Here is a 114,247-nt window from a genome sequence, read left to right as displayed (position 1 = left end):
AGAGATGGGTGTAGGATTAACTGGAGCCTACCTGTGTCTAGTGGGGATGGCTGACTCTTGATGACAGTAATTGCTGGGTCCATGAAAAAACTGGTTCAATAAGTGAGAGGAACAGGGATATGGGAGGAAGGAACTGGGTACAGGATAGACACTGGGTGGAAAGGGTCTTCCTGCTGGATACCTGCACTGCATCCTGCCCTCTTTGACAACAGAGAATCAAAATTACAGAGGCCAGAAAACTAAACTCTGTGTGTGTGTGTGTGTGTGTGTGTGTGTGTGTGTGTTTATGGCTGAGCCCATGAACACAGGCTAGGCAGTGCTGTTCCCTGGGTAGCTGAGCAAACTCCCAATAATGCATCAGTAATAATGAAGAATTTATGTTAGTAATTAGCAAAAGCGTTGTATATTTTGGGAATGGCACTATTTCATGTAAATGCTCTTTGTTCTGGAGCTGCTAGGCCTGCTAAAATCTCAGAAATCTTACTAAACATGAAGGGTTCTTTTTCTTGGGCAGAGAAGAGGATTAATAAAACTACCGCACTGTATGCGCCTTTGGTAACATACTTCTCTTCTCCTGTATAGAACCAGGTAAAATTTGTTCCGAGTTTATTTACCAGTCTAACAAAAATTGAAAAGATTTTCATTTTCTTGAAGGTTAATATAATATGTTTTAAAGGTTTTAAAAGCTGGGGAGTAAAATAATGAAGACGCAAGTTCCCTGGTCAATAATAAGGAAGGTATTACAAGAAATGGAATACAGTTCTGTTTTCCCATGCTTCTTATACCACCACTCCTTTACCAAGAGTTGGATTACACTGATCTGGAAAGGAGCAAGGAAGCAGTCCACAGAAAATAGTCAGGCCAAAATGTTATGGTCCTGCTCATTTTTGAGCTGCTTTTAAGACATTTTTATCCTCAATAAATCAGGTTTGCGGGGAGGGTTCCTTTTACCTTCCCATCAGGAATCAACCACAGTCTGGGCCGAAACTATGTAGGATAATGCCGTTACATGATCTTAACATTTTGATGGTGCTGTAAAGAGGTTAATGGAGTTGATGAGACTCTAATCAGATTAAATGCAATGTTCTGGAGCCAAAATCCAGAGAGATTTTATCATCGAGTGACTATACGTGTGGCAGAGCTTATCCATGGTAAAGGATTTTATTATGATGTGTCAAATGGAGCACTGATCTCAACATTCAGAAGCTCATGAGTTGACCAGTTTCTCCCAAACTCAGAGATCAGCAAGCACCCATATTCTTTTTCTTCAGGAAAAAAGGAACATTTAAGGCACTCTGCACAGGAGCACACTGACATGGTCTCAAGGTTTGCCTGACACAGATTTCTGTATGCTGTGTAGCTAACATAAGGATCAACAATCACAAAGGAGCCCCCTCCAACACAGTGTGCTATTTGAAAGAAAGAAATTGACGTTTTTGTGACTTTGGGTACACACATTTTAACTGAACCGCAGTGCAGCAGATGACAGGTTTGTTCCATTGCTGAAGCTATCTTTGGCCTAGATTCCTGAAATTACCCACCAACTCAGAGCTAATCAATGAGAACTAATTGTAGTTACTTGTAGTACAGTGAACGCCCTGCATGATGTGAAAATCAATGTGCTCATATGTGGATGTGTAAGAAAAAAAAAGTAGTAGGTGAGCTTTTATATTTGGTTGTGGCACCACCAAGTGCAGTCCAAAAAATTGGAATGTTGTATCTTTTCTGAAGTTGGGTTTTATGTTGTACCTAGCTGCTGGCAAAAGATTGCCTAGTGTCCATTAGTCTGAGTGAAATGGTCAAATTTAGGCCATGACTCTGCAAGGAATTGTACACCCTCAACTCTTACAACAGCCAATGGAAGTTGAGAGTATCTAGCACTTTGCAGGGCTGAGCCCTAGAAAGGACTTTTCATTCTGCTAAGTTACTCAAGTAATTTACACGTATCACCCTGTCTGTAGTCCCATAATCTGAAATTAACTTGTGCTGGAAATATTTTTCTTGAAGTGCCATCATCATGACAATCAAGCAGGTTTGTCTAACACTGTGATTATTGCTTTGGGGTTTACCATCTCCTTGAAGGAGATTCCACATAATGTTGTTTAAACTGGCAGCTTTCACATGTTCAGCAAGCTGTCCAGATACAATCTTTCTTTCCACTAGAAAAGACCTTTGCAAAAAAAAAAACCTACACAGAGTTGGTCAGAGATTATTTGATAAAATATTGACTCAGCAGAACTGGAAGTTTTCATGGAAATGTGTCTATTTCAGCAAAAGGTTGGTTGGAAAAGTTCATCAGGTCAAGGAACGATGAAAGCAAAGAGAGACAAAGACCAAACCACCTCAGTCGGAATAGCCAATAGCCTTGTGGATACTCATGGAGCAGGGCGGTGGGTGCAAATCACTTCTTTGCCTAATTTGCAGCAGGAACCTGAATGGGTCTCCCATATCCCAGGTATAGGCCCTAACCACTGGGATGGAGAGCCTGTCTAAATAAATATGTAATTATTTATACAAAGTGGAACAGCTCCAAGAGGAGGGCACGAGAGACACCACCTCCTGCTGGTGAGGATAGTCTGCCTGATTCAGAGCAAGGACTTGAACCTGCCTCTTCCACTCAAACTAAACCACTGAACTAGCAGCTTTTTTAGCTGGGGGAGGGAGCGAGGGAGGGAGAGAAAAGAAAGCCTCATTTTATTTTCTAACACCATGCAAGGTCTGGGTTCGGTTCTGATGCAGCACAAAATGAACTCCTAAACCCTTCAAATTATTTGCAGGACTGAACTGCTGCTTTTCAAGCACGCCTTATGTAAATGTGTAATTGACCAACTAACGCGACTCACTGAGAAAATACATCTCTGGTGTAACCCAACAAAAGTCAGTGGGCTTACATCACAGATGAATTTGCTCCCTTGCTTCTAATGAGAAAACAATGAGACAGTGCAGAGGGCTATCTTAAGAGCAATCATTAGGATGACCATATATGTTTGCAGGTAAAGTAGTATTACTATGACAGCTCTGTCTCTTTAATTTTACATTTTGTTCATGATCTAATTGCAGATTTGGAATCTTGGGCAAACTATTTAATGGTGAACAGGTATATAGTTCATATGTCTGCTTTTTCCTACAGACAGCAATACCCTTCAGAAATCTTTTCTCAGAATTTAAATATATTGCCTGGGCAATCTCTCTGATTGAACAGAGGAATAATACTGTACCAGGTAAGCACTAAACTATCCTTTATTGATGCTGTAATGGTAAAGACCTGAAGTTAAAACTAGTATGAGGTTCTCAATGTCATGAGTGAGGTAGCTGATTCAGATGAGATTGGGCAGTTCATACATTGTTGTCAAGGGTAGATTTATCTAAGTCTATAGAGAGCTGAAGTGCTGTTTCTTTCAGACAAAAAGAAAAGAAAGTCTGCTTGGGAGAATTATCTAGCAATCCAAGAGTCACAACATACTTCTCACCACAATGCTTTTGTGCTTAGCTTCTTCTTTCCCAGGGAAGACAATTGCATCCACAAACAAGTGGTGTTCAAATGCTTCACTTAAGTTCTGATAGTGGAGCTGTATCCTTGGGCATCTGAATGCTTTCTCACTTGTAATATTGGGATTAAAATGTGGAACTCTTCTGACACATAATCTATACATTATATCAGACTTCCATCATATTACCTGTGCTTCCTTTGAAACATTGAAGGTTCTGAAATAAATTATAAAGAAATCCAAGGAACTGAGTTAATTTGTAAATGGACAAAATACCATGACTCCTGAGGGGTTTAGCTAAGAGAATAAGAATAATTTCAGCATGATTTTGGCACAGTTTAGCAATATTTTTCTGTCATCAAGTTCACTGCAGTCATTGCTGTTCCTGTGAAAGCACATCTGACTTTATTAGGGGTGTTCTCTACCCACCCACACAAATTCTTAGGGATTTTCTAATAATATACTTATTTATTTTTAAGTGAATCATGGCGAATTTTCAATTTCTCATTCAAGATTAGACTTAAAGCTAGGTCTACCCAAGCACAGCTAGCTGCACAATGTGCTGCCTATTGAATAAAGTTGGGTGTACTCTATCATAGACCCAGAGGTAGCAGCACTTCTGCCCTTGCATGATGTGCCCCCTTAGGTCTCAGGCCTCCAGCTGTCATCTCTCTATGTCCCTCTCTGTCTCCCAAACCTGAGATTTGGATCTGTAGTCCTCCATAATTCATTGTCTGTACCAGCAGGTCTGACCCTAGTCCAGCACTTACAATTTGTTTTTTCTCACGGGAAAGCGACTGTTTACCAAAGACCAGCCAACTTTCACAAAGCACAGAAGGTCCTAAATAGAAATATAGCATGGCTCTCACATTACAATACGTTATTTCTCCTCTGGTACTCTCACCGTCTCATCACTGTTGGAGTTGAACTACACCCATTTTGATTTAATTAGCACTGATGTCACACGCCCACCTCTGTATCTCTGCCTTTTTTTCTTTTTTGTTTTTTCTTCAAGCATCTGAAAAAGGGAGTTGTATCTCAGAAAGGCTTATGCCTTAAAAAATATGAGTCCTCAAAGTGCCACCAGAATCCTTGTTGTTCATGTACTAAACAGGTGACACTGGGCACTGTGAAAGAAAGGATAGTGAGCTAACTGAACTATGGATCTGATTCAGTATAGCGATGTCCATGTTAAAGGGGAGAAATCTAAGAACTACTGTGAGCAGGAGTTGCAGAAATTATTTCTCCCTCTGAAAATAGCTGAGGAATGGGACAATCTCTCCACACTATCCTTATGCAAGATATGTTTACAAGCAGAAGTAAAAAGTAAAAAGGTTTTCCTCAAATAGATTATAGATTTAATGCAAAACCTACATATTAAATTTGCTGCCTGATTAATATTTTAAGTCACAGAAGGAGAGAATAAGGGAAACAGTTCAGAAGTGAAATGAAAGAGTAGTGAATAGACCATACTGAACAGCTCTGATCAAGTTAGGAGTCAAGGGTGGGCACGCTAACTCAGGAAAACAAGAAGTAATGGAACTCTAGATTGTGCATAGTACAGTGATCCCCCAGTATGCGTGATTTTGATTTGCACTTAACTTGCATTAATGTGAGTTAAGTGCAAATTGAAAGCACGCCAGCCCCTAGCTCCTCCAGCTGTGGGAAGCAGGGGAGGAGCCCCAAGGCAGTAGCTGTCTACCTACCGGGCTCCCCCAGCTGGGAGAAGCTGGGGAGAAGCTGGGTGGCAGGATCTATATTTGGCTTGCCATGTTTCTATATGTCTTTAAAGCCTCTTTGAACAGAAGGTATGCAGGAAATGCTCAGTGTCCTCGTCCAATTGATTATGAAGCTTCACAAGACCGGATAAACTGATTTCTGGCATCCTTTCATGCCTGTTGCATCCTTTGAAATGAATGCCATTTTTCACAAACACACACAGTTGCATGTCCAAAACCCATTTAGCTGGACAAAATATTTTGGCTGACTTCTATCTTTTGACCATCCCGCACATGTTTTATAAATAGCTCATGATAGCTGCGTCTACACGTGCACGCTACTTCGAAGTAGCGGCACCAACTTTGAAATAGCGCCCGTCGCGTCTACACGCGTCGGGCGCTATTTCGAAGTTAACTTCGACGTTAGGCGGCGAGACGTCGAAGTCGCTAACCTCATGAGGGGATCGGAATAGCGCCCTACTTCGACGTTCAACGTCGAAGTAAGGGCCGTGTAGACTATCCACGTCCCGCAACGTCGAAATTGCTGGGTCCTCCATGGCGGCCATCAGCTGGGGGGTTGAGAGATGCTCTCTCTCCAGCCCCTGCGGGGCTCTATGGTCACCGTGGGCAGCAGCCCTTAGCCCAGGGCTTCTGGCTGCTTCTGCGGCAGCTGGGGATCTATGCTGCAGGCACAGGGTCTGCAACCAGTTGTCAGCTCTGTGGATCTTGTGTTGTTTAGTGCAACTGTGTCTGGGAGGGGCCCTTTAAGGGAGCGGCTTGCTGTTGAGTCCGCCCTGTGACCCTGTCTGCAGCTGTGCCTGGCATCCCTATTTCGATGTGTGCTACTTTGACGTGTAGACGTTCCCTCGCTGTGCCTATTTCGATGTTGGGCTGAGCAACGTCGAAGTTGAACATCGACGTTGCCGGCCCTGGAGGACGTGTAGACGTTATTCATCGAAATAGACTATTTTGATGTCGCTACATCGAAATAAGCTATTTCGATGTTGGCTGCACGTGTAGACGTAGCCTAAATGACTAAGCAATGAAACAATGAATTGATTTTCTAATAAACCCATGAAATCAAATAGAACTTGTTAGCGTTGAATGGAAATGATGTCTGACCTGATTAGGATCAATACCATTAGCTGCTGTTGGAGTCAAGCAGCTAATAGCAAAAAAGTCATTTGCTTTATTTTAGCTGTACTATAATAATTTAGTTTGTTTTACTGAGGCTTGATGTACACTAGGCAGTGAAGTCGATTGCAGATATGTAATTCTAGCTACAGCAGTTGCGTAGCTAGAATTGACTTACCTGCAATTGACTTAACTGACCAGGTCAATCTTCCTGGTAGTGTAGGCATACCCTTAGAAGGACCTGTCCCTGGAGTTTGTCAGGTACTTTAGAGTTCTTTGCTGAGATACTGTATGAAAATTCATTGTTGTCTTGTTGCGAGTGGACTTATTGTGATGGAAACAATGGGACTGCAAAGCACATAAGCATGTGTACAACCCTAGACATACAGCAATGAACTCTGCTGAATAGGACTGGGAAATGACTCATCGGCTTAATGTTAGGCACTCGCTTATGTGCTTCACTGAATCAGGGCCATTATGGGGCACAGAAGAAGACAAGTGAAATGCAGAAAGAATTTTGGCAGTGATAGACTTCTGAGTTCTTTGTCTAATGCAAATGTAGCTCCTAGACTGACTTCAAGTACAATAGGGTCAAGGAAAACACAGATCATTGATCTGTGCTTAGGTTTCTTTGCTTGATGTCTTAACAGCCTCTGCAAATAGGTCAACAAAATTAGGAAGAGAGGAGTCCAAGATTATAAGAGCCCTCTTCCTGAAAGCTCTTCCACACTCCTACACACAGCTCCACTGACTTGCTTGCAAGATCAGGACATAATTTAGCAGCCCCCTTTGCAGACCTGTAGCACTTACAGGACCATATGCAGACATCCCGGCACAGGGTGATACCATTGAGTACCAGCCTCACCTCTTCAGCCCGAGGGTTAGAGAAGGTTTTGAGCAAGAAGGATGGGAAAGCAGGTTACTTACACAGTTCCTAGGGTGAGTTGAGTCTGGTGCTTCAATGCTGAAAGAGAAATAGGTGGATCTGTAGCATGCCTGTTTGGGATCTATGGACAAAGGCATTACACTACGTGCTCTTTCCTCATCAAATTCCCAAGTTCCTATCTGCAGCGCTTTGCATGATGCTGCACTCATTTCACACTATACTGCACTCATTTCACACTATACTGGGTTTTTTTTTCATTTGTTTGGTTTTTTTTTTGCTCATTAGCCTCATTTTTAGCTACTGTTTCTTTTGGCTCTTCATTTTTGACAGTGTGCCACCAACCTATATTTGAAACAACTTTTATTCTGAGAGAAATGGTGCACATTTTAGTACAAATGAAACTTTCATCATTCCTGACTGAGGCCTGTACAGTTCCTGCTTGTTTAATTTTGTCCCCAAAATGGATACTTCAGTAATGACCAGGCTGGTAGGAGACTATATCTAGTCTGGTCATACCACATCTCATTTCTGACTTCACCAAAGCTTATCTGTCAACCAAATAACAATTATATTAGTAGCTGGTTCTGGAGGCTTTCAGAAGTTTTATTGGACGCCCTTGATGGTGAGAAAACCAAGCTTTAAAGAAAGTTCCTTCTAGTAGACATGCTTCATGCTCATGTGAACCAGCAAAAAATTCTCTTTCATTCTGAAGAACATACAAGGAGCATTATTTAAAGAAAGGATGTTTACAGCAGATAGTGCGGACTGATCAGCTCAAAGTAGAAAGAACGGTTAGACTTGAGAGAAGCTGAATGACCAAGTAAAAATATAATGGAATAAGTAGAACGCACTCTGGATGTTTTTATCCCATTTGTGAAAATTGGCACTATTGTGTTTAGAAAATCCCTATGATGTTTTGAGAAATATGTTATTATGTTGTACTGAGTCTTTAAAAATTCTTATATGTAATGTCTTGAAAAAATCATTAATGTATTAGAGATCTAGCCTGATGAAATTAATGATATGAAGTATGTTTCACAAACCAGCAGAGACCTCATAAGTGGACACCTAGCAAAGGAAGAAATACGCTTGTGTAGTAAAACAAAGGTTCAATAAGGTTAATCATTTAGCCAGTTCCTAGTATGTTTGTAATTTGACCTGCAGCTTACAGTTAGATTTGTGGTGATTCATCCTCCATTTAACCAGTGGCTTTTAAAGTCAGGACAGATAAGCATTTTGACATTTGCAGTTGTGAATCATGCCCTTAACACTCATATTTCTACATAGTCTTGTCTGCATATGTCTCACTGCTCAGATGGAATAGCTGAATCTTTATCCAAGGGCATCATTTTCAGACAATGATGGGTTGTGAAGGACAGTCTGCATAACATGTCAAGTCTCATCTCCTCTGCAAGAAGTCCCTCCTTAGTGACAGCTCTGGCACTGAGCAGCAATCTCATTACAATGGAAGAAACCAATTTTTTTCCAACTTTCCCCCTTTTAATGGCAACAGTACTCATCAAAGTGCCTATGAAAATTCCAGGATCTGAGAAGCTAATTAGCTAAGGAGGTGGGCCACTGGTAAGGGTGACCTCCATCATTTTGGCCTAAGGAATGAAGGCTTGCAACATACCAGTCAGTCTATTGTCAGATGATCCCTTGTCACACTTGTCATGGCTCCTTCCCCACTCTAGCAAGATAAATGCAGAAGTGGGGGCCAGCAAAAGTACCTCCAAAACCTTATCTACCAGGTTTTGGTATAAACTTCCCCCCAAAAATCCTAAAAACCTTAGATTTTGGGGATAAAATTCACTGTCACCACCCAAGTAATAATAAGGAAACCAGGGAGAGACTACTTGGGAAATCTTAGCTCCAAAAGTAAAAACCAGGACACAAACATTAGCCAATACCAAGTTAGTAAAAAGAAAAAGAAAGAACTTTTAGTATTGCACAATATTTGTGTTGCAAGCCTCATGACTAGATGGAAGAGTCACAAAGTAAAACACATGGGGAGTCTCCACCATGGGCCTAGAACTTAGTTACAAGGAGAGTAAAAGAACATTTCTAAAAAGTACACAGACATCAGATCCCACTTCCCAAACCATAAAACAATAAAGCCTAACAGATCTATCTAAACTTTACCCTACTTACAGAAGATTGGAGGACCTGTTCTTAGAGGGAGATATTCTGTGTCTCTCTCCTTCATGGCTGGAAAGAAGAAGGAAAAACAGAGAACAGAAGAGGGAGGAGCCAAAATTCAATTTTTACCTACATTCCTATAGGCCAACCCCACCTGGCTAAGGAGGTTAACCCTTTTACTCCCACGCTGCTGGCTAACCCTCATGATCATGACAACACTGAATACTCGTTTCACACTGAATACTTGTTTTCTTTTGTGATAGTTGTTGGGATGGTGCCAAATTGGTGTGAGCATGGCATGAATGAATGATGCAGGCATAATGTGACATGTCTTAAACATGGCTGAATAACACAGGATTCTGGGAGCAGGTCTTCTTTAAACAGAAGTGAACTTGAGTGAACTTGATGAACAGAACTGGCAAGGAGTGTGGACTACATGCATGCTTTATATGGGACCTATTGGTCAATAAATATGGGCCCATGCAAAAGTAAATATATGAGTAAAGTTCCAGCATGAAGCCCGAGCTGATGGGTCAGAGTGACTTTATAGAAAGGGTGTCATACAAAAGCCAGAGTGAATGATTGATGCATGAGTAAATGTGGGATGATTTTATGTACCATCCTACCTAGTTCCTTCTAAAATACTAAGGTTAAGATCAGTAAGTAAATGGCAATCAGACACGCTTTTAAGACATGTTGGCTCCTTTGGCGGGAAGAGAGTATAAGAATCAAAATAATAAATTACTGTTGGTGAGGATGACGGGTGTGCTAATAAAACCTAAGACACATAGAGCAGTGGAATGTGCCACCCGCAGGTACATTTTTCAGGTGAATCCATTCAGTAACTAGTACATTGCAGATATCTGTATTTCACAATAAACCTGTGTGCCAATATTTTACCTTTATTTACTTGGAGTAATCACCTAAAAAATTTAGCCTAGAAATGTCTTATTATTTTCAAAATAGTAGCCCCAGTTAGAGGGCCCCTTGTTACTCTACAGTACAATAGAATGTATCTAGAGGAACAAGATTTTACTCAAGTGCTGGCACATCAACTTGTTCTGTTTTACAAACCTCACCCTCATTTCTTTAGCTAGACTCCACTGGATGTGACCTTTATATTTTGCTTTCTGTTGAGCGGCCATTGAAGCATTTAGAGACTAGTGAAAAGCCATGTCTCACGTTCATTTCCTGTTGTTAAACTGCAGTTTAAAGATAAGCAGCTTTGCATTCTATGAATCCATTGCAAATCCTTCCTTTTTAGATGAATCAAACACACTTGCATACAGACATTTATTATCTCCCTGGGAATTCATATGCCATTCTTGTCAATTTTGAATACTATTTATCTCGTCTTTATCTAACATAACGTGTTTAGACATATGTCCTAGTCTTGATCTTGCTAATTTTAATACCACTAATATTGGGCTACCCAGATCTTTCCCTTGTTTTTGGGTTTGTATGTGAGTGGATGAGTTATTTTTGCCTCACCATTATTGTTTCAAGTCTAAATCATGTCTTCCCCTTGTCTGTGCTGCACTCTCTCTCTCCCCTCGTTATGTGTATATATCTCTTTATTTTATGGTAGGGGTGTCCAGGGACGGGTAGCACCTCTGGTGTCTCTTCAGGGCAATTTGTGCACCTTTGGTCCCCACCTGGCACCCAGCTCTCACCTGTGGCTCCAAGAAGCTGTAGCATGCAGCGGCCACACCCCAATAAACCGCTTCGACAGGCAGGCTAAACCAGGTGAGTGTAGCCAGCAGGTCTGAAACCTGTGGTGAGATAGCGAATTGCCTATCCCAGCATGCAAAGTCAGCCCCGGTGGACTGGGTGGATGAGATCAAGAGCAAGAGCCAACGACCAGGAAGGTGGTTCTGCAACGCTCTGTGGAGACCAAAGGGCATGACAAGGCACCAAAGACGGCATGGCCATCCACTGCAGCCTAGGAAGTCCCAGCTGTGATGACTTTTCGTACCACTGGAACCAGGCATCTGAGGCTGAGAGAGTGGAACTGCCCCTGTGCAATGGGTTTCCACTTTAAACATTCTCCCGCACAGGTTCTTTGCACATTCTCATCACTTCTGTCTACCTCAAAGTCCTACGGCGATGGCGGAGGGGCGAAGCGACAGGTGGAGATGACCACTGGGAGTCGTAGCTCCAAACCAGAATATAGGTGGCCTGTGGACTTTGGTCGCTTGACTCTGATCCTGGGATGACAGAGGAGTTCGGCAGCATCCCAGGAGACTGAGCAGGCCTTCTTAGGAACAGCTCTGCTCACCCTCAAAATGAGGGAGGGGACTAGAGAAGGTGTCCCAAAAATTGCTTGTCCCAACCAAAATGGCCAGCATGCCACAGATGGCAGTTTTACCCTCACAGCAGTCAAAAAACAGTGAAAAGAAAGATGATATATGCAGCATGGAATGGTCGCACCCTCTTGGACAGGGAGAATGCTGTGAGGCCTGAGAGAAGAACAGCCTCATAACAAGAGAACTGGCACATTGTAACATTGACAAAGCCACCCTGAGTGGCAGAGACCAGACTGGCAGAGGAAGGATCCATCTGTGAACCAAAAGGAGATTACACCTTCTTCTGGAAAGGCGGGCCAGAAAATGAAGACAAAATCCACAGAGTGGGACTTGCCATCAAGATATCACTTCTGCACTAGCTTCCTGACCTACCAATTTGCACCAGTGAGTGTTTGATCAAGCTCCACTTCCCCCTCAACACCTCTCACCAGGTTACAGTCATCAGCGCTTACGCCCCCACACTGACTAGCAGCAACGAAGCAAAAGAAAGTTTCTATGATGACCTTGACCATCTTGTGAAAGCAACTCTTTCTAGTGACAAGCTTCTCTTGTTGGGTGACTTCAACGCCAGGGTCGGCAAGGACTGTAGGACGTGGAAAGGGGTACTGGGGCATCATGGTGTTGGTAACATGAATGCCAATGGCTGCCTTCTGCTGAGCTTGTGTGCAGAATATGACCTAACGATTACCAACACTCTTTTCAGGCAAGCCAATAAATACAAGACCACATGGATGCACCCAAGATCAAAACAGTGGCACCTGATTGACTATGTCATCAGTTGCAGGAGGGACATTCGAGGTATTAAGATCACCAGGGCCATGCAGGGACATGAGTGCTGGACTGATCATAGACTCATCAGATCAGTCCTTATGCTGCACATCACACTACTGCACCACAAGAAGCTCAAGGTTGTCAGACCCTCCTTCAACATCGGGAAGCTACAACATAGTGGTCATCGTGAGAAATTCGCAGCCTGCCTTGATGAAGTGCTGACGTCCCATGGACCTCTGACTGGAGACCCAACACAAAAGTGGGACCAGTTCAAAATCCTGGTGACGGAGTCAGGCAAGTCAACACAAGGACTGAAAAAGAGAGTTCACCAAGGCTGATTTGATGAAAATGATAAAGCCATCATGAAGATCTTAGAGGAAAAACAGAACACATTTCTGCTGTGGCAAAACGACAAGTCCTCAATCTCCAAACACGATCGTTTCAAACACCTTCAGAGCCAGGCACAAACGGCACTTCACAAAATGCAAGATGAGTGGTGGGAGAGTAAAGCTGATGAAGTCCAGTACTACACTGACACTAAGAACTCCAAGATGTTCTTCAGTGCTATCAAAGCTATATGTGGACCTTCAAAGCCAAGTACTACACCTGTCAAGTCTGCAGATGGCATGACCCTTCTGAGGGAGAAGAACAGCATCAACAATAGGTGGAGAGAGGACTTCAGCAACCTTCTCAACAGCCCCTCCATTGTCGACCCTGTAGCCCTGGACCAGATCCCTCAGAAACCCACAATGGACAGTCTTGACCTGCCCCCTACAATGGATGAGGTCAAAAAGGCAATCAGCCAGACCAGCTCTGGCAAAGCCCCTGGGATGGATGGTATCCCTGCTGAAATTTTCAAAGTGACCAGTGTCACTTGAAGCCTTTCACAACATCTTGATCAGCATCTGGGAAGAAGACATGCCCAAAGACTTTAAGGATGCCACAATCATCTTGCTCTTGAAGAACAAGGGCAACAAAGCTGGTTGTGGAAATTACTAGGGCATCTCCCTTCTCTGTACTGTTGGGAACATCTTGGCTCGAGTCATCCTCAACCATCTGATCACCAGCATCTCAGAGGAGAACCTACCAGAGGCACAGTGTGGTTTTCACCCAGGCCGCAGCACCATTGACATGATCTTTGCTGTTTGTCAGGTCCAGGAAAAGTGCATAGAGCAGAACTTGGATCTGTGCGCTGTCTTTATAGACCTGACCAAGGTGTTTGACACCATCAACAGAGAAGCCCTGTGGATTAACCTGTCAAAACTTGGCTGCCTGAGAAGATTTGTTAACCTCATACGCCTGTTCCATGATGACATGACTGGCTTTGTTCTTTCAAATGGCGAGTCCTCAGATCTATTTGAGATATCCAATGGTGTGAAGCAAGGGTGCATGCTGGCCCCAGTGTTATTAAACCTCTTTTTCACGTGCGTCCTCAGCCACGCAATTAGTGACCTGGACCATGGAGTCTGCATAAAATACAGACTTGATGGGTCACTTGTTGACCTTCATCGTCTGAATGCTAAAACCAAGACACTTGAGAGGCTCATTCTTGAAGTCCCTTTTGCTGATGACTGTGCACTTATGGCACACAAGAAATCTGATTTCCAGCTCATCATCAACAAGTTTGCTGACCCCACTCACCTCTTTGGTTTGACCATCAGCCTAGGAAAGATGGAGGTACTGTTTCAGCCTGCTCCAGGATCCGCTGCTCTCCCCGCCTCAATCTTTATTGAAGGAACAGAGTTAAAAACAGTAGAGGAATTCAAGTACCTTGGCAGTGTATTAGCCACTGATGGCTCCCTTGACAAAAAAAATCAGTGCCAGAATCTGCCAGGCCAGCCGGGCACTAGGACATCTGAGAGCACAAGTGTTGAATCAGCACAATATCCAACAGTCCACTAAACTGTAAGTGTACAAGGCTGTAGTCCTGACCAGTCTCCTGTATGCCTGTGAAACCTGGACATTGTACAGAAAACATGTAAAACTGCTGGAGCGCTTCCACACACGCAACCTGAGGTCAATACTGCACGTTTGATGGCAGGACAGAGTTACGAACCTGGAAGTCCTGGACAGAGCAGGAACCACAAGCATCGAAGCCATGATTCTGAAAGCCCAGCTTCGCTGGACAGGGCATGTCATACAAATGGAGGAGTCAAGAATCCCTAAGCAACTCCTCTACGGTGAACTCTCCCAGGGCAAAAGGAATCAAGGTAGACCTCGCAAGAGGTATAAAGACTGTGTGAAGGCCAACGTTGCTGATGCTGGTTTAAAATCAGATCAACTAGAGCAGCATGAAAAAGACTGAACAGGCTGGCATGCTCTTGTACGACACGCATATGACAACTTTGAAGAGCAGCGACGCATACACCTCATTGATGCTCATGAGAGGAAGAAAGCAACAGCAGCAGCTGAGCCAACAGAGCCAGGACAATTCCCTTGCCCCCACTGTGAACACCCATGCCATTCAAAGCTTGGACTCCTCAGCCACATGTGAGTCCACAACCAATGAGCCTGTGCAAGCTCAAGATATCATCATCGGACACGAGGGACTACCTACTGCCACTTTATGGTAAATTTCAAGGCAAAGGAGGAAGTTTGTTTAAAAATACAAATCCAGTGACAGAAACAAAATATTCAGCTTTATACATAAAAACTTAGCTCAGTGTTCTGCTGTTAGTGATGGCAGTGCAAATGCAGGGTAACACCATGAAAAATTGACTTTGTAACTGACAACAGATTTGGGCACTAAATTGTCGTTTATTTGGGTGCAAATCACATAGAATCACAGAATTGCACAGTTGGAAGATACTGTGCATCGAGGTCATCGAGTCAGACCCCTCACTGAAAGCAGTACCAAACCTAACTAAGTCATCCCAACCAGGGCTTTTATCAAGCCAGGACTTAAAGACCTCTATGGAAGGAGATTCTACCACCTCCTTAGTTAACCCATTCCAGAGCTTCACCACTCTCCTAGTCAAATAGTTTTTCCTAAATACAACCTAGACCTCCCCCCACTGCACCCTGTTCCTTTCTCTGTCATCTGTCACCACTAAAAATAGCCTCTCTCTTTTCTTGTAAGCCCTCACCCCCTTTTTCAGGTAGTTGGAGGATGTTATCCAAATCCCCTCTCACTCTTCTCTTCTATAGACTAAATAAGTCCAGATCCCTCAGTTTCTCCTCATGTGCTCTGGCCCTTTAATAATTTTTGTTGCCTCTGCTGGACTCCTCCCGTGTGTCCATATCCCTTCTGTAATGCAATGTGTTCAAGTTTTCTACAACATAAAGGATGGCAGCACAACATACCTTCCTTTACTTCTTTTAAAGCATTTGTGATAAAGAGAAAATGAAGAAAGAACACGGTGTTGGTCTAGCTTCAGAATCACTGAAAATGGAAAGGAAACATCAACTGTATTAGAAAAATCAGTTTCTGTGAGCAGTGGCAATGATCAGTCAGGAATCGCTCTGCACAAAGTAGCCTTTCTTTATGTATGCGCTTGCTGCAGAGTTAGATAATGTTGTAAGTGTCTGATTTCTCTAGCAGGGAGAGAAAAGGGAATAGAAACATGAAGCCACCTTCCACCCCACCTCCAAGGATGAGACCAACCATTATACTAGTGAAGGCAGGTGTAGCAGGGACAATGCCACTGCTTCAAATAGATGCATGTGAAGAAGGATATGAAAATGGCAAGATGACATTTAATTTTCTTCTGCTGTTCTCAGCATGGGCTAAATTTGACAGTTACATCTTCTCTTAGAATTTGCTGAATGAGTTTAAATTAATTTAAGATTTGGTTCATGATCACATAACAATAACATTCGGTAATCCTTTACAAAGCTGCTCTTAGGTTCATGGCACTTTATTGGTATTTAGAGTGTAATCTGGTTATACTGACCATAGTTTTTAGTGATTTCTCCTGTTTGGAGCAAATATTATATTCCAAACAGAGTTTCCATTGTGGTTTGCATTTTTATCAGTACACTAATCAGCAAGGTTTTTTTATTGTATAACTCAAAGTGGGACAGGTGGGGTAATTTAAATTGCTTTCAAATCAGAAATAAGTTCATATCTTTTTGTTTATCAGAAAAGGCATACCTGTGGAAGGGCTATTCAAAGCCATTATTTCTAACCTGCTATGAATTAAAATTCCGATTAGAGCTCTATGTCCTGGCAAGATGAAATTTTTGTTTCAATGTGCATCACTTATTTGAAAAGGTCATTGCATTCACACATAGCGATGACTGAGTTACAATGTTCAAAAGGGGGATGATGAAAATGAGAATGTGTTGGTCCATTCTGCTTTGGCGCATCTTATTAAGGAGAACTCATCATCAGTATGGATGCATGTCCTCTGAATGGTGGCTGAAGCAAGACACATGAATCTTTAATCCATCTGGCATATGAATATCCTGTGAAACCCACTACTACAGGGTTGCATGAAGGGTATCATCTCCTGCAAATGTAAACAAACTAAACTGTCTGAGCAAATGGCTGAACAGCTGGGGGAAAGGTGAGCTCCCCCGGTCCTAGCATAGAGCTGCCATGGCTGAGGAAGAGGGGACCCTCCCTCAGCCCCAGCACAGAGCTGTCATGGCTCAGGAAGAGGAGCCTTCTATTCCTGCTGGCCCTGGGTTGGAGGCCAAGAGAGAGGCACCTCCCCATAGCCCAGAACAGCTCAATCCCACTGGAGCTGCCATGGCTGACAGAGAGGTGCCCCTCACCTAGCCCGCAGCTACTGCAGTGCGATAGGGCTGGAGGGAGCCTTCTCTCCTGGGGAACTCTGTATCTGAAACCCCTTGTCCCCAGCTCAACCCTGGAGGACACATCCCCAGCTATAGCCCTAACCCTCCTGTAGCCCTCTGAGCCAGCTCTGAGCCCCTCCTCACACCACAAGCCCCACCCCAGGACCAAACCGCTTTCCCAGCTCTCAGTTTCCCCTATCCCACGCAACCCTGAGCCCCTCCCACACTGTGAGCTCCTCATCCCCATCCCAGCCACAGATGACCCATATGCAGAGTGAATTTTGCTATGTGTCACATCATCTCCATATTGGTGCACATAACAAAATTCATTTCACACATGGACATAAAAAATTAGGAAGAACATTGGTCATAACCCACTCTGGGATCCTGATATACAGTTTGAAAAACACTGCTGTAAAGTTTTGCTATTGTTTTGTTTTTGAATGCTGTTATGATGCCTACACAATTCTACATTTGTAAATTCAAGTTTCACGTACTGACTGCATTACAATATTTGTGTTAGGTGAATTGAAAAATACTATTTTTTTTTATGGTGCAAATATTTGTACTAAAGCGAGCCCTGTACACTTTGATTTAAGTTAGAACTCAGAATACAATATATTGGTACATGTAAAAAACATCAAGAATTAGATCACAGTCTATAATTGTTTAATGGTGTGATTGATCAAGATTAATTTCTCAAATTTTTCATTAGGGCTATCAAGCAAACATGCACCTCTTTGGACATTTTCAGCAAATGTCACTGTGTACCAATGGATATATATGTCTTATACTAGAGATGACGGGCGCCAAAATATCTGTAATTAAAATGCCTGGAGATGGATGGAGTTCAGAAATGTTTCAGCATTTATGGTGTGCTCCTGATATTACATGCTTGGTGGTAAAATTCACACTAACCTTGCTTCTCTCTGACTTGTAAGCTTCAGGAAAGTGAGCATGTATCTGGAATCTGAAGGGGTTATGCTGCAGGCTTCCCTGTAGCAAATTTATCATCGAGAAAACTTAACAGGTATGCAGTTTGTTTATATCTGTGTCAGTCTCCAGGAAGAAAAGTTTTGGAAAGGTTCTAGATAGCAAAGCCAATGGTAAATGTATTGGTTTAGGAATAATACTACTTTCCTTATTTTGATACAGCTCCTTTTTCATTGTTAGCAGACCGTGACATTCTGTGTTTCTTTACCATTACACTAATTCAAAATGAAGTCCTTTCCAGTTCTTGCATGTAACCAGTTGAAATATGCCAGGTACGCTTGTAAAGCTTTACAGCAATCAGATATTATTCAGTCTTCAGTGAATATTTACTGTCTTCACTGAATATTTATTTTCTGACAAATTGACGTACTTGTGTAAATGATCTCTGCTACCATTGCAAATGAATATCCCATAGTGGGCAAATCAGGGTAATCAGATATCAGCCTGGCCCTGCTCCTAGCACAGTATGCGCATACATTTTAAATATTGTCCAAATGCATTCTTTTACTGGGAGTTCCTTTGCTGGTAACTTGATAAACAAAAAATATACATTATGGTCTGAGTTTGGCAGGTTCCAAGCTCGGGCAGGTCTGTCTGTACTACCTGCCGGATAATGGCTCTGTGGTAGTGTAATCCCGGTAAAGCAAATTAAAGAGCAGGATCTGAAAGAATGGTTCCATTGCAGCTTACTGGAATGGAAGAGAAACCTTGGGTGTATCTATGTGAATACAGTTTGCTCCTGCTTTGTTAAATTTGTTAGATATTGACAACTCCTTTCCTTTGACTGGTGTATAGGTCTATCTCATCACTAGCATCCTACATTGGGGGACTGCTTAAATTTCATCCCTTAAATAAAGTCCCTTGCCATCAAAGAATTAGTCAACCAATTGCAATTGTTTTTGGACAATAAATATTTGATCCCTTATTTCAGAGTCTTTTCAAAAAATGAAAATAAAGAGCACAGTCATCTTCAGGGAAAAGAAAGAAAAATGTCCCTAACCTGCTTTTCCCCCCAATACCAGCTTCAGCCCCAAAAAAGCCCAGTGTCTCCAGGTCAATGAAGTTCATACAGAGTAAGCTCATAAGAGAGATGAACAGCTGTTGTCCTTCCCCCACCCTTGCAACAATTATTTACATAGGGTTTCTTAATAAACAAAATTGATTGTATTAAATAAAAAAGTAGGATGTAAATTGTTCCAAATGATAATAGAGAGATCAAAGTAAATTACTAAACAAAATAAATCAACAACAAAAAATGCAGCTGGACCTAATACGCTAAGATGTTATTAATTATAATTTCTTACCCTAGTTCTTTTTGCAGGTAAAATCCTTTTCAGGCCAGGAATGTTCTTTGCTGATATGGGTCCAGCAGTTCTCCTCCATGCCTGTCATTATCATCCTTTTGTTTCCAGGTATTTTCATGTATCCTCTTGGGACGGGGAGGTAGTCTGCAAAGCCAGCGGAAAACTATTATTGTTTTCTTCCCTTTCCTTATATAGTGTTTCCCAAGGACAGGAAGTTTTTGCTCAATTTCTGACATGCCTGTAGAAAAGTACTATATTGAGGATGGATTCCAGCACATGGTCACATGTGTTGGTAGGGTCAAGTAGAGTCCAGGCTTACAGGAAAAGCAGGACTATTCACAGATCATTGTCCCAAATATTGAGCCATTAAGTTCCTTAAATACCACTAATGGTCCTTACTTAATATGTATAGATCAGTAAATAGATTTATGCTTCATATTTCTAACTCCAGATACAAGGATTATACATGCACACAAATAGAATATACACATTCAAGCTTTCCAATGAGAGGTTATACACAATGTTTTGCAGAAAGCATATTTTTACTTAGGAATATTCAGATTCACAGAAATATGGGGTGAAATGTCACAAACTCCCATTTAAAAAACTGACACCTATATCCTGCAAAGGAGAGTCTTGACTTTCATTCACTAAAATAATTTTCCAGCCCCTTTTGTCATGGGGAAAAAAATACCCTTGAAAATGTAAATGACTTGCTAGGGTTGAAAGCAATATGGAGCTGAGCTCCACTTCCATAGCAGGAAGCTGTTGGGGCTTAGCAGGGATACCTAAAGGTACCCAACTCTGTCCCCCTATATTTGCATGCTTTAAAAGGGAAGTAAGACAATTAAATTTAGCGTTTGTCCCTAAAAAGGTTTTTGCCAACCTTCTCCCAAATCTTTTCTGTGGTGATGTAATCACAGTGAGTGGAATTAGACTTTTTTTGAGGCAGGAATGGGAAGAGGTAAAGAAATGGGGGAACAATAGCAAACAGAAAAGGAAAGTACTCCATCTTGTCCCACACTGCTCAAGTTTGTTAAAATGCTGAGCTTAGCTGTTGCTGACTCAGGCAGCTGCTGCCCCTGGTGTGCTTGTTATTGCTGTGGCTGAAATAGCTGCGGCAAGAGGAACTTGAATTTTCCATCTCCCATTGGTGAATATGGAGTTTCCTCTTTGCAGTCCTCTTTGCAGTGCTCCTCCTCCTTGCCACTTCTCCATTGGAGCGTAAGTAGAAAACATGGTGGGGTCAAGATGCTGCTACCCCTGCCGAGCTCATGTTGGAGTTCTGCAGCATGTCACTAAGTTTGATTTTTAACAAGGGTCTGCTCCAAAAATATGGCATTTGTTGGGTAAAATACGCCTTGATATTGAGGATGTGATGGTATGTGCCTGCCCTGAGTTCAGTGCAGAGTCAGGGCCATAGGTCATAAAGATTTGTGGCTCCGTTAGATGAGAGTCATTATCATAAGTGTGCCATTAGCGTTGTTGCACATTGTTTTGTTGTCCCTGTACTGACTGAGAACCCCTTATAATTATGCACCAAACCACTACGAGAATATGGCTGAACACTATTGATCACCTCATTGATCACTGGGGTCAGGTGTATTCACACAACATTAAGCTCCAAAAGTCCAGCATCTGCATGCACTGGGCTCATTGCAAAACCTGGAATGTATTGTCTGTGACCTAGACTCTATCTTTAGTTCTCAAGCCATAGTTGGGAACACAGAGGCTATATTTCAAAATAAGCCATTTTGAGATTCCTTATTTTGAAATAACACAACCACATGCAAAATGCATTTCAAAATAGAACCTAGCTATTCTGAAATTTCATTTCTGGACACAACACTATTTTGACAGTAGTAATATTGCAACCCATTGTGATGTATTTAAAAATAGCACTGTTCTGTGTCTTAATCATGCCGATTTTGAAATTGGCATTATTCCTTGTAGAAGGAGGTTTTCCTGAATCAGAATAATGCACCTGCTATTTCAATTTTATTTTGAAATAGCACATGTGCCATTTTGATGCTGCCACCATTATTTCAGAATAACTGATGTTATTTTGAAACAACTTGGCCATGTAGACATAGCTAGAGAGAATGTTTGACAGACATTATGTACTTCGCAGGGGATCCTTCACTCCACACAAAGAAAAGTTTGTGTGTCTTGCTGTTAAACTCTTAAACAATGAATATTTTTCCTCCTTCCCTTGTGCTCCCTTATCCATTTGTATGAACCTGCTTTCTTTTGTCTTCTTAGGCTACATCTACACTGACTACGGAAGATAGATAGCTTAGGTTTGATCTTCCAGGGCATTTTCTCGCACATGCATAAAACAGTGCAATCTGGAGTCAACACTGACCCTGGAATCCATAATGAGCCCCTGAGGATTAAGGAAGGTCAACAGGAGGCACACTCTCCTCGACCTTCTGCCATGAAGACAGCCACAGAAGTCGACAGCTGCAAAGTCGATTTTTGATATGCAATTGACCTGCCAATAATCACATAGCCACCGTCAACCTTTGGGGTAGACATAATCTTAGAGCGTAAAATCTTGGGGGAAGGGAGCATCTTTTTATTCTCTATTTGTATAGTGTCTAGCACTGGGGCTTGCATGCACTATCCCTAGCTCAGTAATAAAGAATACATGCTATCCCTCATGTCAGTAGTAAATAATAGTATCAACCATTTTGTTGCTGTACCTCTACTGTCTGAAATTTCAAAGTAGCAGCAAACTTGCCTTGAGTCATTTCAAAATGCTCACATCTATTTGCTTGTATGACTGGTTGAAGACTGGAGAGGGAAATAAGTGGCCCTTTTTCAAAAGAACAGGAGGAGCATCCGCACACGTAATGCCGTCTTTCGAAAGGAAGTCGAAAGAACAGGGCCCAGATTTTGAAATCTGAACCCCAATCTCAGATCAGGAAGATCTCTCCCTTTTGAAATACTAAATCAAAAGAGTACATGTGTAGACCCTCCACAGTTCACTTTTTCGAAATACGGGTCTGCCATGGCGCTGGTCAGCTGGAGCGCAGGGCCGGTCCAGCCAGCAGCAGCAGGGCTGTATGGTCCCTGCCTCTGGCTGACTTAAAGCAGCATGCACACAGGTAACCTGTGGCAGGAAGCTAAGAGCGTGCTAAGAGCAGACTCTGCACGTGCTCCAATCCCATTTTTCAGTGCCGCAGCATGGCCAGCAGCCAGACCCCTGTGAGCCCTCCGGCCCCTGCCTCTGAGCCCCCGCAGGGCTCCCAGGGGAATTAAAAAAAAGGTCCCCCTCCTGGACGGATTGGGAGCTGCGGGCCCTCCTCAGCATGTGGAAGAACGAGGAGGTCCTGCATGAGATGGGTGTCAAGCGGCACAATGTTGCTTCCTTCAGCCACCTGACTCAGGGCCTGCAGACCAGCGGCCACCCAGAGCGAACTGCAGAGGAGCTGCAGCAGGGCTATGCCTGGGCCAGGGACCAGGCCAGCTGCACTGGGGCAGCTCCATCACATGCCCCTTCTTCTGGGAGCTCTAGGGCCCCAGGACAGCTCCCCACCCCCTGTTGTTCCTGGACACCTTGGTCGAGGAGCTGCAGCCCGTGGAGGAAGAGTAATCTGGACCGGGAACCCAGGAGGACAAGGGGAGCACAGAGTGGTCGAGTGAGGAGGGCGTCAGTGCTGGACAGTGCCTGGGGCCTGCACCCTGGAAGCCAGGAAGGGCCACCTGCATGAGAGACCCCTGGATGCACCCCCTTGGGGGGTCAGTGTCCTTTGGGGGGGGCTTGGGCGGGGGGGCCACAGCTGGGTTCCCTCTGTCTGGGGCACATTACTGACACACTGTCCTCCTCTCCACATAGCTGCACCATCCATGGGTTGGGAGAGCCCTGCACCGTCCCTCGTCCCCGAGAGCACCCCCACAACCCTTGGAGGCACCAGAACGCCAACCCATGTGGCATGCTATATGAGGCCATGGCCAGAGGGCCCCCCCGCTGGGCCGAGGAAGACCCAGACAGCCAGCACCAGGCCGAGCTGGCTGAACAGCACCTGCAGCTCACCTAGGCCGAGATGGAGAGGCAGAGGGCAGCCTGGGAGAGGCTGCTGACCACCCTGGAGGGCATTTGCCACACCCTCCAGGACCATGCAGCCAACCATGCCCGCCTCCTGGCCCTACCAGCAGCTCCCACCACTGATCCCAAGCCCCCTGCCCCCGCTGACCCTGCAACTTCCGCCCCTGCTGACCCTGCCCCCTCCAGCCCCACTGATTACACACACCCCCACCCCCACCGAGCCTGCACCTTCCACCCCACCAGGTCCACTTGCTGGCATTACCTGCCGCTGCTTCCCGCACCCTCTCCATCCCACCGAGGACCCTGTACCCTGGGAAGCAGGGGCTCCAGGGGCCGACAGGGCTCATGGCCTACCATCCCTGCCCCGGAATAAGCTGCCTGTCCCCCTCCAAGTTAGGTTTCCCCCACCCCCCCTCCAGTTAGGTCCCCCTGCCTCCCTCCAAGTTAGGTTCCCATCCCCGTACATAGTTAACACAAATAGTGTAGATAAATGTTTATTTTAATGTTCACCACTCCATGTTGTGCTTCTCAGGGAGACGGTGGGTGGTGGATGTGTGGATGTGGTGCTGGTGGATGTGGGGTGGGGCGGGGACGGTGGGTGGCAGATGTATGTGGGATGTGGGTGTGCATGCAGGTCAGAGGTGGCTGTCAGCAAAGGCCTGCCTGAGGGCCTCCCTGATGCGATGGCCATCCTGGTGGACCTGGCAGAGGGGGGGCGGTGCCTGGCTGCTCATAGCCGGCGCCAGCCAGAGGGCCCCCCTCTGGGGACATAGGCATCCCCCTATCCCTCCATGACACATTGAGGATCCTGACCTCCAGCCACCTGAACAGGCACCTCCACTGCCCCTTTAGGCACCTGAAGGCCCTCTCCATGACATTGCGGGTTAGGTTGAGGTGCTGCTTGAATGCCTCCCAGGTGGGGTTGAGGTGTCCTGCGTATGGCCTCATGAGCCACAGCTGCAGAGCAGCATGGTGACGTCCTCTGCCACCGGGATCACCTGGTGGGGGACGAAGGTGCCGACACCCGTGTGCTGGCAGAGGCTGATGTTCCAGAAGACACGGGCATCGTGGGTGCGGCCAGCCCAGCCCACACAGATGTTGGTGAACCACCCCTTGTGTCCACCAGAGCCTGGAGCACCACTGAATGGTAGCCCTTCCTGTTGACGTTCTGGGCAGAGCTGCGTGGCGGGCTAAGGATGGGGATGTATGTGCCATCCAAAGCACTGATGCAGTTCGGAAAGCCCAGGTCCTGGAAGCCAGTGACGGTGTTGTCCAGATCCCCCAGGTGGATGACCCTGTGGAGCAGCATCACGTTGATGGCTCTGACGACCTGCGGAGGGTGAGGGGGACACATGCTCTAGTGCAGGTGGCAGGCCGTCTGCCCCCCGCCTTGGGCCCATTCTGCCTCCCTCCCATCCAGCCCCCACCCCGTCCAGCCTCATGTCCCCTCCCATCTGGCCCCTTGCAGCGGTGGGCTCCCCTCGCCTCAGCCTCCCCACCCACCTATCGGGGACACATGACCCAGCCCCACCTTACCTCCATAAGTTGAGCCCCGACGGTGGCTTTGTCCACCCAGAACTGCTGTCCCACAGAGCAGCAGGAGTCCAGGGTGTCCAGCTTCCAGATGATGATCGTGATCCGTTTCTCCAGGGTGAGGGCTGGCCACATGCAGATGTCCTGGTGCCGGAGTGCGGGGGTGAGCCAGTGGCAGATCTCCTCGAAGGTCTGCCTCGACATGCGGAAGTTCCGCAGCCACCTTTCCTTGCCCCACTTCCCCAGCACCAGGCGCTCCCACCAGTCGGTGCTGCTGGGGTGGGTCCAGGGGCAGTGGGGCACCCGGGGGGGGGTACTAGGCAGTGCCCCGGGTGGGGGAGCCTTACAGCCCCAGGGGGACCTCCCAGCCAACTGATGAGCTCGGGTGCAGCTGCAGCAATCGTGCACAGCACTGCCAGCAGGGTGTCCATAATGAGGGTGTCCTCCTGCAGGAGCTGTTGCTGTGCCTCCATCGTGGGCACGGGTGGGCTCTGCCAGGCTGGGAAAGGCTGGTCAGCACTCGGCTCACGCGGAGTGGGAGTGGAGGGAGGGGCCCTTTAAAGGGGGCGGCTGGTTGCAGCCCCAGAAAAGCTTGTCAGCCATGGGACCCGGTCCGCAGCGTTTCCTGCCTCCCTTCTTTCGAAAGAGGCCTTGAAGCTGTGTGGACGCTCTCTTTCAAAAGACCTCAATGGCACTTCAACAGAGCGGATTGAAATGCCAATCTGATAATGGCGATGGGTGCTCCCTTTCAAGGGCTGCTATTTCGACCACTGAACTTCGATTTTTGCCCTGTCAAAAGAGAGCTCACATGTAGACCCAGATGAAATGTTTAAGCTTTAATGAAAGAGAGTCCTTTTTAGAACAATATTGTCCTCTCTATTTTTGTACAAAAGAACACCACTAACCATCCTTCTTTCAGCAAGTATATTGAGGTTTTGCTTTGGGTTTGTACTTAGTTTTTAATTTTTATACTTAATTATAGGGTTGCTAACTGTCATCCTATCAGGTGATTTTCTCTTGTTATTTTTGTCCATTGTAAAATAAAAGGCATTCTAAAAAACCTAACTCTTTTAAATCAACTTTTGAGCATTATGTGCAGCAGTTTTTCAATAAGAAACCTTCTATCTCTACCCCCTGACCAGCATGTGTGTGTTTCTCCAAGCCTAAAAATGTTCCATGGCCAGGTTGCTTTGGGACATGCTGAGACAGAATATTTCTTTGCTTTGGTCCTGACGCAGAATGATTCTAAAACAATGTGGTCTCTTTGGTGGCACAGAAATTGCTAGAAAGGGAAAAAGGCAAAGCCTTGCGTATTTGTCATTCCCTTATTACATCAGTGGCTTGATGTCTGAATTCCAGATGGGGACATGGTGCAGATGTTGAGAAGGGGAAAACTGTGAAGTTTTATCAGAAAAAGAAGGCATCTCTGAAAAATGCAGGATCTGGGGATAGTGGAAGACAATGTCAGAGTTCTGGCTAGGAATAGAAAGAAAAAGGTACAATCATAAAATACAGAGAACAGAAGTTATGTCAGTGATTATGCAAAGCGTGCAGAAACTGGGATTTTTATTTTGGAAACACACTTCAGCCTGGATTATCAGAAAACAACTGGATCAGAAGGAATCCATACCACTTACAAATTTTGCACACTGTAATAGGTTGCATAAGTAAGATCTAAACACATCATAGATAAACAAATATGCAGGAAATCCATCAGTGAATTTTCTGTGCAGAAAAAAATTATTTAATAACAGTTTATTAGGAATAGGCTTTTACTAGGCTCCAGTGGCAGTACAGAACGGCCATCCTAATGCACTCCAGAGTTCTCTTTAAACCTACCCTACCGTGAAGTTCTTATGAACAGTGCAAAATGTGGGTGTAGTAACACTTTTTTCAATTGCACTCCAAGGTTGCTCCAGTTGGCAGGAGCTAGTGTTGTAGTGATGCTAATTAGCTGTAGAACTGGTAGATCCAGCTACTTCATTTGCTGCAATTTGAACCTGACCATAGAAAAGCACCCATTCCAAGCTTTGCACAACCTTAACATTCTCTTTAAAAATGAACTCTTAGAATAAACAGACTGTCAGTTACCTATAGATATTCTACTACTGCCAATAACGCAAAAGGAACAACTCTGCAAAAGCATCCTTACCAGAGTTCATCTGAGGCCTCTACCCAGCTTCACAGCTCTCCTCACCAGCCAGGAAAAGATGAGATGGGCCTTTCAACATGCCCTGAAAGGTCTAACATCCTTGAACTAAAAAGACCGAGGGGAAAAGTGAATTCCTTGGCACTGTAATGGGGAATGCCCTGCCAGCAGACCACTTTCTGTTTTACCCATCAAATTCAAGGTTAGTTGCCATGGTCACACTGGGCACTATCTCATGGGGGCTGTGGGGAGAGGAGGAAAGACATGATCTCCTACATAAACAAGTCAAACTGATGACTTAAAATCAAAGGGGAAACCAACAGGTCGGGACAAGACAAAAGAAGGACTTTGTCTTCTTCAGCTACCTCAGCTATTGGCTGCTGACAGAGTTGGGATACCTATCTTGAGGGACTTATGCAGTAAATATTACATTCTTAAATACACTTTGCAGTTTGTGAGCATGTGGTAGTCATATGCGGAACACAAAACACATACTACTTGCTTTATCTAGATTTATTTGGGAGGGTTATATTGTATCTGGGACTCAAAAGCTACGTCTACACGTGAAGCCAACATCGAAATAGGCTATTTCGATGAATAACGTCTACACGTCCTCCAGGGCTGGCAACGTCGATGTTTAACTTCGACGTTGCGCAGCACCACATCGAAATAGGCGCTGCGAGGGTACGTCTACACGCCAAAGTAGCACACATCGAAATAAGGGTGCCAGGCACAGCTGCAGACAGGGTCACAGGGCGGACTCAACAGCAAGCCGCTCCCTTAAAGGGCCCCTCCCAGACACAGTTGCACTAAACAACACAAGATACACAGAGCCGACAACTGGTTGCAGACCCTGTGCCTGCAGCATGGATCCCCAGCTGCCGCAGCAGCAGCCAGAAGCCCTGGGCTAAGGGCTGCTGCCCACGGTGACCATAGAGCCCCGCAGGGGCTGGAGAGAGAGCATCTCTCAACCCCCCAGCTGATGGCCGCCATGGAGGACCCGCCAATTTCGACGTTGCGGGACGCGGATCGTCTACACGGTCCCTACTTCGACATTGAACGTCGAAGTAGGGCGCTATTCCGATCCCCTCATGAGGTTAGCGACTTCGACGTCTCGCTGCCTAACGTCGAAGTTAACTTCGAAATAGCGCCCGACGTGTGTAGCCGTGACGGGCGCTATTTCGAAGTTAGTGCCGCTACTTCGAAGTAGCGTGCACGTGTAGACACAGCTAATGAGAATTAAGAATCTTCATATATTTATACAATCCCCCTGGAGGTTAGGCAGCCTTAGACTGACCAATAGCGGATGAAATGGAGAGGCTTGTTAAGACAATCTAATAGGTCTTTTCCTTCTCTGATTTCTGTTATTTCTTATTATTCTTCTGATCCCTCTTCTCCATCCAGCAAATGCTGTGTGGAGATGCCAATCCCAGCTCTTGGGAATCAACAGGCAGCTGTTGCTCCAAAGAATGAACCGTATGATGAACATGTGAAGTAGTACAGGAGGGCACCATAGAGGGAGCTGTCATCAGGTGGTGAGAAATGTCACTTTATGTGGCTCATGTGAAGAGAGGGAATGAAAGGAAAAAGTAGGGTGAGAGAGGAAAAGGAATTCTTGAGGCCTCATGAGAGCTCCTGGGTTTACGAGCCTCTGGGTAAATTCCCTTTAAGAATGCACATGAAGCAGTGTTGCTTGCACTTGGGATAGGACAAAAGCCCTTCTGTGCCTACAGAAATGCTTTTCAGGGGTCGTACTGATTCAGTTTTATTTCATATAGGGAGACTGAAGGTTTGAGTCTTCCAACTCTTCAGTAGTCTGGGGCTCTGGATGGGAAATTAAAATAGTAAACAAAAAGAGTTCTGTAGGCCAGACAAGCTTTCTGCTGAATAGAATTAGTCAATTGAAGAACCAAAACAGCATCCATTGGAAGGCCAGTGGTAATTTTCCTTTGAATCAAGGTGTAAATATTTCTAATTTTAACTAACACCACAATGTGGAAAATATGCTATGGCTGGGTCTACACTTGCCCCCAACTTTGAAGGGTGTGTGTTAATCAGGGTGATGGGAGATTACTAACAAATTGCTGCAGTGAATATGCAGCACTTCATTAAGTTAATTCTCTCCTGCAGCAACTTCGAAGTATCAAACTTCAAAGTGCTAGCATGCATGTAGTTGCAGGCACTTCCAAGTGCCTGCGCTACTTTGAAGTGCCTTTAGTCCTCAAAATTTTGGGGCGTAAAGGCACTTCAAAGTGCCCATGGCTACACGCATGCCAGCACTTTGAAGTTTGACACTTTGACGTTGCCAAGGGGGAGAATTAGCCTAATGAAGTGCTGTGTATTCACTGCAGCATGTCTTTACTAATCTCCCGTAGCCCTGATTAACATGCCCCTTTCGAAGTTGGGGGCAAGGGTAGACGAGCCCTGTAATTTGCTTGCCAAAATGAAAGGGAGATGCTGGAACTAAATGGCATCAAACTGATGTTATCGATGGATTTCCAACTGCACATGTGAGGACTGTTCTGTGTACTGTTGCTCCTATATATCAGTTCAAGTCCTACATATCAGCTCACATTGAAGTACATTGTATAGTAATTGTTTTCCTGTCTACAAAGAGAGAGAGAGAGAGAAATTAGGCTCACGGTTCAGGACATCTTATTTGTTTTTAAAACTTTAGTCCATGCTTTTTGGTGGCATCTGTGCACCTGGGACCATAATTAGGATCTTTAAAATCTATTTTAAATGTGCTGAATAGATAGATTCAGGCCCCTAGTATTAAGTTAGGAAGCAAAAATTTACTTGGAAAGCAGGATACAGAAATTACCTTACTTGGCCCTGGAATGGCTCTATTTGCTTCCTCCCACAGCTTCTCTGTACACACTCTTAAAAAAAAAAAACTTTTTTCTTGCTGCACTATCATTTTATCACAGCCTCACCCATTTCTGCCTTTAAAATATGTGAGGCTGTGGAGTAGCCATCACTACTTTGACAGACAGGCCTGACTCTCACCTGCCAGGGTGCATTGTTGAGATGGTTGACTCACGCTCACCACAGTGAAGGCGGGATGGGCTTGGAGAAGGTTAGTTGAAGCAGGAAGATGCCTTTTAAAGAAACATTCTAGGGTTCTCCTTTCTCCTTCTTCTAAGCAATTTGTATAATTCTTTTGAAGGTTTTTGTGCCACAGTTTCTTCTTTGTTTTTGCTTTTTCTACTACACTTCTGTTATTTTTACTGAAGACAGAAGAAGTTGTTCCAATTACATTTTTTTCCTTTATATAACATAGGCAATAACCACTTAGATAGGGTGAGATTCAAAAATATTGACTGAAGATGTGCAATTTGTGAGGTCTGGCCACATATACTCACTATTGCTCTAGCAGGCTTCTGGTAGCTTTTAAAACATGAGACAAACTGACCATTACTTAAAGGGATATTTAGGGATATGTACAACACCTGTGTACGCCATTGGTTTCATATTGTGTGTTTCATTTTAGGGAAGTGGCGTGGTTTTTGCAATTCCACTGGACAAGCTGAACTTGTACTGGTAAGTGCTGTTCCAGATGGAATAAGGATTTACATAAATTCATTAAACTTAGATTGAGCAAAGCCCGGAAACTAAAACTACATTCTCAAAAGAGGAATACTGAAGTGGAGTGTATGAGAAGCCTTCATGTGTTTCTGCTTGATAGAGATAAGTACATGTATAAAACCACATTATATTGTCTCTCTTGTCTCAGTATGTGTGTTTATATGCTATTACATTTTTGCACCAGGAGGGGGAAAAAAGCACCAAAGCTTTCCTAGATAATCTTTATATGTAGTACATTGCCATGCCAATGGTGCAATTTAAGATGTACTGTACTGACATCTGTCCATCGGATAATGAATACAATGTTTCTCTCACGATTCTATTTTCCTCCAAAGTTGTAGTATGAGGTACAAAGAGCTAAAATGGTTCAACTTGCCACAAGCATGGTGATTTTACAAGACTTCAGAAAGGAAGAGGAAGTCTCCAGTTCTGATACTATTATGATGTCATGGGTGTTGAAATCATGTCCTACAGTGGCAGTGTAACTAATGTGTGGCAGCATATAGCACATGGAAATGAATGGGAAAAAAAAGCATAACTGAAAGAAGTCTGTACCCTCAGTCAGGCCCACACCCAACCAAATGCAGGCACCTGCATGTTCTCATATGTTTGAACATGCATGTTCTCATGTGTGTTTGCACACGCATGTTCTCACCTCTGGAAGGGTGGGGCATAGTCCTCTTGTAGAACATGAAGAACTAACTGCAAGGGATGTATAAATTAATATACATAGCTCTTTAACAACAAGACAGGCTTACAGGAATCCGTGTGTGGGTTCATATCCCTGAAGAAGACTCAGTTTGTATAAGTATGTGAAAACCTGATATGTGGAATGCTCCCAGGAGCTCCCACCACCTTTCAAAGGCTAGGTGGAAGAAAGGAACAGGAAGTGAAAAAGCATTTTACTGTTCCTCACAAGTTCTGGATTTGGGAAGATCTGGTGGTTGACTCTCTTCTGCCTCCTGGAGGAGAGGAAATGTTATCACCAGATCTCCCTCTTTCCTTCTCTGGTATGCTGGACAGATGTGGAAACCAGAAGGGGAACAGATCTCCCAGTAGTAGTGAAAAACATATGCAGAAAAATTGAATGAGTATGTGTGTTGGCCAGGGGTGCTGACAGAATTGCCTTAGTATGGCCTGGACTATGAGGTACCTCTCCTCCCAGCATCTCCCACAGTGCCCTGGCCAAGATTCCAGTGGCAATTTAAAGTGTCCAGGGTACTAAACTCTGCTGCTGCTGTGACAGACATGAGCCCAGGGCCTTTTTGAATCACCAGCCCACAGGACAGTTCTCCCCTTTGTCCCGTTTAACACCCCATGCCCTGCCCATCATTGGACCCACTGTTGGACTTTCAAGGTCATCTTGTTTTCATTCTGCTTTTGGTTTAAGCGTAATACACGGATTAAGCCATAATGGGCACTATATGGTTCGGGGGATTCTGAGATTCTAAACTTCTAGATGCCATGTGCAAAACAACATAGGCTGGTAGTGATTGAAATATGTAGCCAACTCATGTCATTAATTTTAATGGGAATTGTGTGTCCAAATCTCTTAGATAAATTTGAAAATCTAATTGAGACGAACGTCAAGGAGAAAATGAGTTCCACAAACTACAGCCTGCCACAGTATATGGCTCATCCCTGATTGAATTGCTACAGTCAAGGACCTACAAAGACAGAGTTGGTGTCTGAACAGCAAGATACTTGTCACAGCCATGCTCAAGGAGGTGATCTTGGATGTACTTGAGTTTTTATAACCTTTTTCTGGAAAGCAGCACTTTTAGGAGATGCTGGATTGCTATTGGCAAATAAGCAGTGAAAGAACTACGCATGCAACGGATGTTTTGCCATACCATTGGGGATGTTTGTTCTATGGGGGAGCTCTTAGGTGATATGTCAAATTCCCTGAAGTTCAAGATTAACAGGTGTGGAAGCTTTTTCTGCTAAGTGTTCTGGGCTAAGACATTCAAGAAGTGGTATATAATTGCTGCTAAAGGCATATTCCTTTGGGATTTTAACTGTTGCTAGTCTGTCCATTCAAGGTCACACATTTCACATCCAAGTATATACTTCAGCCTGCTTTATTCTGCAGAACTTGAAGCCTTTCTAAGTCTTCTTTCTCCCCCTCCACTTTTCCTAACTAAATTTATAGAGCCACAGTATAGTTGGAGTAAGGATGCATATATCCAGATGGCTTAAGGCTTTCCATTCCCAAGGCCCCTTGCCAGTGCTTATATGATTTTGGAACATTCATCTTTCAAGTGAGGTTTTCTTAGCCTAGTCTCTACCCAAGGGTTTTAAAAAATAAAACAGTTAAAATGAAAATGTTGCAGTATGAAAATATTTGTCTAAGCTTGAAAAAACTACAGTATGGAAGTTGACAGCATGACAGTCCCAACTCTTTGTCAAAATCATAACTGTTCTGTCACAGACTATGACTTTCCAGGCTTTTTATCATAATTGTGCAAGAGCCTTCATACTTAGCTGAGCTGCAACCTGGGTCCTAAAGTTAGGCATCTCCATCAATAGCTAAGCACCAGTGGGTAATGTGGGTGCTTGAAACAAGTAATCAATGCCTGAATATGGATTTGGCTGTTTAACTTTAGGCATCCACATTTGAAAATTAATTCTGCATCAATTAGGTGCTATTCATGGATGCTTTCTGTGAAGGGCACACATGGGCTTTAGCTAGCGATCGATACACACTGCTAAGCAACATAGCTGACTCAATAGGGGCTACTTTATTATCAAAAACAGCCCACATGAATATACTTCCTTTGCTACACAGTGGATGTCAGCAAAGACTTGGAATGTGTCTCAGAAATTAGCTCTTTAAAAAGCAAAAACAAAAAAAACAAAAACATGGCCTTAATGTATTCTCATTCCTTACTTTCTTCATGTTGCAAGCAAGCCATGCTGGCTCTAGTCAGTTCTCATTTCTTGATTCCACTGTGAAGTGAAATTGTGGTAGATGCCTACTGAAATATGTAGAAGTAGTTTAACATTATCAGTATTCTTGACTGTGTGTGAGCCTTTTTGTGTTAGGCCAGCCTGTAGCTTTCCTAAAGGACTGACAAATTTTACCTGTAGCAAATACCAACCACTGAGTCAAGCCACTTTGCCCATTGCTGCATGGTGATACTCCTCTTTTATATTTGTTGTCTGCTCTAGGCTAAAATTCAACAGATGAATTTGCAAATATGCTGTTTAAAAATCCCATGTGGTACAGCACAGAGGAAACAAAAAGATCACAGATTATCCTGTGCTAAGCAACATTTCTCTAGCTCTCTCTCTCTAGCTCTTTTCTAAATGTTTGTAGATATCATTTATTTTCCTTCTGTGGCATAATGCACCTATTCCATCACTGTGCACTTCATCTACCCAATGCTATTCTACCAATGACCTAGAAATTACAAGCATTTGAGTAGTACCACTGGGGTGTGGTCTCCCATCAGCCCCTTCCACTGACTCCCCGCCTTTAGGCTTACCCCCCACCGTCACCAGAAGTCCCACCACCAGGGACAGTAATTCCATGGTCAAGAGGGATACATGACCAGAAGTAAAGGGTATCATGTGACCCCTCTAAGGACTCACCCCACCACCCTCTACCAATCAGGAGAGTTTTTGCTCATATAGGACCACCCTAAGAGTGGATTTAACCAATGACAGGGTGGTTCTGGGGTGGTTTGACCCACCCAGAAGTGGGTCATGTGACCCTTCAAAGAACTACTCCCACCACCCTCTACCAATCAGAGCATAGCACTTCCCCAGAAGTTCTAGCACTGCACCAAAGAGTCAATTTTGTTCCAAGAGCACATGTTTCAGAAAATCGTGGAAGAACTGAGAGGAAACATGGACTCCTTCACCTTCAGTTGGACTATTGCATCCAGTTCTGGGCACCACATTTTAAGAAAGATGTGGAAAAACTGGAAAAGGTCCAGAGAAGAGCAACAAGAATGATTAAAGTTCTAGAGATTGAGCTATGAGGGAAGACTGAAAGAACTGCACTTGTTTTCTTTAGAAAAGAGAAGACTTAGAGGGGACATGATAGCAGTTTCCAAGTACCTAAAAGAGGATTACAAGGAGGAGGGAAAAAAATTGTTCTCTTTGATCTCTGACAACAGGACAAGGAGCAGTGGGCTTACACTGCAGCAGAGAAGGTTAGGGTGGATATCAGGAAAAGCTTCCTAACTGTTACGGTGGTTAAACACTGGAATAAATTGCCTAGGGAAGTCATGGAATTTCCATCACTGGAGATATTTAAGAGCAGGTTAGATAGACATCTACAGGAGATGGTCTAGACTAGCGGTTCCAACTTTTTGAGACAGGGACCCATTCTGACAATTCAGTAAGACTTGTGACCCAAGGTGATTCAAACAGGTGATTCAAAGGTTCTCCCCTTTGAAAAATGCACAGCTCCACTTCCCAGCTTAAACCCCTCTCAGCCCCAAACCATCCCCCGCCACATCTTACACAAGGACCGCGCACTGCCACTGCTGCCTCTTTGCCAGGCTGCTGCCACCTCCTCTGCACTGTTCTCCCTCCTACTCCCTTTCCCCACCTGCAGCACGGGCAGTTCCCTGCCCTGCCACACTGAAATGGGACTCAATTTAACTAGTTTAATAACCGCATCCCTCCTGCCAGCCATTTAACCAATTAAATGGAGTTCCATTTCAGCAGGGCAGGAACTGGGAGCTGAACGAGTGAGCAGCGGTGGGAGCCACAAATGGTTCCTTAAAGAGCCATATGCATCTTGGAGCCACCCAGCTGGTGACCCTTCGAAAATCTAGTGGTGACCCATTTTGGGTCCTGACCCATAGGCTGGGAATCCCTGGTCTAGAGAGTGTTTGGTCCTGCCATGAGGGCGGATGAGTTGACTTGATGATCCCTCGAGGTCCCTTCCAGTTCTAGTGTTCTACAATTCTATGAATGTTTTTGGTAAGTTAATAAGCAGTCTTTGTTAGTGCACACTGTCTAGTATCTTCTGGTGGAAACAGCATCATTGGAAATGGGCGAACACCACGTTCTTAAAAGGAAAACTTTTCATCCTGCTGAAGCTGTACCTAACAGGACACTTTCTGTGGTTTTCACACAGCTCCTTTGATGCCCAGTCTATTTGATATCCCATAGCTAGGCCCTCAGTCTTGTTTGCCTTTGTTCATTGGATTAACAGTGTCCAGGCTTTCATGATGTGCTGCTCAGCCACTTTGTTTCCAGTGTTACATTTCACAGGAGGTAGTGCTGCTGTTTCTTTTGTCTGAAATGCTCGTGAGTTAATGCCCAGTTATGGTGCTGGGGATAAAGCTTTTCTGGCAGTGTTATGCTTTGGAGAAAGGATGAGCTTGTGATTTAGACATTGACCCACTCCCTGGGAGAACTAAGTTCAATTTGCTGCTCTGCCAGACTTGGTGCGATCTTGGGCTTATCTGTCTGCTTTCATCCCTATCTGTAAAATGAGGATAATCTTCCAGTCTGTAGTGATGGAGGGGGTATAAGTAGTTAGTATGAAACTGCAGTCTTGACCATGGCCAATCATTTTAAAACCCTGTGCTGCTTTTTGCAAGAGTCAGGTGTTCAACATCCCAGGGCTCTGACCATATTCATGCTGTGCTAATTATGCCTATTGGAAGTCCCTGCAGCTTTAATTAGATACTGTAGTCTTCACAACTTAGCCTAAATTGTTAAACAGCTGCCACTCATCATCCCAGTGGAGATACCTTCCAGTGGCAGATAAAATGATTCCTATGTATGGTATACAGCGTACGTCAGTTTGTTAGATTTATCAGGCACTTTAGGAACCTGTGGGATGAAAGGTGCTATAGAAATATAAAATTCCATTGTGCCTCTTAAATCAGCGTATTCTGTTTTCCAAAACTTCATACTTTCAGTATGTTAAGTGCCACAAAGGTCGATTTTATTTATTTATCTTTTTAGTTTGGCTAACTCCTAAGTTGGGGGAAGCACCATTTTGACCCAGTTTGATCATTTCACATCCTTCACGTTAAAGAATCTTCCTTCTGAGTTCTTGTATCTGTTGCTGTTTTATCATGTTGTGGCTAGTCAAACACAAGTGGCTGTACCCCTTTTCTGAGACCATATTGTTGAATAATCTTCATGAGTGTTCTGTATAGGCTTCCCAAGAAAAACTCTGTGATCATTATGTTTTCCAGTTGTAAGCTGCAAAGCAAAGAGATTTGGATAAGTATCTGAGGGACACGAGCTGTCATTTTACCGTACCAAATAAGCTGTTGCCTGATCCAGAAGTAGCAGGTTGAGGAAAGAGGATCATCATCATCATCATCAATAACCGTGGGCTCAGTGCCCGTTGGTGTCTGATGCCTCTCTCACTATTTCCTTCCATCTTTCCCTGTCCAGTGCAGAGTGGCTTAGTTTCTGTACACTAGCTCCGCACCAACCTACTATATCATCTATCCATTCTTTGTGGGGTCTGCCTCTCCTATTCGAAACATTCATTATGCCGAATGCCAGGGTCTTGATTTTTCATTCGTCATTCATTCTGCAAATACACCCAAACAGTTGTAGCTTCCATTTTATAACCTTCTGCAGCAGGTTCTCTTTCAGCTGTATCTCTCCATATAATTCCTTATTGATGACCTTCTGCATCCATCCTCGTCTCGGAATCTTTCTATAACAACTCCTTTTGAATGCCAATGTTCTTCTTTTTGAATCTTTTGTTATCACCCATGTCTCACATCCATACAACATGCTGCTGAATACATACATTTTTAAGATGCTCACCTTCATTCCTAAGCTAACTGCTTTGCTTTTCCAGATCTTATCCATCGTCTTCAAACTCACTCTTGCTTTTGCTATTCTAGTCGATATTTCCTTCTTACAGTCTAGATTGTATGTTATGTTGCTCCCCAGATATGTGAACTTCTCTGCATGTTCTAGTTCAATACCATCAACACTGATCTTCCTTCCTATTTCCTTATCTCCAAATACCATTGTTTTTGTTTTATCGATATTCATAATCAGTCCTTACTGCTTCCCTTCTTTGTTTAGCCCCTGCACCCTTTTCACTAGCTTCTCCCCATCTTCCTCAATGATAACTATATCATCCTTGAACCTCAAGTTGTTAATTCTTTTCCCATGCACAGATATCCCTTCTATCTCTCCCTTGATCTTGTCTATTGCTTTCTCCAGATGTGCAATGAAGATACTTGGCAATATTGGATCTCCTTGTCTCGGACCTCACTTGTTTTAAACCAACTTCCCAACTCCCCGCATGTTCTCACTGCTGCCTACACATTGTCACTGCTATCTTTCCACAACTGTATCAGTCTGCTATCCACTCCGTATGACTCCAACGTCGCCCAAGTCACTTTCTGATCTATATTGTCAAATGTCTTTTGAAAATCGACAAAGCAAGTGCATACGTTCTTGTTCTTTCGTTGAGCTTTCTCCACTGTCAGTCTTAGTGTCAATATCTGCTGTATGGTATTTCTATCTCTCCTGAACCCTGCTTACTCATCTGCTGTATTTTCTTCTATCTGTGATCTTATTTCTGAACTGGTTGGTTACCAGGTTTACTTCTGCTCTGCAGTCTTCACTCCCATTTCAAATTAGGTTTTTAAATGTGCTACAAAGAAATAAAAGGGGGGATTCTGCATTAGCAGATTTTAATGAAGGATCTGACTTCACTTGTATTGATATTTTTGGATTGTAAAACATGTAAATTGCTTTTGTAGGTAAGGATTCAGGCTTTAGTGGGCTAAAGACCTACCACATGACATTTGCATGATTACATGACAAAGTTTACACAGGTGTTAATGGCTTAAGGTAAGAAAGAAAAGGATTCTTTTAAAAGAATTCTGTGGAGTGTTGTAGGTATCAGAAAACTCTGATCTTGATTTTTTTTCTTTTTGTGAATAAAATCTCCTTTTCCCTTCTTTTTACATTAAATTGTGAAAACAGTGAAAAATGTACTTTTTTTTTTTTTTTGGTATCTTCAATTTAGCAGTTTAGCTAGATTTCACCTCTCTGGGCATCATATGAAGTTTTTCTCTTGTAAGCTGTCTGGAGTGGCACAGGACCATCAGTGCCAGTCTTGCGGTAGACCAGTGGTTCCCAAACTTTTCAGTAACACAGCACACTTTAATGCGACAAACAGTTCTCCAGCACACCCACTTTTTCTGAATCAAATGCTCATAACTGAAGAGTCATGGCAACGGGGAGTGAGAATTGATGAGGCTGTGTGAGTCCCAGCTGGCGTGGGGTTGTCAATTGCCCTCCTGGAGCCATTTTGGAAAGCCTATGCTCGGGGAAATTGGCCAATCCTACGTCAGTGGGAATCAGGCAGCCTTGCTGCTTGAGCCCCCAGTTGGCCCAGGGTTGTTCAATTTCCCCTCCCCTCAGCCCTTTGCAGAGACAAGGTGAGGGTGGGAGGGTGGCATTGATGACCCCAAGCCAGTTGGGGACTCAAGCAGCAAGGCTGCCTGAGTCCCAACTGGTGCAGGGTTGGTCAATTTCCCCTTGCAGAGGTTTTGCAAAGATGCTACAGGAGGGAAATAGACCACTCCTCATCAACTGGGACTCAGGGAGCCTTGCTGCTTGAGCCCTCTGCTGGGCGATCATCTTAGCGTGTTGTAAAATTTCATCAATTTCCCCTTCTGCTCTGCAAACAGACAGTGTGTGTTTGTGTGTGTGTTAGGGGGGTGGGAACTGATGTAATTTCTATAGCACACCTAGACAATTCTTGCAGCACTGGGGTTGAAAACCACTGAGATAGACTAGCAAGAAGCAGGACAGAAACCCCAAAATGGCAGCAAGTTCTGTCATCAGATTTCATGAACACAGACTCAAATGTGAACTCCAATAGTTTTACTATAGAGTCAGACTGAAATGCCCAAGAAGACAGTCTTGCCCACCTTCTCAGCCAAGCTGGACTTATACCACATCTACGTGTACAGATGCTCAGTTGTACTGCAACAGCATGCCTGGGGAAGATGGTCTAGTCTGTGTCACTAAGAAAGAGGTCTGCCTTTGGCATAAAAAGCTCACCCCCACGAAGTTGTCCCACCAACATAGCACTGTGCACTTTAAAACATATGTTGGCCACAGCTTGGGGTGGTTGTTGTGGGGGAGTATTCAGACCCCCTGAGTGATGTAAGTTTTGCCAATAGAAACAGTAGTGTATAGCCTTGGTGATAGCTGCTGTACATCGTAGACTGCCCAATATTCAGATTGCTTCCAATCACAAGAGACCAGTCATTTAACATAAGTCAATTGTACCTCAAATCTCACAGCAGAAACCATGCTTGGAGCCAATCTGACATCAAACAATGTATTAAGTAGGAAGAGAAATTAGAGAGTTATCACAAGACTAAAGAAGGCAAGTGTATAGCATTACAGTCTATGGTTTCAAAAGATGACTGAGTTCTAGTGATTGGTCATCTCTGAATGTCTTTTTGGGCTGTCCCAGCATGACCTGGGGTATTTCTGCTGCTGTAGCACTAGCCCCGGGACAGTCAAAACAGCAAAAGATTTAGAAAAAAATGGTCAGATCTTTTAATTTCCTTTTTCCAGAATTCAAGCTGATGGTAGAAGCCCTTTTGCCCATTGCCCCCTCAGACACATGAAGAAGCTACTACAACATCCTTGTATTAGGATGTTCTACAACAGTCCATTGAGGTATGAGGCCTTTTTGCTAGGCAGGAGAGAGTTTCAGAGCAAGTATCTTTTTACAATCAGGAAGCAAAAAGGTTAGGGTTACCTGATGTCATGTGATAAAGACACAAGTGAGATTAAAACATGCAGCAGTTTATAAGAATTTCATAAACTCTCAATATATTGTTTTAAGACCCATACCTGCCCTACCTATACTAACACACAGCAGAGCTGGACAGTTTTTGGTAAAGAATTTAAGGATTGTCTGAAGCCTAAAGCCTTGACAAGAACTGGCATGTAGCCTGCCAGCAACCCAGTAAGCTCTGTGGGTCACAGCCTATCATCTTGTGTTTGTACAGCACCTAGCACCAATGAGTTTGTGACTGGAGCCCTTAGGTGCTACCGCCATACAGCTGCCTCCTGAAAGAAAAACACAAAATGTTTTGTCATCTTCACGTTTTGAGAGAGGGGAGAAGTAGAGGAATCTCAGATCCTTTTTTATTTTGCTTTGGGGACGTCTCCAGAGAGCAGCAACTGGTTGCAGCTTATGTAAGGGCCCAGTAGATAATGAGGTGCGGAAGAGGAGGGTTACTTGGAAGGGGAAGAGAGAAGAAAGAAAAGGCCATGCAAGAAAGGGGCAGAGAGGAGGGGAGAGAGCGGGGCAGGACGGAAAAGGGGAGGCTAAGGAGGAAAGTCCAGGCAGAGAGAGGGCGAAGGGAGAGACGGGCAAGGAGACCCGAGGGTTCAGGAGCTCCCGGCGCGCGGCAGAGCCGCCCAACCGCCCCGCAGCTGGAGGTCACGGGGGGGAGCAATGCCCAACGCTCGCCTCTTGCGCCGCTTAAATAGCTGCGAGCGGAGCGGGTCTGGCCGGCTGAGTCTCCGCCTCCCGCCCGGCACAGGCGGGGCTGCCGCGCGGGTCCCAAGCTCCCGCAGCTGCAGCGGCGGCCGCGTCGTGGAGCCGGCAGAGCACTAGGGGAGGCTCCCCGTGGCAGGGGCGCCGGAGCAGGTAGGGCGCCGCGCGTCGGCCAGGGCTGTGCGGCGCTTCCCGGGCGGGGCGGGTCCTGGGTCCGGCTTGAGGGTCTCCGGCCCCCCACGTGGTAGCGGGGAGAGGGGGAGCGGTAAGCGGCGGCTTGTTGCGGTGGGCTGGTGCCGCGGAAGTGCCTCCATCTGCGCCTGTTATGAAATACTGAAAGTGCCCTGGAAGCCGCCCTCCGGCGTGTGCGTGTGTGAGACTGTGCGTGAGTGACACGCGTGTGAGTGAAATAGGCGTGCGTGAGAGAATGTGAGTGAGTGACACGCGCACCGAGACCCTAGACCTGTGCATCGCCAAGTCAGCGGGCAGGAGAGGGACTTTGGCTGGAAAGTGTGTGTCCCTCTGGTCTCTTGGGCTTTCTTCCTGCTGGAATGGATGTATTTAGGACCGCTCTTGTCAGTGTTTGATTAAATAAACTTTGAGGGCTGGCGGCGGTAATTGGAATTTCCCCCTAAGGACACTCACTCTCCTTATCATAAGGAACAACTATTTAGTTGAATTGTAACAGAGAGGGAGCCGGGCTAGTCTATACACTATCAAAACAAAAAGCAGTCCAGTAGCACTTTAAAGACCAGCCAAATAGTTTATTAGGTGAGCTTTTCTGGGATAGACCATAGCCAGACCAGAACAGACTCAATATTTAAGGCACAGAGAACCAAAAACAGTAGGCAAGGAGGACAAATCAGAAAAAGTTAATCAAGGTGAGCAAATCAGAGTGGAGGGGTGGGGGGGAAGGTCAAGAATTAGATTGAGCCAAGTACGCAGACGAGCCCCTATAGTGATTTAGAAAGTTCCCATCCTGGTTTAAACCATGTGTTAATGTGCGGAATTTGAATATAAAAGCCAGCTCGGCTGTTTCTCTTTGAAGAACAGTGTGAAAGATTTTTTTTTTTTTTTTTTTTTTTTTCAGTAACACACACACCTTTAGGTCATTGACAGAATGCCCCATTCCATTAAAATGTTGACGAACTGGTTTGTGGATCTGGAGTGTTTTGAGGTCTGTTTTGTGCCCATTAACCCTTTGTCTAAGGGAGTTAGAAGTCTGTCCAATATACAAAGCATCTGGGCATTGTTGGCACATGATGGCATATATGATGTTAGTAGAGGAGCATGAGACAGTGCCTGTGATTCTGTGAGTAACCTGGCTGGCTACAGTGATTGGTATTTCCAGAGAAGATATGTGGACAAAGTTGGCAGCGGGCTTTGTTGCAGGGAAAGGTTTCAGGACTGGTATTCCTGGGGTATAGACTGTGGCTGTTAGTGAGGATCCTCATGAGGTTGGGAGGTTGTCTGTAGGAGAGAACAGGCATGTCACCCAGGGCCTTCTGGAGTGTGGTATCCTGATTAAGGATAGGTTGTAGGTCTTTAATAATTTGTTGCAGTGGTTTGAGTTGGGGGCTGTGGGTGATGACCAGTGGTGTTCTGTTCTTGGCTTTTTTGGGCCGATCTTGGAGTAGCTTGTCTCTGGTTATTTGTCTGGCCGTGTCAATTTTTTTTTTTTTTTTTTTTTTTTACTTCTCCTGGGGGGTAATTCAGGTTTATGAATATTTGGTAAAGATCTTGTAGTTTTTGGTCTCTGTCAGTTGGATCAGAGCAAATGTGATTGTACCTAAGGGCTTGACTGTAAACAATGGATCTAGTTGTGTGTGCAGGAGGGAACCTAGAAGTATGTAGGCAAGTATAGCGATCAGTGGGTTTCCGGCAGAGTGTGGTACCAATCAGGCCATCCTTGATTTGTACTGTAGTGTTCAGGAAATGTATCTCTCACATGGAGTAGTCGAGGCATAAGTTGATGGTGGGATGCAGATTGTTTAAGTCTCTGTGGAATTTTTCTAGAGTCTCTATACCATGGGTCCAAATCATAAAGATGTCATCAATGTATCATAAGTAGAGGAGGGGCAATAGGGGACGAGAGCTGAAGAATCGTTGTTCCAGGTCAGCCTTAAATACATTAGCATATTGTGGGGCCATGCGGGTGCCCATAGCAGTTCCACTAATCTGGAGGTATAAATTGTCCCCAAATCAAAAATAATTGTGTGTGAGAACAAAGTTACGGAGGTCAGACACCAGATTGGCTGAGGTGGCATCAGGGATGATATTTTGTTATGGAACAAGGGTTCCTCGGAGTTAAACCAAACTGATGCCAGAGGTGATCAGATACCTGTTGCTCCATCATTTGGCCTCATCAGACCTTTGGATGATGGCCAGGAAGTGCTGCTGGGGCAAAGAATGTAAATCAGAAGTCCCAGACCAGACTTCAGAGTGGTTTTCTGTGTGGGAAGCCAATTGGTGTCCTGAAAAGCAGCCTGTTTGAAGGTTTGTATGTTGTTTAAGGAAAATTTTCAAACAATCCTCATTAAATATATAATGAAAAGGGGACTCATTTGTGCATTGGAAATTTCTTTTTAATAATTTTGAGGGGGAAATCAGGTAGCTTTGCCAAACTACTTATTCTATTCCATCTATAAACTAATGTATGCCCCCTTTTCCTATCTAAATTAATGTGTTGCTTTATAGCCATGTTAGAGTAAAATGTTTCCTAAAATGCAGCGATCCTTAAAATCTCCCCCAAAACTAACGTTGTTAGCCAAAATAAAAATTATTGCATTCACTAGGATAAGTATATTTTCTCTGTCAATGACAATTATAAAAGCCAAGATTTTAGTAATGGAAGGAGTTATGACCATTACTAAAGTAAAATAAACTTAAAAATGAGGCACAAATTAAGGCACTTAGCATTTAACCTCAATTATTCACATATCATTCCCAGATGAGTAGTTCTAGGATTTATTTTTTTACATGGCCTTTTAAATAGGCATCTAAATAAGCAGCATGATTTTAGAAATGCTGAGCCCTGAGCAGTTCACACTGAAGTCAGAACTTCTGAAAATCAGATCACTTACCTTCCGGCTTAAAAATGCACTGTATCCAAGCATGTCAGTAATCACAGTGGTGCCACTAAAAACTGTTTGGGCGGGTCCTGCTTTCTTCTTCAATTGGCGGCAGAATCTGTCAGACCTTTATCATTATGGTGTGTATTAGTTAGGATATTTCATATGAAATGTATTAACAAATATCTCTTCATTTTGTTCCAGACCATTATGTACATTATTACTATCTCTTGGCAGCTTCTATAAATTCAGCTACATAAGATTCTGACTACTTCAGGGGAGAGCTCAAACCTAAAAGACAAAACCGGAATCAAAGTTTAAAAGTCTTTGCCCACATTCTGTTGCCTTTTTACATTTAGGATTTGTAGCTGTCTGAGGTGATGGTACAATGTTGTGTGCTTGCCATGGGCTGCAGTACCTAGCCACGGGCTGTGGGGTGGGGGGGTGTCTGTTTAGGACACCGTGCCTAATCCAACAGTCTTCAGTCAATCAAAATTCCAGACAAGCTTAACTGGAAGTGCAGAGTTGGGCCCAGAGCAGCAATTTATATATATTTTTGTCTTGCTTTGTGTGATTACATCAGCTTAGTAGTACTGATGTGGCATTTATATGTGTTTTAAATTCTTTCAATTTTTTGCAGTATTTAAAGCAAAGCCAGATGTTTGCCACCAGCTGTCAGTGGCTGAGATGAGCCATTAAAGTAGCTGCAGGGATGACCTAGAGATGTTCTGTGTCCCCTTTTCAAAGGATAAAGGTCAGGAAGGGGCCCTGTGCCACCAGGGGATTCCCCTGAGGTAATGGACTCTTCTGCTAGCCAGTTAAGTTGAGCTCATGGCAACTTTGAGCTTTCAGAGCATCACAAAGCAACTTTAGTGGACTGGAGAATCCAAACCTTATCTGCGAATTGACCTGATTTGTCTCTAACTGCCACAACCATAGAAAATAGACACTGGAAATGGAAATGTAGCAAACTGCTGGATGGCTACATAATTACGTAGTTGTGAGATAACTAATAATAACCAGAATAAACATGAACAGGCAAGTTTTCTTTTTGAATCCCAAAATGGCTGATACAGTGCTAAAAGAGAGACCTTCTAATTTGCAAATCACTAACCTAATCAAAGCTTTTGTGTTCTATTGAGTAAATGTACAGTGAGCCAGATTTTCAGCTTGTATAACATCAGCAAAGCTTCATGGTAAATAAGTGCTTTGTGAGTACAATAAGGTTCCAGTTCAGCAAAGCGCTGAAGTACGTGTTTAATGATATAAAGGTACTGCATTGGCATCTCTGTGTGTCTGCTGTAGTTTTTTATAAAATATATTGTGCATGTACAGTGCTTCCTAGTTAAAAAGAAACATTTATTAAAACGTCCAGCTAGCCAAAATAGCTATGCCACAAGATAGACTAATAGTATGAATATTATAGTTTTAATTAAGTAAAGGTACTTATGGAATATGAGAATCATTTTAAAGGGTTTTTTTCTTAGCCTCTGCTGATTCAGAGTGACTGGCTTCATGAATATTATGAAATTAGAGAAGCAAGTAGTTATATGAAAGAAGTTGCAAAAGTGTCATCCAATGAAAACCTTAATTTTTGATTGATCTTTGGGCACAGTATTTTGACAGTTTTTATCCATTAAATATCATGTGCCATGATTTGTTTAATTTTTCTGCCTGCCGTAGATGTAAACTGTTGATGCAGTGTTTCAAGATTTACTGTTAGTAAGGACAATGCTCTTTTGACAGGACAGAAACAAAAGATAATCCCACTTCAGGGTGAGGATTTTCAGATATGCCCAGGACTGACCTAACAGAGCTCCCATTAAAGTTAAGATAAATCCCACACTTGCCATCTAAAGATTAACAAACAAAAGCTGGAACATGGGATCAGGGAAGAGGGGGGCAAAAAGCCAATTATTGATGAATACGCTCAAAACCATTACACCACAAAATGTGTATAGTATCACTTGCAAAAGACGTATACTACTGCAATCTCTCTACAGGGAGGCCAGACGTATTCTGTTTAAAATACTGTTTCAGTGTTTCTCAAACTTAAAACATTTGCGTACCCCTTTTGGGACTTCGGCCTTGTCAGTGTACCCCCTCTCCCAGTGCTGAAGTGAGTAACTTATTTTCTGCCGTGTACCCCTTGCAATTCCACGCTTTGGGAAACACTCTACTAATTCATCAGAAGAACACTGTTTAAGAAAGCATCATGGAAAGATATATGAAGTTCCCTTCTTGACAGTGTGTCAGGTTTTATTTTGGTGGTTTTTAAAGGTAACTCTCTCTAGACCTTTTAGAAAGTTAGTAAACAGTTGATTGTGGTTTATATGCAGCAAGAACTATAATCATACTGTAATATTTAGCAAACAAGGTTTATAACAATCGTTTCTTTGCTATTATGACACATTACTGTTAATGTGGAAGATTCTAGCATATCTTAGTGGACATCCTAAAATTTTAACAAGACCCTTTGTGCTCATATTCGGCAACGGTTAAATAAATGGGGGCAAAATTCTGTTCTTACAAACCAAGGATGTAGAGTCTCATTTCCATCTCTTTCTCCTCCCACATTTAATGAGAGGCCCTCCCTCTTCCAAAATCTAATGGATGACTGTGCAAGAAGAAGCTATAAACTGGCTGCCCGCTGAAGGGTGGAAATGGGCATGAGGAGTGTCATGGCAATAAAACCTGGTGATGTGGTCTGCACCCAGGCGAGAGGAACCAATACATTGCCTTCCTGTGTATTAATAAGAACATCAGAATGGCTGTACTGGGCTCCATCTAGCCCAGTATTCTGTCTTCTGATAATGGTTCATGCCAGGTGCCCTACAGGGAATCAACAGAACAGGGAATCATCATGTTACCCATTTCTAGCTTCTGACAAACAGAAGCTAGGGACGCCATCCCTGTCTGTCCTGGGTAGTAGCCATTGATGGACCAATCTTCCATGAATTTATCTAGCTCTTTTTTCAAACCCTATTTAAATTTTGACTCTCACAACATCCTCTGGCAGGTAGTTCCACAGGTTGACTATGGGTTGTGTAAAGAAACATTCTAGGATTTGCTTTTAAACCCAAGGCCTACTTATTTCCTTTAGTAACGTCTAGTTCTTGTGTTGAGGAACTTTGGGAAAGTTATGGAAAAGTGAGCACAGTGCATGGTGAAATCTTGGATTGAGCTTTCTTTTGAAAATTGAGTATTCACTGGTAGATTGTAGTTCATCTTCTCCACGCCCTTTGTCTTTTTGAGCTAAGATTGTTAACTTCCGGGAAATATTGGAAGTACTGCTTTGATGGATTGAATAATCTTCCATGGGCTGATAATATACAGTGGATCCCCATGCTCGCAGTTTAGGGCCTGCTTTTCCTTCTTATTTATACATGTCTCATTGCATTGATTCCACTGCCCTAATATTTAACCTTACTGTAAACTTTTGGACCTCTCTTCATAAATTCTAGTGATTTGCGATAACTTGTCAGGCAGATAAGCAGAAGGACCATTTATTATTTACATTTTGAAAGGAAAGTGCATTTTCTGCCTGAGAAAGTTTTTTGGGTTTTTTTTGCAGTGTTGTGGCCCTGGTGGTCCCAAAATAATAGACTAGGCAAGGTTATATCTTTAATTGCACCAGCTTTTGTGGCTGAAAGAGACAAGCTTTTGAGTTTATATAGGGGTCGTCATCTTCTTCAGGTCTGAGAAAGATAATCCAAGGTTATATGTGCACCACAATAAAAGATTAACAGCATGGCAATGGCTGGCATAGGTCAGCAGACTTGGGCTCATGGTACTCCGACTTCAGGCAATAAAACTTCAATGTAGATGTTCAAGTTTGGGCTATAGCCCAGGCTCCAAGGGAAGAAGGGGGAAATGAGATGGTGACTGCATCTCTGATGAACTCATAGGCTATGTAACTCTACACTGCATTCCACTTTTGGAATGGGAATGCAAATGAGGGAAATTGAAAATGCAAATGAAGTGCTGATTTACAAATCTCACGCTTCAGTGGCATAATCTCTTCTGAAACAAAAAAAGGAGTCATGTAGCACTTTAAAGACAAACAAAATAATTTATTAGGTGATTTGTTAATCTTTAAAGTGCTACATATATTACTGCTTTTTTGTTTTGATAGAATATAGACTTTGATGGCTATCTCTCTGTTAATAATCTCTTCCAATCACGTTTCTGGAAGTGATTATTTCAAAAACAAAAAACAGCTATGTAGACACAGTTCCTTTGGAAAACATTTTCAAAAGAACCCTTCTTCCAGAAACAAAATAGATACTAAAAATCAAATTACTAGAAACAAAGGGGATATGTCTGCATTACACAGTTTTAGCAACCCTGTCACTAGATGGCAGCTTAAAAACTTTGTGATTTTTGTGCTGCAGTGTTTACTTTGCTGACAAAGCTCTGTTTACACTAGTAGAGGGGTGGGGAACATATTTTGGGTTGGGGACCCCAACCCACAGAAAAATCAAGCAGGCCACACAGGTGAGAAGTGTCCAACCCCTCCCCCATTAACTGTCACTGACATCTTCGACTGGAGGGAGTGGGGAAATAGATTCCCCTTGTTCCCCATGCACACCAACTCCAGAGCCTAATGGGCCCAGGGCTAGTACATTTTTATGGGTCCCTCTACACTCTGGGATGGGGGGAGTGCAGAACTGAGTGGGAGGGGGTGCAGGAGTTGTCTAGGGGTGCAGAGTCTGGCAGGGAGGATGCTTACCTGTGCAGCACCACATGGATGTCCATAGCTCTGTGCTCCCCTGCTCTCTAGCACTGCCCTCTGTTGCTTTGATTGGCTGGAATTCCAGCCAATTGTAGTGATAGAATAAAGCCCCTTATCCCCTTATATGGCTGGGGTGAAGACAGCAGCATTGTGCAGAGTCGCTTCCTGCCAGAGCTTGTGGGCTTCGTCCAGCTGCAGCTTGCCTGACACTGGCCCAGGAGGCTCCATTCCCTTCACTCCACTATGGGCCAGACAGGCCTGCTGATTGTGGGGAGAAGGCAAAGGGGACAATTGTCCCTGGGCCCATGTTTTGAAGAGGCTCAGAGCTCCCGCTTCTGCCTCTGTTACTTCGGCAGTGGTGGTCTGAGCACCAGGTCCCTTTGAAGTGCTGTGGCTGTGAGGAAGTGGTGGGGATGGTGCTGAGGGCTAAATGTCTTAGGGCCTGCCCCTTCCACCCTTGGTTCTGCCCATTCCAGGGCATAGAGCTGGTCCTCCCCTCCCCCCTTACCCCAGAGCCCATGGCAGCTGTTGGCCCCACTAGGGCCCGATGCTGAGGAAAGCAGCTCTAAGCCTCAGGGGCTGGATCCAGACAAGCTGCCATACTGATCTGCACGGCAGCTGGGGAATTCTCCAACCCTGCACTTGTACTTGCTCTGGCAAAGCTCTTGTCATGGGGTGGTGGAGAGGGGGTTAAGCACACAAGAATGGTAGCTTTGTCACTCAATTGCTAGTGTAGACAAAGCCTTAGTATGAGGCATTGACACACATTGTAAGAGACTATTCAATGTGAAATAGCCAGTTAACACATGAAGAGCTCTGCATAAGCTTGAAAGCTTGTCTCAACAGAATTCTGCCCTCTTTTTAAAAAAAAAAAAAACAAAAAAAACCAAAACTTCTTTACCCACCTTGTTCCTATAAAAATGTTGGAATCTCAAATTACTGGCCGGCTAGTGACTCTGTGACAGAACCTGTTATTATAGGAACCATGTGAATTGATTTGTGGGCTTCTATTTTTGTAAATAGAAAAAGATCCAAAATGAAGATCACTTCATCTATAGTGTTTCCTCAGCATTTTATTTTAAGTTCTGGGCTGATGTTGGAAAGCTAATGCAAGAGTTGTGTCCTAGATATAGACTCCAACTTCCTATTATGATGGAGATACAGAAGCATCCTGAATTATTGAAATGAGACACCCGTTTAGAATTCTGTGACTGTTTAAGTTAGATTTCCCTCCCTCCCACAATTGCATCACTTACACAGCTACGCATGAGGATAGCATGAATATTCTCCATGACCCCTACATAGCTGCTTTAAGGATGCTTCCCACTGCTCAGCTCAAAGACATGCCATTCTTTTCTTTTATCAGTGTGGAGCGTCACTTGTCCCTCCAAAAGGATTATTTGTGGACTGATAAAAAATTTAGTTCTACAGGAGTCAGATTTAATTTATGCATATATCCACTTTTACAAGAGGAGTCAATGTACACTGCTCTTTGCTGTAACCATCCTTATAAAGTCTCGTGTATTTGAAGAATAATTACAAACACAAGTTTAATTTCCTTATCTGTTTCCCAGCATTGTTTGAAAATTTCTCAAATGTTTTTTGGTGCTACATTTTATTTTTATACTGTTGCTCTTGTTTTTTTTTTAATTAAAGAAATTTGCCTGTTTTCCCTAAAGTTCATTTATTCTCTCCCCCTATGACAATGCAAATTAGTATGCTTGCGCTGAGGGATGACCTAGACCTTCATCATGTTAATTATAAATTTACCCGAAGGGTCCTTTTGTCTTCTGGATGAGCACAGTTTTGAAATATGTATAAAACTAAACACATAACTGGGTGTGCTCTTTTCAGACGAACATTCTATATACATTTGCATAGGCATGGTTCATCTCCTGACAAATTGCTGATTCAGCCTTCCAGACTGGTCACATTATTATTCACTGCTGCTGGAGCATCCATTGACCTTATACCAAAGGTTACTTGGCCAGTATGCTGTTGAGCCTAAGACCATACAAAGTTTTGGATAATAAAAAACCCTGGACGTAGATTTGCAAAGGCACTTCAATATGCGGACTAATCCCTGGGTGGGTTAGACACCTAATCCTCACCGGACTCTCTCTCTCTCAAAAAAAAAAAAAAAAAAAAAAAAAAAGATGCTTAACCTGTTAAGAATTTCAGGAAAATCCCACATGGCACCTGCCTGCTTATTTAGGCACCTAAATACCTTTGGAAAATATGGCCTTTAATACCTAACAAGCTAAAGCCACAATGATCCCTGGTCCACATGAGATGGGTGATTTTTGAAATAACCCATTATTTCAAAATAACAACACACTAGACAACCCATTGTTTTAAAATAATGTAGTCCTGGTTTTGAGAGAAGTAAGCACCTGTTTGGAAAGTTATTTCAAAATACCATTAGTGTGCACACTCAGGGGCTATTATTTCAAAGTAATTGGCCTCCAGGGGTCTGGCATAGCTGCAGACCTGACCACTCTGGGCACATCTGCAACTAACTCTACTGCTCGCCCCCGTGCCACCATCTGCAGGGCCTTAGCCTTAGTCTATGCTGCAGGTGTTATTTTGAAATGATGTAGTCCTAGTTTTGAGAGGAGTAAGCTCCTATTTTAAAATAGTTATTTCAATCACATCATAATCACAGCTTATTCCAGGGTTTCCCTGTATTGTGGACACATGATTCTGGAATAGTTTATTTCAGAATAACAATGTAGTGTAGACATTCCCTCAAGGGAACTGACCACAGGCAGAAGGGTTGGCTGCATGTGGCCTGCCCTGGAGCCCTGGTGCTCCAGTTCAGGGTAGTCAGAGGGAGCCAGGAGCAAGCCAGAGCTCCAAATGAGTCCCCGATGGTTGACAGCACTGCTGGAGCTGCTACCACAGCACCCAGTGCCCTGCAGGCAAGAACTGTCCTGGACCAGTTGGAGATTCCGGACAGCATAATGATAGGAAAGCACTCTCCAGAATCTCTGCACCAGGTGGTGAAATGCTGAGATCTACGACCAGATCATTGTTGGCCTCATAGAGAAGGGGCACCCCATACCCTGGAGCACTGCCAGCTCAAAATTAAGGAGCCATTATAAGTGGCTGGATGCCACGAAGGGGCACTTCACTGCTCCAACCCTCCCCAGCCATGAAGTCTGGCTGGGACACACCCGACATCACCATTAAGGTGCCAGAGGATGATGGGGAGGAGGAGGAATAGCAGGCACCATGCTTGCTATTTAGGAGGTCCTGCTGACCCTGGTGTCTCTCCCACCACTCCCTAAACTATTCCAGAATTACTCTGTCATGTAGGCCTGCCCTGAGAATTGTAAAAGAATAACGCTTCTGCCAGGTGGTGTCTGCATCCATGCTGTGTTGCTGCTGTGTGTAGGATTTCCTCTGAAGATTCCATTGGTCAGTAGATGATTGGGGAAAGCTCATTGAGACTACTGTCTGACGCAAATTAAAGAGAACAGAACAAAATTATGGTGATGAACATACCATATTTCTGTCTACTGAGCTGTAATTCCATCTCTGGATTCTGGTGGCATTAACAAATCAATCCATACAGCACCTTCACAAATTTATTAACGCACACCTACAGTTCTTTGGTTTTTCCCTCCATGCTTCAGACTGTGCCCTGGGATTTTGCTTATGTTGGTGGTACAAGGAGAAAGGTGGGTCAGAGAGTGACCATTTGGGGCTGATGGCTTGGAGGTTGGTTGTCATTCTGAAGTGTGTCACAGTTCTGAGCCTTGTTTCCTAGGAAGTTGTGTGTCCTGGTCACAAGCTTTATTCCTGAAGATAACAGTTCTTTGGTTCCAGCTGAACATAACTGGCTGATTGTGATGAGTTATAAGGCAGATCCTTGGAGAGTTTGGAGGATAAACATTAAAACCTTGAGTTTGATGTGGTATGCATTTGGAGCCTGTACAGAGGAGGAGGTGCTTTTGGTGGTCCCATTCTGCAAATGGGCTGCTTGTTTCTGAAGCAGTTGAAGCTTTATTCAGGTCAGTGGTGACAACCCGAGATTCATATTATGTTAGTGAAGTGTAGAACTGAAACACATGGATACCATGACCAAGTTCAAATCTGTCAGAATATGCCACTGTCTTCTGGGCAGTGATAGGCAGAATTTTTCTTTTTTTTTCCCCTGGACTTGGCTTTCTGGGTTGTCCAAAATGATGTTTCTATATGCTAACCAAACTCTGTGTGTGTGTGTGTGTGTGTGTGTGTGTGTGTGTGTGTGTGTGGTAAAAACCTCAACAAGTTTGCCTTTCAATTCAGCCTGTATGTAATCTTTTAACCCTATTGTTACCTGACTTTACTACTATAGTCTAGATATGAAGGGGAAAAACCTCTCACTGTTTCTACAAAAGTATGGTATAAACATAACAGGGTGATAAGGAGTACTTGTAATCAGATGAGTTCTGTAATGAATGAAATAATTACTTACTGAAAGATGTTTAACTCATTAAAAATTGAGTGTCTGGTCTGATAGTAATAATGGCCTAAATTCCTTCACTATTACAGAACCTAAAGAAATAATAAAATTCCATCAGTAATTTTTTGGGGTTGTCTTGATGCCAAAAAGATGAAGTGTAGTGAACAAGCAAAGGAAACAGAAGAATCATATGGCTTGGGACAAGTATATTTCAGTTCACATTCCTTCAGTGGCTTTGTTTTGCATGTTGGTATACATTGTGGTTGCTTTTGACAGTGTTGTCAGGACACTATTAGTAGCACTCTGGTCACTGTTGCAGGCTCAGCTATGAGCAATTAAACACTTTCTGTTGGTGGCCTATAAGTCTCACTTCACTAATGATTTATTTGGCAGGTTGTAATGGGAAGGAAAGCTCATGGGGGTGAGCCTCGGTTGAAGAGCGAGGGCTAGTTAGAAGCTGCCTCTTGCCCTTAAGTTGCTTTTTTTTTTTCTTTTTGTCACAATATGCTGGTGAAAGGGTGACAACCTTGTGTGTGCATGTGACCCTGCCAGTTGGACCGACAATGAAGTACACTGGCTAGCAATAGAACCTTGGCCAGTCTCATGGCAAGTATATTAGCAACTTCTAGCACTAAAATATAAACCTCTCAATTTTTACTTTGTAAAGTCAAGTATGCAGTCCCTGGTCTGCCCCCATGCTGTGCTGATGCACTGCAGACCAAAGTGTAGCCTCTCCCTCAGGGACAAACTGCAGTCCTTTACTTGACCAATCTCTCCAGCAGCTATTGGGGCCAATGCAATGGATACTCAGACCAACCCACTACTCTGGGCCCTAGCCCAGGAGCCCTAGAGCAGCAGCCTCTCACTGTGTTCCCTCTACTGCCTTTTTTTTTTCCTGGGCTACTTCCCCATAATCCTTGCACTCACTCAGCCTTTCTATCAAGGCTGCAGTCTAGGGGTAAGTCTGTACTAGGGAATAAATTGATTTCAGATACACAGTTTCTAGCTGCAGCATCTGCATAGCTAGAATCAACGTATCAGAATCTACTTATTTCCCTAGTGAAGACCTAGCCTCTATAGTCTTACATCAACATCCCTTACTTGACGGCTGAGCTTAGAGGGATCGATTCTGCTGCATCTTCATCAGACACGCAAAATCAAACTGTGGAAGATTGACCGCCAGCACATTGATCTTCCAGTAAGTATAGAGAAGCCCTGGCAGTTCCTTCCACTTTGTTAGTTAAGAACAAACTTGTATTTGCTCTTCTGAGCTGCCCTTTATATCAGGGTCTCCCCAGCAAGCTGCCTTCTGATTGGTTCCCTATAAGCCTTTTCTTGATAGGCTAAGGCTCTGCACAGGCTTTAATCACTGCCAGCCAGAATGAAGTAGTTATAATAATATGGAGATACACCTATCTCCTAGAGCTGGAAGGGGCCTTGAGAGGTCGTCCAGTCCAGTCCCTGACACTCACAGCAGGACCCATCATCTCTGACATAGTTTTTATAATCTATTTGCCCCAGATCCCTAAGTGGCCCTCTCAGGGGTTGAGCTCATAACCCTGGGTTTAGCAGGCCAATGTTCTGTCCCACTACATGCATGTTATGAGGGAAATGCCCCCAGCTTCTACCTCAAGGGCCTGATCCTGTAGCTGTAGAGGTCAATGAGAGTTGTGGGCAGGGAAGCGGGATTGGCCCACCAGTCCAGTCAAGTATAGATAAACAATGGGTAGTGTTAGTTTTTCTAAGTTAGCCTGAGTTGTTACTTTCAGATTTTGTTTCAATGCTTGTAAGTTTTGCTGTGTTGGATTAGGTTTTGGTGAGTGGTTTAAAATTACACAAAGCTTCTTCAAGATGAGAAAAGACTTTATGAGCTTGTGCTAATCACCAAATTAGAGTATGTCTGTTTGGATTCTTTGGTATAATTTGGGTGCTTTATATATACAACATCTTTGAGTTGAATGGGTGCATGTGACATGCCAAAAAATAAATGTTCGATTAATTTGTTTATTTTTTTTTTAAATTTGTAATATAACACAATGGTTTGTGCACCTGAAAATTGGCTAGAAAACGTGCTAATTATATTTCCCCGCAAAATGTATACTGTAAGTTTCACATATGCTAGACCCTCCCGTGCATAAATTTCCTCTACCATATATTTTTATGTGCTTTCACATCTGTATATAGAGTAAACTCTTTCATATCCGGCATTCTATCATCTGGAACTCTCAATTAATCATAAGTAAATAGTAGTTATGTTTTCTGTAAGTACTGTTTAGTGAAAGTAAATACAAATAAAGGCAGTACATACAGTATAAGCTTACAGTGTACAATGCTACTGTTGTTGGTAAATAGAGTACTCCGCATACATTTGTTTGTTTCTTAATATCTAATCTTGTTTTTCTTTAATGTGATGCATTGCTAGGTATACCTCTCTATTATCCAGAATATTTGACTATCCAGCAATCTCTAGGTCCCAGAGCTGCAGGATAGGAAAGAGTTTACTGTATGCACCTTGAGAAATGAACATCTGCTATTTGCGACTGTTCAAACTCTGGAAGGATGGGGGAGGAGCAGGGGTGAAGTGGGAATAAGTAGATTCATGGCACTCCAAAAGTGCTGGGAATGGGGAGGTGTAGGAATTGGGGGACTCCACTGTGCAAGCGGTTTGGGGGTGGGTAGTCAGGGTCCACAGGCTGCAAGTGGAACCCTACTGAGATGGAGGGCCACTCATGAGGCCCACTGATTCTTCTTGGTTATCCGCCCCTGGATTAGGCTCTCAAGTAGCATCTGTGGCACCACATTGCTTTCTGCCAGTTGCTACAGAGGTACTGGCTGTTTAACTGGAACATAATAAAGAAGTCTATTGCCATGCCTCTGCTGAGCAGCACCAAACATTGCAAGTTCACGGAGAAACTCAGTCTGCATCTCTGAAATGTTCTTTGGGTGACTTTTTACACACACATGGATGTGGCTGCAAACTGAATGGCAAACACTCCTCTCTGTCAGAAGTCTTGGCCAACAAACAATTCTTATTTTTAAGGGAACAATTCTGCCTCTAGAACTGACTGTTTGCAGAAATTAAGGCAGAGAGAACTCCATTGTTACTTGCTGAAGGTCCTCTGAAGGAACCACAACAGAACAAAAACCTGTTTCTTCCAGTACAAAGACCTTGGTCATATAAGTTATTTTTCTTTCCATATGAACATGTCACTGCACCATCTGAACATCCCTGTCATCACTGTAGATTATGAGCAAGAAGGAATAGCATCGAGTTCATTCTCCTATCATGCTAACTTTTAAAGAATAATGGAAATAAATCTTTGATCACTGTCAGCAGATATAATTCTGAATGCATCCAGAAGGCAGATCTGTTGCCATTTTTACATTGTTTCAAAAGTAGAATTTGCACTTTAGGCTCTGCTAAACAACAGAGGCCTGAAAGTATGCATGTGGAAAAATTAGACAGTTTTTGTAATAGGCAAAACAAAATTATAAACGTCACCAATCATTATATTTTCATTTTTATTGATTAGATCTCTGCACTGTGGGGCCTTCATGTGAATCACATTTGCAGCTGTCAAGTCTTATTAATTGGAGAACAACTGAATTTAGTAATATTCCCTCCCCACATTGATTTCATGACACTGGGTGTGCAAGGAACTTGAGGCTCCTGATAAGTGATATTGAGGAAATACCTGGTCTATTCCTATGACGCTGTCAATTTTGTGAGTTTGTATATTTGGGAAAGTAGTTAATTCACTGTCACGCTTTATTACACTCTCTCTTAGACCCACATGCATCTGCTTGTTAATATCTAAGAGTTCAAGCTTCTTTGTTGCAACATGGAGAACTGCAAGAAAATGCAAATTAAAGTGGGATTATAGCTACATCATCTTGGAGAAGCCATTGCTATGATAATTACAATTACACTCCTGAAATTGCTCTAACCTATGCTGTGGAGGTGGTGGTGGGTAGGGGAGTGAGAAGGATGTTATTTCAGTCCCTGCAGTAGCTCAGAATCTGGGAGGCATGCAAATGGTTTAAAACTGCCTTTGTCTGCCTCCACCCCAAATTCTTAGACTGAGTCTTCTTTGTTGTGCCTGTCAGGAGTCACAAAACAGAATCTGTCCCGAATGAAGGTGTGAATCCCATAGCCAAATATTGAGTACCTTCCTCCTTTGCTGTGGCAGGTTCAGTTACAGCCCACACATGTTCTGGCATAAGAAGCCTATGTTGTATGACGAGACAAGCTTTCAGATGATTTTGAAGCTTGTGAGGTTCTGTCTCCTCCCCGCCTCTGCTCCCTCCCTGAGTAAATATGGGTTGTTAACTAGATTTTTAATTGTTTAAGATTCCTGCTCAGACACCTAAACAAATCCAAAAAAAACCCCATAAATATGCTCACCACTTGTCGTCTTTTTTTCAAAAATTCTTCCAGTGTCCGCTGTCTTCCAAGTCCTTATTTTCTGCCCAGTTTTGCAAGATTAGTGTGTCATCAAAGTTTTTGAGCAGCCTTGGTCAAGGAGCACTCAGGTTGCACTGAAATTAAGAGGAGGAACTCACATCTTGCAGGATTGGACTATAAATACTCTTACAGATCCATAAGGGACCATCATGCAATTTGTGTTCACAACATGGATTGGTGTCAGTCTGGGCCTGGACCATATGTCAGACATGGAGATTTTGTTCCTTCTTGCTAAGGGGTTAATGGTATAATACAGTACCCATTCATTCGCTGTACAGTAAATTGATAGCTCTAACTTTTTTCAGCTAGAAGGTAGAGAAAGCTATTTGGGGGAGGCTGTTCTAGATTTGATTTTCAGACAAGTTGAGAGAAACTGAGTATTTGAAAGTGGAAGGTGGCTTGGGTAAAAGTGATCATGGAATGATAGAATTTGTAACTTCAAGGAAGGAAAACAGCATAATAAAGAGGGTGTTTCAAGAAGGCAGATTTTAGCAAACTCAGGGACTTGGTAGGTAAGATTTCCATATGTAATGCAGACAGACCTGGGTTACCAGCACCAGGGATAGAACTTATGAACATAGGGTCTAAAGCCCTGTACTTTACCACATCAGCCAAAGGCCAGTTGGTGGTCAGCTAAGGCTGTAGAGCAGAGACTTCACTCACCCCAGATGAGGTCTCAGTGCCTCTGGGTACTACACATAGGAAGCAAATCCAAGGCGAAAAACCATTCGAGAGAGTTGGCTGTTTAACAACAAACTATCGCAATGAATAGGAAAGATAAAAAATGTGACAAGCGACCACCCTGACTTAAACAGCTGAACTGCAGTGATCTGAAACTCAGACCTGTAAAAAATTAGAAACCAGGTCAAATTACAAAGGATAAACACATAACAAATAACACAGATTTGTAGGTACCGTACAAAATTAGAAAGGTCAAGACAGAAAGCAAGATTAAACTAGTTAGAAATGTAGAAGGTAACAAGAAAACGTTCTACTAATATATTAGAAGAAAGAGGAAGATCAAGGACCGGATAGGCTCATTATTCAATGGAAAGCAGGGGGAAACAATAAGAGAAAATGTGGAAATAGCAGAAATTTCAGTGACGACTTTGTTTTCAGTTTTCACCAAAAACGTTAGTAGCGATAGGATGTCTAACAGTGAATGGCAGTGAAAATGAGGAAGGATCAGAGGTTAAAACGGGAAGAACAAGTTAAAAGTTACTTACGTGAGTTAGATGTCTTCAGGTCACCAAGGCCTGATAGAAATTCATCAGAATATTCCAGAAGCTGAGTGAGGAGACATGTGAACCTGTTACCTTAGAAAAGTCATGGAGGATGGTAGAGAGTCCAGAAAAGTGGGAAAGGCAAATATATGCCATCTATAAAAAAAGGAAATAAAGACAACCTGAGGAAATAGACCAGTTTAATTTCTGTAGCTAGAAAAATAATAAAGCAATCAGTTTGCAAATACCTAGAAGATAAGGTGATAAGTAACAGCATAGATTTCTTAAGAATAAATAACATCAAACCAATCTAATAGCTTTCTTTTGAGGGTAGCAAGCCTTGTGGACAATGAGAAAGTGGCAGTTGTGGTACATCTCAGATGTGTTTTACACTTGCATTCCTCTTTTGAAAGAGGCATGCAATGAGGGAAATTGAAAATGCAAATGAGGTGCAGATTTACATACCTGGTGCCTCATTTCCATATTTTTCTTTCAAAAGAAGAAAGACAGTGTAGATGCAGCTGTTTTCGAAAGTAAACCCCATATTCAAAAGAACTCTTCTTACCATTAAAAAAAAAGGGAAGAAGGATTTTTTCAAAGATGGGGTTTACTTTTGAAAGAGCCGTGTCTGTACGGCTTTTCTTCTTTTGAAAGAAGATCTTTCAAAAGAAGAATATGAAAATGAGGTGCCAGATACGTAAATCTGCACCTCATTTTCATTTTCAATTTCCCTTGAATTTACTAAGGCTTTTGATGCTGTCTTACATGATCTTCTTGTGAACAAACTAAGGAAATACACCCTAGATGGAGCTGCTATTCCCAGAGAGAGTTCTCAGTGATTTACAATCAAGCTGGAAGGGCATAACTAGAGAGTGCGAGGGTGATCAGCCCTGGGTCCAATTCTGTTCAATAGCTTTGTCAATCATATAGATAATGGCAGACAGAGGAGACTTATAAAGTTGGTGGAAGATTTGAAATAGGCAGGATTTGTAAGTGCTTTGGAGGATAGGATTAAAACTAGCAGCATTGAAACAGTTTTTGGAGTGGGGGGTGCTGAATGCCCCCTCCACCACTTACTCCTGTCTGTACCCTCATCACCCCCTACCGCTGGGGCTGGTGACCACTTATACAGACCTGACAGCAGGGACCCTGAGCCCCAGGCGTGCCGGGGTGGGATACCCAAAACTTGAAGATGATGCAGCACTTTCCCCACACACCCATACTACTTATGGCTATGACTGGAATTAAAAATTATTTGGACAAACTGGGAAATAGTCTGAAGAAACTGAGATGAAATTCAATAAGGGTAAATACAAAGTATTGCATCTCGGAAGGGAATACTTAGTTTTATGTGTGGGAAATGGTGGCCTAGGAAGGAGTCCGGGGGTCATAGTGGGGGAAGAAAAGAATCTGGGGGTCATAGTGGATCACAAGTGATATCCAAGTAAACAACGTGCTTATAACTTCTAGTGCGGCATCTCTACCTTCAAGATATTCCATAAAGTAATCTCCCATTTGTAAACCATCTTTCCAGACATCCAAGCTCTTGACAATTTGCTGAAGAGTATTTTTCTCTTTGAGAAAAGTCAGCAAGGAGTCCTGTGGCACCTTAAATACTAAAAAATGTATTTGGGCATAATCTGTTGTGGGGTCAGGCCCCTTTGCCAGATGCATGAAGTGAAAGCTATGTTCAGGGAGGGATACATACACACATGGCACACTCCCAACAATAAACGAGAAGGTGAGAATAAGAATGACAGTGTGGTGTCACAGAAGACGCCTTGGGATGTTCTTCAGTGTGCTGAGCAGCTCCACTGACACCTGCCTTCTTACTCTTTAGAGATCCCCACCAACCTGTCCAGCTGAGTCAGATCCTTTGGTCTTCCCAACCAAGACATGGAGGTGGGGGTTCCCACCCCCACTAGCCCTTCCAGAGAACATAAGAGTGGCCATAGTGGGCCAGACCAAATATCCCTCTAGTCTGGTATTCTGTCTTCCAATGGTGGCCAATGCCAGATGCCCAGAAGGAGTGTACAGAACAGGAGAGAAATCACTCAATGATTACCTGTCATCCATTTCCAGCCTCTGACAAACCAAGGCTAGGGACACCATTCCTACCCCTCCTGGCTAATAAGTAGTGATGGACCTACTCTCCGTGAATGTCTAGTTCTTTTGTGAACCTTGTTAAAGTCCTGGTTTTTACAACATCCTCTGGCAAGGCATTCCACAGGCCAGTTCCCCAAGGAGTTCTATGCCCCATGTGAAGCAATACTTACTTTTAAACCTGCTACCCATTAATTCCATTTGGTTTTTATGTTATGGGAACAATAAATACCATTTTAATCAATTTTTCTGAACCCATCATTATTTTATAGACCTCTATCGTATTGCCCCTTAGTCGTCTCTTTACATAGCTGAAAAGTCCCAGTCTTTAAAATCTCTTCATATAAGCAACCATTCCAAACCTCTAATTATTTTTGTTGCCCTTTTCTGAACCTTTTCCAATGTATCTCTTTTGCTATGAGGTGACCACATCCGTACGTAGTATTCAAGATGTGGGAGTACCATGGATTTATGTAGAGGAAATAAGATCTTATCTGTCCCCTTTTTTTAATGATTCTTAACATTGTTTGTTTGCTTTTTGTGAGTGCTTCTGCACACTGAGTGGATGTTTTCAGAGAGCTATCCGCAGGGATTCCAAGATCTGTCTTGAGAGTTTACATCTAAATTAGTTCCCATCATTTTGTATCTATATTTGGGCAACAAAATGGCAAAAGATTTTTAAAGCTGATAAATGCAAAGTGATACACAATAGAAAAAATATTCCGTCACCTAGTTTTGTGAGATCTTTTTGAAGCTGTTCACAATCTGCTTTGTTCTTAACTATATCGAGCAGTTCAGTATCATCAGCAAATTTTGCCACCTCACTGTTTACCCCTTTCTCCAGATTTATAAATACGTTGAATAGGATTGATTCCCCAGCATAGTCCTTGAGGGACACCACTAGTTACCAGTCTCCATTCTGGAAACTGATAATTTGTTCTTCTCCTTTGTTTCCTATCTTTTAACCAGTTATCAGTCCAAGATAGGACCTTTCCTCCTATCCCATGACCACGTAAAGCAATGCAGACACTTACTAAGAACAGCTCTGAGCAGGTGCAGTTCTAGGTGCATAGCACCCAGGAAAATCAGCCCCCCCAAGAAGGATCAAAACCCAAAATAAATCTGTCTCTAAGCAAAAGTTTTTTGCTCAAGGAGGGCTCATTAAATAAGCCCCCTTTATCAATGAAAGGGAGAGATGCATCGTGGTGGCCCTCCTCAGGTGGTAATATCAACCACAGTGTGAATAGGTAACGAAAGAGTTTTTATTAAGCAAAACAGTAGGATTTAAGTGGTTACAAGTAAAACAGGCAGATCAAAGCAGGTTACAAAATTGAAATACAAAAACGCATAGCTAGTTCTATTCTGCTATGAATCTAGTTACATGCGAGTTCTTATCCTAAACAGCTGTTCTTGTGTGAGGCAAAAGCTTCAGGTCAGAAAAGATCTTATCCTGACTTGGGTCTCTTGTACACTGTAAAGCTCTTTTCCCCTTTTAAAACAAAAAGCAGTCAAGTAGCACTTTAAAGACTAGCAAAATAGTTTATTAGGTGAGCTTTCGTGGGACAGACCCACTTCTTCAGACCATAGCCAGACCAGAACAGACTCAATATTTAAGACACAGAGAACCAAAAACAGTAAGCAAGGAGGACAAATTAGAAAAAGCTATATCCGAGATACCACCGACTTCCTGAGGAAATTACAAAACATCGGAAAAGTTCCTGATAATGCCATCCTTGCCACATGGATGTAGAGGCTCTGTACACTAATGTTCCACATAAAGACGGATTACAAGCAATCAGGAATACCATCCCTGATGCTACCACAGCCAATCTGGTGTCTGACCTCTGTAACTTTGTTCTCGCACACAATCATTTCCAATTTGGGGACAATTTATACCTACAGATTAGTGGAACTGCTATGGGCACCCGCATGGCCCCACAATATGCTAATATATTTATGGATGACCTGGAACAATGATTTGTCAGCTCTCGTCCCCTATTACCCCTCCTCTACTTAAGATACATTGATGACATCTTTATGATTTGGACCCATGGTACAGAGACTCTAGAAGAATTCCACAGAGACTTTAACAATCTACACCCCACCATCATCTTATGCCTCGATTACAACATGCAAGAGATACATTCCCTGGACACTACAGTACTAATCAAGGATGGCCGGAACAGTACCACACTGTACCGAAAACCTACTGATAGCTATACTTATCTACACCCTTCTAACTTCCATCCTGCACACGTGACTAGATCCATTGTTTACAGTCAAGCTCTTAGATAAAATCGCATTTGCTCTGATCCAAGTGACAGACCAAAAACTACAAGATCGTTACCAAATATTCATAAACCTGAATTACCCCCCAGGAGAAGTAAAAAGACAAATCGACAGGGCCAGACGAATACCCAGAGACTAGCTACTCCAAGATCGGCCCAAAAAAGCCAAGAACAGAACACCACTGGTCATCACCTACAGCCCCCAACTCAAACCACTGCAACGAATTATTAAAGACCTACAACCTATTCTTAATCAGGATGCCACACTCCAGAAGGCCCTGGGTGACATGCCTGTTCTCACCTACAGACAACCTCTCAACATTATGAGGATCCTCACTAACAGCCACAGTCTATACCCCAAGAATACCAGTCCTGGAACCTTTCCCTGCAACAAAGCCCGCTGCCAGCTTTGTCCACATCTTCTCTGGAAATACCATCACTGGACCTAACCAGGTTACTCACAGAATCACAGGCACTTTCTCATGCTCCTCTACTAACATCATATATGCCATCATGTGCCAACAATGCCCAGATGCTTTGTATATTGGACAGACTTCTAACTCCCTTAGACAAAGGGTTAATGGGCACAAAACAGACCTCAAAACACTCCAGATCCACAAACCAGTTCGTCAACATTTTAATGGAATGGGGCATTCTATTAATGACGTAAAGGTATGTGTGTTACTGAAAAAACTTTCACACTGTTCTTCAAAGGGAAGCAGCTGATCTGGCTTTTATATTCAAATTCAGCACATTAATACATGGTCTAAACCGGGACGACAACTTTGAGTCACTATAGAGGCTCGTCTGCATAATTGGCTTCAACTAATTCTTGACCTTCCCCCCCACCCCTCCACTCTGATTTGCTCACCTTGATTATCTTTTTCTGGTTTGTCCTCCTTGCTTGCTGTTTTTGGTTCTCTGTGCCTTAAATATTGAGTCTGTTCTGGTCTGGCTATGGTCTGAAGAAGCGGGTCTGTCCCACAAAAGCTCACGTAATAAAGTATTTTGCTAGTCTTTAAAGTGCTACTTGACTGCTTTTTGTTTTGATGGTGTATAGACTAGCACGGCTTCCTTTCTGTTACTATTCCCCTTTTAGTGTGTGTCAGGCAATTTCCAAGGAAGGCTGAAGGCCAAGATGGGGGTACCCTCATGGAGCTCTTTATATCTTCCCCTCTGGAGGGAAATTCCATTTTTCTTTTTGTAAAAGTACATTCCAAGATGGAGATCATCGCCTGTCCTTTTTAGGCAATCAGCCATTGCCTGTTTGCTGGTCTGAATGTATACAGAAAAGTTCTTCAGATGTGGATTGGTACCCCATAAGGCCCTTTGTTAGTCAAGTGTAGCTATTCCCTGATAAGTCATGCTCTCACATAGCATAGCCATGCCTCCTGTTGAGGTCTTCACCAAAACAAACATTTGGAATGCAAATACATAGACAATACTCATAAGTTCAAATACAAAAACGATACATGCAGAAAAACAGGGTTTACAGATCCAGCTGATGTATACCATTGAAATCAATAGGTTACAAGACCCATATTGTCCTCGTGCATCTAAGTTATGCCTATTTATAGTCACAAACTGCTTTCCTTAAAGAATGGGGGGTGGGGACAGGTTTCCTGTCAAAACTAATAGGGAGAAATTACTTTTTGCAGTGAGCTAATCACTCCCAGTCTCTGTTCAGACCCAGTCTGATAGTGTCATGTGAAATCTTGGTAGTTTCCCCTTCTCATCAACTATTGGGAGCGGGCCACATCCACCCTGCCTGAATTAGCCTCGATAGCTCTAGTTCTCTGGATACTACTGTAATATTCCCATCTTGTCATGTGTTTTATATATCCCCGCCAGACTGTAGTTTCCACTTCATGCGTCTGAAGTGGGCTCCAGTAAATTTTAGTCTGAGGTGCCATGGGACTCTTCATTATTTTTCCTGAAACAAACTAACATAGCCACCCCTCTAAAAACTCTTCAGCAAAAGGGTTCTCCTCTTTGACTCCAACCTTAGCCTGTAGGACCTCTCTGCTAATGCTTTCTTCCGTGCTTTGGAGCCCTTTCTTACAACTTTCTTCTACTTCTATATAATGGTATATTCTTATGCCATTTTCTTTCCCACACATCTTCTACCTGCTTTATTAGCATTATAATTTTCAGAGTACCACAAAATGTACTAGACATCTTATGGAATACATAAATTCTTAGGTCCAAGCATTTCATTTTCTCCTTACAGGTAAAATGTAGTGAGCAATACCATTGCAAATAATTAGATAGGGGTGAGACTGCATAGATCAGACAATTATATGTTAACGTCCAAACCTTGAAGTTTCCATTAATTTCAAGGAGGAGGAGGAGGATTTATGTGGAGAATTGAGGCAATAGAGTAGTGGTTCCCAATCTCTTCCAGACAGGGACCCATTTTGACAATTCAGGAAGACTTGGTGACTCAAGACAATTCAAAAACAGCAGCAGGGAAGAGAGAGAGCAGAGCCATAACTAGCTAATTTTGTGCCTGAGGCAAGAATATAAAATTGTGCCCCCTCATGTTTATATATTCATAAGTTATTTCATAGAAAAGGGGAAATCACTCAGGGGCTACAGGGGGCTAGGGCAGTCACACTCATTGGCTGGAGGGGTCTAGTGGGGGCTGGGGAGTCACACTCAAGGGCTAGGAGTCACTCACAGGCTGGAGGGAGGTTGGGGAGGCACGGGGGACCTCCCATGGCTGGAAGCTGGCTGGGGCATGGTGCTCCAGCTGGCTGTGCGAGTCACCCAGGTGCATGGGGAACTCCAACCCCCACAGCTGGAAGCCAGCTGGAGCTCAGAGCCCCATTTGTCAGGGTCAGCTGCAGGAACCCTGCTGGGGTTTGCAGGGACCACATCCCCTGCAGAGGCTGAAAGCCAGGGAGCTGATCAGCTCTGCCCTCCTTCCCAACCTTGGACTCAGACCTATACCTTACCTGAGCTGGGTGCTTTCTCTGCCCTGCAGCTGAAATAGTTCTCAGTTTAATTGATTGGCTTAACTGCTTGATGGCTGTTAATCCAATTAAGAAGTTGAGAACCCTTCAGGAGTGTGAATGGTTTCTAAATAGCTGCCTATGGAGCTGCCCAGCCCGACTAACGACCCTTTTGAAATGTAATGGAAACCCATAGGTTGGGAAACCCTGCAAAAGAAGATGAAAAACATACATAATAGAAAAGGTAAGAAGAAAGAGATAAAGGAGGTCCATGGAACTAAGAGGCAAATTGAAAAGAGGAGCTTTACTCACTAACTTCAAATCCATAAGGTGTAACATATCTTGAGGTAAAGAGTCAAAACTTTCTCAACTTTATTGGTATTCTTGCCTGGCATAGTCCTTATGGGCTACAGTCTGCCCTGCTTTACATCCTCTGAGACTTGGTGCAGATGAGGGCAGAATTTGGTTCGGAGCCAGATCATCATCTGGTATAAAATGCCATAGGTTCATTAACTGCTATCTAAACCATTAGTATGTGAACTAGTTTGTAAGATCCCTATATGGCTGTAGAGTGAGTAACACACTGTTAGCAATTAGTAAATAATCTCTCTTGGGCCATGTCTATACTAGCCCCAAACTTCGAAATGGCCACACAAATGGCCATTTTGAAGTTTCCTAATGAAGCGCTGAAATGCATATTCAGCGCCTCGTTAGCATGCGGGCGGCCGCGGCGCTTCGAAATTGACGCGGCTCGCCACCGCGCGGCTCATCCCGACGGGGCTCCTTTTCGAAAGGACCCCACCTACTTCGAAGTCCCCTTATTCCCATCTGTTCATGTATGTTGAATATTTGACATTTAGGAGGAGGATGATTTTATGTGGAGAATTGAGGCAATAGAGTAGTGGGTCCCATGATTCCCAATCATGACATCTGTTCATGGGAATAAGGGGACTTCGAAGTAGGCGGGGTCCTTTCGAAAAGGAGCCTCGTCAGGACGAGCTGCACGGCGGCGAGCCACGTCAATTTCGAAGTGCCGCGGCCACCCTCATGCTGACAAGGTGCTGAATATGCATTTCAGTGCTTCATTAGTAAACTTCAAAATGGCCATTTGTGTGGCCATTTTGAAGTTTGGGGCTAGTGTAGACATAGCCTTGGGCTGTCAATCTCTATTGGACTGGCAGTGCCCAATCTTCTCATTAACAGTGCCGATAAGATCTGAGTGGATTGGCCACAGGCTGTCTTGTTTTCTGAATTTGGTCAGCAGCATAGGTGCTGGAACTAAAGGTATGGAGGTATTGTGGCACCCCCGATTTGAATTGGTGTCCCTTATACACAGGGTTTACAGGTTAACTCAATAGCTCTCAGCACTTCCCATATAAAAATTGTTCCAGCGGCCCAATTCAAACTCGTTTAAAAAACCTGGAATTCATGGCATATTTTTATTAGTGCACGTGTTATAGTAGCAGCAATGGAAATGTCAAATATTTAACATGCTTGTACTGACACAGCTATTGCTATAGCAGCTGACTTTCCTCTTTTCTTCTATTTTTCCTATGTAGCATTCTCAGTGCTGTCAGTCAAGAGGACTGGGGGATAGAACATAGGAAACTTTACTCTTTGTCAAATCAATGGATTGATGGTACTTTACATAAATATGAAATAATAGAGGAGTTTATTAGGAATTCTCCTTAAACTCCATGTTATTTTAGTTTTATTCACATGTCCTCAGCAAAAAAGTAAGTAGATATATTTAGAGCCAACTTCTTATTGTAATGTGAGACTGTTCTTGCAATCTCTCACATAATCTAGTAGTGGATTTTTCCTTACGTTTGTGTACACTGTTTGTTAATGGTGCTGGATAGAGAGGCAGGGAAGATAAATTGTTCTGTTTACACTTAGTACAAATATACCATTGTCAATGGCAAGACCAAGTTTTTCTACACAGCCTTATCAAAGTGTCTCAATGTATGTAAGAATCTGTCTTTAAGTTGTAGCATGTGTTTAGGGTGATACAGTGTGAGGGCTAATTCTCCCCTTGACTAACAGCACTGATTGTGGTAACTCTTGCTTTTCCTTTGCTTTTCTTTCCAGATCTTGGATATGGGAACTCATCAATACACTATGGCAAAAGCAGAAATTCCCGTTCATATCCTTTACATTACTGGAACCTGTGTTCTTGTAATTGGATCCGTTGGAGTCATAGGAAACCTTTTAGTTCTCTATGCATTTTACAGGTACAGAAATTCAGTTCCAGACATGGTTGATTTAGCAAACCCAGTGACTTGAGCTTGTACACTTGAGTGTGTGTGATATGTGAGGGAGACTGTTCTGTATCAGTTTGCTCTGCAACTGTTTGATGTAGAAACAACCATTTCCATATCATCACTAGAAGCATTACTGTAAATTCCCTTTACTTTGAGTAATTCAAAATTATGAAAAAATAAACTTGCAGAATTTGTTTTATGATGAACTAAAATTACGAATTTGACAAAATGCTTCGTTGCACCACTATATTCTGTTGCCTGACTGAGTTCCTTTGCCTTCTTACACGCAAGAGTATGAAATAGATACTGTCAAGACTGACTCCCAAACAGAGAGTTACCTGAAGATGCTGGGGAGTGAAGTTGGATCCAGTAAGCTCAATGGTTCATGTCATCAAGATATGCCAGCAATGCCCTCCATACATGAAGGCAGAACATAGGCTTCCTGTCCACATTTATACTTTGATGTCTCATGACAATATAAAGCAGAGAACTCCTGGGTTGACATAATAAAACTAACTCAGGGCGCGTCTACACGTGCACGCTACTTCGAAGTAGCGGCGCCAGCTTCGAAATAGCGCCCGTCACGGCTACACGTGTTGGGCGCTATTTTGAAGTTGAAATTGACGTTAGGTGGCGAGACGTCGAAGTCGCTAACCCCATGAGGGGATGGGAATAGCGCCCTACTTCGAAGTTGAACGTGGAAGTAGGGCACGTGTAGACGATCCACGTCCCGCAACATCGAAATAGTGGGGTCCGCCATGGCGGCCATCAGCTGAGGGGTTGAGAGATGCTGTCTCTCCAGCCCCTGCAGGGCTCTATGGTCACCGTGTGCAGCAGCCCTTAGCCCAGGGCTTCTGGCTGCTGCTGCGGCAGCTGGGGATCCATGCTGCATGCACAGGGTCTGCAACCAGTTATCGGCTCTGTGGATCTTGTGTTGTTTAGTGCAACTGTGTCTGGGAGGGGCCCTTTAAGGGAGCGGCTTGCTGTTGAGTCTGCCCTGTGACGCTGTCTGCAGCTGTTCCTGGCACCCTTATTTCGATGTGTGCTACTTTGGTGTGTAGACATTCCCTTGCAGCGCCTATTTCGATGTGGTGCTGCCCAACGTCGAAGTTGAACGTTGACGTTGCCAGCCCTGGAGGACATGTAGATGTTATTAATCGAAATAGCTTATTTCGATGTAGCATGCACGTGTAGATGTAGCCTCAAAGAGCAGTAGTAGCTAAGTTGGCAGGTGAACATTTCCCACCAATGTATTGAACATCTCCTACCAACATGGTGATATGTACATGAGCATTTATGCCAGCAAAACTGAAGTCATTTGGGAGTATGTTTTCACACCCAACTGGGAGGGCTGGGCTAGTGGAGACCAGTGACAGAGAAGGGGTCCTCTCATCCAACAGCAAGAGTCTGACACCTATGACAATGTTAACCTAATGGTAGGAGAGGTAAACATAACCTGTTGTGTAGTCAGCACTCACAACTCTTATGTCTTTCCATCTGAGGGTTTCATCGTCATCTTGGCTCACAGCAGCAGAGGGGAGAATCTGGGCCAGCTGTCTGAATTACACTGGCCTGATGTTGATACCCTTTGGTCACTGTAAAATGTTATTGCAACAGTCACAATTTTGTCCTTCATAGAAACATTTTAAAACAGCTAACTTTTGAGTCTTGGCCTGTTAATACTGCTCCATCAGCAAGTGAGTGTGAGAAATTAATGCAAATGATTCTTTTAAAAATAGTGTTTAACATGTCACTGTTTTTAAAGTAGGACCAGAAGAAAGTTTTGGTGTTGCAGTTGGGATTGTTGTTCCCTAAAAGGGAGTACTTTGCATTTGTTCCTATTGATATCAGACCTTTTCTGCAGTTGTCCACTTTGAATTTTAATCCTGTCCTCCAAAGTACTTGCAGCAACTCCCAGTTTGGTACTGTCAACAAATTTTGTAGATGTACTCTCTGTGCCATTACCTAGCTCATGGATGAAGATGGAACAGAACTGGACTCAGGACCCTGCAGTATCCCACTTGTTATGCCATTCCATCAGGACTACAAACCATTGATAAGTACTCTTTGGGAAGGGTTTTCTCACCAGTTTTGCACCCACCTTATAGTAGCTCCATCTAAGTTGTATTTCCCTACTTAGTTATTGAGAAGCTCATTCAAAACTGTGTCAAAAGCTGTAGCAAAGCTGAGATATACCACATCTACTGATTACTGTCATCCACAAGGCTTGTTATCCTGGCAAAGAAAGCTGTCAGGTTGGTTTGACATGACTTGTTCCTGACAAATCCATGCTGACTACTTCTTACCTTATCTCCTTATTACTTTCCAGATGTTTGCATATGGATTCCTTAATTATTTGCTTCATTGTTTTTCTAGGTACTGAAGTTAAGCTGGCTGACCTGTAATTCTCTGGGTTGCCCTTATTTCCCTTTTTCTACATATTTGCCATTTTCTAGTCTTTGGGTTGCCCCTACCATGCTGCTGTCCTATGCAGCCCAGCACCCCACCCTTTGTGGGAGGAGCAGCTGCTCCATGGTTGTGGGGTGTGGGCGCAGGATGTAGAGTTTCCAACTCTCCCAGAATACAATTTGCTGCAATGGTCTGGTCTGGGAGTTTTGGCAACCATGGGGCAGGACAGAGGGAGGCTCAGCTGCAGCCTTAGGGCAGCAGACAGGAGGGACAGAAGATCACACAGGTCAGCGTAACACACTTTGAGATATAGAACTAACAGCATCTTGTTTGGGGAGATAAGGCAATGTGCTGTGTTTATTAGGAATACTAAATTAATTTCTTGTCCCTGGCTAAAATTATGCACCATGCATTCACACACACAGTTCTACAGATGGGATACAATTACTAGCCTCAGTTGCTCATGCTAGTCCACTGTCCAGGTGATCTAGACCTCGAGGAGGGTAGCTGGGTCATATCAGTGTGCACTGATGCTCCTGGAGAATGGCCATAAAACCAAAAGACTCAACCCTATGGCTTTTCACCCATCTTTTTGTATGTTTAATCCATAAATCTTGCTTGGTCTCACTGCCCCAGCACACTGTATAATTATGAATTGTCAGTTAATGCCAGCTGTGACTCTAATCTTTTTCTTGATGGAGCTTTTTTTCTCTTTCTCTCTCAGGTAGGTTCTTTTGCAGGGTTCACCTGACTTTTCTTCAGCCATCATGGTGGTGCTGGCAGCTGCTCACTGATATGGGTTGGCATTGGGGATGGTGCTCATCACAAACACACCCACATTCACACCTTTAAAAGAGATCACACACAAACCTAACTTTAAACAGAATTAAGGCAATAAAAAGTTTAAAATGGGGTTTCAGTTACAATATGTAGTCAAATTAGTGTATTAAAAAGGAGTTAAAATAGCAACATTTTTAAAGGCAATTCTTAACAAACTTATCCAAAAAGGGTTAACACTTTCATTTATAAAATCCCATTCATAAAAAGTGGCTTCCAATTCATTGTTAAACAATTTCATTAATGATAAAAGGTGATTTCATTACAGCAACTTCATTGCAGGTGTGCAAGAACATATTGCTTGATATAATCCATTAAGAGGGTGCTTTCATTCTTCAGCCCTGCAAGAAGACTTAGGAGGAGCAGAGCGGCCACACAGCTAGTTGCAAAAGCAGTGGAGCTTTGAAAGGGAAATGGCCGCTTCTCTCCAGGTGCATGGCAGTCACCTGCTCCTCCTGAGTGCTTAGGCCCACACTCATAGTGCTTGCCACCTTCTGGTGAGAAGGGGCTGGCTGTGATCTGTGGGGTTGCGGTTTGCTGGGCCTTTGGTGAGGGAGAGATGGTTGAGGATGGGGGTCACCAGCACCCAGCTGCATTGGGCACCATGATGTGTGAGGCAATTCGGTGCCTTAAATTTCACGGTGCTCCATGCAGTTGTATGCTTTGTGTATGGGTAGGGACAGCCCTGCCAAGCTTGTGGAATCTTTCCTGTAGTCTGAGTTTTTAAAGTCATCTCCTTGAGTATTCTAGGATTCATTTCATGGGGCCCTCACAACCTGAAGACCTCTAACTCGTCTAAGTAATTTTAACTCGTTCTTTTCCTATTCTTGACTCCAATCCAATCTAATTTTCACAGGTACTCTGTGTAGAATTTTTTTCTTCTTACCCTTTATGTATATAGTTTTTGTTCTCATTTTGTGCCTTCACCTTTCTAATTTTGTGCTACCTACTTGTTTATATTCATCCTTTTGTCACTTGATTGATTGGTCTACTTTTCTGAAGGTTCTTTCTATTCATTTATTTGCTTTTAGATCATTCAAGATTTCGTGGTTAGGCCAGAGTGCTTGCCATACTTCCTTTTGTTCCTATGCAGTATGATTATTTGCTTTTTGATTTGTAACTGTCTCTTTGAAAAAACGCCAGCTCTCCTGAACTGTTTTCCTCCCTGGCGTCTTGCCTGCCAAGTCCCTCAGTTTGTTAAAGTCTGTCTTCTTCTTGAAATCTATTGTGGTTTTTTTGCTGTTTTCTCTTCTGCTGTTTCATGATCACTATTACCCAAGCTGCCTTCCACTTTCGAATTCTTAACCAGTTCCTCTATTTGCCAAAATCAGATCTAGAACAGCCTCCCCACTTGCTGAAATAATTTTCTCCAATACATTCTAAGAACTTGTTGGATAATCTGTGCCCAGCTGTGTTATTTTTCACCAGTAGATCTCTGGGATGTTGAAGCCCCCGTCACCACCAAGCCTTGTGATTTGGATGATTTTGTTATTAGTTTAAAAAAAGCCCCAGCTGCCTGTTCTTCCTGGTTAGATGATCTGTAACAGTGGCATCGCCAGCCTCCATGGGCCCTGGAGCAAGGTGGGAGGGGAACTTGGGAATGGGTGGAGTCAAGAGTGGAAGGGGCGGGGCCAAGAGCCATAAGCTCTCAGCACTGCCAAGACTGTGGCACTGCCCTTCCCTCTCCAAGCCATATGCAACCAGAGTAGCACTGCTGTGGCACTTCAGTGGGGCTCAGAGCTCTGGCTGCCTGATGCTGTTGCTGCCAAAGTAGCAATGTCTGGCACTCCAGGCCCCTCTAAAACACTGGGTCTGGGGCAACTGCCTCCCTTCCCCCACCTTTGGTGGGCCTGGTCTGTAGCAGACCCCTACCATGACATCACTCTTGGTTTTTACACACTTTATTGTTACCCAGAGACTTTCAACAAGTCTGTCTCCTAGAAGAACATAAGAACGGCCATAATGGGTCAGACCAAAGGTCCATCTAGCCCAGTATCCTGTCTGCTGACAGTAGCCAATGCCAGGTGCCCCAGAGGAGGTGAATCAAAGACAATGATCAAGCGATTTGTCTCCTGCCATCCATCTCCCGCCTTCAACAAAAGGCTAGTCACCATACCTTACCCCTTGCTAATAGCCATCTATGGACCTAACCTCCAAATGTTTATCAAGCTCTTTTTTAAACTCTGTTAGAATCCTGGCCTTCACAGCGTCCTCTGGTAAGGAGTTCCACAGGTTGACTGTGCACTGTATGAAGAAACACGTTCTTTTATTAGTTTTGAACCTGCTACCCATTAATTTCATTTGATGTCCATCTGAACCTCAGCCCATTTGACAAAGCTAACATTTTCAACAAAGATTCAGTGTAAAGAGAAAGATCAGAGAACAATATTTACAGTAGGCAAAAAATGTGCACCCCACTTTGGTCTGTACATGTCAAAGCTTTGTGGAAGACCTTTACAATGAGCTGCAGTAGTGATAAACTGCTTCATTGTTGTCAGGTGCTTCAACTCTCTCTGGAAGCATATAATTAAAGATATGTCATGGTGATATTAATCTGTCTAGTTTTTATTATAGGTACCCAGGGCAGTGTTGGATGTGTATTTTTCCAATGTACCTGTTACATTAGGTGACACTGAAGCAGTTAAAATTGTCTCAGCATTTCTATTCTGTGCATATATCTCTTCAAGCATTATAACTTGCCTATAACAGTTCTCCTAGGAAGAAATTTGGCATACCAGTAAGGCAAATATTATGAATACTACAGAACTAGTCAGAAGAAATGAAAATGCCTAGGTTTTGTTTTGTACCTTGTGTTGCTTTGTTTCTTTATACACCAATTCCCATTTTAATTAAGTGTTGTGTTTGTAGCTTTATCTGTTGTAACAGCTCTATCATGAGAGACTCCAGGTGAATAAAATGTCATTTGGTCTCATGTATGTTCTTTGATGCTCAGGTTATCAAAAAGCACTTCGCAAAAAAATGAGTTAGGTCCTTCTAACACAGTGAGTTTATGAACCAACACAGCAGCTGTTACAAATCCAGTATTCACCCACATACTTTGGGTGTCTTTAACACTATATTCTCCAATGGATCCTAGCCCTGTGAAGTGGTAAGTGCTCTGAACACTTGCTATTAATCAAAGAAAACTGAGTGTGCACAGCACATTAGGACCCAGTGCTACAGAGCAAAAGCATGTTTCTTGGGCAATTTGGAGTCATTTTCTGCTCCAGGTTGAACCTCTCTAGTTCTGTACCCTCAGGACCTGACTGGGGTCAAACAAGAGAATTTGAAGGACCACAGGAGGTCAATATTGTCTAGCAGCATTACCAACACTTCCGCTGCTTACTGGGCTCTTGGAAAATGTGTAGGGGTAAATTACAGTTAAACAACAACACAGAAAACTCAGAGCCTGGACTGGTGGCTGTAAAACTTTATGGGACAGCAGAAAACTTGACAACACCCATTGTAAGTCTGGATGACTAAAATCATGCAAGATTACAGATGCTGACAGACAAGAGTTTTGGACTAGGGATCTTCAACCTGTATATTACAAAGAGTTAGGTAAGTACAGGTGGTAGACTCAATAAAATTCTACATTTACATATCAAATATTGGGGAAAATACCTTGTGATATACCTTGACTTCAGCAAGGCTTTTGATACAGTCTCCAACATTCTTGTCCATAAGTTAAGGAAATATGGATTGGATCCTTGGACTATAAGATGGATAGAAAGCTGGCTTGATGGTCGGGCCCAACGGGTAGTGGTCAATGGCTCAATATCTGGATGGTGGTCTGTTTAAAGTGGAGTGCTGCAAGGCTCGGTTCTGGGGCTGGTGTTATTCAACATCTTTATTAATGACCTGGATGAGGGACTGGGTTGCACCCTCAACAAGTTTGTGGATGACCCAAAACTAGGGGGAGAGGTAGATACGTTGGAGGGTAGAGAGAGAATCCAGAGGGACCTGGATAAATTGGAGGACTGGACCAAAAGAAATCTGATGCAGTTCAGTAAGGAGAAGTGTAGAGTCCTGCACCTGGGGCAGAAGAATCCCAAACATTGTTACAGGCTGGGGACCAACTGGCTCAGCAGTATGATGGAAAGGGACCTAGGGGTTATGGTGGATGAAAGGCTGGTTATGAGTAAACAGTGTGCCCTTGTAGCCAAGAAAGCTAACAGCATACTGGGGTACATTAGGAGGAGCATTTCGAGCAGATCTAGAGAAGTAGTTATTTCTCTTTATTTGGCACTGGTGAGGCCACATCTGGAATATTGTGTCCAGTTTTGGGCCCCCCAGTATAAAAAGGATGTGGATTTGCTAGAGCAGGTTCAGCGAAGGGCAACAAAAATGATTAAGGGTCTGGAGCACAAGACCTATGAGGATAGACTGAGGGATTTGGGCTTGTTTAGTTTACAGAAGAGAAGACTTAGAGGTGATTTGATAGCAGCCTTCAACTTCCTGAAGGGGAGCTCTAAAGAGGAGGGTGAGAAACTGTTCTGAGTGGTGTCAGATGGCAGAACAAGGAGTAATGGTCAGACGTTGAAGAGGGAAAGGTGTAGTTTAGATATTAGGAAAAACTTCTTCACCAGGGGGGTGGTGAAACATTGGAATGCGTTGCCTAGAGAGGTGGTGGATTCTCCATCCCTTGAGGTTTTTAAGTCCTGGCTGGACAAGGTCCTGGCTGGGATGACTTAGTGGGGGTTGATCCTGCTTGAAGCAGGGGGCTGGACTAGATGACCTCCTGCGGTCCCTTCCAGCCCTATGATTTTGTGATTCTGTGAAAATACATCCTTTCCCCCATCCTGTAGTCATTGTTTCAAAATTCTGATATCCACCATAGCCATAGTAATTGATTCATGAATGAGCACAAAATTATGACTGAGAAAGTATTAGATTCTCTTAGCAAGTAAATACAAAGTTCACTGTCTGGCTTGTTTACTTATTTTTGTATTATTTTTAAGCAACAAGAAGCTGAGGACACCACCAAACTACTTTGTAATGAACTTGGCTGTGAGTGACTTCCTGATGTCTGCTTCCCAGGCACCCATTTGCTTTGTCAATAGCTTGCATAAAGAGTGGATACTTGGAGAAATAGGTACTTTTCAATACTTCTTTATATCTCCCTCTCCCCCACTGCATAGTAACATATCTTACCCATCAAATTATTGCATGGGGGCAACAACTCAAAACTCTTGAGACACTAGCCAGAATTTTGGCATCAACCAAAAGGACTAGCAGAAAGTCCCTGAATCCTGACCCAGTTGTGTTTTTATAGGTTTGGTTCCTTCCTCTTCCGAATGAAAGGAATCAATCCTCTGGCTTCAAGAACAAAACCAAAGTGATCACATGACCAGTTAGTATTTAAGACCAGTTATCATGCTTGATGATGGGTTGAACAATTTATGGGTAGCATAGCTATTTAGAGAGTCTTTTTTTCTCTTGATTGGACAGTGAATTATGCATTTTTTTTGCTTACAAATGTTTACTTGGTACCCAATGCCACACCCCTGGAAGTGGTGAAAGTAAAAAGAATCGGAGAAAAAGAGAGCCAAATGATGACTCCGACTGTTTCTGTACCTCAAAACGAGGAGGACTGTGAGTTCTAAACTGTAGCTCTTTTGAAAACATTGCAAGCTGTGATTAAAGGCCTGCTTCACAATATGGTTACTTCACTTTTAGATTGCTATCAATGAAATTACACCAAACTCTTTATTTCTCTCTCCCACTTCCCTATTTCAGTATCAGTACAAATCACACCTGCCATGCTCATACAAGTCACCCATTGTCATAAATGGGACATGCACATGAGTGAGGCAAGAAGGATAGGTCCATTATTTCCAGCTCCCTGACAATGGCATGGTTCTTTTGCTGTCAGTTGTCATTGAAACTATGTTCTGTCTCAAGCATACCATCATGTTTCTCAGGCATACCGTCACGTGATAACACAGATTCACAGAAAATCCTAAGAAATGCCAATTTGATACAGATTTCCAGGTCAAAGTCTTAAAATTTCTACTCTGTCAGTCTTTGTCTATTAGCAGAATATACAAAGGAAAACTCATTCTTCCTCAAAGGGAAAATTGTAACTTAAGAGAATATTATGTACCATATTTCCTAGGTCCAGTGGCTGTGTTTTCCGTATAGGCTTTTAAATCATGAGCATCTCTGCATTTTTATTCATCTGGAACCAAGTTAGAGATCCAATGTGGGTGACATTTTACTAGACCACTGCAGTTGGTGAAAGAGACAAACTTTGTCGTTTAAGGCTAGTCTCTACTACTTGCATTAAATAGATCTAATTTATGCAACTTAAGTTATGTGAAAAACTAAATGTAGTTGGTGTTAGATCCATCACAGTGGCTACACTGTACTTTATCTAGAGCTATCCCTCCATAGGATAGTTTGGGGCACCCACCCTGGGCCCCATGCTTTGGGGGGCCCTGCTACATCCTATGAATGGGATGGTCTCTCATAACGTTGGGAACCTGTAGGGGTCAGAGTGGCCTGGGGTTTATCTGCGGGGTGGGGAGTGGTACTGGAGCAGGGGTCACCCCTCACCACAGTGGCAGGAGCCAGGCAGCTTGCTCTGTTCCACCCAAACACCCTCTCCCAGCCCACCGTGCTCTAATTCATCACGGTGGTGGGAAGCAGAGTGGGCTGGGGCCAGCCCACTCTGCTCTGCTACCCAGAGCAATGCAGTCCTCAGGTGAAGCAGAGCTATCTGGCAGAGACAGGCAGCAGAGCAGGCTGCTGGCTTGCTCTGCTTCCCATGGCATCTTTTGCTGTGGTGAGTATAGGGGGGAGAGTGGGGATGATCCCTGCTGCCATCCTGTGCCAGGCCCCCTGGTGATCCTCCAAGTCACATTACATGAGGGAGAGGGCTCTGGGGAAGGGGTGCAGGGAGGATGGGTGAGAAGAGTCAGGATGGGGTAGAGCACGGTGGGGCTTGGGGAAAGGGCTGGGGTGGAACAGATGTGGGAAGGGGCAGGGTGAGGGCAGGGTCTGCAGCAGAGGAGCAGCCTTGGCTGTATCAATGGCAGAGCATCTTCTGTTACCACCTTCTTTGATGCTACTCAATGAAGGTGGAGTATACAAATCAAAGGCAGAGTACTCTCTGATCCATTTAGTGCACGTTCACCAGACCCACTCAATCGCCACACACAGCACTGATTGTGCTTGCCGGTGGATCAGCACTTTTGCAAACATACCCTTACCCAGAGCTCTTCCTTGGGTCTGGGAGAGGTACGAGGGTGTCACAGCTAAATTGAGGGTGGAACAAAGTGTTAGCAGGCTTAGTCCACACATAGTTCAAGGAACTATTAAAGATGAAGTGCCCATTGATCCCTCTCTGGTCATCCATGAAATGCATTGGGAAAGAGTATGAAGGGGGCACAGGATTAAATGGGCTGCAGACTGTGTTCAGTCCATGATTTTTAAGATAAGGTAGAGTTATGAAATTAAGCTCCCAAGTTCACCTTTTGAAGGCATTGTACTGGTTTCTTTTGAGGATGAGGACTATGAAGTCAGATACAGGCCACTCATTTTGTGAAAGGCATTAAGGTCCTGTATCATTTTCCTACATGAATTAAGAGCACAAGGGTTGTCTTGTTTCACCCATATAGTTATTATTGGAGCATGTAATGCATTGGATGAGGTACACTCCATGTTGTTGTGATAAGCATGAGTTGGGCCCATGGATCTTAAAATATGTCTTGGTGGGAGATTCATCATTACAGCAGTCAATACAAGAGTATATCTTTTTCAGCTTTTGTTCTGACAAGATCTGGTTGCCCTAACATTTTATGCATCCTTGTCTATGGTAAGGTTGGAGGTGTCTGAAGGCTTGAAGAGGGGGTTGATCCTGATTTTTCGTCATGTCCTCTAGTGTGGGTTGTAATTGTTGATGGTGCCATCTTTGGGTTCCAGAGAGGGGTAGTAGGTGGCAGTCAGAGGTATTTCTTTATTCCAACAGGGTTTCTTTGAGTGGTCCACCCACACCCTCCCAAGACTAGAGAAATGCTAACTGGCCACTTCCCCTTGAATGAATGAAATTGGTGTTGACTTATGCTAAATAATCTGCTCCACCAGGTATTCAGCAGTGACACTCCATGGATGTCTACAGTACAATTAAAAGACCCAGCTGACTGGAGCCTGGGCTCAAGGGATGCTTAACTGCAGCGTAGAAGCTCTGCCTGAAGTCCCTCACTATGGCTGTGGGGCCTGCGACACATTGGCCCACACCACGTCGGGGGCCTCACTCTGCTTTGGCACCTGGGCTGACAGGATGGACCAGTCTGAGCCCTGGGCACTCAGGGCCAACAGCGAGACCAGGGGTGTGCAGGGCCAGTAGCCCCCATGTTCTTAGGTGCAGGAACTATGTTTTCCAGTACTAACCATGACTGCCAATTGCACTGGCTGATAGTGAACACCCCATTGAAGGGAAAGCATAGAGCCCAGAGTGGTGATGATTCTCCCTACCTAAGCAATGGTACTGACTTCCAGACAAGGTTTGTGGGAGGGCCCCTGTGAGCCGATGCCCAGGTGCCAGCTAAGGGTCTGGTGGGGCAAAGGGGGTGATGCCACACCAGCAGCTACGCTAAGCAGCCAGGGCAGGCTGGGTTTTTTGGTTTGTGTTTAGTTCGGGTACAGCAGCAAGAGGAAAATTACACTTAGAGAGGCTTTACCAGTTACTTTTTATTTATACAAAGATAGAAACAATTTAACAAAGACAAATGATTAAAGTACAAGTTAGTACTTGTGGTTTTTTTTAAAGGGGAAACAACACAATATAACTTAAGAAAAGTTTTAGACAAACTAGCTAGCTTAAACTAATACAATTAATGTGTACACAAGAAAGGCAGGTTGCAGGTGTGATTTTCACCCCTGCCTCTTAGGCCTGGTGGAACCAGAGTCTTTCCCTCAATTCCTGTAGGAAAGAAGTGTAATACAGGGGTAATTTTTACCCCTGCCTCCTAGATTCGGTGTGACCCAGAATCTTTCTCTCAATCCCTTGGGAAGAAGTAGATACGAACCAGGCGTCCCCAGTCTTGGGAGTTAATTCCAGACCTGGCCAGCAGGTGTAGGTGATTTGAACTCAAAGGGGGGTGGGCTGCCAAACCCCTCTTATACCCCTTTTGTCACGTAGGCTTCTTCCTGGTCTCAAGTGGCCAATTGGGAGGAATGTGTTTGAACCCCAGGTTTCCCAGGGAAGGTGCAAGGCTTAATTTGCACCTGTGAATTGTGGACAATTGGGCACCTTTGGAGGTGATGGGCGGAGATTCCCCATTTTTCCTGGGGTAGTGATCAGGCGTGTCAATTACTGAGATCAGCCAGAAGGGCGGCCATTAGCTAGCCCATTCACTGTCTGGTTTTTGTGTATAGTAGAGAGGCTGGGTGAGACAGCACACCTGCGTTCCCAGGACATCAAAGGCTGCCTGTCTCCCTTGCTTGTTTCTGTCTCTGTCTCTCCCAGTGGTGGGGGGGGAGAAAAAGAAAAGGCCAAATGGGGGTTCATGTCTGGCTACAGCCCCAAAGCTTGGGATGTAGCTTGAGCCAGGAATTTGTGCTACAGTTTAATAGCCTTACCTCTCAAGCCCTGTGAGTTTGAGTCAGCTGGTTTAGGTCAGCCAGGGGGGTTTAATTTCAATATAGATTTACTTTAGGTCTCCCAGATCTGAAGAAGAGCTCTGTGTAACATAAGTACTTGCTCCTCTCACCAATGGATTTTGATCCAATAAGTATATAAACTCACCCACCTTGTGTCTCGAATATCTTGTTATCAGCACAGTTACAACACCACCGCATAAAGCAATGATGATTTTTTTTTTTTATTCTCTTTTTGTCTCTAAGAGACAAATGTCTGTTTCAGCCTAGTTAAGGTCATTATATTGGGCAGCATTCCAGGAAAATGTAACTTTAATTGTAGTGGATTTTTGTTGAGGCAGTTTTCCATTAACACGTGATTCTCAGTTATAGCCTGCAGTGGCGGATGGGACATTTTTTTTTTTTTTTTCCTTTTTGCTTTTATATTAATGTTATGTTTGCCCTAGCATACAAAAAAAGAAATTAAACCTGATGATGCAGGGAGGCTGTAGTAATTTCTGTGATGAGAGAAGTATCTTGAGTTAAGAACTGCATGGACCACAGATGGGAAGTTTATATCATCAGGCTGTCTGAGAGAGTTCGACATTTGTGTAGAACACTAAAAATGTTATGCTCCACTTTTCTGTTTAGGTTGTGACCTGTATGCTTTTTGCGGAGCACTTTTTGGAATAACCTCAATGATGACATTATTAGCTATTTCAGTCGATCGATACCTTGTGATCACTAAGCCTCTGCAATCCATGCGGTGGACTTCAAAGAAACGCACGTCGCAGATCATTGTTATTGTCTGGCTGTACTCACTGGGATGGAGTGTGGCTCCGCTTCTTGGGTGGAGTACGTTGTTTTCTCTCTTATGTGTGTTTTATATGTATATAAAACAACCCATAGGCATTATTCTCGAATATATAGGGTCTGTGGAAGATGGGGAGGAGGCTGCTATACTATAGCTAAGATGAAGTGGTGCTCTCTTTTTCCTGGTATACTCAAGCAGAACAAATCCCCCAATGGAGTAATAGGCGTGTCTCAGCCCTTGTGAAGTCAGGAAGGGTAGGTACTTTCTCTCTTCAGCAGATGTTGTCAGCACACATTCCTTTTTTCAGATAGTGAGGTTTTTATGTCACGAGATTAAGGAACAGATAGTCAAAAGCCTGCCTTCCTTTCTGAGTCTGCAAATAAAGGCAGAAGAGATTAATGCCATGCAAATAGGTGAGGTGTAGATGCTGCCTGGTCTTTGTTCTAAATAAAATCAGTAGCAACCTGGGTTATTGTGCATGCAAAACTGATCAAGGAAAAAAGGGAGGCCATGTTTAGGCAAAGCTGAGAATTAATCCCTAATATTTTTCTTCACTTTATTTATTTACAGCCAGTGCAGAAGGAAGTGGCTATCTAAAGAGGAGCGAAATATGAGTGTTCCCTCTTTTTTAAAACAAGCAGCTTTGGAAGATCATATTGAATTAAAAATAGTATTTGTCTGGCTTCCTAGTCAATGAGACAACCTTGTCATCTCTGTTCAGGTTGATGGAGGTGATGTTAAAACAGAAATGAATACTATATTTAAAGTTTTTGTAAATCCTAATCCAAAAATCTATTGAAAATGGGGACTCCTTCTGTTGACTTTGATATTTTAATCAGGACCTTCATTTCCCCTTAACTTCTTCCCTTTGCTAATGAATCCATTTCCTTAGGATCTCAGTCTGCCTCCTAAGCTTTTACTTGGAAGTGTTTTATAGTTCTAATCTTGTTTAGCAATTGTTGTGCTCCCAAGAACAAGCAGATCAGCAGAGCTGAGAAGTTGCAGTTACATTCTGAACTGTGAGTGGGTCAGAGAATCTCCTTTTTCCCCCATCTGAAGAAAGAAATACCTGGGTTCAATCCAACATGTGTGACACCCAGCACATGTAGGGCTGGACTATCACATGAGAAGCTAAGTTAATATCTTTTGAACAGTCTGCAACATGTATTCATAAGTCCCTTAAATTGTACTGGAACTAAGTATTGTATAAGATGTTTTGCACAGGCATACCCATCTCTGGGGCTATGTCTACACTTACAAAAAACTTCGAAATGTCCATGCTAATGGCCAAATCGAAGAATGCTAATGATACGCTGAAATGAATATTCAGTGCCTCATTAGCATGTTGCTGCATAGCACTTCAAAAGTGCTGCTGTTCGCTCACAGCTCGTCTACATGGAGTCCTTTGTGAAAGGACTCCGCAAACATCAAAATCCCCTCATTCCTATCCTGCTTTCTTCAGCTGATTGGAATAAGGGGATTTCGATGTTTGCGGGGTTTTTTCAAAAAGGACCCCCATGTAGCCGAGCTGTGGGTGAGCGAACCATGGCACTTTCAAAGTGCCGTGGCCAGCATCATGCTAATGAGGCACTGAATATTCATTTCAGCATCTCATTAGTATTCTTCGATTTGGCCATTAACATGGCCATTTCAATGTCTTTTGTAAGTGTAGAGACAACCTGGACGAGGAGTTTTCACATTTTTTTAGATAAGAACGTGATAAACCAATGGCCCATGCAGCCTGCAATCCTGTCTTCTGACAGTGGCTGATGCCAGCTGCTTCAAAGAGAATGACCAGCACAGGCAAATAAAGACTCCTCTTGACCAGTCCCACTGTCCAGCAAAAGCTAGTGACACCCAGATCATCTGGGCTAATAGTCATTGATCTGTGGACTTACCCAGTTCATTTCTAAACACCATTATAGTTTTGTCTTTAACAACATCCTGTGACGACATGTTCCACAGGCTGACTGTGCATTGTGTGAAGTTTTTTCCTTCTGTTGTGTTAAACCTTATGCCTGCATTCATGTAAAGACCTAAATAATGCTTCCTTCTTCACTTTCTCCATGCCATTTGTGATTTTATAGGCATCTACCATATCCGGCCCTGTCTTTTATTTGCCTCTTTTCCTCACTGAGAATTTAGATTTGCATCTAAAATCCATCACTGTTTGGTTGCTTTAATTTATGTAATTTGGAATTAAACTTAGATCGTGTATACAAACATTTTACTTCCGGTGTGTTTAATTTTGTTTCTTTTTAAAGGCCTGTTTTCTTCACAGTCCATTTTTGCTTCATTCTCTTCCTCCTTTCTCTTGCTGCTGTTGCTCTCTTCTCTTTCTCTGCTGCCTGCTGTAGCCTTCTGTTACTCTGTGCAGCTAAACTTCTCCAGACACATGTGTGCACACATTCACACAGCATGCCTACCTGTCTCCATGCACAACTGCAGATCCACCACTTGCCAAATAGCCTCCCCATTACACGTGAACCCAGTCACTCACCTAAGCATTGCTGCCTACATACTCCAATTTCTGCTTGTATGCTGAGACGTTAACTATCTCCCTTCCTGCCCCCTGCATGCCCATTCAGAGGGCATTCTCCTTACCCCATCTCGGGCAGCCTGGCAAAGTATGATGGATGACGTAAATAAAGTGCGGGGTGGAGGGAAGAGAACAGCCTTCTGGGTAAGGCATAGATCTTTGAGCTCAAGTTTATAAAGATTCTATTCCTAGACTCTCAACTCCTCTCTGATCTTGTCTGGTCACTTGCCTTCACTGTCTCTTTTGTCTATAAGTATGGGATAGGACTACTTAACTATTTCACAGGGCTATCATTTTATTAATAGCTGTTAAACACTCCAAGAGCCTCATATTAATGTGTTACAGTGGACGGAAGCGATTTTTGAAGATCAGCAATTTCAAAAATGGCTACCCATTTAGGGTGCTTGGGTTTCTTAATTTTTTACTGAGAGTGCTTTCTATTCTTGGAACAAGTGTAACATTATCCTAAATGCTTAATTTGTTAAGAACTACAGACATTTTCACCTTCTTGCTTCATTCATCAGAATCTTATGAAGCCTGATTTAAACCATGATGTTCCTTTCACTGCAAGTGAAATTGCAATTTAATAACTGACAATAGTATTTTTATTTTAATATTAAGATGACTCAATCCCATGCATTGTTTTGGTGTTCTGATTTCCACTATTGATTTGTTTATTAACTAGCTCTATTTTAGAAGAAAAGAAATTGGGTGATCTTTGGATATCCCAGTAACTACATTTTTGTATCATTGCTGCCTTATAATTCTTCTGTTACCCCTATCCATAAACTGAATTATTGTGACCATAGAATGTGGCATTCTCCCTTCAGCAGGACTGTATTGAGTGCTACAATGAAAAAGACATCTGCCTGTTATCAGTAGCTTTACAGCTAAGTATAGTATGTAAGATGTCACTCGGAATAAGGCTTTAGCATTAGTACCTGTGGCAATTAATTCTTGTAATAGTGAGTAATGATCTGTTTAACTGAAGGGCTTGGATATGTCAGTGAATTAACATAAAATTATTGCCTTTAATCAGGCTTATGAATTTTACTCGCTCATTTGCCTATGGTAAAATTGTGCAAAGCCTTTAATTATGAGCGTCACTAAAACAAAAACTGGGTCCACATCCCATTGACACTAGGAGGTTTTACATTGATTTCCATTGGTAAGAATTTATTTCCTGACAATTGGGCCTCTGTTAAGATGTGGAAGAGTCTTGCAGTGTAAGCTCCATCACTTGAGTTCTGTAAAATTAGACTAAGCAAAGCAAGTAGAACAAACCTGCACTGGGAGGGTAATTGCAGTATGAACTGAGAGTTCTTTTCCATCTCTAATTCCTAGTAGATGAGTTTAAACAGTATTGTGGCAGCAGTAAAAGGAAACTCACTTTGGTTTACAAGCCAGTGCCTTAACTTGTCAGGGTGGTGTCACACAGCCACCCCCCAAACACACACACACTCCAACCTCCCCCCCTTTCAGACTGGGAGTGCAACATCTTGTGTACCAACAGTGTTTCCTTAGCAAGCACGGATATAGGGTTTGAGCCCTACAAGTCTTTCCATGTTTGTCATAGTTCCTGAAGAGACCAGTGACATATGTGATGGGGTGCTCACCCACACAAAAGGCAGAATAAATTAGGTGAATTACCCTGATAGGAAGCACCTGACCCAGAGTTAGGGTTTGAGAAGCTGATTGATGCTGGAGCCCAATGTAGAAGAAACACGCAGGACTCACATAAAACTAGGAAGTTGGCAACAGAAAAGAGGTTCAGGGAAAATAGTCTTCTGTCTCCCCCGGGAGAAAAGAGGTGTGTTTGAGGGTTACAGTTACACAGCTGTGTTGTCTGCACCTCCTCCTTGGTAGGTGGGAGTGAGGGCTGGAAAATTTAGAGGAGAGAGACAGAAAATGTAGGAAACAGTCTAGGGAAAGAGCAACAGGGTTGGAGAGAAAGCAAAATGGTTAGCTAAGTGTAAAGACCCTGGACTGAGATCTAGGGTAGTGGGTGGGCTTTGGCTTCCCTTCCAGGAAGTGGGGAAAAGTGGCACAGACAGGGCAGGAGAATAGAAGACAGTGGTTCTCTGCATGGCTTTATAAGAAGTTTTGGTAAATGGGTGCCTGTCGGAAGTGTTTGTCCATTTTCCTGCTTATATGCAGGTGAGCAGATGCCTGAATTACCTTCTTGAAATCATATAGCAAACAATACAATTAAAATTAGACACATAATAGTAAAACAAATATTTCAGGTATTTCATGCATCCTTCACAGCTGTGACAGTTCTTTTGTTAGAAGTGAATCATATCAATATATCATTCCTCTTGATACAGGAATACAGAAAGGAATATACTGGTATGCTAGTGATCTCTCTCTAAAAACTTTTAAAGTGTGCAGCTGAGGTCATTCACTGTTGCTCATCTTTCCTGAGTGAGGAAACAGAAGTGGGTAATCAGTGATATTTTTCCTTTCTCTTGTTTGGTAGTGAAAATTGGGTAGAAGGGGAGAGATTTAAAAGCAAAAAGAGTATAGTTTTATCCTAATGGAGAAAGTGCTCTAAATTCTGTTAGCATATGCATGATAGAGATCTTCTTCTGCTGATTGAATTACTTTCATCTAGTGAAGAGGATTTTCTCATACTAAAAGGGTCAGACAATGGAGAAAGCTCATTTAACATGTAGTCATCATCAACAACAACCATGGGCTCAGTGCCCATTGGTGTCTTCTGCCTCCCTCACTATTTCCTTCCATCTTTCTCTGTCCAATGCAGAGTGACAGTTTCTGTAGACTAGCTCAGCACCAATCTATATATCATATACCCGTTCTCTGTAGGGTCTGCCTCACCTCTTTGAACTGTACATTATGCCGAATACCATGTAGTGGGGGAACAAAAAGCTTAAGGAAAAATCTTTTAAGCATCTTCAAACTATTTTCCTTTGCCTTCATTGATTTTTTTTTTTTTTCCCACTTCTGATTTGCATGTCTGCTTATATGCACTCCAACGCTTGCCCATGCTCTCTAATCACCACAGCCCTGGCTTTTGATGTTCAGCACCATGTCTTATGTTTACAGCTCATAATCGAGAGAACGAGTTTGCATTAGAAGCAGTGAGGCCTGGCTTGAGCATAAGGTTCTGCTTCAACTAGTCAGCTTGCAAGATCAGTGCCTAAGCCCCTGACTCTACCAAGGAATCCGTACGGCCACCTGCTGTTCCTATACCGAGTCCATAGAGCTCCATGTGGGTGTAAGAGTCTGCCTTCCACTGAACTCAGGTGAAAGTTCTGTGGGGCTGGAATGGATGGTCTGGAAATGCTTAAGCAGTCTTAACTACAGTACAGCTGTCACTGCACCTCCATCTCTAATGCACAGGGACGTAGGCCTGGAATTAATACAGTACCATGGTCAGATATGTCCCGTTTCACTGGTGCAAAGTATAGTTGCAGTCATCTCAAGCCAATGGGAGAGGATTTCCCAGTACAAGGAACTCTCAGCTAGCAGAAAGCTTTATGCCATTTTCTTTCCCTCCACTCTCAGCATAGAGATGTCTCAGATGCAGGGAGCAGGAGTGAGGCACATGCACTGAGTTCCCCGGAATCCTAAATTAGTGCCAGTTAAACCCTTCCAGTGTGCCACACCCTCAGGCCTTCTGTGTGCACACATTACAGGGAAGTGACTTTAGACATGTTGCAGAGGGGTTTTGAACATTTTATTGGGACTAGTTTTGGCATCTGTCCTGTATTAAAAACAAGTCCTATTTTAACCGCCCAATGACTATCCAACCAGCAGCCTCTTCCGCTGAGATCCATCACATATCTCTCTGCAGAATCTCTGCTTCTCCTGCTGCCATTCTTCATCCAACCCACACCTTTGTAGGACATACCAATTTGGAAATTAGGGCTAGGAGAAGTAGTTTCTAGGATGAGACTGTATGAAATTAGCACAGGTAAAATTATGAATGCCTTTAAATGAGACCTTCTCCAAATTAATCTCAAAAGACATTCAATTATGTGGCTTTAGTATCTGTGCCTTTAATGTTTGCTGTTGTTGAAGATTCTTAAATGTGTCACATGCAAATAACCTTCCTGCAAGTAATCGAGAGGTCAGCAGGGCCAACAGCCTTGTCAGTCCCCTGGGAAGGACTGAGAGGGGCTGCTCTGTGCCCCTAGAAGGGGCAGGGCTGGGACTAGACAGGCCTCAACCTAGAAAGCACCACACATTCTCCAGCCCTCTGCTGCTCATAATGTATTGTGTGGGACTTCACCAGCAATTTGAAGGGTCTGTCTGGGAGCCATGGGCTTTTTTGTTGCTCTGGGGCCCAGAGCAATTTTTCCCTTCTCCCCCTTCTCTGTTGGTGGGCTGTGAAAGGTGGGGAGAGCAGTTAGATCAGAGGTGGACACCCATGAGGCCCATCAGGGTTTTAGATGTGGCCAGTGAGGTATTTTGTTTGCCATTGTCCACATTTTGGGCTGCCAGATTCTGCTGGTTTCCCTCCATGTTGCTTTTTTCCAAGCAGTATTACTAAAATAACATGTACCTAAAGCAAGAGCATGTGAAGTGGGGTACATGCTGATTGCACACAATGCTAACTGTGAGAGCCACATGCTCCCTTCCCTCTGCATCCTACCAAAGCATTGCTACTGCTCAGTTGGCACGCCGGCAAATTCTAGATATGCAAGGGTCATTAGCAAAACTACCCTACCACGTCAGACTGTCTTGATTATGACAATCTTGCAGCCCACTGGCATAGAGGAGGGCCACTCACATGGCCTTCTCATGAGCCTAGGTTGCTCACTGCTGGGTTAGATTGTCTCCCTTGACCAGTATTCAACACGCCTCCATTTACCACTTGGGGAATGCTTTAAACAGTTGCTCATGGAAGACTTGACAGTTTTCTTGCTTTCTGTGCATGATGCAGTTTTGTAATGAGCCCTCATTGGTGGGAAACAAGATGCACACCAGTTTTGTATCAGTGCTCTTTGTATTGCGTATTCTATATCGGGGTTGAACAGCGGAGCAGTGAAGTGATTCTGCAGTACCAAATGTCTAGTGGAGGTCACTTGATATAATTTGCATGTTAACTGTCTTTGACCAGTAACTGTACAAACTGTATGTATATATATTTGTACATACATATATTTACCTTTCATGTTTCTTAGGTTCCTATGTGCCAGAAGGGTTGATGATATCTTGTACATGGGACTATGTAACCTATTCCCCGGCAAACAGAAGTTACACCATGATGTTATGTTGCTGTGTGTTTTTCATTCCCTTGGTTATAATATTCCATTGCTATTTGTTCATGATTCTGGCCATAAGAAGTACTGGCAGGTAAGCAGGGTAGCAAGAGAAGTTAAAATCTCTTATCAGCTTGCCGTAAAGCATACGCTCAAAGCATCTGGCTTAAAAAGATATAGTAATGGTGCTGTTTATGCTGAATCTGCATTCTTTTGATGTCCGATAGAATCACAATACAGAGAACTCCCTGCTTACATGCTCCAGATATACAATTGGCTTAGATAATAAACGTAGAAATGCTCTGTTCTCATCTTCAGGTATTTTTCATTTGCTCCAGTGTCTGGATTCATCATCTAAGGCCCCTGGAACGTATGACAATGAATAAGCCTGTTGTACAGGAAAATGGGCTTAGGCTGATTTTGGTACACTCCACAGACATTGAAGTCCTCATGCCTCAAGAGTGTAATTTATTGTAGACATTCCAGAGGTCACAGCTCATACAGCTGAGCTCAGGGAGACGAGAGAGGCTATGGTGCACATGCATTCCTATTTGTGCCTTTATTAGATCAAACATCATGCAAAAATACAGGCAAGTACAAACTATTTTGCATGACTTCAGTCTCAGCTTGTACCTATAAAAATTTGGTGTTATCAGAGATCAAAAAGGGAATTCTCTCTATTGTTTTTCCTCTCAATATGCACACATTATGCATTCAGGGCCCAGCCCAAATCCCATTTTAGTCAATAATGTTCTTCCCACTGACCTGAATGGGATCAGACCCTGTTGCCCTGTTTCAGCAAACTAACTAATCACATGCCTGACTTTAAACATGTTTAACCTGCAATGACTACACTGAGACTTAAGCATGGGATGGAGTTGCATAGGTACTTAACAGTTCAGCACATGCTCATGTGCATTTCTGAATGGGGGCTTGTGAATGCTCTCTGCAGTTGCAAATTTGATAACAAGGAATAATGGTAACTTGGTCCTCACAGCAATATCACTATTGCTGTGAGAATTTAATATGTATTCTACTTCCTGACACGGTGTTATCTGCAGTCTTCTTTCATCGTGGCTATGTCTGCATTAGCGAGTGTTTTTGAAAAAGCTGGGAACTCTTTCCAAAAATCCCACGGAGCATCTACACACACAATGCATTCTTTCAACATTAAATCAGAAGAATGCATCACTTTTTCCAGTGGCCATCTTCCTTTCCCAGATGAGGAAGAGCAAGCACCCATTTCCAAAAGATTCTTTTGGGTGGGGACTTTTTTTGAAAGAACAGTCTGCATGGCACTGAATTTTTCAATCCTGGCCCATTCTTTCAAAAGAGCTAGGGCTGTGTGGTCACTCTCTATCAAAATAGCAGATCAGTTTTTTTTTGTTTTCCATCTGCTTTTTTGTGTGTGGACATGCTGTTTCGAAAGAAGATTTTTTGGAAGAGATCTTCCAGAAGAACCTCTTTCAGAGGACTGCTGTAGTGTAGACCTAGCCAGTGTGTCTGTTCATGTATGTCATTTTATGGAAGCAGCTGCTCAATACAGTGTTGCTGAATTGCAAACACAAGCCTTTTTTTAAAGTGAATCTTCACTGAACATTTTTTGTTAAATCCTGTCAAATCATTTTACTATAAATTGCAGCATATTACCTGATTTTGCTGGCATAAAAAAAAAAGGACAGTATCTGAAGAATCCCCACACAATAGCTGTGGGTCTTTCTCCAGGCTTGTTATATTCCTTCAGAGTATCTGCAACTAAACCCTGACCTCCAAAAAATATCTCTGAGCAAAACAAATGTAATCACTCATTGGTTCAAATACCACTTTCCCATGGATAATCCTGCTAAAGTGTAAAAGTAACCCCCCCTAAACTTTTCATGCCAGGTTCACCAGAGCTCTTGCTTTGCCAAGCAGCCAGGATATGTTACCAATATATTTAGCTCAGTGAAGTAGTATCTGTGGTGGTCATTTGACATGACCCAAAGAGACCGAGAGGAGTTGGTAGAAGTGTGGAAGCAACAAGGAGTGTTGCTCTTGAGGAGTGAATCTGTGCATAATACAGAAAATCCCCAAAGATGAGACAAATGCTGAAGACAGCTCTGCTGTCCAGCCTCCCACCCATCCGTGGCAGTATGACTTCTCAGGGAAATAGTAACAGAAAGGAAGCCATGCTAGTCTATACACTATCAAAACAAAAAGCAGTCAAGTAGCACTTTAAAGACTAGCAAAATAGTTTATTAGGTGAGCTTTCGTGGGACAGACCCACTTCTTCAGACCATAGCCAGACCAGAACAGACTCAATATTTAAGACACAGAGAACCAAAAACAGTAAGCAAGGAGGACAAATCAGAAAAAGATAATCAAGGTGAGCAAATCAGAGAGTGGAGGGGTGGGGGGGAAGATCAAGAATTAGACTGAGCTAAGTATGCAGATGAGCCCCTATAGTGACTCAAAGTTCCCATCTATAGGGGCTCGTCTGCATACTTGGCTCAATCTAATTCTTGATCTTCTCCCCCACCCCTCCACTCTCTGATTTGCTCACCTTGATTATCTTTTTCTGATTTGTCCTCCTTGCTGATTGTTTTTGGTTCTCTGTGTCTTAAATATTGAGTCTGTTCTGGTCTGGCTATGGTCTGAAGAAGTGGGTCTGTCCCACGAAAGCTCACCTAATAAACTATTTTGCTAGTCTTTAAAGTGCTATTTGACTGCTTTTTCTCAGGGAAAAGAACCCCTGTTTTGGTAGCCTCCTTGTGCCTCTGTCACTGAGAGAGGGAAAAGAGTGGTAATTCTGCTCATTTGCTACTGAGAGCTGCCTGATTCCAAAAGGAACAGAATGCTCCCAGTCTGTCAGTCCCATCCCTCAAAGATACAAAGTCCAATCTGAGCAATGCTCTATGACAGAAAGTGAGCATGTCCAGGAGACACTGTCTCTCTTCCTGCTTACTCCTCCTGGCTGTTTTTGAGGACAAATTGCATGGTTACCCCCCTTTACAGGAGTAAAGATGCCTTATTAAGATGTTAAATCACTGTGTATATTTGGGCAGGGAAACATGAAGCATGTGCTCCATTTTATTTATTGCTAATAATTCATTGTGTAACTTGTACCAAATATTTTCTTACATTTGGTAATGTCCCTTATTCTTCCTCTCACAGGAATGTTCAGAAGCTAGGGTCATATGGTCGTAAATCCTACCTCTCGCAGTCAATGAAGAGTGAATGGAAGCTGGCAAAAATTGCTTTTGTGGTCATCATTGTGTTTGTCTTGTCTTGGTCTCCATATGCTTGTGTCACTCTGATTGCATGGGCAGGGTAAGTAGAAAGCTGGTGGCCATAAGTCAGTCAAGAGAAGTTAATAATGAGGAGCAAATGATCTAGCTTGAGGCTGCCCTGAGATTCTTCACAGAAATCTTATTCCTCCTTGGACTGCGAATGAGATTTCACTATAGTCAGAGTATCTTCCTTTAAAAGGCGTTAAAACAGACATCAGATTAGAGGTAATATATCATTCCTTAGGACAGCCCCATGGCTAGAACAACAAGGTTAGCTAGTGTCCATTTCACTTCTTACATGAAAAGTCAATGTGCTCTATTTTCCTGAGCACAGATTTGTGTTCTCTTCCATAACACTGCATTTGTGTGTGTGTATATTCTGATTTTATGCAGAGGAATCCTAGGCGTCATAGCAGATGATCACTCTCCTCATATCTGATCATCAAGAGTCTCTTCCTCAAGTCCATGACTAGTAGAGGGAGTCAAGAGGCTTTCTCCCTCAACTTTTTAAATAAAGAGCTCATGTCCCCCTCACCTTCCCTGCTCTCCCCCCTAAGGGGACCTCCTCCCCTGCTGATGTACATTCCACTGCACTGACATTAGTAGGAGTCATGGTCAATGGAAATTCGATTCCTCCTTGCAGTTGGGAGAGCCTGAGGTAAAAATTGCTAAAGCTGACCTCAGCCCACTTCCCCGTTCATGTTCCTCCCTCTCCGTTTGGACCCTGCAATTTGTCTCCTTGATGCTCGTTCATTATCAGAATGAAACTGATCCTGTCAGATGGCAGTATAAGAGTTTCATTCTGAGTTGGCTTTTGTTATTACCATTTCATGGCTATATTGTTCTCCACATTAATCTCTTCCCCTGCCTCTGACTAACAGAGAAACAGAGAAAGAAGTGATGGGGTGTGCATGTTCTGGGTACTAGTCATTCTTAGAAACAGAAAACTCATTGGCTGATGGTCATTCAGCTTATCAAAGTAAATGTAACCATTATGGCAGCAAATCAGAGTAGTCTTCATCTCTGCAAGAAATTCACTCACTGAAACAAATTAACATTCAAAGCTATTTAACTATGTGCTGTGATCCTCTGACAACAGTAAAAAAGAGTTGGATGTTTTTGGATCCGTTAACACAAATCCGTTAAATACATTTGTGGTTTTGTTTCCTTTAATTTTAGCCATGCCAACACTCTAACACCGTATTCAAAATCTGTGCCAGCTGTTATCGCCAAAGCTTCAGCAATCTACAATCCTATCATCTATGCAATAATTCACCCAAGATACAGGTACAGTAAACACATTCATCTGGCCATAACTATACATACAAAAATGCACATTAATAATTATTTCTTCTGTTGAGGGCACTTCACTGGTTACCACTCCATTCAAGTGGGTATGGCTCCATTGAAGTCAATAAATTTGTGCTCCCTTTTGTCAATGGCATATATGGCCCAATAGATATAAAACGTGAACCACAGGACAAAGGTGTTTAATGTAATTATAGGCGCAGCAGGTTGTGCTTATGACAACTGAGAACTTTTCTGTTCCAGGGTTAGTACTTCATGCTAAATTTGCCTGGAAAACATGGGTATTATTTTGGTGTTGTATTATTTCAAAATAAAGATTGTGGGCAGGATTTTCTCATTGGGGATGGACTATTTGTGTTATGCCATATTACTTTTGTGAAATCCCAGAATATCATAACAATAAATCTGGTCTGTGATTGTTGTGAATGGTTTCCTGGTTTATCTCCTTCCTAGTTCTTTCACAACTGGTTTATGGATTTCTGTGCTGAAGCATTTGAATTCTGTTTTATACACCATCTCTGACCTCAGTGAAAGTGTTTGAGAGAATAGAGTGACCATTTTACCCAGTCACATGAATGGGAAAACTCATAAAATTAGACTGTGATGGATGGAGGCTACTGGTGGAAGGTGCATGTGAATTAGCATAGTACTTAATAGTCAGTGGAGGGATGATGTGATAAATTTTAAACAGACCTCCAAAGAACCAGAAATTCTTTGCTTCTCAGCACAGACCCTGTTGTAATCTCCAATAGTGACTCCTTCGTGGCCTTCACAAAGTTCCGACAAGACCCAACTTGTTCCTTCCCTGCTACCACTGGAAAAGTCTGGGGAAATACATATCTTGCTTTTTGTAAAGGTCCTTGAATCTGGTCTTTGATTTGAAAATGGTTAAAACACTGCTACTCCCGACCAGTTGGACTCTAGGAAGATGTATATTTTAAAAATGCTGAAATCCCTTCAGCAATCTGAAAGGAACCTGTTCCACAAAAGTCCTGCATCTGCTTATGCAGACAAAATATGTCGAAGGGTTGGGGTCCTTTGGTGGCATAGTCCTCAGTTATTACAAAGTATTAAATCCCAAAGTGGCTAGTGAGGCATCCAGCTGAATGGTATCGAACTAGCACATACTTATGCTACATTTTCCAGCAGCAGCTTAAGCCTTGGACTCCCTTCAGCCAGAGGCTTTGTTGAGAGATGCCATGAAATTTCTTTCCAATAGACCACTGGCCTTAAGGCTGGCACAGGTCTGAGGACATCCTGGATATTGCATGGTGAAAGAAGAGGGTCATAAAAACAGAAAACAAACCCTACATTGAGATGGGATTGCAAGCAATAATTTTAATTAACACATTGGCTGTGTCTCCACGTGCCGCTTCTTCCGGAAGTGGCATGGTAATGAGCTGTCCAAAAGATGCTAATAAGGCATGGATGTAAATTTCCTGTGCCTAATTAGCATATGGACACATGATGCAGAGCCCGGAAGAAGCTCTTCTGGACTCTAAAATACATGTGCAGATGCGTGCCCCATGGGGATCTTCTGGAAAATTTTGAGGAAGAGGGGGCTTCCAGAAGATCCTTCCACACCTCGTTAGCATCTTCTGGATGGCTCATTCCAGAAGAAGCAGCATGTGAAGACACAGCCATTGACAAGTGGAAAGCAGAAAATACTACAGAGCAAATATTTTTCTGAAAACATTTGGCTCTCCAAATAAGAGATTTGCACTTAACAAAATTTTACCTCCTGCTTAATTTCAGAAGATTGTAAAATGTCTTGAATGAATAATAATGTTTCTACCACTTTCATCTTTATTGGTGTTCACTAGAAGTGACTAGCCCTTCTACATGGGTTTCTCAGTCTATGGCTACGTCTACACGTGAAGCCAACATCGAAATAGCTTATTTTTGTAGCAACATGTAGCAACATCAAAATAGGCTATTTCGATAAATAACGTCTACACGTCCTCCAGGGCTGGCAACGTCGATGTTCAACTTCGACGTTGCATGGCACCACATTGAAATAGGCGCTGCGAGGGTACGTCTACATGCCAAAGTAGCACACATCGAAATAAGGGTGCCAGGCACAGCTGCAGACAGGATCACAGGGCGGACTCAACAGCAAGCCGCTCCCTTAAAGGGCCCCTCCCAGACACAGTTGCACTAAACAACACAAGATACACAGAGCCGACAACTGGTCGCAGACCCTGTGCCTGCAGCATGGATCCCCAGCTGCCGCAGCAGCAGCCAGAAGCCCTGGGCTAAGGGCTGCTGCCCACGGTGACCATAGAGCCCCGCAGGGGCTGGAGAGAGAGCATCTCTCAACCCCCCAGCTGATGACCGCCATGGAGGACCCAGCAATTTCGACGTTGCGGGACGCAGATCGTCTACACGGTCCCTACTTCGACGTTGAACGTCGAAGTAGGGCGCTATTCCAATCCCCTCATGAGGTTAGCGACTTCGACGTCTCGCCGCCTAATGTCGAAGTTAACTTCGAAATAGCGCCCGACGCGTGTAGCCGCGACGGGCGCTATTTTGAAGTTAGTGCCGCTACTTCGAAGTAGCGTGCACGTGTAGACACAGCTTATGGGGATCAAACTGTTGCAAACCTGGGGAAGAAAGAAATACACAGACAAGGGCTCTGTCTTCTGTAGGAGATGTAACTATTAATAATGAAGAACTAATGAAGAATTAAAAATTGCCAGAGTCTCCTTTTTTTTTGGAATTGCATCAGCCCAGCCTGCTTATAGGGATATGTCAGATTTCCCCATCTATTTGCAGAAATCACCAGCCTCTAGCAGTTTGTGGAAATAGAGGGAAGGTTTCCAAGACTGCCAAGTATAATATGAAGCTGGAATTTCTGACCCAAAGCCCCTCCCCTCTCCATAATTCTATATTTATATTTGTAAAGAGAGAAATGACTGTTCTCTAAATAAGCAATATACTGTAGGAACTGTTTCTGAGAGTCCTTGTACATTGAATAGAATTCCTGAACCAAACCATTATAGAATAGAGACTTTTCTAAAGTGCTCAGCATTGTCTTAATTTTATTCTCTTTGAAGTAATTGGTAACATCCCATTCATTTCAATAAGAGCAAGTTCAGCTGCTTTTGAGCACTCTTGAAAATTCCACCTCTCCTGTATCTTCATGACCGCTGATACCAAAAGTGTTCATGAAATCATTGTGAAAGCAGTTTATGGGTCTGAGAATTATCCACACAGAGAAGAAGCAATATTGTGTCACTTAGGAAAATTCATCATGTAGACCAAATAGAACATTACAAAGATCAAACAAGTAGACACAATAAATAGTTTGCAAGCAATCCACTGATGAAAATGTTTGTGTATATCATTCCCCAAGAAGTCACAGAGCGGTAGCCATGTTAGTCTGTACCTTCATAAAACAAAAGAGTGGTCATATAGCACTTTAAAGACTAGCAAAATAATTTATTAGGGAATAAACTTTCATGTGGCAGACCGACTTCTTCAGACTATCCCAGATCTGAAGAAGAGGGTCTGCCCCGCAAAAGCTCATCACCTAATAAATTATTTTGTTAGTCTTTAAAGTGCTACATGACTGCTTTTTTTGTTTTATTCCCCAAGAAGTCTGACTGAGTGAATCTGCAAAGATCAAAGTCTGTTTATGGATAATTCATTAATGGTGAAATGGGTTTGCTTAATCAAATCATCCATCCAACTCTGAATATCACAAAGATGAGACATTTTGTTCCATTTTTGGCAATGAATATAACAATTTTGTCTTTGATCTTCAGACTTGAGTGAAATCAACTTTTCCTTCCTTGACTCTGATATGTTTGGATGGTACTAACGAGTCAGAGTGAATAATGAACAACAGAGTTCATGCACAGTTCAAAATGATAGTGTGATACTCAGTGCCACAGTGCACGATGTTTCCTTGTGCTGAGAATTTCTGTTGGTAGTGGGATGAATTTTAAAAAAGAAATGAAACATGCCAAATTAATTTTTTGATTTACAATAAAAATATATCAATGTATGTAATAGAAAAAATATTGCTCACTCCAATTACAGTCATAATAATGTAAGGAATTTCTTTAATATTAATTACATGTATTGTCTTTTTAACCTTGCTGAGGTCCAGTAAATACCTCATTAGTTGGTCAGATCAGATGTTTCTTCTTAAAATTTAACTGTAGGTACCTGGGCTATCTCTACACTACAGAGATCTTTTTGAAAGAAGCTCTTCTGGAAGATCTCTTCCGAAAGAACTTCTTTGAGAGAGTGCATCCATACGCAAAAAAGCAGATCAAAAGAGCGACCTGCTCTTTCGAAAGAGAGCATCCACACAGTCCCTGGTCTTTTGAAAAAACAGTCCACGGAGCAAAAGGCGGGGGCCTGCAAAGCATACATTTTCTTTCGAAAGCTTCTTTTGAAAGGAGGCGCTCTTCCTGAAACATGAAAGGAAGAGCGATTTTGAAAGGAGCACTGTACTCTTTGAAAGAACCCTTTTTGTGTGTAGGCGCTCTGTGGGATCTTTCGAAAGAACATGCTAGTGTAGATGTGGCCCTGCTCCATCTGGCAGCATCTGAATATTGACTTCTTGTAGGATTCCCAGAAGTTGAACAAATTTGAAAAGATTATTTCATCACCAGAACTATCGCGGTGTTAAACCAGGAACACAATGTTAGAACTGGTCACAAATTTTTGTCAGTTTTTTGCTCTATGTGTCAATGAAAAAAAGCTTTTCATTTTTGAACCAGCTATGTTTGAGTACAATAAGAGTTAGACTTGAAATTCTGATGACCCAGGACCAAAAACAAGTTCTCCATGATTGAGATCACTGGAAATAACATCTTTTTAAGAAAGTTTAGCGTTCCATTTCATTTTAGAATTATTACTCTTACTTTCACTGTGATTTTTTTTTTTTAAAAAAGATTGATTGATTGATTGATTCATCCAGAGCAAATTGCCAACATTTTCCATTCTGTCTTTATTAAGCAGATCACAGTTTTCGTAAATGGATTTGTTCAAAATTATTCACCAAATAACTTCCACAAAGAAGTCTTGGTCTATAGCTTATTCTCTAGTAGTACTTTACAAGTACTCAATACAGAGGGTGACCATCCGTCCCGTTGTCCCGATTTATTTTATAAAAAGGACTAATTGTCCCGTATTTGCTGTGCTGGCACAGCTGCTGGCCTTAGAGCACAGTGCGTGCTGTCCGCAACAGAGGGAGCCAGCAGGTTAGCCTGCTTTCCCCTTGGCTGCCCCATCCCTGCCGCTTCCCCAAGACTCGAGGAGGGAGGAGGAACCGCCACAGCTGCCCCCTCGGGCTCTGGAGGAGGAGGGGAACACTGGTGCACCCCGTCCCATATGTGGCCTTGGGAGATATGCTCACCCTATTGAGACATGAAATTTGATTCCTTTCTTTTACTTGAATTTACAGAAAAATCCTCCTCCTATAAGTACACAGCACAACCTCCATCAGTTTTAATTTCTAAAATATACATTATTAAAGTGTATTTCAAAATCTATTTTTAGCTGCAATGTCCTACTCCAATCATCTCTGTTCCTCAATCCACCTGCTCCTCAGGTAGTTCTGGAAGAATCTTGGCTTTGCAGTGTGTCCCAATGGCAGTCTGAGAGAAGAATGACGCCAGTGCTCTCTCAGATAACCTGACTCAAAGCTATTCAGGTCTTTGGAAAATTAAAATAGACCTTTAAATTTTTCCTGGAAATTCACAGGCAGCTATGTTTAATAAGCAGGTGGCCATCAGCTTTAGTGACTGAATAGTGTTGGGAGAGTGCTTGAGAAAAATCTAGTACCCATGGAAAACCGAGTGAACTACTATCAGAGAGGTAGCTGTGTCAGGCTGTATCTTCAAGAACAACAAGAAGTCCTGAGGCACCTTATAGACTGATAGATATTTTGGAGCATAAGCTTTCGTGAGCAAAGACCTGCTTCAACAGTTGCGTGAGTAGGGGGTGCGTTTCAGAGGGGTATTTAAAGAGTGGGGTCCCAGTAAAAGGGAGGGCCAGAGCTGACAAGGTCTATTCAGCAAGGTGGAAGTGACCCATTATAAACTAACAGATATTTTGGAGCATAAGCTTTCGTGGGCAAAGACCCGCTTCGTTAGATTCATGCAGACATAGCAAAGAAGTGGTTGCATTTCTCCTCCTAGCTTTTGGCCTTAGTCCTGCAGTGAGGTACAAAGGGGAAGATCCCTGTAACCACTAAGCACTACTGAAATTAGAGAAGAGCTCTGCAGTTGCATGGGCAGGACATTTTAAGCAACATTTGAAGAAATGATCCTAACCCAAAGTACCCTTTAAACCATTTTTATCCTAGTGCAGTATGAGACAGAGAAGCGTCGCAGAGGATGTTGGGAGGGTATGGTAATTTTCCATTTTCTAAATGACATAACTTAAGTGTGAAGAATTTTTACATCCTGTTTCTCAAAGTTTTAATGGTGTAAGTGTGAAACAACTTAATCAGAGCAACTTATATTGAGAACTGACTGTACTAAAAATTCCTTTTATTTTAAGTTCTTGCTACTCAGCAACGCTGCCTTGCAGTGGACCTTTTGGTTTAAAGCCATTGACACCACCTGATGTCTTTCCCTTTTGTCTTATTAACAATTTGTATAAGCCCTAACAAACTACTGCTAGCTAATCTTTAACCTTCATAAAACAAAAACACTATTGAGATTACAAAACAGCAAGCATTTCTGTCAGATCGTATTCCAAACAGTGCTGCTAGTTTGGTGGTGGTAAGCAGCTACTAATTTTTACTTTCTTGTTCCCTTTCAGGAAAACCATTCGCAGTGCTGTTCCATGTTTGCGATTTTTCATACGGGTATCAAAGAGCGATCTGTCATCAGGCTCTGTAAATGAGTCGTCATTCAGGGCTTCTGTTTCTAGTCGTCGCTCCTTTGCCTCCAGGAACAAGAGCAGTTATATTTCATCAGTTTCCACTGGAGAAGCAGTAAGCCTTTCTTATTTCCATGGAGGAAACCGGGTATAAAAGTAGCTTGTCTAGGACAAGTCAGATCCCTAGTTAACTCTAGAAATATTTTCAAAATCATATTTTTTGCATCAGTTTCTGAAAGCCCTGGGAAAACAAAAGTATTTCTTTGTGGCATATTAACTAGCCGTGCTCCAGAACATTATTGATTGACTTGTCTGACTGTGTAGATGTGAACTCTTGAGTGGCCTAGCAGCCTGTGCTTTCCCTGGGGTATAGCTGTGACCATGTAGAGAGAAGCCATGTGCAAAAAGCACACCATTTACAATCACAGTCATTTTACAGAAGTGTATGTATATTTTAGCTAAAACTATGAAAATGGTGTTCTCCATCTTTTTGCTCCTTATCTGTCAGGTAGAATTCAATAGGGCCTATGCCTTGTAAACTTCATAACGGTAGGACCAGGCAGAATAGTATTAAGAATAAAAAAAGTTCTTTTGGGGAACCTCGCATCCCCCGGAGTGGCTGCTTACCATCTTCCCCTTCCTGCATCCCCCTCAAACCCCCTCGCTCCCAAACCTCATAGAATCATAGAACACTAGGACTGGAAGGGACCTCAAGAGGCCATGGAGTCCAGCCACCTGCCCCAATGGCAGGACCAACTACTATCTAAACCATCCCTGATAGACATCTAACCTGTTCTTAAATATGTCCAGCAATAGAGATTCCACAACCTCCCTTGGCAATTTATTCCACTGTTTGACCGCCCTGACAGTTAGGAACTTTTTCCTAATGTCCAACCTGAACCTCCCTTGCTGCAGTTTGTCCATTGCCTCTTGTTCTATCCTCAGAGGCCAAGAAGAACAAGTTTTCTCCTTCCTCCTTATGACTCCCTTTCAGATACCTGAAAACCGCTATCATGTCTCCCCTCAATCTTCTCTTTTCCAAACTAAACAAGCCCAATTCTTTCAGCCTGTCTTCATAGATCATGTTCTCTAGACCTTTGATCATTCTGGTTGCTCTCCTCTGGACCCTCTCTAGTTTTTCCACATCTCTTTTGAACTGCGGTGCCCAGAACTGGACACAATACTCCAGCTGAGGCCTAACCAGCGCAGAGTAGAGCGGGAGAATAACTTCTCGTGTCTTGTTCACAACACACCTGTTAATGCATCCTAGAATCATGTTTGCTTTTTTTGCATCAGCATCACACTGTTGACTCAAATTTAGCTTGTGATCCACTATAACCCCTAGGGACACCATGGTTTTATTCTGCACTTGAAGAGCACACAGTGCTGCACTTGCTCAGAGCCCCACTGAAGTCAGTAGGGTTCTGTACTGCAAAACTCTCTTCTCACACACTGTTAGTTTCAAGATCAGGCCCTTAATTTGTGAAAATCTTGGAGGAGGGGGAGGGAACTAACCACAAAACAAATAGAGAATTAAAGTTACGTCCCTTAAGAAAAGATCTGTTGGTAAGACCATAATCAAATCTATCATTTAAAATTATAGACCAACTTAAGGGCTGGGTCTATACTTGCCCCCAACTTCAAAGGGGGCATGGTAATCAGGGCCATGGGAGATTATTAATGAAGTGCTGCGGTGAATACGCAGCACTTCATTAGGCTAATTTTACCACGCAGCAACTTCGAACCATCAAAATTTTGAGGAATAAAGGGTCTTTGAAGTAGCACGAGGGCACTTCAAACTGCCTACGGCTGCACGCATGCCAGCACTTCCAAGTTTGACGCTTGGAAGTTGTCACGGGGGAAAATTAGCCTAATGAAGTGCTGCGTATTCACCATAGCACTTCATTAGTATTCTCCTGTGACCTTGATTACCACGCCCCCTTTGAAGTTGAGGGCAAGTATAGCCAAGCCCAAGGTGTGTTTAAGTTTTTGAAATTCTTCCAGGCATACCATTCAGCTATTTTAGTTGGACATCCCACTGGAGTGGCAACTTCTGTCTTGTAAGATATTCAGCAGTCCAGCCAACTTAGATTATAAGCCCCCAGGATCAGAGACTATCTTTTTGGCTCTTTACAGCAATTTGTACTGCATTTTCCTGGATTGTGATTGGGCTCCTAGATTCTACTGTAATACAAGCAAATAATATAGCAAGAACCACAGATGACATACATTAGTCATGTCACTTAATTCACTCTTGGAAGGGATTCAGAGATCATGATGACAGATATAATAGAACACAATTACAAATTTGTCAGTCAGCTGCCTTTCACTTTAGAACTACACTTTTGGAAATAGTTGATAACCCCTCCCCCTAGCTTTTACTCAATGTATATACTGCAAAATTTCTCTTAATTAAAATTAATAACAAGGGCTAAATTATTATTTATAGGAATTGTTACATCACCAACCTGCAGTTTCTTACATTTATTCAGGAGACTAAGTGTCATATTTGATGTTATACAGCATTTTGTCCTTGACACACAAATGTTGCCTACACTAGTATTTTGGGCAGAAGCTCCCACCATTACAAGTTAGTAAATGTCATGAGATGTGTACTTTTTGTAGACAAAATGCAGTCATTTTATCACTTTGTCATAGGGTTGGAAGAAACTTCAGGAGGTCATCAAGTCCAGCCCTTTCTAAAAGCAGTACCAATCCCAACTTGACAAAGCCCTTGGTGGATGATTCAGCCAGCATACAAAAACCTCTAGGGATGAAGATTCCACCACCACCCTGTGTAACCCAGTCTGGTGCTTCACCACCAACTATTAGAAATAGGCTTTTCTCATATCCAACTTAAACCTCCCGCACTGCAACTTGAGACCACTGCTCCTCATTGTTATCTTTCATTATTGAGAACAGCTTCTCTCTCCATCATCGTTGGAACTTCCCTCAGTAGTTGAAGACTGCTACCACTCATGTCTTCTGGAGACTAAATAAACCCAAATCCCTCAGCCTCTCGGCATATATCATGTGCGCCAGCTCCTTAATCATTTTTGTTGTGCTCCACCGGACTCTTTCTAATGTGCCCACATCCTTCCTATAATGGGGTGCCCAGAATTGGATGCAATACTCCAGATGTGGCCTCACCAGTGCCGAATAAAGGGGAATAATCATTTTCTTAAATCCTTTTAATGCACCCCAATATGCCATTAGCCTTCTTGGCTACAAGGGCACATTTTGAACTCCTATCCAGCCTCTCATCCACTGTAATCCCCAGGTCCTTTTCTGCTGCACTGGTGCTTAGCTAGTCAGTCTCCAGCCTGTAGCAGTGCTTGGGTCCCTCTGTCCTAAGTGCAGGACTCTGCACTTCTCCTTGTTGAACCTCATCGGATTTCTTTTCCAATTTGTCAAGGTATCTCTGGATCTTATCCCTACCCTTTAGCATGTCAACCTCTCCCCCAGCTTAGTGTCATCTGCAAACTTGCTGACGATGCAATCCATCCCCTTATCAAAATAATTAATAAAGATGTTGAATAAAAGCAGCCCCAGAGCCAACCCTTTGGACACTGCACATGATGTCGATCACCAACCAGACATTGAGCTGTTGAGCCCAATGATCTAGCCAGTTTTCTGTCCACCTTACAATCCATCTACCTATTCATTTAGATCTGTCCTCAGTGAAGAGTGTGAACTTGGGACATTTTAGTCTTCTGAAAAATCAGGACAACAAAGTAATCATAACCTGTCCCTTCTTTACATTAGAAAGCTGTTACATCACTAATTCCAGTGAAGTTGCACCATTTCTCTGGAAAGCACTACTTAGACAGCCTCAGGAAACTATATGCCTAAACTCACATCCACTGACTTGAGACTATCTGTTCCCTTTGAGATTCTTCTGTGTGGTCAAATAATATTCCTACTTCAGGACTGAGATCATGAAAACTTTTAGTAGGCATACAAAAATTCTGTCACGTAAAAGCACTAACCAGCCAGCTGAACCAAACCTACTTGAGAGGATGTCTGTACCCTCAATGTCTCACTGCAATAATTAAACTAACTCCAGTGCTTTTACGATTGCATATGCAGCACCTCATTAGCATAATTCCCACCACATGAACTTCGAAATGGTGGCAAGCAGTGTAGCCACAGGCACTTTGAAGTACCCACGCAACATTTTGGGAGTAAGGGAATTTTGAAGTTGCGCAAATACTTCGAAGTGCCCACAGCTACACTCCTTGCCACCGCTTCGAAGTCCATGCAGCGGGAATTATGCTAATGAGGTTCTGCTTATGCAGCGCAGCATCTCCTTGCTATTCTCCAATCTGGCTCATTTACATGCCCCCTTCGAAGGAGGGGGCTAGTGTAGATGAGCCCTATAAGTGTATGGGACCCAGAGGTTTTTTATTTTTTTCAGGGAAAATGTTAAGGCTTTCCTGTTCAACCTGGTGTTTAATCAATTGGCACTAAGGTAGGATGAAAGACCCTAGCATGGGAGAAACATTGTAGCAATTGTTTATTGAACCATCTCTATGAATCGCTCACTTTTATATTTACAGTGCAGTGCTACAGATGCCATGGCAACAGAAGTGGCTTTAAAATATAAGTAATTCTGCTTAAAGTGTAAATTAAATGTAAAAACTTTTGCTCATTGAGCTTCTTCACACTGGTAGTCCATTAAGTATCTGACTACAGGGAAGATATGTGAAGGTATTGCTCATAAGGATGGATAGTAATGTAAGATTATTCTCACCAACCTGGGCTGCTGTATAAAATACATGAAGCATTCTGACAGGAAAAATAGGTACGTTTTCTGCTATACGATCATATCCAGCTAAGTCACTGAGACTATTCACATGCTTAGTATTAAGCACTTGCTTAACATTTGCTTAAAATGTACCTGGTTTTTTTGTCAGAATGTTTCACATATTTTATACAGCAGCCTAAGCTGGTGAGAATAATCTTACATTACTTAAGCACTTGTATAAGTCCTGCTAAATCAAGGCCTAAGTCACGAGTTGTACATAGTGCTCATGTAAGGATGTCACTGGAAAAGTATTTTTTCTGGGGATAAGATTTGACGGGAGGGTGTTTTTATTTTTTGGGGGTTTTTTGTTTGTTTGTTTGTTTGACTGATTTAGAAGAAGACTTCTCTGTGAATTCTTCTGTTCCTTTCAGCTTTCCATTTTGTCCTGTATTTCCCTTTGAAAACTGGTTTGTTTGTTTGTTTGTTTGTTTTTTAAAGGATGAGTAGAAATTAAACTCACTGCAGTTTCCTTTATTCTGTTAGTCAGTATTAATTGTCTGTGAACTCAGTTGTTTGTTGTTAGGTTTTATTTGTTTTAGAGCATTCCACTTTCTAGCCGTAGGAGGATAACATTTAAAGGTGTCAGCCCTTGGATCTAACCTTGGCTTATGGGTCTCAAACAAAATTGCTGCTGCTGTCATAATGCAATGTGTGTTGATTTAACACTGCCAGAGGCAGTTTATCTTTCAGCAACTGATGGGATGCATGGTTTTAGAATGCCAGTTCAGCGCAGCTGTGCAGATGCCTTTTGAAATAAAAGCATAACCTAGTAGCTTTTTATAATATTCCATGGTAGCCATTCATGGTGAAGCTTTGGAACATACTTGCTAATGGATAAGTTGGAAGCACCACGTAGTCAATGTAGCTATTTGCATGAAACAGATTCTCTTGTCTGTGTTTGTGCACACTTCTCAGATGAATAAAATGGCATCTGTAGTTATAGTCTTACTAGGAAGGAGAAATGCAAAACATAGCTGAGGGAGCTAAGGAAACCAGTGATGTTAAAGTATTTGAGTTTCACACCTTTGTGGATCTCATTTCAAATCCTACTTTAAATACATGTGGGAAACGGATAGGTCTCTACCTTTTGTCTGAATGAAAAAGCAGCATGTCATTTGTCACAATAGGTCCAGAAACTAAATATCTGGATCATTGCAAATCAGGCTTGAGCTTGTTTCCTGGTCAGACATGAGGAAAAATAAAGCATTTGCCCACACTGCAGACTGTGCTCTTTTTCTGCTACTGGATATCTAATGCCTAGGTGCCAAAATACCACATGCATCATTATATCTCAGAGATCAAAGGGTGAGTTAAAAAGTCAGGATGAAAATGGAAGCACAGAGTCTGTAACATGTAGTGCATCCAAACAGACAAATCTCAGGTGAGAAGTAAGATTGGAGAGTATGTGGAATAAATCGTGTCTAATGGGAGATTCATTAGGGCTTCATATACAACCCTTTTTAGGTAACCCTCATTTTGTCTTTATAGAAAAGCAATCCCATCACCAGCAAGTGAAAGAGAAAATTTTAAAATCTGGAAAGAATATAATTGAAGTAATTCTCACCTGGTGTTTAGGCTTGGAGTGATATAGAGCTTGACCCAGTGGAGCCAGTTCATAAGAAACTGCAGCTTTCCAGAAGTAATTCTTTTTCATCATGTCCAAGACAGGAGAAGAGGGAACTGCTACTGAAGACCCACAGCTGCAATGTAATAACTGAAGAAAAGGTAAAAGGAGGACTTAATTGCTTCTTATTTTTATGATTTGATCTTTCTTTGGCAAGTCTTCTCAGGTCTATCCGTTCAACTTTCATGCTCAGGTGTATAAATCTTGAGGATCCAAACCATATTTGTGGTTTTGAAGGTTTCCCCCACCCAACCATTACAAGCCTGTGAATGTTGTAACTCTTTCCAGGCTGTTTTGCCATTGCTGGAAAGTCAACCTCCCATTCCAAAGCCAGACCAAATGGTGACATGTAGCTTAGTTAGTGAGGATGAATTTAAGCACCTGAATTCATCTCAGCATGTTTACCTTCTCCAGCCCTCTTTCATCTTATCCCTCTCCCAAATTGAAGGAACTCACCTCCGTGCTGTGGCAGACAATTAGGGTTTGAAGACTGATTCACAAATAGTGGAAGTCTTTTTTTTCGCGCTGATTTTAGTATACATTAAAACAGTGTTTTATCTTTATTGAGGGGGAAGAGGAGAGAGAAACTCCCATTTCTCCCTGAGAGTGGGAAAGTCTGCCAGCTTGCCCCCCTTCTCTCACTGAAACTGGAGATGGTGAGTACTGAGCACATTTCTTATGGATGCAACCAAACGACAAGCCAAACTGCTGCAGTTTGGTGTCATTCTCAAAGTGTTGCTTTTCCAGAGGTGGAACTTTGGAAGATGACTTCATATCACCCCTGAAATCAGTTCTTGCTAACACTTCAGTATGACTGGACTTCCAGATACAGTACTGCTGTGAATGACATGGAAAAATATGCCAGTGCTATACCATCAGTAGACAATGGCATAAGACTCATAAAATTGCTAATAGGTTGGCTGGTACTCCCAGGTTTATAGGTAACCAGCTTTTCATGGAAGTACCCACAACATGTCTAACTGACATAACAATACCCCATAAAAACTGTCACCTGGTTCTGTCATCTTTCTTTTTCCTTCTGGATCTCTGGCTCTTTTGCTAGAGACAACATAGCTTAAGTAAGAAGATATCCTGAGAATCACAGTAACCTGATCTCCCTCCTTTTGAATGCATTAACTCTCTCTTCCTTCACATGTCTCTTTTTATATCACTTTTTCCACAAGGCCTGTAAAACCTTAGTCCTCCCCTTTGTAAAGCATTAGAGCAGACAACAGGAAATATATATTTTTTTAAAGTGTAAGAATGATCGCATCCCTGACAATTGCACGGTGTTGGGTTGTGCTTTTGGATCCCAGGTTTGCACTCCATCTCTATGCTATCTGTTTAGATGGCAGTTCTCTGAGGCAGGATCCTCCACTTTCATTGATAAAAGTTTCATGCACTGCTGCATAAATAATGGGCCTGATCCTCATTTGATTTTGTGGCCCCCGTGTGCTGCTAAAGCAATGCAAAAGAGATTTAAAATCAAAGCACATGAAATTCATTTCTACTTAAAGCCATTTTACTCTGCTATTATGGTAAAGGGTAAAGGTAAAGGGGCCTTAAGGTAATGGGAATCTGGCCCACTAAAACATTTCTACAGGTTGAAGAGTCATAATAAGGCTTTATGGAATCTTGAGCACTGTGAATGAAATGATTGAGGTTGGTGTAATACCTCTTGCTTCCTTTTGTTCCAGGGAGTGCCACTGCAAAAATGGCATCACTCAGTTTCATCACTTTTTAAAAACAAACCGAAAAAATGACAGAGATGAAGTGCCACCACTTAGGCCAGCATTATATAGCTTGGTGAGCCAGTATGGACAATGAGTACGTCTGCTTGGGTGTCAGTGAAGGGGCGACTAGGAAGAAGAGATTTGGGCCAAATGCTACCTCTGTCATGAACTTTGGCCATGCTCTTACCTGATGTGAAGTGGCGTATTTTTGTGTAAATCAATGGAGCTACTCTGATGTACAGTATTTGAGGATTTGGCCCTCTGTGTTCAAACATGCAGTTTGTTCCTTTCTCTTGGGGTGGAAGGCAGCCAGTAGGTATATTGACATGCTATCTTGAGGTCTTTGGCTTTAGAACCCATAGAAAACAGTAGAAGGTCAAATCCTCTGTGCAGAAGAAAGTAGAAAAAGGGCCCTGACTTAAAAAGTCTCCATATAACCCTCAGTCAGAAGGTTGAGTGTCCGAAATGTCCAGCTTCTGACAGCAGGAGTGGACCCAAACTGGGTGACCACTGCTTGCTTCGGAACTCCCTTGCTAAATCCATGTCTGAACATAATGCTGAAGATGGTGGAGAGGAAGAAGAGTTAGGGGATTCCCTGCAGTCACCCCCACCTTCAGATTTAATCTTTTCTGAGAAAGAAGTGGAGGGAAGGAAATGTGAGGCTTTCTTCAGATGTTTTGACCCATAGTAATTCATTATTTTAATGACTGTAATATGGCCACACTGTTCTCTACAAGAAGAAGTGGCGTCTGTGCTAATTTTTGTCAATTAATTCTGACAAGTAGCCCTTGACTGGGTTTCTGCACTTTCTTGCTCTCAGTAAATATGTGGTTTATAATTCTACAGGTAGCAGCTTTCATGAAATTCACATTGTATGTCCCAGGTGCAGAGCGTGCAGCCCTTCTTTTTGCTGCTCACATGAATAAGCATGTCTGAATAGCCTTCAGGAGAGATCTTCCTCTCATGATCAATGAGAGCACTTCAACATCAGGTCTTCTGGTTGCCTTGTAACCACAATGCTGACACTCTTGGTGTTTACCTAAGACTGCTGGATAGCACAACCAGATTGTCTACAACAGATTTGGGTTGCAGCACTTTAAACTTCCTCTTGATCTAACTGCCAGTTATACTCAGGTCAAGGATCATTTTGTCTGTGGATTTATCAATATAGCAAAGTTTGAGGGAGAAAATAGTCTCACTTTCCTCTGCTCCTCCTTAATAAAAACAAAACAAAACTGTCTGTCCTGTCAAGCATTATACCATGAGATACCTTCACAAGTTGGTTGAGATCAAGATTCCTTATTATGCAATTGCCAGTGGGCTGTTGATTTATAGCCAAGGCCAGAGAATGGTGGTTCATTACCACCCCAGGCGCAATGCCTCTCAGAGCTCCCTAATGTTTTGGGGAGAGTGCTTCCTGACTGTGTCAGCAACTGGGAGTGATTGAGACAAATGGACTAACACCACAACACATCAACTTTAGAATGACACTACAACATGTGAGAGAGAAGGTGGGTAAGGGAATATATCTTCTATCGGGCCGACTTCTGTGGGTCAGAAATGCTTCAAGCCACACAGAGCTTTTCTTCAGGGTCAGGAAAGTGACCTATGTCCAAGAGTAGGCTTTGTTGGCTGTGTAACATGCGAACAGTAAGTATGTGCAGGTGGCAAACAATATTATTCTTGCAGGGCAGTCCCCATACCTGGTTTGCACACCTGGGCTCCCAACAGATAGCGATATTTACTGTACCTACATATCTAGATTAAAAGCTGAGCTGCAGTGGGGATAGCACTACAGCAAGACCTATTGCTGGGGAGTGATTATGTATACAGAGGGTAGAAGATGTAAAGGGATACTGAAGGCTCGTGTTTTAACATTTCTCCAAATGGTTCTTTTTTTAGCAATGTCCCGTTGTCTTGGAAAGCCCTGAGCTCTCAAAGACAAGGACTGCTACAGTGCTAACATTCCTCAACCTATCCTGCTGGAGCTAATGTATTTGTCACCCCATTTTGCCATGCTTCTGTTCTCCCTGCTTTTTACATCCTGCGAGTCGGTGGAGATGGAAGTTATCAGCATTCTTGTTGAATCACTTGAAAGAGCAGGATCCCTGTTATTTATAGCAAGCAGCCTGCTCACACGAGCCGGGCAGGCTCATAGAGCTGGAAGATGGTGGGCACTGTGTGTACAGGCAGCCATATTCACTATAAGTTCATGTCTCTGGTGGCGAATGGCTAACACTAAAGTTTTTAATTCTCTAGCTGCCATTGTTTTGGAGTGATCTTTTGTGAGTTCTAGGTAAACTGAAATAGTCATCATGAAATCATAGATCTTCATAATCCTAAAATCATCATAGATCAGTGAATATAAGCTGAAGAACTTCTGAAGCCAAAAAGAGAGAGAATTTTTTTTCCTGTATTTTTGTTAAATAGGGAACTATCTGTATTTCTTACGGTTATAGAGCCACCTCCTGGCAGGATGTGGTACACAGGAACCGTCTCAGGACACACCTATTGACAATGTTATTGGAGTAGTGTCAGGGAAAATAGAATTTTGAGAAATTAAAAATACGATGCATCAAACGGAATAAATAGTAAATCTGAGACCCTTCATTGTTCATTATACAGAAAAAGGTACCAGGATGTGATCGGTTGAAATGCATTAAAATGTATGAGAAATAGCATTTTAAAGCATGTCTGAGGGATCTGATGCAGGACTGGCACACTAAGGGAGGGTGCAGATGCTATTCTGAGTCTTGAGGGTATATACACGCTGCATTGAAAACCCCCCAGCACTGTGTCCTAGAGCCTGTGTCAGCTAAGGCTTGAGTGTCAGGCTGCAGGACTAAAAATAACTATGTAGACATTTAGGCTTAGAGTAGATCTCAGGCTCCCCACCCACAAGGTCTCAGAGCCTGGAATCCAGCCTGGATCTGAACAGTTACACTATTTTTTTTTTCTCCATAGTCCAAGCCACATGTGCCAAAGCCAGTTTACTTGGGCCAGCTATTGTAATGCAACAATTCTTTTATTGCAGTGTATACATCCCTCTAGTACTACACGGGGAAAAAAGTCCTTTCCTTTTTCTGTGTGTATATATATGTGTTTTGTGTTTATATACGGAAGGGGGTTTTGTTGGTTTTTTTTAGTAAACAAGAAATTGGTCAGATCCTTAGATGGTGTAACTTGTTATATCTGGAGTGGAAGAAAGTGGAGCAGTACTGATTAGCAGGGGCTGAGGATATAGCCAAATAACCACAAAAGCTTATGGCAGAATGGGTACCATACAATTAGTAATGGATAAATAATGTTTTTCAGAATGAGCTTCTTCATTGATCATGGAATGAGATGGCATAAAGTCAATTACCTCCACACTTCTAAAAATGTTTTATCAAATGTGCAACTTTTTACTTTATTCGGTGTCTTGTATAGGTTGTGCATTTCTAAAACTGACAAATTGGTACATTTTAATACATTGGGCATGTGATATTGACTTCATTTTGGGACAGTGACTCAAATGTTAATGGGGAAGCAGCTCAAGAGAACTGGCATCTTAAAATTTAATGGACTGGTATGAGACATTTCAAATAGTGGATTCAGTGGGGTGAGAACCTACAATCATTATACTGTATGTCAAATGATGGTGCTAAAGATACAGTGTTGTTTTAACCCTAGAGTTTGGTCTCCTCCAGCTACTTACAGAAGCTGCTTGAGAGGTCAGCCCTACAGAAGTCCCCTGAAGCACTTGTGACCAGTTCTTTAAAAGCAGCTTCTCTTCCCGTTGGCTTGAACAGCATCAGCAAAGGAAGAGGCTCAGGTACCTTAGAAGGGGAAAATCAAATAAACAGACGCTTGAACTCCATCCTTAGGCCTCCAGTCCCACGTATCATTGTCATTCCTACTTCTGAGACCAACCTGTTTGAAGGACAAGAAGACCATGAAGAGGGAGAGGAGGAAGAGACTCATTTATTCCACTTTCATGGCAAGAATAATTAATTGGATGTTGAAGGTCTTAGCTCTTCTGCAGATTTCCTTGAAGCATTTCAGAAGTTTCTGTCATAAGTGTGTAAAAGACAACATTCTGGTCATTGTTTTCTTGGCTTCTGCTGTATATTATTATACCAAATAACTAAAGCCTTTTAGATTAAATTATCAGATATTTTGTATATTTATATCAGACACTAGGCAGTCTTTGCATCCATCTGTTTGCAGACTTCTCCAGACAACGAAACCGCCTTTCAGATGGTGCTGCCAAAATGAGAAGTGGATTATGTGGCAGCAAACTAGAATGACATTTTTCAAGTCAACCTGCTGTTTCATGGGGTTTTATTTTTATATAGGTGGCTGGATGCCAGAAAAGAATCTAGTACTCAATGACTATTTCTCACCTGAGTACCTAGGAGCTAGTTTCATGATTCAGT

At 42.9% G+C, this 114,247-nt stretch overlaps 1 protein-coding gene across 1 annotated transcript; it reads left to right on the top strand.

Annotated features, from left to right (window-relative positions):
- The first annotated feature begins 41,315 nt into the window (after positions 1-41,315).
- Positions 41,316-113,822, top strand: LOC142012788 (melanopsin-like). The gene is made up of 10 exons (XM_074993588.1): positions 41,316-41,436; positions 68,664-68,806; positions 77,044-77,177; positions 82,316-82,519; positions 90,168-90,339; positions 93,399-93,554; positions 94,694-94,801; positions 101,606-101,780; positions 108,048-108,197; positions 113,502-113,822. The coding sequence occupies exons 2-10, from the start codon at positions 68,673-68,675 to the stop codon at positions 113,820-113,822; spliced, it is 1,554 nt and encodes a 517-aa protein (XP_074849689.1). The 5' UTR covers positions 41,316-41,436; positions 68,664-68,672.
- The last annotated feature ends 425 nt before the right edge of the window (positions 113,823-114,247 follow it).

This window comes from Carettochelys insculpta, chromosome 4 (assembly GCF_033958435.1).
Source record: "Carettochelys insculpta isolate YL-2023 chromosome 4, ASM3395843v1, whole genome shotgun sequence".
NCBI classification, from domain to species: Eukaryota; Metazoa; Chordata; order Testudines; family Carettochelyidae; genus Carettochelys; species Carettochelys insculpta.
This window is presented reverse-complemented; position numbering and strand designations above follow the sequence as displayed.

What these genes read in the sequence shown, in the direction of transcription:
- LOC142012788 (XM_074993588.1), top strand. Translation starts at nt 68,673, where the DNA reads ATGGGAACTCATCAATACACTATGGCAAAAGCAGAAATTCCCGTTCAT. An exon ending in GCCATAAGAAGTACTGGCAG is followed by an intron (nt 90,340 to 93,398) that starts GTAAGCAGGGTA and finishes TTCCTCTCACAG; the next exon opens with GAATGTTCAGAAGCTAGGGT. An exon ending in ATGTAATAACTGAAGAAAAG is followed by an intron (nt 108,198 to 113,501) that starts GTAAAAGGAGGA and finishes TTTTAACCCTAG; the next exon opens with AGTTTGGTCTCCTCCAGCTA.